We start from the raw sequence: 121,896 nt of genomic DNA, 5'->3' as shown, positions 1-121,896 counted from the left end.
TATGAAAGCTGCAAACCTGTAAAGAGGGCAGGAACATAACATACTTGGCCCTTCGTAATAGCCAGGGTTCTCCTGCCCTGTCACACGTTGAACAAGTCTGGGATGGACACATCCAGTGTCACAGTCTTGGCACCCTTACTGCCTGAAAAAGACAAACTTTTGCCAAGACACTCTGGGTGCCAGAGGCAGGCTACGTTCTGTATCTGCAATTGAATAGAGGAACCAGATCTGGTGCAAAAATGCCCCAGGAGAAGCTACAAGAAAAAGAACAGGCCAATGTCCCTAGACTTAGAAGGTTATGAATGTATGATTGTAACATGATCAGTCATTCAGGAGGTATCGTGGATTATGAGTTCCCTGATTGGCGCTGTTAACCTGGTCAAATCCAGGAGCACTGGCTGACAGAGGTAAACAGGAGTCATGGATTCTGCTCATTCGAAGGAAGCTGTAAATAAAGGGTGACGACGTGACTGGATGCTGACCTCTGTTGAGCTATTTCACTTGGTCCCAAAGTGATGTCTCCCTGTATGTCTAGTCCCTGATTGATAAAGTGATCACTCTGTGTTGTGTCTAATCCCTGAGTATAAGAATGACCATTCTATACGTGTCTATTCCCTGAGTGACAGAGTGACCGCACCCTGTGTCTCTAAGTGACAGGGTGACTTCTCCTTTTGCGTCTCCTCCCGAAGTGACAAAGTGACCACCGTAAACGTGTCTGGTCCCGATGTGACAGGCTAACCTACTCCGTGTAGATAGTGTGACCAGTCCCCTGAGTGTTTTCAGTGAACTCGCAGCGTTTACGATGAGACGTGGTCCATGAACCAATAAGATTCGTGTATGAGGGGCCCATGCGGCCTGGGTGTGTTTGGAGCGGGAGCGCGCCCGGTTTTCGGATGCTGCGGGTTCACGGCTGCAGCCGCGAGAGCGCCGAGGGGAGCGGGGGCGCGGCCTGCACGGCGGTGCGTGGGTGACCGAGCGAGAGGAGAATGATCGAGCGGCCCGAGGCTGGGGGAGGCGTCCCGGTGAGTGACGGAGCGGGAGGCAGGGGACGCCGCGGAAGTCCGGACCGACCCCAGGCATAAACCTAACGCCTTCACCCATCCAGGGCCGCCCCCGAACAGACCGAGTGTCAGGGCCAGAACCAAACAACACACCCAGGGTCAGATTCAGACGCAAATCCAAACACATACACACCACACCCAGGGCCACGGCCGGACCCAAACCCCTCACCCAGGGCCAGGGCCGGACCCACGCCCCTCACCCGGGGCCAGGGCCAGGGCCGGACCCACGCCCCTCACCCGGGGCCAGGGCCAGGGCCGGACCCACGCCCCTCACCCGGGGCCAGGGCCAGGGCCGGACCCACGCCCCTCACCCGGGGCCAGGGCCAGGGCCGGACCCACGCCCCTCACCCGGGGCCAGGGCCAGGGCCAGGGCCGGACCCACGCCCCTCACCCAGGGCCGGACCCACGCCCCTCACCCAGGGCCAGGGCCGGACCCATGTCCCTCACCCGGGACCAGGGCCAGGGCCGGACCCACGCCCCTCACCCGGGGCCAGGGCCGGACCCACGCCCCTCACCCGGGGCCAGGGCCGGACCCACGCCCCTCACCCGGGGCCAGGGCCGGACCCACGCCCCTCACCCGGGGCCAGGGCTAGGGCCAGGGCCGGACCCGGACCCAGACCCAGACCCACACCGCACGCCCAGAGCCAGGTCCAGGGCCAGACCCACACCCCACAACTGACACCCCACACCGCACGCCCAGAGCCAGATCCAGGTCCAGGGCCAGGGCCGGAGCCACACCGCACGCCCAGGGCCAGGGCCGGACCCGCAAGGCACGCCCAGGGCCAGACCCGGACCCAGACCCACACCGCACGCCCAGAGCCAGGGCCAGGGCCGGACCCACACCGCACGCCCAGGGCCAGGGCCGGACCCACATCGCACGCCCAGAGCCAGGTCCAGGGCCAGGGCCAGACCCCACACCGCACGCCCAGAGCCAGGCCCAGGTCCAGGTCCAGGGCCAGGGCCGGACCCACACCGCACGCCCGATGCCAGGGCTGGACCCACACCGCACGCCCGGTGCCAGGACCGCACCCAGACCCACACCGCACGTCCAGGGCCAGGGCCGCACCCAGACCCACACCGCACGCCCAGAGCCAGGTCAAGGGCCAGACCCACACCGCACGCCCAGGTAGAGGGCCAGACCCCACACCGCACGCACAGAGTCAGATCCAGGTCCATGGCCAGGGCCACGCCGCACGCCCAGGGCCAGGGCCACGCCGCACGCCCAGGGCCAGGGCCGCACCCAGACGCGCACCGCACGCCCAGGGCCAGGGCCGCACCCAGACGCGCACCGCACGCCCAGGGCCAGGGCCGCACCCAGACGCGCACCGCACGCCCAGGGCCAGGGCCGCACCCAGACGCGCACCGCACGCCCAGGGCCAGGGCCGCACCCAGACGCGCACCGCACGCCCAGGGCCAGGGCCGCACCCAGACGCGCACCGCACGCCCAGGGCCAGGGCCGCACCCAGACGCGCACCGCACGCCCAGGGCCAGGGCCGCACCCAGACGCGCACCGCACGCCCAGGGCCAGGGCCGCACCCAGACGCGCACCGCACGCCCAGGGCCAGGGCCGCACCCAGACGCGCACCGCACGCCCAGGGCCAGGGCCGCACCCAGACGCGCACCGCACGCCCAGGGCCAGGGCCGCACCCAGACGCGCACCGCACGCCCAGGGCCAGGGCCGCACCCAGACGCGCACCGCACGCCCAGGGCCAGGGCCGCACCCAGACGCGCACCGCACGCCCAGGGCCAGGGCCGCACCCAGACGCGCACCGCACGCCCAGGGCCAGGGCCGCACCCAGACGCGCACCGCACGCCCAGGGCCAGGGCCGCACCCAGACGCGCACCGCACGCCCAGGGCCAGGGCCGCACCCAGACGCGCACCGCACGCCCAGGGCCAGGGCCGCACCCAGACGCGCACCGCACGCCCAGGGCCAGGGCCGCACCCAGACGCGCACCGCACGCCCAGGGCCAGGGCCGCACCCAGACGCGCACCGCACGCCCAGGGCCAGGGCCGCACCCAGACGCGCACCGCACGCCCAGGGCCAGGGCCGCACCCAGACGCGCACCGCACGCCCAGGGCCAGGGCCGCACCCAGACGCGCACCGCACGCCCAGGGCCAGGGCCGCACCCAGACGCGCACCGCACGCCCAGGGCCAGGGCCGCACCCAGACGCGCACCGCACGCCCAGGGCCAGGGCCGCACCCAGACGCGCACCGCACGCCCAGGGCCAGGGCCGCACCCAGACGCGCACCGCACGCCCAGGGCCAGGGCCGCACCCAGACGCGCACCGCACGCCCAGGGCCAGGGCCGCACCCAGACGCGCACCGCACGCCCAGGGCCAGGGCCGCACCCAGACGCGCACCGCACGCCCAGGGCCAGGGCCGCACCCAGACGCGCACCGCACGCCCAGGGCCAGGGCCGCACCCAGACGCGCACCGCACGCCCAGGGCCAGGGCCGCACCCAGACGCGCACCGCACGCCCAGGGCCAGGGCCGCACCCAGACGCGCACCGCACGCCCAGGGCCAGGGCCGCACCCAGACGCGCACCGCACGCCCAGGGCCAGGGCCGCACCCAGACGCGCACCGCACGCCCAGGGCCAGGGCCGCACCCAGACGCGCACCGCACGCCCAGGGCCAGGGCCGCACCCAGACGCGCACCGCACGCCCAGGGCCAGGGCCGCACCCAGACGCGCACCGCACGCCCAGGGCCAGGGCCGCACCCAGACGCGCACCGCACGCCCAGGGCCAGGGCCGCACCCAGACGCGCACCGCACGCCCAGGGCCAGGGCCGCACCCAGACGCGCACCGCACGCCCAGGGCCAGGGCCGCACCCAGACGCGCACCGCACGCCCAGGGCCAGGGCCGCACCCAGACGCGCACCGCACGCCCAGGGCCAGGGCCGCACCCAGACGCGCACCGCACGCCCAGGGCCAGGGCCGCACCCAGACGCGCACCGCACGCCCAGGGCCAGGGCCGCACCCAGACGCGCACCGCACGCCCAGGGCCAGGGCCGCACCCAGACGCGCACCGCACGCCCAGGGCCAGGGCCGCACCCAGACGCGCACCGCACGCCCAGGGCCAGGGCCGCACCCAGACGCGCACCGCACGCCCAGGGCCAGGGCCGCACCCAGACGCGCACCGCACGCCCAGGGCCAGGGCCGCACCCAGACGCGCACCGCACGCCCAGGGCCAGGGCCGCACCCAGACGCGCACCGCACGCCCAGGGCCAGGGCCGCACCCAGACGCGCACCGCACGCCCAGGGCCAGGGCCGCACCCAGACGCGCACCGCACGCCCAGGGCCAGGGCCGCACCCAGACGCGCACCGCACGCCCAGGGCCAGGGCCGCACCCAGACGCGCACCGCACGCCCAGGGCCAGGGCCGCACCCAGACGCGCACCGCACGCCCAGGGCCAGGGCCGCACCCAGACGCGCACCGCACGCCCAGGGCCAGGGCCGCACCCAGACGCGCACCGCACGCCCAGGGCCAGGGCCGCACCCAGACGCGCACCGCACGCCCAGGGCCAGGGCCGCACCCAGACGCGCACCGCACGCCCAGGGCCAGGGCCGCACCCAGACGCGCACCGCACGCCCAGGGCCAGGGCCGCACCCAGACGCGCACCGCACGCCCAGGGCCAGGGCCGCACCCAGACGCGCACCGCACGCCCAGGGCCAGGGCCGCACCCAGACGCGCACCGCACGCCCAGGGCCAGGGCCGCACCCAGACGCGCACCGCACGCCCAGGGCCAGGGCCGCACCCAGACGCGCACCGCACGCCCAGGGCCAGGGCCGCACCCAGACGCGCACCGCACGCCCAGGGCCAGGGCCGCACCCAGACGCGCACCGCACGCCCAGGGCCAGGGCCGCACCCAGACGCGCACCGCACGCCCAGGGCCAGGGCCGCACCCAGACGCGCACCGCACGCCCAGGGCCAGGGCCGCACCCAGACGCGCACCGCACGCCCAGGGCCAGGGCCGCACCCAGACGCGCACCGCACGCCCAGGGCCAGGTCAAGGGCCAGACCCACACCGCACGCCCAGGTCCAGGGCCGGACCCACACCCCACACCCCACACCGCACGCACAGAGCCAGATCCAGGTCCATGGCCAGGGCCACGCCGCACGCCGAGGGCCAGGGCCAGGGCCACGCCGCACGCCCAGGGCCAGGGCCAGGGCCACGCCGCACGCCCAGGGCCAGGTCCACGCCGCACGCCCAGGGCCAGGCCTCACGCCCAGGGCCAGGGCCAGGGCCAGGCCGCATGCCAAGGGCCAGGGCCAGGGCCAGGGCCAGGCCGCACGCCCAGGGCCAGGGCCAGGCCGCACGCCCAGGGCCAGGGCCTCGCCGCACGCCCAGGGCCAGGGCCTCGCCGCACGCCCAGGGCCAGGGCCAGGGCCACGCCGCACGCCCAGGGCCAGGGCCAGGGCCACGCCGCACGCCCAGGGCCAGGGCCAGGGCAACGCCGCACGCCCAGGGCCAGGGCCAGGGCCACGCCGCACGCCCAGGGCCAGGGCCAGGGCCACGCCGCACGCCCAGGGCCAGGGCCAGGGCCACGCCGCACGCCCAGGGCCAGGGCCAGGGCCACGCCGCACGCCCAGGGCCAGGGCCAGGGCCACGCCGCACGCCCAGGGCCAGGGCCAGGGCCACGCCGCACGCCCAGGGCCACGCCGCACGCCCAGGGCCAGGGCCAGGGCCACGCCGCACGCCCAGGGCCACGCCGCACGCCCAGGGCCACGCCGCACGCCCAGGGCCAGGGCCAGGGCCACGCCGCACGCCCAGGGCCAGGGCCAGGGCCACGCCGCACGCCCAGGGCCACGCCGCACGCCCAGGGCCACGCCGCACGCCCTTGGCCAGGGCCAGGGCCACGCCGCACGCCCAGGGCCAGGGCCAGGGCCAGGGCCAGGCCGCACGCCCAGGGCCAGGGCCAGGGCCACGCCGCACGCCCAGGGCCAGGGCCAGGGCCACGCCGCACGCCCAGGGCCAGGGCCCGGGCCAGGGCCACGCCGCACGCCCAGGGCCCGGGCCAGGGCCACGCCGCACGCCCAGGGCCCGGGCCAGGGCCACGCCGCACGCCCAGGGCCAGGGCCAGGGCCACGCCGCACGCCCAGGGCCAGGGCCAGGGCCACGCCGCACGCCCAGGGCCACGCCGCACGCCCAGGGCCAGGGCCAGGGCCTCGCCGCACGCCCAGTGCCAGGGCCAGGGCCACGCCGCACGCCCAGGGCCAGGGCCACGCCGCACGCCCAGGGCCAGGGCCAGGGCCACGCCGCACGCCCAGGGCCACGCCGCACGCCCAGGGCCACGCCGCACGCCCAGGGCCAGGGCCAGGGCCAGGGCCAGGGCCACGCCGCACGCCCAGGGCCAGGGCCACGCCGCACGCCCAGGGCCAGAGCCGGGGCCAGGGCCAGACCCACTCCGCACGCTCAGGGCCACGCCGCACGCCCAGGGCCAGAGCCGGGGCCAGGGCCAGACCCACTCCGCACGCCCGGGGCCGGGTCCAGGGCCAGACCCACGCCGCACGCCCAGAGCCAGGTCCAGGGCCAGACCCACGCCGCACGCCCAGGTCCAGGTCCAGGTCCAGGGCCAGACCCATACTGCACGCCCAGAGCCAGACCTACGCAGATATCACTCCCGAATCCAGACCCAACCCCAATTCCGGACTCTCAACTAGATCCTCGCCCCACTCCACTGTTATACAGTGGCAGACCTGCCCCTATCACCACTATATTTTCAGTGTTGAGCCATAATGCATTGTTTTCATTGTGCTGTTTCGCCAGTGTTTTACCAACTATCTATGCAGCACCAGATCCTCACTGTTATACAGTGGCTGACTGTGTGCGGCAGCCCTGGGCCCTGACTGTTAGAGTGGCCATCCTGTCTCCATCATTATTGTGCCCCAATCATAAACACAGACAGATTATTGCCACCGTTACTGTTCCCTAGTGATATTCAGTGGCAGACAGGTTCCCCTGATTAATTGTACCCCTAATATGATAGTGACAAGGCCCTCCTGCCTTCCCCTCAGCTCGTACTGTGTTCTGTACTGATAGACCTGTCCCCACCAGTACTGCACCCTCAGTATTAAACAATGACATATCTATTCCCAACAGCACTATACCCCAGAATTATACAGCAATAGTCCCCACTCCTTCAGTACTGCACTCACGTGTTATTGACAGACCTGCCCCTATCATAGAATCATAGATTACAGCAGAGGCCTTTCAGCCCATTGACTGCACCAATGGAATCGACATTTAATCTACACTAGTCCTACTTTCCAGCACTTGATCCATAGATTTGAATATTAAGATATTTCCAGTGCTCATTTGTGTACTTTTTTGAAATGTTTGGAGGTTTTTACCACTGTTGTAGGCAGTTCATTCCCAATTCCCACCACCACCTGGAGGGAAATCTTTTCCTCTAATTCCCAGTAAACCTCCTGGCTTTCTCCTTAAAATTATTCCCCCTTATTCTTGACCATTCAACTAAGGGGAGCAGCTGCTTTCTATCCACCCTGTTCATTAGGTGCCCAACACCTTATACAGTTCTAACATAACCTCCTTGCAGTTATAAGTTATGCCACAACTTTGCCTTAACTATCTTATTAACCTGACCTGCCCTGCACCTTTTGCAAATACCCCAAGATCCCTCTGTTCCTCTGAGTTCCCTAGTGTCATGCCATTCATTGAGTACTCCCTGGTCTTGTACTCCTTACAGTGTGCGCCACTTTATACTCATCAGGCTTAAATTCCATCTGACACTGAACTACCCATCTGACCAAGCAGCCTATTTCCCCCTCTAATGCAAGACCTTTTCCATTGTTGTCAACCACCCAGCCAATCATTTGTGTCATTTGCACACTTACTTATCACTACCCCCCATTCTCATCTACATCCTTAATGAATATTAACAAGGGGCCCAGCACTGATCCCCGTGGTACACAGCTGGACACACCGGCCTCCTGTCATTGAACAGTCTTCTACCACTATCCTGTCACCTGTTACCAGACCGATTTTAGATACAACTTAATAAAAACCGAAAAAACTGCCGATGCTGTATATCAGAAACAATAACAGAAATTGCTGGAAAAGCTCAGCAGACCCAGCAATATCTGTGGAGAGAAATCAGAGTTAACATTTCGGGTTGAGTGACCCTTCCTCGAGTTCTGACCCAAAACATTAACTTTAGTTTCTCTCCACAAATGCTGCCAGACTTGCTGAACTTTTCCAGCATTTTCTATTTAGATTCATCTTGCCAAGTTATCATGGATCTGAAGTGCTTTGACCTTCTTTGTCAGGCTTTTATGTTGGACCTTGTCAAAGACTTTGCTGAGAACAAGTTAAACTACAACAACTGACTTAGCCTCATCTACACACCTGGTGACTTCCTCACTAAATTCAGTACTGTACCCCATTGTTATATAGAGACAGATCTGTTTCTTTCTGTACTCTGCCCCATTGTTACGCGGTGACAGACCTGTCCCCACTAATATGCTGGATAACAAAGTGTGAAGCTGGATGAACACAGCAGGCCAAGCAGCATCTTAGGAGCCAAAATCTGACGTTTCGGGCCAAGACCCTTCTTCAGAGAGCTCCAAAGATGCTGCTTGGCCTGCTGTGTTCATCCAGCTTCACACTTTGTTATCCTGGATTCTCCAACATCTGCAGTTCCAATTATCTCTGACCACAATTTTAACCCCACTAGTATGCTGTCTGACCTGACTCTTATCATACCCCACACATTCGGTAAACCAGTATAGCTCGTAGTCAGCCAACGTTGTACAATGAGAGATTTATTATCACCAGTACCATGCCCCATTCTTATGTGCTTTGACCCCATCAGTGCTGTGTTATACAGTGCCAGTCCTGTTCCCACCAGCACTGTATCCCAATATTATAAAATGATGACAACTCCCCACCAGGGCTGTACCCCTGTGTTATATAGTGACAGACCTGTTCCAATAGAGGCTATCAGCCATGTTAATTTTGAGAAGCTGGTTTGTCTTCCATTTTTTATGTTGGCCTGAGGGAAGACTCTCTATTCTTTTTCTGTCAGCATCCCCGTTCTCTGGAGGGATATGTTGGATTCGCAAATCTCCCAAATCAAGTATACCGCAAGTCAGTGAAACGGGGATTTGAGTTCACGCTAATGGTTGTGGGTGAGTATTGGGGCTGGTATTTGGAAATTATTCTCTTTACTACATTTTGTGAAATCCGGTATTGGCATAGAGAATCAGAAGCAGTACATACTCACGAAGTGCCGATGGTCAGGGTCAAGGGTGCTGTGTTGTCTGATGGGTGAAGATGGGGTTATTTGAGGGTCAAAATCCTCAAGTTGAGCGAGGAAGTGTGTGAGTAAGAGTATCAGGTTTCTGTGAGGATGCAGAGGTTGGGGTTGGAGGGTGCTGGTGCACAAGTGAGGGGCATGATGTTAAGTTAAGGGGGCACTGCTCTCAGAATGTGGACTGAATGGACCAGGAGAACAAAGTTGAGTTGTGTGGCAGGGTAAAATGGATTGAACAGCAAGTGTCATGGTGACTGCCCCTTCTGATGTTGGCTATGTCATTGGCGAGGTTGATTGGATACGGGTATTATAGGGCTGAAATGGTGGTGACGACCAGAAAAGGATTTTAGCACTTTGTCCGTTTGATCAGAGCTGAAAAGCTGTAAAGATATCATCCAAAAGGATATGTTGAGGACTTCAGAAAGTGGCCCTGACCGAGGTATATGTGGATGATGGATGGTTGCAGACCTGTAGTTGTAAGAATGACGCAGGACTCACAAGAAAGAGTGATACTGTCCAAGCAGGAGTGGCTGCAAGCAGCATCAGCTGTAATGCCTTCGGCACTTAGCATCTTTATGGCACTGTGTCAAATGCCTACTGGAAATCTAAGTGCAGACTGTCCACTGGTTCCCCTTTCTTCTATTTTTTTGTTTGTTCCTTAAACAATTCTAATAAATCAGTTGAACATGATTTCCATTTCACAAAACCACGTTGACTGTTCCTAATTGCATTAAGATTGTATCAGTGTCCTGCTGTAACTTACATCTTTTGATTGATGTTAGACTACTTCGGGGCGGCATGGTGGCTCACTGGTTAGCACTGCAGCCTCACAGCGCCAGGGACCCAGGTTCAATTCCAGCCTCGGGCGACTGTCTGTGTGGAGTTTGCACATTCTCCCCATGTCTGCAACGGTTTCCTCCAGGTGCTCCGGTTTCCTCCCACTGTCCAAAGATGTGCAGGTTAGGTGGATCGGCCATGCTAAATTGCCCGTAGTGTTCAGGGGCGTGTGGGTTATAGGGGAATGGGGCGGTGTGGACTTGTTGGGCTGAAGAGCCTGTTTCTACACTGTAGGGAATCTAATCTAATGTAATTGGCCCATAGTTGCCCATTTTCTGTCTCCTTCTGATCCTTTTTTTGAGTAGAGGAGTAACATTCACTATTGTTGAATCTAGTTGTTTGGCAGTACAGAACTTGAGGAAAAAGACACCTTTTTGCAGCTTTTTGTCTTGTGGTCATCAAGACAGTTTGCAAGAAATACCAATTCACGGAGAAAACATGCTGAGTGATGGAAGAGTGCTCGTTGGTTTGTCAATTGAAGTCTGATTGGTAGACTCTAGAATTTGATTCACTCTTCCTCAAGCTAATTCAGAAATTCAATCATATTATAATCACTGTTTTCTAGCCTTAACTCTGAAGTCATTAATGAATCCTGTCGCATTGCATATTCTGAGATAACAAACTGTAGAGCTGGATGAACACAGCAGGCCAAGCAGCATCAGAGGAGCAGGAAGGCTGACATTTTGGGCCTAGACACTGCTTAATTGCATATTCTCTCTGGTTCACTGTGGAATACCCTGCTGTAAGAAACTGTCCCAAAAACACTACTTGAATGTATTATCTGAGCTGTCTTTGCTAGTCTGATTCATCCAATCTATATATTGATTGAACTCCCCCATGAAAACAGAGACGTTGGATTGCAGGCCCATAGTTCCTTGAACATGCAGTCAGAGGTAGATAGGATAGTGTGGAAGGTGTTTGGTATGCTTGCCTTTATTGGTCAGTGCATTGAATATTGCAGTTGGGAGGGCATGTTGTGGCTGGGCAGGACATTGGCTAGTCTGCTGTTGAAATACTGCATTCAATTCTGGCCTCCCTGCTATAGGAACGATGTTGTTAAACTTGAAAGGGCTCAGAAGCAGTTTACAAGTATTTTGCCAAGTTTGGGGGTTTGAGCTATCGGGAGAAGCTGAATAGACTGGTGCTAATTTTCCCTGGATCATCAAAGGCTGAAGGCTGACCTTTATAGAGGTTTTATAAAATCATGAGTGGCATGGATAAGGTAAATAGCCAAGGTCTTTTCTCTGGGGGTGAAAGTCCAAACTTAGAGAGCAGAAGTTTGATGTGAGAGGGGAGAGATTTAAAAGGCACTTAAGCAGCAACTTTTCCACAGAGCGTGTTGTGTGTATGGAATGAACTGCTGATGGAAGTGGTGGAGATTGGTACAACTGCAACATTTAAAAGGCAAGGGGTCTATTTCCATGCTGTCCATCTCAATAACTCTGTGATTAATGTCGTACCTTTCTCACAAGTCTCCATCATTTTGTCTTGTGTATTCCATTCTACAGTGTGGTTGCTGTTAAAGAATGACAAGAGACTTCAGAACTTAACTAATTCTTTTATCTGACCAAACTGAATCTAAATCCTGACTTCTAGAACAAAGTTGTTTCTTTATTCTACCAATGCCAACCTTAATTAAAAGAACCACCTTTCCAACTTTTCCCCACTTCCTTTCCCGTCTAGATTTCACATAGCCTTGAATGTTCATTTCCCAGTTTTTGTCCTCTTGCAGCTATATCTCTCAAGGCTATCAAATCATGTATATTTATTTCAATTTGCACTGTCGATTCATCTTTTTTTTAACGAATTCTACACACAATCAAGCCCAGATCCATTAGTCCTGTCTTTTTTATTATTTTTGGAATCTCTACTCCTACTTAGTCTCTCAGTCTTAGATTTGTGTGCTTGTTTCATTTCTGTCACACCGTGATCACCATTTCCCTTATTTTTCTCACCTCTCCATCTCTATTTAACTTACTTACCAATTCTTCACAAATTTGAACCCTTAAACCCTCTAGTTAAAAGCCTTTTTTTCTCTGCACTATTTGTCAAACTGACTAGAACACTGATCTCATTACGGTTCAGCTATAGACTGACCCAGTTTCATCTTTTCCCAGTGTTGGTACCTATGCCCTCCCAATTGAAACTTGTCGGTGAGCAAAATTGAGAGATTGACAGGCTACATGTAGATGAGTCTAGGAGCAGAACATAATCTCAGAGTAAAGGGTCATCCATTTTAGAACAGAGATGAAGAATTTCTTCCATCAGAGGGTGGTGAATTTCTGGAATTCTTTATTTTCATTTCATATATTCAAGGCTAAGATAGAAGGATTTTTAAAGAGTAAGGGAATCCAAGGTTATGGGAGAAAGGGAACATGAAGTTGAGGATTATCAGATCAGCCATGATATAATTTGAAATGGTAGAACAGCACTGATATCTTTCTGCTTCTATGTCTTGTGTCTTGCTACTGTAGTTTTGTGAAAGGGGACTCTGAGTTCTCTTCCAGTTGTAGAAACCAGATTTGACCAATTCCTTAACTAATTCTTTTCAAGTCCTTTCCAGCAGACAGCTTGTTTATCTTTTATCAAAATCATGACTTAAACAGTACATTTCAGTTAAATCCTAAATCCAGCTAGATTTTAAAAGGCGTTGGCCTGGATTTTCCAATTGTCCAATGCCTGAGTAAGTGTTCAACTTGTCTTCCTCCCACCAGTCCCTCATTCCCACTGAGCTCCTTAGCTCATACACCCCAAACTTTACATCCCCCAACACTCAATAACTGACAGACTCTGACCTGACTACCATTGGGATGTGAGCCCCACCCAATCCTCTTCCCTCTCCTTGCTTCCCCCTTGCCAAAACCTGAACCCGACCCTGCACTGGTTCCAGTCCCTCCCTGCCTCCTTTGTTAAATTTGATTTCTTCCACCTACCCTGAACAGCACTTGACTCTGTGTGAGCTATGTTTCCATAATAGCTAGATTATTCCAGTCCGATGTTCCCATCATGCCCTGAACACATCTGCCTGGCCCATTAAACATAACATAAAGATTCCCTGTCTCCCCAAGCTCCTGTTCTCTGTCACGAACCAAACTCCTCCATTGTTCCTGTCACTAATATGTGGATTTAGTTGTCTTATGAAGAAAGATTGAACAGGCTGGGCTATTAAGAGTTCAAGTTTAAAACAGTAAGACGTGACATGCATGAAATATATAAGTTCCTGAGGAATCTTGACAGGGTAGATAAGGAAAAAGTGTTTCTTGTGGGAGAATCTGGAATTAGGGGGTCACTTTTTGAAAATCAGATATTCCCCATTGAAAACGGATGAGTGTTTTATTACTAGAAGTTGAGTCTCTGGAACTCTCTGCAGAAGAATTTAGTATATTTTTAAGGCAGAACTGGATTGATTCTTGTTGACAAAGGGAGTAAAAAGTTAATAGGGCTGGGAAGAAATGTGCATATGAGTTTATGATCAGATCAGCCATGGGCTTTTTTAATGATGGAGCGGGGAGGTCATTGAAGCACATATGACGGTAACATTTAAGAGGCATTTAGACAGCTACATGAGTAGGCAGAGAATGGTGGGATGTAGACTATTTGCAGGTAGATGGGATTAGTTTAAAATGGCATCATAGTCGGCACAGAGACGATGGGTCTGTTCCTGTGCTGTACCAATGTATGTATTGTGTAATAGTATTTTAATGTAAAATGTTATATCGTCAATGACCCTGAAAGTTGGCAGGTCCTTGAGGAAAATCCAACATCTGTATTTGCTTTATTTTATTGATTCTTTGCCAATATTTCAATCAGTGAGTCATGCACAAGCTTCCCATATTCCTTGCATTAGCCCCAGATGTCAAGTTTTCACTCACATTTACTGGTGTTCTTAACTTAAATTTCATCAAGTTGACTAAATGGACTGTAACTTCCTGAGATATTGTTTAACCCTTCTTCAAACAATTCTTGTCTGTCAGCCTTTTGGTACGATTTCCAGTTCCAAACATTTTTTGGAAAATTTATAGTTACTGTCTTTACAATTTTCCCTCAAACCAAATAGAGAAGGATGGACAATCTTGTATTCAGATTAGTATCTACTACCACATCAGCCATGCCTAAGCACTTTTCAGCTAATTAAGTATTCTTGAAGTGCAGTTACTATTGTAATGCACAGCAAGAGCTGACAACTGTGACGTGTGTTAATTGTGACATTCTTGTCATAATGCTACTTATTCAGATCTTAGTGGTTAGTTACAGAATAGATATTCGCCAGAACACCAGCCTGAGATGGATATTTTTGAAGTCAGGCTATTTTCTTACTTTTAGTTTCAATATTTTAATGCTGATCCTCGACTTCTCTGGCAAGTTTCCTAGTGCCTTACTGGCTCCATCCTCCGTAAACCTGAGCCAAACATTTAAGAACTATTCCTTAGATATTGAGTACAAAGTCTGCTAAGCCCTTTTTGGCTTTTCTTTTGGAAAATGCTTCAACATGTCCCTCTATGTTGCCAATGATACTTTTATCTCCCCTTTTTTAGTCTTTCCAATTTCCTTGCTGCTTATATTTTCTGTCAGTTTCTTTTGTCAGTGTTTCTATCATTATTTGCTCTGGAGCCCATACCATTTATGATTGTCTTTACTTCTTACCATCTGCATTTGAACCGTGCATTATCTATCTAGTATTTAAGTGTCTACTGCTTGCACTGTTTTATTTGTCAAATTCATCTGGGTGTAATACATTTTAGTCACAGTTCAGTTGCCTCACATCCTACTTACCTGACCATGGAATTCCTCAATTTGTTTCTTGCATGCTGTTCGCCATATTTAGAGGAAGTGGTGATGCAATGGAGATATCACTGGACTGGTCATCCAGAATCCCAGGCTAATTTTCTGGGAAATGGGTCAAATCCCACCAAGATGAGAGTGAAATTTGAGTTTAGTAAAAATCTGGACAATTGTAACCACTGTCAATTGCCATAAAAAAAACTCCTTCTGCTTTAGTAATGTTCTTTCGGGAAAGAAACCTGCCATCCTTGCCTGATGTGGCCTACGTGTGACTTCATACTCAATGTGGTTGACTCTTAACTGCTCTCTTGGCAATTAAGAATTGACAGTAAATGCTGAACTAGCCAAAGATGCCCACATCCAATAACTTTTTAGACAATTGCCTCTTATCGTGCCTTAATTTCTATCAGCAAGCAGGTCCAGCAACTTCCTTCTTAAAAAGAAAATAGTGAACATACCAGAACCTGAAATTAAACAAAGTGCTGGAGAAACTCAGTTCTGACAGCACCTATAGAGAGGGAAACAGAGTTCATGTTTCAAGATAAACATGACTTCTTCAGAGCAGATTGGAAGTAGAAATGTGGTAGAATTCATACTGTTGAAAGATGGTGGGGGAGAGTGAGGAATAACAAAAGAGAAGGGCTGAAATACAGTAGAAGGTGAGATTGATAAATTAATAAAGATGGCTGTGAGACACAGAAACAGATGTAGCCATTCAATGAGATCATCGCTGATCTATCATCCTCAATTTCACTTCCTTGCCTTTACCCCGTAACCCTTGATTCTCTTACTGCTTAAAAATTTGTCTGTCTCAGCCTTGAATATGCTTAATGGCACAGCCTCAACAGCCCTTTGTCACCCCACAGATTGATGACCCTCTAAGAGAAGAACTGCCATCTATGTCACAGATTATTCTGAGATTTTTTTCCCCTGACCTAGACTCTCCCACAAGTAGAAACAACCTTGACATACTTTTACCCTGTCAAGTTCGACAAGAATCTTGTATGTTTCAATAAATCTCTTGTTTTTCAAATTCCAGTGAGTACAGCTCCAATCTACCGAGCTTCTCCTCATAAGACAGTCTGTCCACACCTGTTTGAACCTTCTTTGGACTACTTCCAATGTCGGTATATCTTTCCTTACATAAGCGGCCCAAAATTGTTCACAGTATTCCAGCTGTGCCTTGTATAATTTTAGCAAAACCTCCCTACTTTTATGCTCCGTTCCCTTTGGAATGAAGGCTAACATTCCATTTGCCTTCCTAATGACTCACTGAACTTGGATTCTGGCTTTTTGTGATTCCTGGACGAGGCCTCCTAAATCCCCCTGGTCTGTTGCTTTCAGCAGGCTTTTATCATGTAAGTAATACTCAACTCCTGTGTCCGTCTTATTAACATGCATAACCTCACATTTTCCCACATTATATTCCATCTGCCAAGTTTTTGCTCACTGACTTAACATGTCTATATCCCTGTGAAGGCTGTGTTGTCCTCACCACTTGCACTCCCACCTATTTTTGTGTCATCTACAAACTTGGCTATAGTGCATGTACTTTCTTTATCCAAGTCATTACTATATTGTAAATAGCTGTGGCCCTAGCATTCGTCCTATGGCACACCAGTAGTTGCACATTGCCATCTGAAAGTGTTTCCTCTTCTCCCAACTATATTTTGCGAGTTAGCCAATCATATATCCATGCTAGTAAACTGCTTCCAATGCCATGAGCTCTTAATCCGTAATCTAGTGTGTGGTTCCTTATCAAAAGCCTTTTGAAAATCCAAATATATTATGTCCACTGTTTCCCCTTCACTCATTCTAGTTTACTTCCTCAAAGAATTCGAGTAAATTTATCAGGAATGATTTCCCCTCTTTGAAGCTGTACTACCACCACCTCTTCATGTTATGTATTTCTAAATGCTGCGCTATAGTCTAAAATAGTTGACATTAAAATAACAGATATTAATTGCTCTATAGTTTCACTTGTTGTCTCCTATCCTTATTTAAAGAAAGTTGTTACATTTAAAGTTTTGGCAAACCTCTGTAGCTCGGATTCTGGGTGAGGTTGTTGATTTACTCACCAAGCTGGCTTGTTTTTGTTAAGACGTTTTGCCACCACGCTAAATGACATTGTCAGTGGAACCTCTAAGGAAGTGGTGTTGTTCTACTCTGCTTGGAATTTATACTATTTGGTCCGTTATGGTGAATGGTATCATTTCCAGTTTTGATCGATATAGGTTTGTATATGGGGTCCAATTCTATATGTTTGTTGATTGAAGTATGGGTGGAGAACCATGCGTCTAGAAATTCCCATGTGTGTCTATGTTTGGCTTGGGCCACTATGGTTACTTCGCCCCAGTCAATTGATGGCCTTCATTGTCTGAATGTGCAAATATTAAGGAGAGTTCATCGTACCGTTTTGCTACTAGTTCATGTATTCTGATGCTTAGTTTCCTTCCTGTCCGATGTAGTGTTTATGGCAGTCGTTGCATGGTATTTTGTAAACCACATTCATTCTGCATGTTGTGAGAATGGGGTCTTTAATCCTTAAGTGTTTGTCATAGCAGTGGCTGAGAGTGTGTGGGCCACCATGATTCCTAGTTGTCTTAGGGATCTTGTTGTCAGTCCTGATATGCTCTTGATGTAGGGCAGCGACGCCAGTGTGTTATGGTGGACTGTGTTCTCCCGTTTGTTGCCTGTTTAGTACGCACCTGCGGGTGAAGTTGTCAGGATATCCGTTTAAAGCAAGGATTTTGTATAGGTGCTCGTCCTCTTTCCTGAGTCGTTCTGGGGTGCCCTGGCCTATTTAAATAGTGTACTAATGCAGCTGTGTTTGTGAATGTTGGGGTGGTTGCAGTGGAAGTGAGGATTTGATCAGTCCAGGTTGCTTTTCTGTATAAAAAGTTGTAGAGCTGGATGAACGCAGCAGGCCAAGCATCGTCAGAGGAGCAGGACGGCTGACGTTTCAGGCCTAAACCCTTTTTCAGAAATTTTCTGCATTTTCTGAAGAAGGGTCTAGGCCCACACTGTCAGCTTTCCTGCTCCTCTGATGCTGCTTGGCCTGCTGTGTTCATCCAGCGCTTCACCTTGTTATCTCAGATTCTCCAGCATCTGCAGTTCCTATTATCTCTGCTTTTATGTATACTGAGGTTTGGAACTCCCCGTATGTGAATCATTCTGCTTTAACATTTAGAAACAAAGATGCAACTAGAACAGACTTCATTGTCGCTCCGGAGAATGCATTAAAAGACGACAAACTCACGGACAAAACACAAGCAGCTATCCGGCAAACTACAATCCCGCACACTACGCAGAAGGAATGAAGGCGACAACCTGAACACAGCAGAGAGAAAAGCACTCAACAAACTCAGAAAGACAAAAATATCATAAATCTGCCAGCAGACAAAGGGTGCTTGACATCATTATGAACAAACCAGACTATGTTAAGAAAGCATAGACATTGCTTGCAGATAAAACCACTTACCAACAGGTGGCAATAGAATCAAAACCACAGGGAGGTAATAGGATCACCCAGACATTGAAACAACTAATGAATGCAGGGCAGATAACCAAGACAGACTTAATGAGAATGAAACCAGAGGCACAAACACCCCCTGCTTCTATGGGCAGTCTAAAGTACCTAAACCAGACATCCTCCTCAGACCCATTGTTTCCCTTTCAAGCACACTGTCACACAAAATGGCCAAGGACCTACCACAGAGATTGAAACACCTAGTAGATGGATTACCCCATTCTATCACTCACCCCAAGAATTCCTCAATACCCTCATGAACATAAAAATTAGCAATGACTGGATTATTGTACCCTTTGACGTCACAGCTTTATTCACATCAATTGACATGCCACTAGCTCGGCGGCTCAGTGGTTAGCACTGCAGCCTCACAGCGCCAGGGACCCGGGTTCAATTCCAGCCTTAGGCAGCTATCTGTGTGAAGTTTGCACATTCTCCCCGTGCCTGCATGGGTTTCCTCCGGGTGCTCCGATTTCCTCCCACAGTCCAAAGATGTGCGGGCTAGATGGATTGGCCATGCTAAATTTGCCATAGTGTTCAGAGGTGTGTGGGTTGTAGGGCAATGGGTCTGGGTGGGATACTCCGAGGGGAGGTGTGGACTTGTTGGGCTAAAGGGCCCTTTCCCACACTGTAGGGAATCTAATCTAATCTAACCAAAGAAACAGTGGCCAAATTACTAGAGGAAACAGCAAGGCAGACCAGCAGCTTCCTCCACAACAACAACATACTTAAATTACTGGACCGCTGCCTCACCACATGCTTCATCTTTAATGGTCAAGAATACAAACAGATCAACGGTACACCAATGGAATCACCCATCTCAGGACTCCTTGCAGATGCAGTCATGCAGAGAGTAGAACACACCACCCTCCCAAACATTCAGCCTAAACTGTGGATCTGGTGCATAGATGACGCTGTTGTCATTATTAAACACAACAAATTAGAGACCAAGCACCTCATCAACAGCGTATTCACAGAGATTAAATTCACAAGGCAAGAAGAAAACAACAATCAACTTCCGTTTCAGGATGTTAAAGTAGAACGATGGACAACAGGGAGTTTCAAACCACAGTATACAGAAAAGCAACCCACTCAGATCAAATCCTCAACTTCCACAGCAATCACCCCAACATCCACAGACAAATCTGCATTAGGACACTATTTGAATGGGCCGGAACACACCGCAACACCCCAGAACTACACTGGGAAGAGGAAGAACGGTTATACAAGATCCTCACTTTAAACGGATATCACTGCAACTTCATCCACAGATGCCTACATAACAGACAATAGCAGGAGGGCACGGTACAACCCAACACACTGACCACACTGCCCTACGTCAGGAACATATCGGAACTGACAACAAGACTCCTAAGACCACCAGGAAGCATGGTAGCCCACAAGCCTACAGCCACGCAACGACAAATACTTACAAGGATGAAGACCCCATTCCCACAACATGCAGAACCTGGTTTACAAAATAACATGCAACGACTGCCACAAACATTACATCAGACAGACAGGACGGAAACTGGCCACCGGAATGCACGAACGTCAGCTGGCATCAAAATGGTATGATGAATTCTCCTTAATATTTGTACATTCAGACGATGAAGGTCGCCAATTTAACTGGGACAAAGTAACCATAGTTGCCCAAGCCAAATATAGACGCACATGGGAATTCCTAGAGGCATGGTTCAACAAACGTTATAGAATTGGACTCCCTACACAAACCCATAAAGATCTAAATTGTAAATGACAGTATTCACTCTAATGGACTGGACAATATAAATTCTAAGTGGAGTAGAATAGCACCACTTCATCGATGCTCCACTGATGATATCACCTAGCATAGTGACAAAATGTCTGAACAAAAACCAGCCAGCTCAGCGAGCAAGTCAACAACCTCAAGGTATTACATTGTCATGAAACAAAAGGCAAAGGCAGTGCAAATGGAAATATGCAAAACATTGGCCCAAAGTGAAAGTAAATGGCAGAATAACAAATCACTCCATCCACAAGAAAAATCATGAAAAACAAAATTAAGACTAGCACATGATAAAGCAGAATCGAAAAGGAAGCAAGAGCTTGCAGTCTCATATTGAGTCTGAGACTGAAAGTGTCCAAGCAGAAGATGAGATGCTGTTCATGGGCCTAATGTTGGACTTCACTGGATTTGTGCAGCTGACCGCAATCAGAAATGTGAGCCTGAGAGCGAACTGGAAAATTATATTCTTAAGCGACAGGAAGGTCAGGGTGACCTCACAGACTGGGTGGAGGTCTCTGATTGCAGTCACCCAGCCTGTGATTAGTCTCCCCAGTCTAGTGGCGACAACGTTGTGATTACTGTAAACTAGATTGAACAATGCGCAAGTAAGTCACGATAACACCTGGAGGGAGTGTTTAGGACTTTTGAGGAGAAAGAAATGCAAGTCTTACACCTTTTAGGATTGCAGAGGAAGGAGACAAGGTATTAGAGGTGATAGGGAAGTGGACCAGGGTGTCTCAATAGAATCCCTTCAGAATGCTGGCAAGGAAAGGGAGGATGTCTTTGATAGAGACATCAAGGTGGCGTTGGCAGAGAATAATCCTTTAAATACACAGGCCGGTGGGATAGCTAGGGGAACCCAATTGCACTTCTGGGAAGGAGGGTAAGGTGTTGAGGTTGGTTGGCTCGTCAAGCTGGTTTGTTGTTTTGCAGACGTTTCATTACCATGCTTGGTAACATCCTCAGTGCAGTATCAGTGTGTTTTCCCGCCTGATTTTTAAACTCTGGGGCCCGTTGAGATGGATTGTCTTGCTTCTGGTTTTCCTTCGTAATGGAATGCATATGGGGTCGAGTTCAATGTATTTATTAATAGCATGCTTTGTGGAGCGCCATGCTTCCAGGAATTCTCGTGCTTGTCTCTCTAGCCTGCCCCACGATCTTGGTATAGACCTAGTCGAAGTCATGGTTCTCCTTGCCCACGTGGATTGAGATGAGTGAGTATTGGTCATGTCTTTTTGTAGCCAGTTAGTGTTCATGCACTCTTGTTGTTCATTTCCTTCCTGTTTGTCCGATGTAGTGTTTCTCGCAGTCTCTGCAGGGGATTATGTAGATGACGTTGGTCCTGTCCATGGCAAGGAGTGGGTCTTTATTTCGGGTGAGCAGTTGTCGTAGGGTTGACGTGGGCTTGTGTGTCACTGTGGTGCCCGGTGGTCGTAGGAGTCTTGCGATGAGTTCCTACGTGTTCCTGATGTAGGGTAGTATGATGAATGTGCCGGGGCATGTAGAATCTTTCTGATCAGAGATGATGGGACTGTAGATGCTGGAGAATCCAAGATAACAAAGTATGAAGCTGGATGATCACAGCAGGCCAAGCAGCATCTTAGGAGCACAAAAGCTGACGTTTTGGGCCTCGACCCTTCATCAGAGAGTTCTCTGATGAAGCTTCTAGGCCCAAAACATCAGCTTTTGTGCTCCTAAGATGCTGCTTGGCCTGCTGTGTTCATCCAGCTTCACACTTTATTATCTTAGAATCTTTCTGATGCTGTCCTTGTAAGCATCTTCTGACCCAGTTCTTTGGATATCCATTGTCCTTGAACACTTGGAAGAGGTATTCTTCTTTGTTTTGGCATAGTTCTGTGTTGCTGCAGTGTGTTGTTGACCTTTTAAATAGTGTTCGCATGCAGCTTCATTTGTGTCTGCTGGGATGGTCACTATTGAAGTTCAGCACCTGCTCTGTGTGTGGCTTTTCAGTGTATCTTCATTTGCAGTTCCTGATTTGTCTTATGCTGTATCATGATGTCCAGGAATAGGAGCTGTTTGTTCTTCTCCTCCTGTCTGGTGAATCTTATTCCAGTGAGGGTGTTGTTTATAAGTTTGTGTGTCTCTTCTAATTTGGTCTGTTTAATGATGACAAAGATGTCATTTACGTAGTTTCGGTTGGATTTGCGGAAGGGCAGTCCTTTCCAGTCTTTGCATCACTGCTTTTGCTGTGAATCTGGAGATGGATGATCCCGTGGGTGCCCTGTTGATTTGCTTGCATGTTTGGCTGTTGAAAATGAAGTGAGTGGTCAGGCTTGGGACCAATAGTTTAAGCATGTTGTCCTTGGTGATGGTTTCACTGGGATCGTGTTCTTGTTCAGTGTTATGGTTTCCCTTGCTAGTGGTATGTCTGTTGATGTGAATAGGGCAGTGATATCATTGTCTCTTCGTCATCTGTCTTTATGTCTTTGGAGTTGAAGAATTCTTGGGCTGAGTGGATAGAGTGGGGTGACTTGTTGACTAGGTGCCTGAGTCGTCTTTGTAGTTCTTTGTCTAATGTGTGTGATGGAGTGCCTGGTAGGGAGACTATGGATATGAGGGGAACTTGCAGCTAGGGACTTCCTGCAAGTGCACTTTAGGGAGGCTGTAAAATTGGGGTGTGTTGGTTTCATTTTTAAGAAGTCTGTTTTGTTGATCTGTCAACAGGGTAAGATGTGAGAGCAGAAGTACAGAATGGCAACTTCCTCCTTCAACGTGCAACTTTTTTTTCTTTATTCATTCATTGGATGACTAGTCCACACAGACTGGTGCCCAAGGGTGGAATCGAACCAGATTCCCAGAACATTAGCTGGGTCTCAGGATTAACAGTCCAGCGATAATACCACTAGGCCATTGCCTCCCCTACACTTGCCCTAACTTATTATTTAAGACAATAGACATGGGCGGCACGGTGGCTCAGCGGTTAATACTGCTGCCTCACAGCGCCAGGGACCCAGGTTCGATACCACCCTCGGGCACCAGTCTGTGTGGAGTTTGCATATTCTCCCAGTGTCTGCGTGGGTTTCTTCCGGGTGCTCTGGTTTCTTCCCACAGTATAAAGATGTGTAAGGTAGCTGGATTGGTCGTGCTAAATTACCCATAGTGCCCAGCGATGTTTAGGTTAGGTGGGTTAGACATGGGGAAATGCAGGGGTAGGGGAATGAGTTGCGGTGGGATGCTCTTTGGAAGGGTGGTGTCAACTTGTTGGGCCTAATGACCTGATTACACACTGTATGGATTCTGTGATTCATTCAATGATTCTGTGATGTCTTCACGTCTTGACTGAAGCCCTTTCTAAGCCCAGTTTGAATTTCCAGTATTACAACTTAGTTCCTGCTAGAGATCTCTGTCACTTACACCGTTACTTTCTTTTCTGCTTATTCCTTATCTGTAATGCGCTGCCAAAAGGACAATACCTTCCTCAGTTTAAGCTCAATGCAGGGAATTCTCTCACCACCAAATAATTAAACTTACTTGGTTTTGTCCTGTGGCTATAGCTAATCAGGCTGCCTGTGCTCTCTTTTCTTGCTCTCAATCTCTCTGATAGGAGTGATATGCCTGGTTGAAGGCAAACTTGCATCAAGATAGCATGGTGATATTTCAGTACTGTTCTGAATACTGTCTTCTAGTTCCATTATTAACTTCTGATCCTTTACTAATTCATGCACGATCCATTCATCCTTTCAAGGGTTTCACTTGGGTTTTGCGTTATGGTTTGGAGAACAATTTTTTTGTTCTCACCATCCTATTTAGTGATACTAGATTTGACATTTGTGTTGACATGTCGAGTTCTGTGACAGAAGCAGAGTTAGAAACATGCATCAATATCTACAGTAATTGACAAACTCAATTGACAAGATTAAATTTAATACTACAAAGCTCTAAAGTTTTGAATTCTTAGACACCACAGTATTTAAATTTGGTAAGCGATGACAGGTGTAGGTTTACAAACTTTATTTTCAATATTACTAACACATAGTTTGACATGAAAAGCCATCACCTTCAATGCACTTACTAAAAAACCACTGAGGTAACAGCTAATGTGTTTCCATTGCACATGCATAAAGGTGGATCATTTTAAGCAGGCATTTACAACCCTGTTTGTGTTTCCAATCTAAATTGAACAATTCAGTGTTCATTGCATTTGGATCCACTGCATCTTTTGTAAATATTGTGGCTCAAATGAGAGATAGCATTTTCATTTACAAGACACTCATTATCCCAGTGATTTTCAGTTATCTTACGTTGCAGTTAATGGGGCTGTTCTTTTCCTCACCCTCGTAGCCTCATTGCCTCTCTCCCCGACCCCCTCAGTGTCCTTGTCATCCCCCCAACTCTGTCCCCTCTCAGCCTTCTTGACATTCCCCCATCTCACCTGATGGCCTTCTCTTTTCTCAAACCATCTTGCAGCCACCTCCTTCCGTCTTCGCTTTCTCTCTGTCTCAAATCGCACCCTCCCTGCCTGTATTCCTATCCTGAATCCTGGAGATAACATTCCTGTATCAATGAAAAGGCAAGAGGTGGCTCTTTGCTACACCCTGGCTTCCAGCAACAGGCACCCCAGTAACTCCCCAGCTGTTTGTTTAGATGTGGTACTACTGAGATAGTGAATGTGGTTTCTCCATTTCAAATGCAGGAGGAGTGCTTCCTCTGCTGCTTTCATTCAATGAATGGGAGATGGTGTTTCTCTGTTTGGTTCTCTGAATTTTCCTGAATCATTTGGAGATTTTCAGGGTCAGAGATGGCCCCTATCCTGGATGTATTTTAAGCATTGCTACCAGTTAGTCATAAGAGATTTACAGCACAGAAAAAGTCCCTTTGACCCATCATGTCTGCACTGTAGAAAAGCAACAATCTAACTGTTCTGAGATAACACTGTGTGAAGCTGGACGTTTTGGGTCAGGACCCTTCTTCTGAAGAAGGGTTCCGACCCGAAACGTCCAGCTTTCCTGCTCCTCTGATGTTGCTTGGCCTCCTGTGTTCATCCAGCTTAACACCATGTTATCTCAGATTCTCCAGCATCGGCAGTTCCTACAATCTCTAACAATCTAAATATTCTAATCCCTTTCTAATTCTTATCCCCGTTCTAAGCCACTTTCCCCAGTTATGTCAATTACTCCTGTTCCATGTCCGCTAAGTGTGACTTCCTCCTGGAATGTTGATCTGCTCTGTGGACTTGGAGACCCTGTTGAGCTGAAACAGTCCCATTTGCCAGGATACCCTGGGTGAAGCTTTGTGTCCCAATTGGAAAGATTCTTGCTACACTGTCCCGTGCTCCCAGGTCGATGTATTCTCCACATACTTCAAACTGACCTGAAACCCTCTGCCCTTGCTCACAGCTTACTATGTTAGCGATTGACCGTCTGATTCGTCTTTCTATTCACCACATTATGTCTCATCTGATTTGTTGACAGGTCTGGTCATTGTTTAACAAATTTTGTTTTGCTATTTGCTGAATCCTGCAATAATTGTTAGTTCTGCATATGCTGAAATTATCACATTATCCAAAATGGCATGGAGGGTAATGTGTGTATGGAATGAACTGTCAGAGGAAGTTGTAAAGGTTGGTTCAATTAGAACATTTAAAAGGCATCTAGATGGGGGTGTCTGAATAGGAAGAGTTCAGAGGGATATGCTGGCAAATAGGATGAGATTAATTTGGGTTATCTGGTTGGCATGAGCATGTCTGTTTCCGCGCAACATATCTTTCTTCCTACATGTAATGCGTTGCCTCCTTTATTGTATTTGAAGAGGGTAACTGGCAAGTTCTTGCTTTAAAAATTCATTGGAAAAGCACAACCTCTGGCAGTGTGGCAGCTTTACAGTACCTTATTGGCTGCCAGTAGAATATGGGTGCAAATGTCTAGAGCCTTGAGCCCACGATCTTTTGATTCCACAACAAAAATGTTTTTTGGGAGAGGTGATGCCTGGTGGTATTTTCACTGAGCTATTCATTCAAATTCCCAGGTGATGTTCTGGGGTCCTGGCTTCAAATCCCATTATTGAATATGATAGAGTTTGAATTCAGTTAAAATATCTGAAATTAAAGGTCTCATCATGACCGTGAAACTGTTCTTGATTGGTTCATGATGCCCTTTAGGGAAGGAAATGTCATTCTTACTTAGTCTGGTCAATGCATGATGCCAGACCCACAGCAGTGTGGTTGACTGTGGATAATTAAGGATGGATAATAGCCTAGTCAGCAATGCCCACATCCTGGCAATGGAAATTCAGCCTGGAGGAGTGTGGACACAAGTCAGCAACAGCAGCCTTGCACCAAGAAGAGAAATTGGACCTACACTCCACAGAGTGAGAGTTGGCCATGATCCTCCACATTAGCTGTCTGCTTTCAACTCCCACTATCCTCACCAGTCAGTCTCCCTACGATTTGGCTGACACAGATCTTACTGAACATTATTCATGTGGACTTGTTGGGCCGAAAAGCCTGTTTCCACACTGTAGGGAATCTAATCTTAAAAAAAATTGTGGTGTAACAGATTACAGAAGCTGTCATCACTTTAATGAGCTGTTATCCACAGATCTAAGTGGTTGGACGGTGTAAGACATATTTTGTGCAGCCCATCTTGAGGGGAGACAGCCTCCAAGTACCTTGCAAACAGTATGTAATAAAGAGTTTAGTGCCTGTCTCTGAGACAAAATGCACGATAAACACAGAGTCTCTCAGTCTACCAAGTAGTCTTCCCCCTGTGTGGCCTCCAGTGCTGTTTGTCTTCAATTCCTCTTATTGTTCAGACATCTTCATTCCTCCTGTTTGGCCGGAAGGCTTTTCTTGGATGAAAGAGCTGGAAAATAAGTTATGTTGTAGTTCCAGGAATACTACAGGCAGCAAGGGGGAGGAATGTAACCCCAGTTATGTATTCTTGGATCTGGCTTCTATTTAGTAAATCTTGTGATACACACAGGAAGAGACTGCACTGCTCCCCATGTCTCATTTGGCTGAGGCTGGAACTGTCTAAAACTGGGAGGGCCAGAATAGTGGCTAGTTCTCGTAGATTACATTTTGATTAGAGATAAGGACAGTCCATAACAAGAACATTTAGTGCCAACTAGCTATTATAAACATACCACGAACCAATTGATCATTGTCGTGCAATGTTATTCAAATCATTTTACCTTTATAAGAAATATTTTCTAATACCTGTTTTCAGTTTGCTTTCCTCTCATGTGACACCTTCCTCATCACAACCTGATTGGGTTTGAGGTAATATTCACAGCTGGTCTAGAATATTTGTCAGTAGCTTCCAGCTCCTCCATGTTACCTCCAGAGTGCCCACTCAATATCACCCTCTGTTATCTTGCTGCCATCCCAAGAGTTTACCACCCAGGCATCCTCACTGACTGAGAGCTGAGTGCGTGAACCTGTATTCTTTCAGTAAACTGCAGACTGTATACTGGCCTGTCTCTCCATTTTCTTAAAAAAAAAGTGTCCTAACGGACTCCAAGCATTAACTCGGTTTCTCTCTCCACAGATGCAATCAGACCTGCTAAGTTTCTCCAGCATTTGATTTTATTATTGCCTACTTCTGCATCCTTGATCTTACAAGGAACCATCTTTGAGTAGTGCCGGGGATATTTTACATTCACCTAAGCAAGTAGACAAGGCTTTGTGTCTCATCTAAATAACAGCACCTCCAACAGTGTGGCATCTCCTTGGTGCTGCACTGGACTGTTCACCTGTATGATATGTTCGTGTGTCCCTAGAAATAATACGTGAAATCATGAATCCCTAAATTGTACCAGGTAATGCATAGTGGGCAATGTATTGTATATTGCATAAGGGACAGGAGGTGGTGTGTTTAGGATAAGGGGCATCTGGTGTCATATATAGGTTGAAGGATGTGTCAGATAACAGGATGACTCGAGGCATTTTACATACCATTGTGTATTTTTAAAATGTAATCACCATCGTCAACCAATTTATACAAAGCTGTGCTTAAAAGCAACATCTAAGAGACAGGTAATTTCCCTTAGCATCAAACTCGGGACTATCGTCACAATCAGCATCCCAGGGATGTACCCCTCAGGAGCACTGGATGGGTGGGCTGACTTCACATTTTTAAATATTCTGAAAGTATTTTATGATTTTAGTGTGCATATTGTGCTGTAAGTGAATTGATTATCTTCAAATAGAATATAATAATTTGATAGTGTGATATATGCTGGCTGTCTGGATTAGATGAGACAAATGGGCGAGAGTTCTAGGAATAGGAGAAAGCCATTCAACTCCTTGAGCCTGTTTAGCCTTTTGTGAAGCTATGGTTGACCTGTCGAAGGGAAGTCCTCAATCCAAGGACACACTGCCCCTTTCAGAGCAAGTTTGGGAATACAGACTTTAACACAAAGCTAAGTAAGGGAAGTAGCTTGTGAACAGGACATGAGGAAGCTACAAAAAATATATAAATAGAGTAAGTAAATAGGCAAGTATCTGGCAAATGGAATATAATGTGGGAAAGTGTTATGTTTTCATTTTGCTTTGCCAGACAGATACAAAAAGTTGAGAAAGTGCTGAGCTCGTGAGTGAATCACAAGCAGTTAGTGTGCCGGTATGGAAGGTATTTTGGAAAGCAAAGAGAACATATTGTCATTAATCGTGAAGGGAATTAAATACAAAAATACTTACACAAATATATACAAAGTCCACGTGTATATATAGCTATTTATGTATGGCTACATTTCCTTCAGTTATACAAGACATTGGTGATGCCACATGTGGAGTTGTGTGTGCAATCTTGGTCATCCCATTTAAGGAAGAATGTAAATACATTGGAGGCAGCTTAGAGAACATTTTCTAGACTAATACCTGGAATGGGCAGGTTGGACATGACTGCATCTAGCCTAGCAACTTTAGAAGAGTGAAAAGGGAAATTGACTCGAAAACATAAGATTCTGAGGGCACTTGACAGTGCCGATGTGGAGAGGATTTATTCACTTGTGTAATATTTTAGAACTAGTGGTCACTGTTTAAACATAAGGGTTTGTACATTTAAAATAGATAAGAATATTTTTCTGGCAGAGGGCTGAAAGTTTTGATGTTAGACTCTGCTTCGATCATCTTTTGAGGAAAGAAAGTATTTTGAATATTTTTAAGATAAGTGGATAAATTGTTGATGAGCAAGGGAGTGAAAGGTTGTCCGGGGTAGGTGAGAATGTGGAGTCATCAGGTCAGCCACATTCCTCTTAAATAGCAGAGCAGGCTCAGAGGATGTGGGGCCATCTCCTGCTTCTAAGTTTTAATGCATAGTTTATATCTTCCAGTCTTGATGAAGAGGACAGTATTAATCAAAATCCCGTCTCCCACTCTTCCCCCAATTTCTCTTCTCTTCATGAATGTTTATAAAGTTGCCAGCTGCAGAATCATGACCCTTTTGATTTTTTTTTCCCCCAGTGAGGAAGATTGCCAAGGCTTCAAGAGTTGTCAATAGAGCAAAGTGTTCAGCACTGATCTTCCTCCATCCCCCTCTCCTCCTCTCTCTGCACCCCTCTGTCTCAGTTTCACTCAGCCGTTGCAGAGTGAGATGTTTTTACTGATAACACAGAGCTCACTGAGTGGCTTTGGACTGTCCAATTTACTACAGTACAGCAATGAGTCAGCCATCTTTTTTGAAACATATAAAATAATCAGAGGGTTAGATAGGGTGGATAGGGACAGCCTTTTTCCTAGGATGGTAACGGCGAGCACGAGTGGGCATAGCTTTAAATTTGAGGGGTGAAAGATATAGGACAGATGTCAGAGGTAGTTTCTTTTCTCAGAGAGTAGTAAGGGAATGGAACACTTTGCCTGCAATGGTAGTAGATTCGCCAACTTTAGGTACATTTAAGTTGTCATTGGATAAGCATATGGACATACGTGGAATAGTGTAGGTTTGATGGGCTTCAGATTGGTATGACAGGTTGGCACAACATCGAGGGCCGAAGGGCCTGTTCTGTGCTGTAATGTTCAATCTACCTTCCGGCTTCTATCTATCTTTTACTCTAATGAATAATAAAATCCCAACAGTGTGGAAACAGGTCATTTGGCCCATTGAGTCCACACCAACCCTTTGTAAAGGATCCCACCCAGGACCCCCTCCCCTCCCACCCACTCCTTTCTGTTTTTCCAGTTGAAGTAATGTTACATTGTAGTATCAGACTTAGCTGCTGCTTTTAATCTGTCCTGCCTTGTTAAACAGGACACACTTGCTCAACATTTCGGGGTGGGAGTTTGGAGGTGCTGGGGAATGGTGGTGGTGCTGTACTAATTTTCCTGCTTGGCAATCGCAGTGTTCGTGTCCAGTTTGCACTAGTGGATTCACGTTGCCCCTTCACGATGTTCATTGATGCACAGTTGATTTAATGGATGACTATCAAGCCTGGAAACCATTCAAAGTGAACAACGCAGTACTTAATGACATTCATGGAGCAATATCTACTTTTATTCAAACATACCTAGCTTCACTCTGACTACAAGCTTTGTATTTGAATAAGTGAATGTTCCAGAGACAAGGCAGAGACTTGGCAGATTCAGCAGTTTGTTTTGTGAGGATAATGAGCAGAGGCGACGCAAATTAATTGAGACCATTTTAGAGAGGACTTGGAACCGGGAAACCCAGGGATTCTCACATCCAGCTCATTGAGGGTGGCATGACAAGTTGAGAAGCTATTAAAAAGCATAAAGAATTCTTGGCTTGGTGAGTAGAGGCAAAGAGGATCCAACAAAATAATTGATGCAGAACCTTTGTAAAAACACTGGTTAGTTGCCAGATGTACTATTGCGTCCAATTAAAATACTCTTCAATAAAGAAGAACGTCACAGACTTGTAAAGCATATGGAAGAGATTTTCCAGGGTTTAGAGTTTTCACTCCTGCTAAAAGACTGGAGACGTGTGTTTTGGGTCTGCTCAGAGCTGAGAAGCGTCAGAGGAGATTTAATGCAAGTGTTGAAAATCATACACTAACATACAAATAAGGACCAGGACTAAACTATTCAGCACCTTGAGCCTGCTCCTCCACTCAGTAAGATCATGCTGATCTGATTGTAACCTCAGATCTGCATTCTCACCTATCCCTGATGACCTTTAACTCCCATGAGCTCTTTTACTCCTCTAGCTCCAAAATATTCATTAGCTGTGCTTCCACCTTTTTAAGAAAGAGAGCTACAAAGACTGGTGCCTCTCTGAGGGGAAAAAAAATGCCTCATTTTTGTTTTCAATAGGTGACCTGTCGTTCTGAATTCTCCAGTGAAGGAAACTGCTTATCCACATCTACCCTGTCCAGCCCTCTGGATCAATCAAATCACCTCTTACTCTTCTAAACTGCATCAGAATCAAGCCTAGCCTTTCCCAACCTTTCTCATCAAACACATCCCTCATTCCACGTTCTGCGTCTATAATAAGCCTTCTCTGAGCTAGATCCAGTGCATATACATCCTTCCCACCAGCTCCCTGTTTGCCTTGGAGAAGGTGGTGCTTTTGATAAAGTAATTAATGATAAACGGTTATCGATGGTAGAAGTTGTTACAAACTGTAGAAAACATTAGAATGAAGGCAATTGGTAAGCGAACCCAGCTACGACCAGTAACGCCCCTGCCTAAAAGGGATTCTTTTTTTCACTTCATGGGATTTGGGTGTCACTAGTTGGGCCAGCATTTATTATCTATTTTAGTTGCCCTTAAGACAGTGGTGGTGAACTGCCTCTTGAACAGCTGCATTGCTGGGCAAATTTTCACATTGTCAGGTAGGTGCCGATTAAATTTTGTGGCTGCACTGGAACAACTTGATTGGGGGATGTGCCTCGTTTTGGATACATCTTTAGCACTGTTGCTGGAATAAAAGCATAGAAAATAGAAGTAGGCTGTTGAGCCCACTCCATCATTCAACATGATCTTGGCCTATTCTCTATCTCAATGCTGAATTCCTGCTCTCTCCTCATAATTCTTCACACCGTTTGTGTCCAGAAACCTAACCATTTCTTTCTTAAATATATTCAGTGATATCCTCCACCACCTTTTGTGTGTATTAGAGAATTCCACAAGGTGATCATGTTCTGAATGAAGAACTTTCACCTCTTCCCAATCTGAAATGGCCTACCTCGTATCCTGAACCCTTGATTCCTTGTTCTGGACCCCAGACCAGGGGAAATATCCTTCTGCTTCTAGTCCGTCTATTCATTTAGAATTCCTGTACGTTCCAATGAGATCTCCTCGTATGTTCTTAAATGCAGACCCGGTTGAGAAATCTTTCTTCATAAAACAAACCTGCCATCCCAGGAAACAGTCTGTTGAATCTTCAGGGCAATCCACCAATAGCAAAACCATTCATAAAGGCAAAGAAACAAAAATTGTGCATGCCACCCCAGGTATGGACTTACTTAGGACCTGTATAGTCTCAGCTTGCTCCTGTAGTGAAATATAACCAACCATGATCATATTGAATGGCAGAGCAGGCTTGAGGTGTGTTAACCTTGTCATACTCCTGTCTTCTGTGTTTTAGACTGTCTTGCAATGAAGGTCAACATATCATTTGTTTTCCTAACTGAATGTCTGCTTTCAATGTTTGGTGTACAAGGAAACCGAGGTTCCAATCTATCACCATTTAAATAATGCCCTGCCATTTGTTTTCCTGCCAAAGTTGGAAATTTCACGGTTTTCTACATTAGACTACATAGAACATAGAACAGTACAGCACAGAACAGGCCCTTCAGCCCACAATGTTGTGCCGACCATTGATTCTCATGTATGCACCCTCAAATTTCTGTGACCATATACATGTCCAGCAGTCTCTTAAATGACCCCAATGACCTTGCTTCCACAACTGCTGATGGCAACGCATTCCATGCTCTCACAACTCTCTGCGTAAAGAACCTGCCTCTGACATCCCCTCTATACTTTCCACCAACCAGCTTAAAACTATGACCCCTCGTGCTAGCCATTTCTGCCCTGAGAAATAGTCTCTGGCTATCAACTCTATCTATGCCTCTCATTATCTTGTATACCTCAATTAGGTCCCCTCTCCTCCTCCTTTTCTCCAATGAAAAGAGACCGAGCTCAGTCAACCTCTCTTCATAAGATAAGCCCTCCAGTCCAGGCAGCATCCTGGTAAACCTCGTCTGAACCCTCTCCAAAGCATCCACATCTTTCCTATAATAGGGCGCCCAGAACTGGACGCAGTATTCAAAGTGCGGTCTAACCAAAGTTTTATCTTGCATTATATTTGCCGACTCACTCAGCTTGTATAAATGTTGAAGCCTCTTTACGTCTTCACAACTCGTACTCCCACCTCAGTTTGTTTGACATGGACTGATTGGCTCAAAGGTTCTACTTCCGTACTGTATGATTCTATGACTCTAATCATATTTGACAGATTATTGTCATTTTTTTGATATGGCAATAAGTTGAATAGGTAAATGGAAATCATTAGATGCGATTTGTACATGTGCCAATAAAATCTAAATCTAAATTTTGATTTTCATAAGGTGTTTGATAAGGCACACCCATAAGGCTCCACTCTGAGCCCATTGAATAGGGGACAGCTATGAGTAGAAGACTGACTAATAGAAGAAAGTTGGAATAAGGGGGACATTTTCAGGATAGCAACCTCTACCCAGTGGAGTGCAACAGACCAGTGTTGGGGCCACAGTTATTTGCATTATGTATTAATAATGAATGATGAAATGAAATTTAACATACCGTTGCCAAGTTTGCAGCTAACACAAAAGTTGATGGGATGGCAAATGGTGAGGATGACTTGGTGAATGTGCCGAGGAATATAGGCAGGTTAAACAAATGTGCAAAAATTTGGCAGTTGGAATATAGTTTGAGAAAAGTGAGAATATGTATTTTGACAGGAGAATAGCAGAGCTGAATATTATTTAAATGGAGAAAGACTGTGGAAAACTACAGTGTAGAGGGATTTGGGCATCCTTGTCCATGAGTCACAAAAAAGCTAGCATCCAAGCTCCCTAGTTGATGGGGAAAACAAATGGAACGTTGGCCTTGATCTCAATTGGGTTATAGAAGTCGGGAGATCTTGCTTAAAAACATGCAAGGCACTCGTCTGACCACTGCTGAAATACAGTGAACAGCTTTGGTTCCCTTATCTAAGGAAAGTTATACTGGCTTTGGAGGCAACCGAGAAAAGGTTCACTGGATTGATTTTCCTATGAGAGGTTGGGTAGGTTTGATTTTTGTTCATTGTTTAGTAGACTGAGGGTTGATTTGACTGAAGCATGAAAGATGATGAGACTTAACAGATCTGATGCTGACAGGTTGTTTTCTCTTGTTGAGAGAGTCGAGAAACAGAGCAGAATTTCAGGATAAAGAGTCACTTATTTAAGACAGTTATAAGGAAGACTGTCATCTGTCAGAGGGTAGTTACCCTGTGAAATTCTTTACCACAGCACTGTTGAAGCTGGATCGTTAATACATTCAATGCAGATTTTTAATCAGTAAGGGAATCAAGCCATGGGGATAATATAGGAATGTGGAGTTGTTGATCAGCTGTGATTGCATTGAATGTTTAAGGTAGCAATTCATTGTTTTCTGAATATTAGTAGCTTAGGTGATGATTGGAATGGGATGAGTAAAAGGCATTGAAGCATTTGATTAGCCACAATCTTATTGAATGGCAGGGCAGGCTCAATGGGCTGAATTGCCAATCGTGTTCCTATGTTCCTAACCCGCCTTTACCATCATTCCATATAGCCAGTTAATCAGTCCCGTTCACTCTGACTTTCAGTCAAACTCAGTAAATTTTAGAGCTCCTGACAGCAATACCTAAGACATCCTACTTAATACCCATCCTCAGACGCCCTATCAGATTTCAGAAGAAGCCAAGAAATAAAAGTAGAAGTAGACTATTTGGTCCTCAAAGTATGCCCTGCCATTCAGTGTGATCAAGACCGATCTTGGCCTTCAGCTGAATACTTATCTGCCTGTTACCATATCCCTGATTCCCTGTGAGGTCAAAAATATGTCTAGCTTATCTTTGGTAACCTCTCACATTCAATGATGAATCACCACCATTCAAAGAATTACAGTTTTGTGGGTAATTAGATTTCTCGTCATCTCAGCTTTAATTGAGTCTCTTATCATGAGACTGTGCCCCCTACACCCGCCGTAGATTCTTCAGTCATTGGAAGCAGTCTTGCAGTGTGCACCTTGTCACACCTGTTCGGTCTTGTGTGTTTCAATGGGATCCTTTCTGTCTCCAAAGCTCAAAAGATTATCGACCCAGGCCCATTCAACCTCTTAAAGTAGGATAACTCCTCATTCCAGTGACCAGTTTAATAAGCCCGTGCCTTTGGTGCACTTATTATCTTCTATAAATTTTGAGACCTCACCTGCTCACAGCCCAGCTGATATGTCTCACCAGTACTGAGGGTGGTTCGTGTGTGGAATGAAGTTCCTGAGGTGGATGCAGGGACAATTACGTTTAAAAGACATTTGGGTAAGAACATTTAATAGGAAAAGTGTGGAAGGAAATGGGCCAGGAGCAGGCAGGTGGGACTTAGTTAAGATTGGGATTATTGTCAGAGTGGACTCGTTAGACCGAAGGGTCTGTTTCTGTGCTTTGTGACTGTATGACAAATTGGTGGGATGAGTGGATAGGTGTCAGTTGAATTTCAATGTAGAGAAATATAAAGTGAATCATTTTCCTCGGAAGACCACAGACAATATGTAATAAAAGGTCCATCTCTCGATGAGAGGGGGAGGCTGCAGGAGAAGAGGGGCGTGGGTGTAAATGCGTAAGTCGTGGAAGGTGGCAGGACAGGTTAAGAGAATGGTTAATAATGCCTCCAGTATTGTGGGCTATGTTAATAGGAGCACAGAGTACAAGAGCAAAGAGGTTATGTTGAATTTTTGTATGATACTAATTTAGTCTCAGCTGGAGTAGTTCTCGGCGCTATCTTTAAGAAGGATGTGAAGTCAGTAGAATGCAGTAAAGATTCATAAGGATAGTTTCACAGGTGAGGAAGATACAAAAATAGATTGGAGAAGTTAGGCTTGTTTTCCTTGGAGAAGAGAAGGTTGAACGGAGATTAATAGAGGTGCTTAAAAAACTTGTGTTCGGACAGAGTGGGTGGGAAGAAACTGTTCCCACTTGTGAAATAATTGAGAATGAGGTTCAAGATAGTTGGTAAAAGAAACAAAAACAACATGAAAAACATTTTCACACAGCGGGTGGTTCGGATCGGGAAGGTACAGTGTTGAGAGTGTGGTGGAAGCAGCATCAGTCGAGGCATTTAGGAACGAGTTAGACTGCTAGTCCAAAAGGAAGAATATGCAGAGTTTGGTCAGAAGGCAGGACCAAGAAGCTAGTGAGCTCTTGATTGGAGAGTTATGATGGCAGTGAGCAAGATCGTCTTTGGACAGTTGTCGCAGACATGATTGGGCTGAATGGCCTCCTCATCTGTAATCCCATCTGTGATTTTTCTGGCTGGATGTGATTCCCACAGTACCTGAGCTCATTATGTTATGGAAAGCTTACAGCAGGGAGAGTTTATACTTCAGAGCAAACACACTGCTTGAAGCTGCTCAGAACCATATCTTGATGAAGAACTCACTCTCACTGGGTGGTTATGACTGATCTTCATCTGTTTTCTTCCCTAATAGGAGAGTCGGGACTTGGCAAATCAACTTTGATCAATTCACTCTTCCTGTCAGACTTGTACTCCAAGGAATACCCTGGGCCCTCCCTCAGGATCAAGAAAACTATCCAGGTGACTTGTGTGTTCGTGGACATGTGCACCTATGTGTTTGTGTGGGTTTGTACACATTGTTTTGTGTACGTGTTCATGCATGTCTTATGCGTGTACCTGTTTGTGTACAACTGTTGGTTTTCTGAACAGGATGAGGCCAATCAGCTCCATGACCCCAGCCATTCACTCAATGGTGTCATGGTTGATCTGAACTTAACTTCATGGAATAATACAAAACAGGTTGACCACCAACTGAATGAAGAGCCTATCCTAAATAACCTGCGTTATATTGTGATACTGTGGGCTCTGGTTCTTGATTCCCTCAACTAGGGCAAATGTCTTCCGTGCATCTAATCTGTCCATTCCTGGTGGAATTGTATAGTTTCACTCAGTTCCCCCCTCATTCTTGGTAAACCCGCAGCCATGTCTCCGTATTGGCAACTATATCATAACATCACAAATAAAAATACAAGGTTAATTCATCTACCTGACTGCGAATGCACCATGCATGAAAACACAGTACTTTCAGACTTATCATTTTAACCTAATTAGCCGTCTTAGCTTTATTTTGTTGTATGACCCCACTATTTTTCTCCCTTTTTTTTGCTGCGTTCCACTATTGCATCTTACCTTTCTGTCTTTTGTTTTGCTCCTTGTTTCCCTCCTTGCCTGTCTTCCTGCTCAGGTTCCCATTCCCCTGCAATCTAGTTTAAACTTCGAACAACATAACATCATAACAAACATTGTGCCACATAACTAAATTACAGTACAATACAGCAAGAAGCCATTTCTCACAATCTGCGGTAGCTATTTTAGTCAGCTTATTTAATTCATCCCACTCAGTTTCCCCATGCCCTGGCAAGTATGGCCTGTTCAGTAGGTGGTTCCCATTGAATCTTTGCAACCATTCATGGAAGCAATGCATTACAGCTCACACATCAGTATTTAAGTAAACGAGAAATGTCCCCATAGTCTTATCAGACTGTCCCTTTAGAGAGAGAGAGAGAGAGAATGACAGGTGGTGATTAAACCTGTGGGTTATCATGCCTCATGCGAAGGGAAAATTGAGGAGCATCCTTCATGGTGACCTTAGCTGGTCTGTGAATTGAATCCAAGCTGTTGGTATCTCCTTGCATCGCAACCCACCTGTCCAGCCAATTCAGCTAAATCAAATCCCTCTACCTAAGTAACACCCAAAGACAGACCAACATACCCACAGAGACCAGCAGCCAATAGACAGGGAGAGATAACGTACACATTTAGTTTAGATAAGTGGGAGTGCTGCATTTTGCGGTTAATCATTGGGGGTTGTTTATCATGCCCCTGACTGCCCTGAGTGGGATGAAAGGGAATAATTGCCTTCTGTGTTGGAGATGGTGATTTTTCTGTCTTTGTGGATGGGGGTGGTTCCTATGTCTTGGAGGAGTAGAGGGTAATTACTGTGGCATGGACGTAACGACTGACTGTGTGGCTTGATGGTATCTATTGTATGTGTGAGGGAGAATAGGTTAGTCTGTATAGAGTGAATCATGTCATTAATGTCTGTCTGAGGTAGAGGGAGTAATTGCTGTTAGTGCTGCATTTTGGAACGCAAATCAGGGCAGGACTTGTACACTTAATGGCAAGGTCCTGGGGAGCATTGCTGAACAAAGCGACCTTGGCATGCAGGTTCATAGTTCCTTGAATGTGGAGTTGCAGGTAGACAGGACAGTGAAGAAGGCATTTGGTATGCTTGCCTTTGTTGGGTGTGGCAGTTGGGAGGTAATGTTGCGGCTGTACAGGACATTGGTCAGGTCCCTTTTAAAATACTGTGTTCAGTTCTCCTTGCTATTGGAAGGATGTTGTGCAACTTGAAACCATTCAAAGAACAAAGAAAATTACAGCACAGGAACTGGCCCTTCGGCATGCGCCAATCCAGATCCTCTGTCAAAATCTGTCACCAAGGATCTGTGTCCCTCTGCTCCATGCCCATTCATGTATCTGCCTAGATACATTTTAAAAGATGCTATCGTGCCCGCCTCTACCACCTCCGATGGCAACACATTCCAGGCAGCCACCACCGTCTGTGTAAAGAACTTTACACGTATATCTTCCTTAAATTTTTCCCCTCTCACCTTGAAATTGTGACCCCTAGCAATTAAGTCGCCCACTCTCTTTTTTTGGGGGGGGTGTGTGCGGTCGGGGGGTGGGGTTCGGGGTGGGTGAAGCTTCTTGCTATCCACCCTGCCTATACCTGTCACAATTTTCTAGACCTCAATCAGGTTCCCCCTTCAAGCTCTGTCTTTCTAATATAAATAATCCTAATCTACTCAACCACTCTTCATAGCTGGTGCCCTCCGTATCGGGCAACATCCTGATGAACCTCCTCCTGGACCCCCTCCAAAGCATCCACATCCTTTTGGTAATGTGGCGACCAGAACTGTATGCAATATTCCAAATGTGGTCGAACCAATATCCTATACAACTGTAAGATGACCTGCCAACTCTTGTACTCAATACCCTATCCGATGAATGAAAGCATGCCACGTGTCGTCTTGACCACTCTATCGACCTGTGTTGCCACCTTCAGGGTACAATGGATCTGAACACCCAGATCTTTCTGTGCGTCAGTTTTCCCCAGGGTTTTTCCATTTATCGTAAAGTTTGCTCTTGAATTGGATCTTCCAAAATGCATCACCACGCGTTTGCCTGGATTGAACTCCATCTGCCTTTTCTCCAATCTGTCAATATTCTGCTGCATTCTGTCCCCTTCACTGGCTACTACTCCACCAATCTTAGCGTCATCTGCAAACTTGTTAATCAGGCCGTCTATACCTTCCGCCAGATTATTTATATATATCACAAACAACAGTGATCTCAACATGGATCCCTGTGGAATGCCATTGGTCACATTTCTCCATTTTTGAGTAACTCCCTTCCACTACAACTCTGTCTCCTGTTGCTCAGCCTACCATGGGGAACCTTATCAAATGCTTTACTGAAGCCCATGTATATGACATCCACAGCCCTTTCCTCATCTGCCAACTTTGCCACTTCCTCAAAGAATTCTATCAGATTGGTAAGGTATGACCTTCCCTGCACAAAACTGTGCTGCCTGTCACTAATAATCTCGTTTTCTTCCAAATGTAAATAGATCCTATCCTTCAGTATCTTCTCCAGCAACTTCCCCACCACTGATGTCAGGCTCACCGGTCTGTAATTACCTGGATTATCCTTGCTACCCTTCTTAAACACGGGGACAACATTGGCAATTCTCCAGTCCCTCCGGACCTCACCCGTGCTGAAGGATGCTGCATAGATATCTGTTAAGACCCTAGCCATTTCCTCTCATTTCCCTCATAACCTGGGATAGATCCCATCCGAACCTGGGGACTTATCCATCCTAATGCCTTTTTGAATACCCAACACTTTTCCCCTCTGCCTTTTAGAAAAGACTTGCCAGGATGTTACCACGGTTGAAGGGTTTAAGCTATAAGGAGAGGCTGAATAGTGCCTTTTTAAAGTAAGAATGTCTGTGCTTTGGAAGCAGTTCAATGAGTGCTTACTCGATTAATAACTAGAATGGGCAGATTGACATATAAGGAATGTTTGGATGGGCAAGTCTTTTAACTACTAGCATTTAGAATGATAAGCATCAACTCTATTTAAGCACAACATCGTGAGGTGTCTTGATATGGTGAGGATGTTGGTTCTTGTGGAAGGTTCTAGAACTGGAGGTCACCATTTAAATTTAGAACAGAGATGAGACACTTTTCTCTCGCAAAAGGATAGAGGGTCATCAGGTAGTGTGTAGATGTGAGTTACAATCAGATTCCCTATGATTATCTTGAACAGTGAAGCACGCTCAAGGGCCTGAATGGTCTACTCCTCCAAATTGGTGTATTTTTATGCCAAGGAGGCAACATTCAGCACCGAACTAAGCTGATGCTTTTTAAATGATGAATTATGTGCAGTTTCTTTGTTTCCAGGTTGAACAGGTAAAGGTTCTGGTTAAAGAAGGTGGTGTGCAACTCACGCTGACCATTGTCGATACCCCAGGGTTTGGAGATGCAGTGGACAACAGTAACTGGTAAGTTTATAACCCTGACAAAAGATGGAGCATCGAATGTTTCATCTTGCTCCACTCTGATTCCTCTTTCAGCTCACTGAGAATCACTATCTTTCCAACAGCTTTTGAAATATCTGTGAAAAGCATCTGTGGTCTATATCCGATAAACCAGACCTTGAGAATGAAGAAATATAATTTACAATCTTTTTTATATCTGTAATTAATTTACCATAAGTCAGTGAAAAAATCCTGTGTAGGCAGCACAGACTTCTGCTGTGCATCGTGGGCGACCATCATTTGCATCTTTTACCATGCTTTCCTTTTTAAAAGGTAGTTGTGACTGTGTTAGATTTGTGACACAACCAGCCTCGACTGCATTGTGATGTGGCAATGCAATGCAAAAAAAATGCAAAAAAAAAACTAGTTCAACAAAGGAACATTTACTCCTTAAGCAACCCTTTGCATTGGTACAGTTTCCTATTCATGGCCAATTTTTAAAGAATATGGCATCCAGATGTGATTGTAAGTCATGACCACAGATAACACAAACAAGATCCAGCAAACTTTGGCTCACTGTGAGCCATGTTCTGCTGCAACTTGTGATGTGAAGCTGCCTGTCAGTGCTGTCTGTCACTCTTGTGGCCTGAACAGCCAAGGCCCTGAGGAATTTCATCAAGTGGATCGTAACTGCGGTTAATCATTGGGGGTTGTTTATCATGCCCCTGACTGCCCTGAGTGGGATGAAAGGGAATAATTGCCTTCTGTGTTGGAGATGGTGATTTTTCTGTCTTTGTGGATGGGGGTGGTTCCTATGTCTTGGAGGAGTAGAGGGTAATTACTGTGGCATGGACGTAACGACTGACTGTGTGGCTTGATGGTATCTATTGTATGTGTGAGGGAGAATAGGTTAGTCTGTATAGAGTGAATCATGTCATTAATGTCTGTCTGAGGTAGAGGGAGTAATTGCTGTTTGTGTGGTTGACTGGCCTGAGGCTTCTGTCAGAGTTATCTATCCAATAGGCGAAGTCCTTGTACGTGTGCAAATATTTTTGAAAATGCATCTACTGGATCATTAGGCTTGAGTGCCAATTCTACTTCTCAACCACGCAGACTGTAATTCTCAGGCTGTAACTTGCCCTGAATGGATTTGTAAGCATGGGAATTCTAAAACTATAATTTAGAAGTGCAATCTTCATTATAGTTTTTGTTTGAGATGGCTCTGAGTGGATATACTTACTTAATTTTTTTAAAAGACACTGTATTCAGAGTCAACAAGCTTACTTGCTAATAAATCACAAGTGATGGTGCTTAATAAAACAGGCATCCACATGGAGCAATGTTATGAGGGTTGCTTTTCTTCTTTTGAAACTCAATATCACGTTATGTGGTTTGTGCTCGATTTACTCTCGCTATTATGGGAGATAGCTAGACATTTCAAAAATGTGCCTAACTGAAATGCAACATTCATATAAAAGGACTTCAATTCTGTTTAAGTAGTTACATTTTGGACTGTAACATTGATAGCAGAGAATGTTTTGAGTCAAAATGTAATATTACGGTATGATTTACCCATCCCTGTTTTCTGAAAATGAGCCCATGACCAGTTGAAGAATGATGATACAATGTGGGTTACTTCTTTACAATAATACCCCTATGGTGTGGAAATGGGCCATTCAGCCGATCATGTCCACATAGCCCCTGTAAAAAGGATCCCACATCCTTACCCTGTCGCTGTAACATTACCAATGGCTAACCTACCTAGCCTACACATTCCTGAACACTATCGGCAATTTAGCATGGCCAGTCCACCTAACCACATCTTGGGAGGACTGTTGGAAGAAACTGAAGCACCCAGAAGAAACCCTCCACACAGACTGGAATCGAACCCGGATCCCTGGCACTGTGAGGCAGCAGTGCTAACCATGAAAGAAGCTGCAAATTTTGGCCTTAGCAATTTTGTTGCCATGCAGAAGCAACATTTCTTTTCAGAATTGGAGCCTGATTTGAGCATGGATAAAGGTTTGGGTAGACTGTTACTTTCCATGGGTAAAATTTATCAAAAAAGATGACCTCTTGATTGCTCATCAAGTGTAGTCAGTTTTTGACCAATTCAGAATGACTGAAGACTGTACCATGGAAGGATACTTAATAGAATTGTCCAAGACTGCAGAAATAGCATTTGGAAATTCTCCAGTTTCTGCTGGCATTTATCTTAATACTTTGGCACAGTCCAATAAGTATGGCAGACTTCTAGTTCTGACAGGAGTTAAATCTGTGGATAAACATACACTACTAGAACAAATGTCAGAATCACTTCAAAAAAAAATCGTAGGAAAGCATACCTTTAATAGCATCATTTGTAGCACAAAGGAGAAATCAGCAAGACAACAGAAAATAGCGAGTACAATATTAACAAATTGGCTCGGCGAACTGGAAATGTGCTGTGGATGACAACGTGAAAGGAGAGCCATAATTTAGAAGGAAATGAGGACAAAATTTTTGGAAGCAGAGAGAATTTAACACTGACGATAGTGAATGAGTCCCTAGAAATGCTCAGGGCATATTCAAAGTTTCAGGTTCAATTCAAGGCACCACTATGCCACTAATTGTCCCAAACACTCTAGTAAAATACTACAGTAGATTCAAAGGAAGAAAATGGAAATACAGATCTCCGAGGACATTGTATTGGACACAAGACATTTTTAACCTAGCGATGAATAGCTTGCTGACAGAGACTTTGAATTATGCAGTGATGCATGGGAGGCAATGGCCAAGTGGTATTATATCTGGACTGTTAATCCAAAGACCCAATAATATTCTGGAGACCCATATTCAAATTCTGCCATGGCAGATGGTGGATTTTGAATTTAATACAAATCTGGAATTAAGAGTTGGCGATTGTTGGGAAAAAGCCATCTGGTTCACTAATGTTCTTTTTAGGGAAGGAAACTGCTATTCTGTCAGGTGTGGCCTACATGTGACTTCAGAACCAATGTGATTGCCCAGAGGTTAGTTCAGAGGCAATTAGAGATAGGAAATAAATGCATGCCCTCATCCCATTAATAACTATATTTTTTAAAAAAGCATTTCCATAACATGTGGAATAGATGGGCTAAAATGTTTCGAGTACAAAGGTTCAGGGCAAAGTTATGCTGTTCGAGAGTTCAGTCAGTTTCATATTTGGAGACCGTAAAATCTTGTAAAATAGGCAGAATTAAAGATTTTCAAAGGAATAAATCAGTTACAGTGTCCTGTGAAATACCCTAGTTATTTGAGTAGGCCATTGATGAAGAAACCAATGGTCAAACTCAATTTGGAAAAAAATCAAGTTATTACATTTGGAAAATAAAGGAATTTGCTATTTACACATGGGACACATTGCATTCCTTTAATTGAACTCCACTAAAGAAATTACAGAAGTGTTATTGCTATCAGAGGGTATAAGCTTAGAAGATACATCTTTAAGACAATTGATTGTATAGATGATTTGCCCATTTGTCTTCAAAAAGATTAAAACTTTTACTAAAGGATGCAGAAATAACAGACAGTACAGTAAATTTGTCAAAAAGCTAAGCAACAGATGTGAGATTTGTAAGAAACGTTGAAGGCACCATCTGTCTATAAGTCTGCCCTTAGCAAGCAATTTCACTGAGATCATGGCCATGAATTTAAAAGTATGGAAAAAAGAAGCACTTTCATCTGACATTTCTGGAGATTTGAAAACCAGATGTTTAGGTCATAATAATACATGCAAGATTAAAACAATTCTGGGATAAAGCAATGGAAAATGACTGCAACAGAGACTGAAGTTGGATCAATGGCACAATTTCTCACTGACAAATCTTGAGAGTGGCAGAGGAGTCTCCTAATGCTGAATTCGAGAGATGACTAGATATAGTACTTGGGATAAACGGGATCAAAGATTATAAGAAGAAAGCGGGATTAGACTATTAGGTTGGAAATTCAGCCATGATGGTGAAGAATGGCGGAGCAGGTTCAAAGGGTCAAATGGCGGCCTCCTGCTCCTATCTTCTATGTTTCTGTGAAATCAAAGATATATGTCTTTCAGTATGAACAAAAGGATGATGGTATTGCCATATTCATCCATAACTTTGCTGACTGTTGACTAAGTGGAGAGGCCCAGAGAAGGCTATTGGTAAAGGTAGAAAAATGATAAATGTACAAGGGGAAATTAGACCATTCAAGTAAACTGTTCAAGATGCTTGGTATGGATTATAACTTTTCAGGTTCTGAAGTAGTTATTGAATATAGTGGGAAGCCCATGTTACCACAACTATATAAGCTTAAACTGCCACAGCTAACAGTTTGTTTATGATGGACAGATTTGTTTTGATATACTGGTTGAGGCTCAAGGGCTTAGGCCTGTGGATTGGGAATATGAAGAACAAAGATGGAAGGCAGAACGCAGAGCACAAGCTCAAATAGTGGGTTCAAGAGGGAAAACATCCTGAGAAAGAACATAAACCTATTACTAGGAGAGAGAGGTGAATCAATGATTACGTTAATAATAGGTCATTATGGGCTAATGTACAATGAATGAAATGTGAGGTTGGAAAAAGATTTAAAAGTAAATAAGGGGCTCTGTCATCATTTAATATGGTCTGAAGTGATGACTGAGGGAGTAGGTTTTTTAAATTCAGTCATGGGATGTGGGCACGCTGGCTAGCCAGCTTTCCAGCATCCACATTTCTTTCAGTTTTTATTTATTGCTAGTTGCCCTCAGAAAGGTGATGGTGAGCTACCTTCTTGAACCGCAGCAGTCCATCTGCTGTTGACTTACAATGCCCTTAGGGTGGGAGTTCCAGGATTTGAACCCACTGACAGCGAAGGAATAGTGAGATATTTCCAAGTCAGAATGGTGAGTGGCTGGGAAGGGAAAATGCTGGTGGTGGTGTCCCATTGTACCTGTTGCAGTTCCTTCCAGATGAAAGTGGCCATGGGTTTGGAAGTGGTATCTAAGGATCTTTGGTGAATTTCTGCAGTGCATCATGTAGATAGTACAAACTGCTGCTACTGAGCAATGGTAGTGGAGGCAGTGACTGTATGTGGATGTGGTGCTATTCAAGCAGGCGCCTTTGTCCGAGGTGAGGTCAAGCTTCTAGATTGAAGTTGTAACCATCCAGATAAGTGAGGAGTATATTATTGGTAAAGAGTTAATTAGGTTTGAAGTGGTTGTATAAATATGGTGAACACATAATCAGTGGGTTGTGAATTTTATGGAGTGTGACTAACTGAAATAAAGTTTTCACTAAAAGTGTGGACTTGAATTCTGTTTAAAATCATTACCTTTTAGGGGTATGACATAAACTAATTATAGATTTATCTGTTGCAGCCATACATCTAACTTCTGACTTCTGTGAGAGATGTGGATAGCTGCTAGATCTTGTCAAGGACTCCTCAGCCTGTTCAAACACCCAGGTCACAAATTGTGAGAGTGAGCAGAGGTCCTGGGGTGTGCTGGTCACACAGTTGTTCTTCCACTGAATGTCCCATTGTCTCTCTCTGTTCTTGTGCAGTTGGCAGCCAGTCATCAACTACATCGACAGCAAGTTTGAAGATTTCCTCAACTCTGAGTCGCGAGTGAACCGCCGCCAGATGGCTGACACCCGCGTTCATTGCTGTTTGTACTTCATCGCTCCGTCTGGACATGGGTGAGCACTACATCTGGGAGGGAGTAGGAGAAGGGAGGAAAATGTTCCTCATCAGCTGCACAATAGGTAGGGAGGGGAATTGTCCTCCAGAACCATTGCTGGATATGATCAGTGACTCTACTGAAAAGGGGCCAGCACTGGTACAAAGGACCAGAGGGCCTCCCTAGAACTGTATATTCCTCTGGCTTGTGAAATATGAATGCTGTAGAAACCGAGGTTGCTTTTCGTCACTATCTCGTCTAATAAGCCCCAATCCCTTAATCACTGAGAAGCCAATGGCCATGAGGATGGAATAGTTTGGGTAGAGGGGATACAGGTGAAAAGTAATTAAATCAATAACTTCTGATGTGGCAAATATGAAAGGTGATTTACTCCTTATCCTATGTTATTCTGCTCCTGTCACAGGAGTGTTTGATGGATGCACTGTAGAAAGAGATTTGCATACATCAACATGAAACTCTAAGTAATAAGCATACTTGAATAATTATATCCCAAATATTACTCTGCTTTATTCATTTTGGCACCCGCTACAGAGGCATGAATAACTTTGAAAATTTGTTTGTTTGGCAAGGGCTTTGCTGGTTAGGCCATCCTTTGTTGCCCATTATTGAATAATTGGGAAGATGGTGGTGAGTTAAAATAGGGTCACGTTTGAAAATACTTTAAGCACTGCCACAGAGGTCCGCTTCATATGTATGTGATCCAGCAAGTTGATGTTCTCTTGTTAGTGTGCCCTGCATCTTGCATTACTGACTGCATTGAATACTGAAATGTGGAACTCCTTTTCATGATTTGATGCAGATATATTGGTCCACTGTCTTGACAGTTAAAGAGAAACTAATAATGCTACTCACGTGAAATATAATAATTCTACCTGTTTCAATTGACCTACAAATACATTGTATTTCACTTAATATTATCAAGAGAGCACTATTATTCCATAATGCCCTGTCACAAACAAAAGTCAGACTTCTTTTGCCTTTGACCATTCTGTTCTGTGAGGCCATATAAATGCTGTGGCTACAAATGCAGGTCAGAGGTGAGGAATACTGCAGCAGGTAATTCACGTTCAGATTCACCAGAGCTTGCCCACCATCGACAAGGCACAAGTCAGGAATGTGATGGACTACACCCATTTGCCTGGATAGGTGCAGCTCCAACAACACTGAAGAAACTTGATATTATCCAGGACAAAGCAGTCCTCTTAAAGCCGCCACCACCACAAACATTTACTCTTTCCACCCCCGATGCTCAGTAGCAACATGTGTAGCATCAGCAAGATACACTCCAGGTATTCATCAGACCTTCTTGGAGAGTATTTCCAAACCCGTGTAGAAGTACAAATGCAGCAGTTAGATGGGAAGACCACCATCTGCAACTACCCCTCCAAGTCCCTCACTAGCATGCACACACACACCTGTTCCTTCAGTGTTACCACAACAAAATCCTGAACTCCCTCCCTGACAGCACTAAGGATGTACCAATGCCACATTGACAGTTGCAGAAGTGTACCTGATGCGAATAGCTAAAGCAGACAGTGTATCCTATTGTAGCTCTCATGCAAATGCGTGTGTTGTCTTCCAGGCTGAAGCCTTTGGACATTGAATTTATGAAACGTTTACATGACAAGGTGAATATTATTCCACTCATAGCTAAAGCAGACACCCTTACCCCTGAAGAGTGCCAGCACTTCAAGAAGCAGGTAACTACTTGAATAACTGATCTTCACAGTGCGTGTCTTTAACGTAATTAACCTTCTCAACATGCTTCATACTAAGACATCGGGCCATTTAGGGAGACTGGTCAGACAACCTAAAGTACAGTTTAATCTTTTTTAATAAGCATCGTAAGGGAAGGTGGCGAGGTGCAGGCATGGTGCTCTAGAGCTTAGACTGAAATGGTAAAGGCCAGCTGCCATTGGTGGGAGAATTGTCATCAGATATGTGCAAGAACCAGAATTACATGAGTGCAGATATCTCGCGGTTTTAAGGAAGGTTTAAACTAAGGTGTGAGGTCATGAAAGAATACTCAGCGGGGGTTATATATGAGAACACAAATCACGACGTGGGGATATGATGACATTGCTGCCACTGAGATGTGGTTGAGAGAGAAGCAGGACCAGTGGCTCATTATTCCAGGATACAGGGTCTTCAGGTGAGAGAGGGAAGGAGCTAAAAGAGGAGGTGTCACAGCCTTGATCAGGGAATCTGTTACAGCAGTAAGGAGGGATGACGTGTTAGAAGGTCCTCAAATGTAACCATATGGGTAGAACCTAAAAACCCAAAAGAAGCACGGACATTTCAAGGAAGTGTTGAAAGTAATAGGGTAGTGATAATAAGGGATTCCAACTGCCCCAACGTTGACTGGGTTAGTCATAGTCGACCCTTCAGTCGAACTCATCCATGCCAACCAAGTTTCCCCAATCAAAGTAGTCTCACTTGTCTGCGTTTGGCCCAAATGCCTCTAAACCTTTCCAATTATGTACCGGCCCAAGTGACCTAGAATATCATAGAATCCCTACAATGTGGAAACAAGTCCACACCAAACCTCAGAGCATCCCACCCGGACACAACCCCCCACAACCCACCCAATCTACACATCCCTGAACACAATAGGCAATTTAGCATGGCTAATCCATCTAGCACTGCACATTTTTGATCTGTGGGAGGAAACCAGAGCACCCCAAGGAAACCCACGCAGACACTGGCAGAATGTGCAAACTCCACACAGACGGTCACCTGAGGCTGGAATCGAACCTGGGTCCCTGGCACTGTGAGGCAGCAGTGCTAGCCACCATGCCGCCCAACCTTTGGAGCCTCCCTGGTGGGGAGTTGAACCCCGGTTTCCCACATGACAGGCAGGGACGCTAACCACTATACTATCGAGGATGTCTTTTAAATGCTTTTTAAGAAAAGATCATTTCTTGTCGTATGTATTCACTGTAAAAATACGTGAACAGTGGGTACTTTGACCATACGTGTGTCATGCCATTCATGTTAACTTAGGAAAAGACAAGGAAAAAAAACTTGAGTCCAACTTTACTTTCCACTGCCACAGTCCCACTCGAAGCTTTCCAGCTCTTGCCACTGACAGCATCCCACAAAGGGCTGCCTGCTCCTGCTCTTGCTGATGCTGTCACTGCAGGACGCAATGTGCATACTCAGCCCCTACTAAGTGGTTCCCGCTTGCGTCCCAGCTCCTTCCTGACTCCTCAGGTGGGTCTTTAAAAGGGGTGGGAGAGGACAGAATTACCCTAGTTTTGAAACCCCCTATCCTAGAGAAAAGACCTTTGCTATTCACCTTATCTTTGCCCCCCAATTTACAAACCTGAATAAGACCACCCCTCACCTCCAACGCTCCTCTCCAGTGAAAAAAGTCCCAGCCTATCCAGCCTCTCCTTCTAACTCGGACCCTTCAGCCCTGGCAGCATCCTGGTAAAACTTTTTTTCTGAAAACGATCTCCAATTTAATAATATCCTTTCTACCACAGGATGACCAAAACTGTAAACTCACTCCAAAAATCAACATCCTGTGCAACCTCAATGTCGTCCCAACTTCCATACCCAGTGGTCTGAGCGATGAAAGCAAACACGCTAACCACCTTATATACCTGTGAGGCAACTTTCAAAGAACTATAAATTTGAGCCTCTAGGTCTCCGTCTTCAACAACACTACCCAGATCCCTGCCTTTAATTATGGTGTGAAAGGGAAGGAGCAGAATTCTTAACGGATGTCCAGGACATTTTTTTTAAGCCAGGTCATAGAAGGCCCCTACAAGAGAGGAGGCAACCCTGGACTTAATTAATTTTAGGTAATGATGCTGGGCAAGTGGTTTAAGTATCAGTGAGGCAGTATTTTGTAAACAGCTATCATAATTCCACTGCATCCAAAATTGCTCTGGAAAAGGACAAGGATGGTTCTGAAATCATAGTTCTTAACTGGGAGAAGGCCAGTTTTAATAAGATTAGATATGATTTACCACAGTGGGCCAGGAGGTAAATTTGTCCGAGAACAGTGGAAAGATGGGACCGTCAAATCCTCTGAACCCTTGATGTTGAGGGATATACAGCATTGGATTAAGAGAAAAAGGAAAACTTATGGAAGGTAACGAGGGCTTAGAACAGCACAAGTCCTGGAGGAGTATCGAATATGCAAGTGGAAACTTGAAAGGAAGATTAGGAGAGCTTTACATGTAAGGATATTGGCAGGCAAAATAAAGGAAAATTCGAAGTTATTTCACAGGTGCATTAAGGGTAAAAGGATAACAAGGGAAAGAGTAAGATCTATTAAGGACCACAGTGGCCATTTGTGCATAGGCTTCTAACTGGGCGTACATGGAATAGTGTAGGTTAGATGGGCTTGAGATCGGTATGACAGGTCGGCACAACATCGAGGGCCGAAGGGCCTGTACTGTGCTGTAATGTTCTATGAACACTTTGTCTCTTTCGCTTGTGAATACTGCGACAGTTATACATACAGAAGCCAGGTAGATAGTCTGTGATACAATTAAAGAAATTAGCATAGACGGAGAAGGATGTTCGAGTGTCCTGGCAGGCATAAAAGTAGTTAAATCTCCAGGGCCGCATGAAATGGATCCAGGTTATTGAGTGAGGAAAGGAAGGAAATGGCAGAGAAGCTAGCAAAAAATTTCAGTTCCAATCCGTCCACGAGAGAAGTGCCAGAAGACTGGAGGACAGCCAGTGAGTTACCATTATTCAAGAAGGGAGCAAAAGATAAACCAGGAAGCTAGGCCAGTCAGTCTAACTCTGAGGTGGGGGAAACTATTGGAAGTAATTCTGAGGGGCAGAATTAATCTCCATTTTGAAAGGTGGGCATTAATTAAGAGCAATCATCATGATTTTGTCAAGGGACATCATTTCTGAACAACCTGATTGAATTTAATGAGGGGTGTGCTTTTGATTTGGTCTACTTAGGTCCCACATGGGAGACTGATAGCGAAAATAAGAGGCCTTGGCGTTGTGCAGAAATTTGGAAAATGGATATACAATTGACTGAGTGCCAGAAAGCAGAGGGTGATGGTTAAGGTGTCTTTTCTGACTGCTTGTCTGTGTTCTTTGCAGTCCCACAGGGAGCAGTGTTGGTGTCCTTGCTGTTTGTGCTTTTATATATAAATGATTTAGACTTAAATGTAGGTTTGATCAGTAATTAAAAACCGAAAGAACTGCAGATGCTATAAATCAGCAACAAAAGCAGAAGTTGCTGGAAAAGCTCAGCAGGTCTGGCAGCATCTGTGAAGAAAAATAATCAGATTAACATTTCGGATCCGGTGACCCTCGGAACTGATGGTAGCTGGGAAAATGTCAGTTTATATGCAGAAAATAGAGAGGGGGCTGGAGTAGGGAGTAAACGATAGGATTATGCCTAACGAGAGAGAAGAACAGATGGACAGACAAAGGAGTTGACAATGATCTGGCTGGGAGGGTGATTTGTGGTTAATGGGGACTGTTGGTGACTAACAACAGATGGTGTATAATGGCAGCCTTTGCGTGATAAGGCCTGGTGTGACAGATAGGGGACTAGGACATGGGAGAGTTTATGCCTTAAAATTATTGAACTGGATATAGAGTTTGGAGGATTGCAGGATCCCCAAGCGGAAAATGAGGTGTTATTCTTCTAGCTTGCATTGAGCTTCTCTGAAATGCTGCAGCAAACCAGAGTCAGAGCTGTTGGCGGGGACAAGGTAGTGTGTTAAAGTGGCTGTTAGCTCAGGGCTCTTTTTTGCAGGCAGAGTGTAGATGTTCTGTGAAGGGCTCTGTTTTGCAGGCAGAGTGTAGATGCTCTGCAAAGCAATTACCCGGTCTACTAGCAACCCAGTTGATCAATAAGTTCGCAGATGATTCAAAAATTTGTGTGGTTTAAAATATTGAGGAGGTAAACCTTAGACTACAAGAGGATATAGACAGGCTGTTCAGATTGGCTGATAAGCAGTAAATGGAATTCAGTCAGGATAAATATGAAGTGATGTTTTTGGGCCGGACAAACAAGGCAAGAGACTACATGAGTGTTAGGACCTTAGGAAGCTCCAAAGATTAGAGAGACCTTGGTGCGCATGTCCACTCATCCCTTAAGGTATCTAGAATTATGTAAGACTTTACCACAAAATAATGTGTCCAGTCCTAGAATCCACGTTTATAGGCAGAATGTGTGAAGGCACTGGAGAGGATGCAGAGGAGATTTACCAGAATATTGCCTGAACTAGAGAGTGTGAAGTGTTTGAGGTTGTTTCCTTCAAGCAGAGGAGATTGAGAGTAGGCATGACTAAGATGTGTAAAATTATTTGGGAGAAACCTATCCCCTTGCTGGAGGTATCTGTGACTAGGAGATATAGATTTAAGGTAAGCAGTCGGAAGTTTAGAGGAGTTGAGAGGAAAATCTTTTGTCACCTGCAGAGTGGTGAGAATCTTGAACACTGCTTCTAAGAGTGGTAACATTTTAAAAAGCCTTTAGATGTGCTTCTGTAATGCCATTATTTGGTTATGGCACATGCTGGAAAATGGGACTATAATAACTTGTTTTGACTGGCACAGATATGATAGGCCAAAAGACCTTTTTCTATGTTGTAGATCTCTGCAGTTCTGACTACACGCCAATGTCTGAGATACTGTTTATTTGAACAGATAATGAAAGAGATCAAGGAGCATAAAATCAAGATTTATGAATTTCCGGTTACTGAAGATGAAGAGGATAATAAATTGATAAAGAAGTTTAAGGTAAACCGGTTTCCTTGTCATTTTTGTGTGCAGAAACCCATATCTAGAAGGGTCTCGGCCCAAAACGTCAGCCTTCCTGCTCCTCTGATGCTGCTTGGCGTGCTGTGTCCATCCAGCTCTACACCTTGTTATCTCAGATTCTCCAGCATCTGCAGTTCCTACTATCTCTCTAACTCATGGAGCTTGTCACTTTCTGCACAGCAATCTAATTCTACCATAAACCCTTTTCTTATGAACAATTTATCCCTCTTCTCCCATCTCTCCTACTGACTATGTTACCTTGTTGAAGGATCCTCCTTCCTCAATCATGTTAGTTACACCAAACATTCAGTGAGGGTAGTTTGATAAAACCTATATTTTTTCATGTCTCTGATCTGCTTAATCTTGTCCAAACAGTCAGTTATTCTGGTCTCACTTTTTTCAAAGTTTGTTTGATTACGACTGCTGCCAGCCTCAAAGTAATGTCATCAATTATAGCCTCACCAGCATCATATGCAGTTACAGCACAACCTTTCTGCTCTTGTATTCTATGCCCCAGCTAGTAAGGATATCCCAAATGCCACCTAACAACCTAGTTTGCATGCCGTGCCACCTTCAAGGGTCTGTGAAAAACACATGAAGGTCCCTCTGGCCTTCAATACTTTGTTCATTGTGTACATTCATCATGTAATCCCTGGCCTTGTTAGCCAATGTTAGGGCATTGAAGTGCTCAGAAAATATGGAAATCATTGTAGTTTCTTCCCAAGATGTAGCTGATTACTCAAAAATCAACAATATAGAATGTATCCCCCGACGATTTATTGTCAACTCTTCATTCTACCCACACAACTATAGCTAAAACTTAGTGAATTATCTTAACTGTTGATGGTCAATGTCTTTCACAAATTCTGTTACAGAAAGGACTTCCTGCTGCTGTCTTCATTATCACAAAGTTCACATTTCTCTGATGTCTTAAGATTACTCATTCATTTAAGGATATAGCCAGTGCCCCAGTGCAGTCCCTATCTAATGTTTCATTATTCTTTGTTATGTTATTCAGATTGCAGTCTTAGTTGTCATGCCTATGAAATACAAGATGTAATTTTTTTTTAACTTGACTCATACTTCCAAGTCCATTGCTACAACTTCATTGAAATCTCATACTAATGAGAGAGTAATTATAGGTCAGGGTGGTGTTCTTTTTTATTTCCCACAATTCATTTAATTCTGATCTTTGCAATAAATTTAGTTTAAGTTCCTTATTCCACATCCTTTAGTGTTTTTAACTTTTTTGAGAAGATGGTTGAGCTAATTGGCGAAGTCTTAAGGTAATTTGACTTTTTCCCCCCCCCCTTTCAACTCGGTTGCCCAGTGGCGAAGATATTTCTTCATTATTTTGATTAGAAAAGTTAGGTCTTGCTAAAGGAGTGCAATAATTATGGATTAGGTAAGCTGAAAATCCACTGACTTCCCAAAAGCAATTGTTTCGATATGTCCCATTGTTCATAGATGGCCTTCTCAACAGGAAGGCCATTTCACTTGATTCCGAACCTGTGCCGATAAAGCAGTTTGCCTGTGCTATTTTATGTGAAATTACCATGTTTTCATTGACTTAAGTGTGTTGTAATTCCCAAACTTGAAGCAAGTAGAACTCAAGCTCTTAGTTTATTCCTTTATGATCTACAGAATTTCAATAATGTTTTAACCAATGCACCCCACACCTTGGAGACACATCCACAGTCAAACAGTGTTTTTATGATTTGAACATTCACCTTTTTGTGACCAGTAAAATTTCTTCTGCTTGATTGGTATCATACCACTTCATTTTGAAAACCTCACTGTTCATTCTGGACAATAATTGCATAATATTGCAAGCTGCAGCCAAACTCCATTGACATTCCTGGGCTTCATTCTTCTCTTGAAGTTTCCTCATTCCCAGCTGTCCATAAGTCATAACTGCCAAAGATCTGACTATCTTTGCCACTTTCAGTTATGATCCTTCTTTGCTATTGACAATTGCACTTCACAAATCAAGTGTAGAAATCCAGCTACGATTAATTTTTTTTGTGTTGCCGTTTATATGAGGAAGGCTGCTGAAAGTTAATGTTTTCCCTGGAATTTTTGTAAAGCTTCTGATATCTTTTCTGAAGCATCATTCTTTTGTGAAAACCCAACAAGTTAATATTTGGCCCACCTATGTTCCTCACCTTAACACAGTCGAATAATTTAAAGACAAAAATTGAATTAGGAAGTTTTGCAATCTGATGACAAACTCTGTTAAGTTTCTTGATATATTTTTCTATAGAAATCTCTCCACCTTTTTAAATTTATCCAAGTCTGACTGTAACTCATTTATTCAGTGTCATTTTTGTTAGAAATTTTGTGTCATTTTTAATAAATTTACAAACTTACTTGGTGAAAAGTTGTGCCCCAACACTTGTTACTTGACTTTAGCTATTCACTGTAACTGGTATTGCCATGTTATGCCTAAATGATATCTTAGTTTCCAATTTCCACCTGTAGGGAACCATCCTCTGCTGCCTCTGTATATAGATTCCAACCTAGCTAATGAGAAATCAAGGGATATTTGTTCTTTGTGGAGCGTGTCTTGCTGCATCTCTCAGCTCTCATCTCACAATCAGTGTCACAGCTAGTCGTTGTCTATATGTACTCATAGACAGTTAACATTCACCAGCTGTTTCTCTTGACCTTAACAATGACACAAGTAAATCTTAACAGTGTGATTCAGTGGGCATGTGTATCTGACTACGACTGGAGACCATGCTGAAATGGGTTCTCCACAGCTGGAGCAGGTTTTGATTTTTGACAGTGCGTCGAACCCCAGACACAGTGTTCTCTGCCCCATTGCCCTGGCTGTGGACTCTGCTGTAAACTAGTAGAGATCGAGTGTAATGATGACCTTCACTCTCTGCAGGACCATGTACCGCTGGCAGTCGTTGGAAGCACTCTTGTCTTTGAGGTCAATGGGAGAAAAGTTAGAGGTCGTCAGTATCCATGGGGAGTGGCAGAAGGTAAACAGTGATTTCACCTTCTGATTTGAAGTTTTTCACATCATTATGTTCAAGTACTAATCAGCAATCAAGCCCAAGGACCATATCCAGACAAGGCCCCTCCTCTAGATGTGACCTCTGTCCCTTTGGGGCCAGGTCTCTGTTTGTGATCCTCCCCCAGCCCCCTTTCTCATGCACAGCCTGACTTCCAGTCATAACCCTCCCCTCTCCACCATCTTCTCCTCCCTCAGGGCCAGACATCCAGTCATGAATAGGTGATGGCCTAGTGGTATTATTGCTACTCTATTAATCTAGAGACCCAGGTAATGTTGTGGGGACCTGTGTTTGAATCCTGCAGATTGTGGCATTTTAATTAAATAATATCCCATATAATTCACAGGAAAATCCCATCTGGTTCACTAATGTCCTTTATGGAAGGAAATCTGCCATCCTAACTTGGTCTGGCCTGTGTGTGACTCCAGACCAACAGCAGTGTGGTTGACTCTTAACTGCCCTCTGGGCAATTAGGGATGGTTAATAAGTTGAGATATTGTTGTGCTTTCTTGACCGCCGTGTTGACATTGTTGGACCAGGGCAGATTGGTGATCATCACTTCCAGGAACATGCTGCTCTCAACCATCCCTGCCTCAGTGTCATTGATGCAGACAGGGGTGTGCTCTCCACTCTGCTTCCTGAAGTCAAAGACCAGGCTCCTTTATTTAGCTGATGTCGATGGAGATTGTTGCTTTATATGAAGCTGCTCAGCACTCGAGCCCTTTCCTGTGTTCTGCCTCATTGTTTTTTGGGATCAGACCGACAGTAGTAATGTCATCGGCAAACTTGTAAATGGAGCAGGAGTGGAATTTGGCCACACAGTCATGAACGTAAAAGGAGTATATTAGGGGGCTGAGTATGCAGCCTTAAAGGGCACCGATTGTTGAGGGTTATGGTTGAGGTGGTCTTGGCAAATTTTACTGATTGCAGTCAATGTGTCAGGAAGTCAAGGATCCAGTTGCAGAAGTCTGAGTTTGGAGATGAGTTTGTTTGGAATTATGATGTTGAAGGCAGAACAGTTGTCAATAATTAAGAGCCTGGCATGAACATCCTTATGATCCACATGTTCCAGGGATGAGGGTAGGGCCAGGGAGATGGTGTCTGCTGTGGACTGATAAATAGATATTTAATCATTACAATTCTGTATGAGCAGTGTTTCATCCTCTTCAGAACCAGGCCATTGAAATCTTGTGAACCATTCTTATAATTCCCAAAAGCTGCAACACAACCGTACAACTGTATACATTAGCTGCTTCCACTGAACTATCTTGTATAAGATTACACCTGTCTATCAGTGTGAGATCTCCACAAGAATGTCTTGTACAGACAGCCCTGAATCTGTTTGACTAAGTTCGATGACACCACAACTGCAAAAAGTGAACATTCCAGATGTGATGCAGCCCAGAATTTCAAAAACGTGTCCATAAATGGCAAAGATTCAGTTGCAAGACTGCTGCCTGAGTGGTGAATCAAATGCAGTTTCCATTTCAGCATAGAAGAACAGTGACTGGCTGAAAACCACATACCTTTTCAAATGATAAATTAAAGTGGAAATCTCACCACATCTAGCACTGTGGGCTTTGTTTTGCTGGCACATGGTTTTATTTTTTCCTGTTTGTTTTTGCATCTCTTGTCAAAAATGATTAATATCAGGCTTCACTGAACTTCTACTGTGCCAGTTTAACAGAATGCAACACAAAGACTGTGTTTGTCTTATCCTAACTGAGCAGTGATCTGAACTCGTCAGTCTCTTGTCAAATTCTGCACAGTGCAGTAGTGTTTCTGACTAAGCTGTCCTGCATTTGTGTGCCAAAAAAACACATCTTCAGATGTCCAATTGGAAGTAGTGTGTTATAGAGACGTCACTGTTGCAGAGGGAGCCGGCAAGGAGTCAGGCAAGAGCAGGAGGAGAGCTGGGGTCAGGTTAGGGCTGAGTTCTGGACAGTTGTGAGTAGAGAGTCGCAGGGGAATGAAGGAGACAGAGGGAGAACTTGGGGCAGGGAGGTGGGGAGGATCCAATAGAGCCTGTAGTGGGAGCACGTGTAGAGAATCTTAAGATGGTTCTGTGAGCAAAATTGGTACACAGGTTTGAGGGGTTCTGAAGAGGTATGATAGAGAGGGAGATTAGTAGGTCAGTTGGGAGGTGGTGATTGAGGTCGGCAAAGGACGATGAGGTGCCAAACAGTATTGGCATCAGACGAAAGGCACACACCTTTGAGAACAGTTGCAGCAAAACAGCGGATGTACTTCAAGCTGAAGTATGTGTGAACAATTATTCATGGTTAATTCTCGCTGCCATCTTTCTGGGTGGCTGTGAGATGCGTGTGTGTATACTGGGGGGCTTGGTGTCATAATTTGAGGTTTTCTCTGGACTGAGGTTGTTAACGTGTTCTGTCTTTTGTTTTCCAATCTTTTCCAGTTGAAAATGGAGAGCACTGTGATTTTTCTCTTCTGCGCAACATGCTGATCAGGTGAACCCTCTTGCTGACCAATAATAAAGCATGCTTTCTCTTCTTGTAGCTCAAGAAGTCAGAGTGGGAATAGCTGAAACAGCTTGTCAATCCTGCTGTTCCACATCTCTGTTCTAAGTGATCATTCTCTTATCCTTAGAATCTGCTTCTGTGCTCTCAATCCGCCAACGAGCGGAAAGCAGCTTCTTTGTGTCTATCCCATTAATTCCCTTCCTGTACATGTCTATGAGTTTGCCTCTCTCTGTTCTAAACACCAAAGATAGTCATCTCTGTTTAATTGGCCTCTTCTGTGGGACAACCATTAATAAATCTACATCCTTAGTAACATATGGCAGTCAGACTTCCAGAACACTTCTACCTTGAGTTGCGTGACAGAGTGGCTTAGTGGTTAGCTTTACAGCACCAGGGATCCGGGTTTGATTCCATTCTTGAATGACTGTCTGTATGGAGTTGCACGTTCACCCCCTGTCTGGCCTTCCTCCAAGTGCTCCTGTTTCCTCCCACAGTACAGGCTAGGTGGATTGGCCATGCTAAATTGCCCCATAGTATCAGAGATGTGCAGGTTTGGTGAGTTAGCTATGGGAAATGCAGGTTTACAGTGATAGGGTAGGGGTGTGGATCTGGGTGGGATGGTCTTCAGAGGATCTGTGCAGACTTGATGGGCTGAATGCCCTGTTTCCATGCCATAGGGATTCTATGATGCGTGCAGCACTCCTTTTGAATACCTTTTGAGAAATCTATGTGTACTGCACCCATTGGATCACCATTATCTCCAATCAGTTTTCCATTTCCCATATACAAATATGGTTTTATCCATCAAATGATTTATGCGGTAAGACCTTAATTTAGCCCAGTCCAGCGCCCCTGGGTTATTGGATGTGTGGGGGAGGTGCACTCTCTGGGTTCTTGTGCTAAGTGGGGAAGATGTATCTTGAATATAGGGAGATCTAGCCATTTGGATACAAAATTGGCTTGAAGGTAGGAGACAAAGGGTGGTAATGAAAGCTTGCTTTTCAGACTGGAGGCCTTTAACCAGTGGAGTTCCACAAGGATTGGTGCTGGGGCAACTGCTTTTTGTCATTTTATATGAATGATTTGGATGTGAACATAAGAGGTATGGTTAATAAGTTGATGACACCAAGTTTGGTATAGTGGACAGTAAAGAAGGTTACCTCCAAGCACAATGGGACCTTGACCAGGTGGGCCTTGGGTCAAGGAGTGGTAGATGGAGTTTTATCCAGACAAATCTGAACTGCTACATTTTGGTAGAGCAAACCAGGGCAGGACTTTTATGCTTAATGGTAACAACCTGAGGAATGTTTTGAACTAAGAGAACTTGAATTGCAGGTTCATAGTTCCTTGAAAGTGGAGTCACAAGTAGACAGACAGTGAAGGAGGTGTTTGGTATGCTTGTCTTTATTGGTCAGTGCATTGAGTACAGTAGTTGGAATGTCCTGTTGTGGCTGTACACAACATTGGTTAGGCCACTATTGGAATGCTGTGTGCAATTCGGCTCTCCCTGCTATAGGAATGTTGTGAAACTTGAAAGAGTCAAAAAAGATTTACAAGGATGTTGCCAAGGTTGAACAGTTTGACCTAGAGGGAGCGACTGAAAGGGCTGGGGCTATTTTCTATGGAGCGTTGGAGGCTGAGGAGTGACATTATAGAAGTTTATAAAATCATGAGGGGCAGGGATAGGGTGAATAGTCAAGTTCTTTTCCCTGGGGTGCAAGAGTCCAAAACTAGAGGGCATTAATTTAACATGAGAGAGGAAAGATTTATAAGGGACATAAGAGGGCAGTAAATTCATGCAGAGGGTGGTGCGTGTATGGAATGAGTGCCAGAGGAAGTGGAGGTTGGTATAATTAGAACATTTAAAAGGCGTCGATGGGTATGTAAATAGGAGGGGTTGGGAGGGATTTGAGCCAAATGCTGGCAAACGGGACTAGATTAATACAGAATATCGGGTTGGCATGATGTGTGTTCCCATGCTATACATCTCTGACTCAGTTGCTTTCCATGATCTGAATAATGTGCTTTTGTTAAAATTGCAGGACACACATGCAAGATCTGAAAGATATCACCAACAATGTCCATTATGAGAATTACCGGAGTCGCAAGTTAGCAGCAGTGACTGGCAATGGGATTGATGCCAGTAAAACAAAGGGACCCCTCACCAGGTGAGTCTTATAATGTACCTTTGTGGGCTTAGGTCCTTCCAGAGGTGAGTTGCTAACACAGTCCATCACTAAATCCTGCTGGGTGCTGAGTGAAGCAGACAGAGGTATCAGTGACTCTCCAACGTGCACAGAGCTATCAGAGAGGCAGGTCGGATATTTGCTTATATCTGCTGTCTTTTTGGCGAAGGAATTCCGCCTGAGCAATGTGAGACTTCTGGCCCTCAGCAATGTGGTTGACGTTTAATTGCCCTCCGAAATGGCTCTAACAAGCTGCTGGAGCAGCTCCAAAAAATTCAGCAAGGCTGTGAAGCAGACGCACTACCTGGCATCTGTCTGGGCACTAGAAATCGCAACGGTACAGCCAGTCTGGGTAACCACCACACTAACACTTGTGCTATGATTGGAAGAGTATCTTGTGGTCCAGATGAATGCCAGCCAGACATAGATAACAAGGTGTAGAGCTGGATGAACACAGCACGTCGAGCAGCATCAGAGGAGCAGGAAGGCTGACGTTTTTAAATAGGGAGAGAGGGGGAGGTGGATAGAAGATGGATAGAGGCGAAGATAGGTGGAGAGGAGACAGACTGGTCAAAGAGGTGGGGATGGAGCCAGGAAAGGTAAGTAGGTGGGGAGCTAGGGAGGAGATAGGTCGGTCCAGGGAGGATGGACAAGTGAAGGGGGCGGGATGAGGTTAATAGGTAGGAGATGGGCATGGGGCTTGAGGTGGGGGAAGGGTTTAGGTGAGAGGAAGGACAAGTTGGGAAGCTGGGAACAAACTGTGCTGGTTTTGGGATGCGGTAGGGGGAGGGGAGATTTTGAAGCTGGTGAAATCCACAGTAATACCATTGGGCTGCAGGGTTCCCAAGCGGAATATAAGTTGCTGTTCCAGCAACCTTCAGGTAGCATCATTGTGGCACTGCAGGAGGCCCAGAATGGAATAGGGAGCTGAAATGGTTTGTGACTGGGAGGTGCAGTTGTTTAATGCGAATAGAGCATGGGTGTTCTGCAAAGCGGTCCCCAAGCCTCTGCTTGGTTTCCCTGATGTAGAGGAGATTACAACGGGAACAGCGGATGCGATATATCACATTAGCAGATGTGCAGATCTGCTTGATGTGCAAAGTCTTCTTGGGGCCTGGGATGTGGGTGAGGGGGAAACGTGTAGGGGCAAGTGTAGCACTTCTTGTGGTTGCAGGGAAAAGTGCCGGGTGAGGTGGGGCTGGAGGGGAGTGTGGAGCGAACAAGGGAGTCATGGAGAGAGTTGTCCCTCCAGAAAGCAGATAAGGGTGGGGAGGAAAAATGTCTTTGGAGGTGGGGTCCGACTTCACATGGTGAAAGTGTCGGAGGATGATGCGTTGTATGCGGAGGTTGGTGGGGTGGTATGTGAGGACTAGGGGGATTCTCTTTTGGCGGTTATTGCGGGACGGGGTGTGAGGGATGAGGTGTGGGAAACGCGGAAGACTCGTTCGAGGGCGTTCTCAACCACTGAGTGGGGGAACGTTGCAGTCCTTGAAAAACGAGGACAGCTCAGATGTACTGGAATGAAATGCCTCATCCTGGGAGAAGATGCAGTGGAGGCGAAGGAATTGGGAATAGGGGATGGCATTTTTGCAGGAAGGTGGTTGTGAAGTGGTGTTTTCTAGGTCGCTGTGGGAGTTGCTGTGCTTGAAATGGATATTGGTTGCTAGGTATTTGCCGGAGATGTAGACAGTGGTCCCACACGGAGAGAGAGGTATTAGAGATGGTCCAAGAGAACTTGAGGTTGGGGTGGAAGGTGTTGGTGAAATGAATGAACTGTTCTAGCTCCTCGTGGGAGCACGAGACGGTGCTGATACAGTCATCAGTGTAACAGAGGAAGAGGTGGGGTTTAGGGCCAGTGTAGATAAGGAAGAGGGATTGTTCCACATAACCTACAAAGAGGTAGGCGTAGCTTGGGCCCATGTGGTACTCGTGGCCACCCCCTTTGTTCATAGGAAGTGGGAGGATTTGAAAGAGGAGGTGTTGAGGGTGAGGATGAGTTCGGCAAAGCGGATGAGGGTGTCAGTGGAGGGGTACTGATCGGGCCTGCGGAGCAGGAAGAAGTGGAGGGCGTTTAGGCCATCTGTATGGGGAATGCAGGTGTATAGGGACTGGGCATCCACGGTAAAGATGAGTTGTTGGGGACCGGAGAATTGGAAGTTTTGGAGGAGGTTGAGGGCTTGGGTAGTGTCATGGACGTAGTTGGGGAGTTCTTGGACAAAGGGTGAGAAAATGGAGTCGAGATAGATGGAGATAAGTTTGGTGGGGCAGGAGCAGGTGGAGACAATGGGTCGACCAGGGCAGTCAGGTTTGTGGATTTTGGGAAGGAGATAGAAGCAGGCAGTGTGGGGTTGGGGAACAATGAAGTTGGAGGCTGTGGGTGGGAGGTCACCTGAAGTGATTGAGGTTGTGGGAGAAGGACTTCAGTAGAGGGAGGGTTAGGCTCACAGTTGAAGAAGTAAGCGCGGAGGCAGAGGGGGCAGAAAAACTGCTCTATGTCCAAACTTAACCAGTATTCATTGTGTGGGTGGTGGGGGACAAAGGTGAGCCCTTTACTAAGCACTGACTTCGTCCTCAGTACCTTTGTCCCCCTCCACCCACACATCAACGAATACCGGTCACATTTGGACATAGAGCAGTTTTTCCGCCCCCTCCACCTCCGCGCTTACTACTTCAACCGTGAACCTAATCCTCCCTCTACTGACCCCTTCTCCCGCCTCCAACACCGACTACCACCTACCTACTCGCCTCATCTCGCCCCCTTGACCTGTCCGTCCTCCCTACCTCCCCACCTACACTCACCTTTACTGGCTCCATCCCTGCCTCTTTGACCTGCCTATCTCCTCTCCACCTGTCTTCTGCTCTATCCATCTTCTATCCATCTACCCCTCTGTCCCAATTTTTTTTTTCAACACCCTTCCCCATTTCTGAAGAAGGGTCTCGGCCCGAACGTCAGCCTTCCTGCTCCTCTGCTGCTTGACCTGCTGTGTTCATCCAGTTCTCCACCTTGTTATCTCAGCTTCTCCAGCATCTGCAGTTCCCCCACAGCCAGACATAGAGTCATATTTTAGAGAACGTTATCACTGTGACCATTGTTGAATGCCCCTGTGTCCTTCTGTTGGTTTACAATGCAAGGTGAGTGTTTGGGAGAGCGGTTTCCTGTGGACTGTGCAAAAGGAGTGTTTGTGCTGGACAGGATTGACAGCATTTCATGTGGGGAGCATTTATGGGTCAGAGTACATGTGGGCTCTACAAGAGTGTTTATGGGATGTTTCCTATGAATTCTGCAAGCGGAGTATTGGAGCTCTTATTTACAGTGTTGAATGGCAGGAGTCCATTGGCTGAAATGGAGGAAGAACGCCGTGAGCACGTGGCCAAAATGAAGAAGATGGAGACAGAAATGGAGCAGGTCTTTGAGATGAAGGTTAAAGAGAAAAAGCAGAAACTTAAGGACTCTGAAAATGAGGTACCACATCGCACCTATTGGTCTTGCATTCCACTTCTGACTCTTTCTCACTTTGTTCTTTTTTTCCCTCTTTCATCAATCTCTCGCAACCCCCGTCCCCACCATATCTCTCTCTCTCTCTCTCTCTCTCCCTCTCTCTCCGCACCCCCCCAATCTGTCTCTTGCCTTGCACTCCTGGTCACACCCCCTCTCTCTCTCTGCGCTAGCCCACACTGTACCCATTGTCTTACTGACTCCCCTCAATCTGTTCTGACCCATTCTCTAAAACTCTTGATCAGTGTGTGTACTCGCACTGGATTCTGGTTCCAGTTCAAGCTCATACTATTCTCTGACTCCCAACCGTAGCTGCAACGTCGTCATGAGCAGATGAAGAAGAATTTGGAGGCACAGTATAAGGAACTCGAGGAGAAGCGCAAACAATTTGAGGAGGAGAAAGCAGCTTGGGAGATGGAGCAGCGTGTGCTGGAGCAGCAGAGGCTCGATTCATCAAAGTGAGTGCAACAGAGTGTGGCTGTGAGAAACGGCGTGCGCACACAGATGCAAGGGATGGTAGTGGGAAGGGCAGGTTGGGGGGTGGGGAGGGAGAGAGGGTGCACAGGGGATGGGGGAGCAAAAGTGTGATCAAGCAAGGAGCTGTTGGCTTTTTTCCACGTGCTGTCTCTTTCTCTCTCCTTAATCATCCTCACCCTTCACTCACCCCCAAGCAAATGTGAAGCAGATATGTGTCAGTTCACTAAAGTGTGTTCAAATGCAAACAGGGTAATTATTTTTAGGGTCTCAACTGTTCTGATGTTAATTGGAATAATGTTGATGTAAAGACTTTAGAGGAGGCAGTTTTCTTGAAATATAGTCTGGAGGGCTTTAGTATGTCAATATGTAGATGGTCCTACAGGGCAGTGCTGAACTGAATTCTGGGTAATGACATAAAACAGGGGTTCGAGGTGACAGTGGTGATTATTTTTGGTGATAAAACATAGTGTTGTGGTCACTCAGTTTGTTATGGAAAAGCAGAAAGATTATCTGTGGAAAACGGTTTTGGATTTAGGTAAGGCAGATTTTATTAAAATAAGACAAGATCTCGTCAAAATAGACTGGAAACAGCCACTCGATGGTAAACCTACAGTAGAACAGTGGGAGGCATTCACAAAGGTACTGGGGACAATACAGGCCCAAAATGTTCCTTTTGGAACGAAACGTAGTAGCAGTGAGCCCAGAGAACACTGGATGTCTGGGCCTGTTAAACTTTGCTAATGTATCTGCTTCTCCCACCTCCCCCAGCAGCACATTCCAGACGTCTGCCACCTCTGCATTTAAAACAAAATTCCCCATCTCATCTTAAACCCACGTCCCGTATTATTTGAAAGGGTTCCTACTATCCATCCTGTTCATGCCTCTCATAATTTTGTATACTTCTATTAGCCCACCCCCTCAGCCTCCGATACTCTTGTTAAAGCAATCTAAGTTTGTCCATCCCTCCTGATAGCAAATATAGTCCTATCCAGGGAACATCCTGGTAAACCTCTTTTACACCATGTCCAAAGCCTCCACATCCTTTCTCCAGTGCAGTGATCGGAACTGCATCCAGTAATCCAAACTGAATTTACCTTAACTAGATTTTATATAGCTGCAGCATGACTTACCAACTTCTTATAAATCTGTGCCCCAACAGCCAAAGTATGTTGTGTGCCTCCTTTAGCAATACCCACTTGTGTTGCCACTTTGAGGGAGCTATGGTCTTAAACCATAAGATCCCCTTGTGCATCAATGCTCCTCAGGGACTGGCCATTTACTGTATACTGTCCTCTTGCATTCTTCGCAACCCACAACTCCACTAATTCATTGGCAAATTTACTAATTGGACCACTGAAAAATTCGTTCAAATCATTTATGTTACAGTGGGCATGGGCAGGGTAAATGGAAAGTAGCAGTTCCCCAAACTAACAGCGACAAGGGGGCATAAGTGAAAGGCAGAAGGTGTGGAGGGGGATTTGAGGAGATCAGTTTTTCTTTCAGAGGGTAGTCGGGGTCTTGAATGTGCTACCTGGAGGTGGGAATCTCACAATCTTTGAAAAGTACTTGGATGAGCATTTGAAATGTTATGACATTGAGGGATAACGGTGTAGTGCAGGAAAGTAGGGTAGGTAATAGTATGTTTTAGCTGGTACAGACTCAGTGAGCAGAAGGGTCTTCTCTGTCCTGTACAATTCCATTACTCTGTGACTCTCCCCTCACCTTTGTGTGCCCTCCCTTCCCCAGTCCTTACATGTGTCCAGTATACAGTGTCTGAGTGAGTTAAACTGACAGCTTTCTTTTTAATCCTCTCAGAACAATGGAGAAAAACAAAAAGAAAGGCAAGATTTTCTGAAGTTTATTGCCCAGATGTTTCTGGCTGACATCATTATCCACCCTGCAGCTTCTGGACGTCAATAAATGCCACTGATCACACATTTCCGGAACTGTCTTTGTCCCGCCGGACTGCTGATGAAATGGTGAATATATACCAGATCAAGGCCACACGCTTCTTCACTGAGCCTCTCAATGTAGTTAAACTCTATTATTTAGTGTCTTGCAGGGTGAGGAGGATAGCTTGTGTCAGCCAACACTGCAATGCTGCTTACACTAGCTTCCCTCTAATTAAAGGGTCAGCTCTTGGCTTCCAAATTCCTGCCTGCTTGCTGTGCTCTGACACATTCCTTACTTTCAGCAGGTGACTCGTAGCAAGGCCTAGGCACCTCCTGTTGCTGTTTTTCCCTGAATCCTCGGATATTGCCAGGAGTTGATTGGGATGGTGCGTGATGAGGGGTTTGTAGTGTTTGGCAATGGAGACTGCTAAACGTCCCCCACTCCCCATACTGATCACAAATGGGACTAAGCAGTCTACAGTTCAATCTCTGAGCTATTACTGAAAAAGCCCATTTGGTTACTGAATGCATTGACCATTCCACACAGCAACTCTGATTCCTGTTTGTGGTCGTGTTTTAGTGAGCACGTTCACTTGAGTGAATGAACACCAGCTCGTGGTGATTTTCTCTGTGTAAGCTCTTTGCCTCCTGTTTCCCCGTGACTCTGAGTGAGTTTTGATGTTGTGCGTGATTTCTGTTGTGTAAATGTTCCCAGATGCTCCTGCTGCCCACTTGTCTGATTTTTCTATAAGGTTAAACAGCATGGGATAATGTGCTTTGTCCCTAGCCTGGTGTTCAGACCCAGTGTGACTGATTGTACTGCAGCTACGGGCCAGCTTGAAAATGCTGCCTCACCTATTACTGAAGGTTTGCGATGTTTTGATGCTTTGTTCATCAGTTTATTCTACATGGAGAACCTGAAGCTAAGGCTTTTCACATCACAGCTTGGGGGACACTTTCTTTCTTTCTTTACCCTCCACCCTCATTCCTTGCCTCATCCCCTCCCCATCTCTCCCTCTTTGCGCCCTCCCAACTTGCCATTCCTGTCTCCCTCTGGACTCCTGCCTTCTCTCCTCCCACGGGCCAGACAGTGTTTCTGAGGGTGCTGTTGCTCGTCTGGGAGACAGACTAGATCTGAATTGCACATACCCCCAGTGGCTGGGGGCTTTGACGAAGTAACTGAAATATTGACTCAGACTCATTCCCCTCGCCACACCCCAACCCACCTTGAGGCATTTATTGTAAGTTTTAAAATATAAGCTTCACTTTGATATTTTGTAACCATCACTGCCATGTATGTAAAGCAATGATTAAAGTCTCCGATATAAACTATCCTATTTCCAGGTGAGTGATATGGCAATGTTATTGCGTTATACGGCATAGGACTGTACAAACACAGTCACAACCACATGCTGCAGAAAGTAGTTTGGGCTAAAATGTTAGATGTTTTCAAGAAGCTAGACGTTGTTCTAATGGCTAAATTGATCAAAGGGGAGAAAGCAGAAACAGGGTAACACAAATATACAGCACCAAAGCGGCTGTTTGGCCTATTGAGCTTGTACTTTTAAAAATGTATAATAACCAACACTCGTCTCACTTTCCTGCACTAGGCTTGTCACCTTAAATGTAAGAACATTCAGGTGCACATCCAAGTACTTTTGAAAGGTTGTGAGGCTTCCCACCTCAATCAACCTCCCAGGCAGTTCATCCTCAACTCCCATCATCCTCAGGAGAAAAACGTTTTCTCAAGATGATGTCCTCTTGACACTGACCCTTTGGCTAAGAGAAACAGATGCTTTCTATTCACCCTGTTCTTGCCTCTCATAATCTGTCAGGCCCCCCCTCCAACCTTCTGTGGTCTGAAAGGAACAGCCTGGGCTTATCCAGCTCCTGTTAGTTGCTGAAATGCCCCATCCCAGGCAACATCCTGATGAATCTCCTCTGCACCCCCTCTAGTGCAATCACATTCTTTCTAGAGTATGGTGACCAGGAGTGCAAACAGTATTCTAGGTGTGTCATAACCAAAGTTCTGAACTACTAACCACCATTTTTTATGCTTACCACAAATATATTTATCCCTCCCGTAATCTTATCTACATCACTTATCAATATCACAAAACTACAACGGATCCAGCACTGATCTCTGTAGTATGCTATTGCTCACAGGCTCGTAGTTTCAAAGAAAAGCCTTTCACAACTGAGTTTGATGATCAGCTGTGATTATACTAATGGTGGAGCAGGCTGAAAAATCTGAATAGCCTTGTCCAACACCTATTTCGTTTGTTTCTATCACAGAGTCTGAGAAAGTGTCTGTCCCTACAATATTAACTACTTCACAATCCTTAGAGTACTTCTCCCACCAATTTCCCTAGCTATTCCACCTATCCTTAGCTTCTTACATCAATCCTTACCAGAGCCATGTGAAAAACTGTAAACCCTCTGCACTGTACATCCTTTGATCTACTCAAAGACACACTGTAGGGGATTGAGAGAGCAGCTTTATATCAGTCAAGCAGATGTGCCTGAGGGTGATGCTGATGTATACACAGCATTTGGAACCCAGTTTTTCAGAAACAAAACCATGAGAGATTTTACTTTAAGGCAGCTGTTTATTTGAGGTTTTGTACAGAACAAGATGTCAATAGTATGTAGCGCACTGAAGGATTGATGTTAAAATCTCATCATTATTTTTAATACCTCATAATTTTTAGAGTAGGTTCAGTCAGATATCTAATATCAAAGAGTAAATAGTGGGACAGAGTTGTAGTCAGCTTGCCCCTTTTGTCGGCACTGTCAATGCTGTGAAGAGAAAGCAATGGAGTGGGGTGTGTGGATGGGTTAAAGGGATGGAGGGAGTCTTTGAATAATCTGGATCCAGGTGAAGGATTAACTTGTCACCTCTGCCGTTCCCTGTCCCAAAGTTGAGTGAATCTAGCCGGGCAGTTCGTCTTTCTCAGCTTTTGCTTCACAACAGCTATATTTCCATAGCAGTTATAACACAGTTGGAGTATCACCAAGGTAAACCAGACTGAGTCACATACGGCAAGATTCAAGCCGGTGCCCAAAACACCAGGTCAAAGTATCAGGTTTCACTGGGAATTGAGCTGAGGCAGGGCTAGATTCAGATTCAGTGATCTCCTAGAGCTGCTGCAAGTTGGTGAGCAGTGTATGATGTCCAAGGTTTGACCTCGGACTGGTATCGTGGAGGCAGATAGTGCCCATAGCTCAAGCAAAGTTTGTAACTGGGGCTGAAGACATCGGCTTCCTGATTTATATTCCGATCAGTTCTGATCTCTGGGAAACATGTGCACCAAACTAATGCTGAGGTAAGCTTACCTATGTGTCCTGATATTTCAGATGATATTGCAGAAGGACACTGTTGATGGGAAACAGGAGCAGGGGTGAGGATCAATTCTTGGGAGACATCAGTGCTTATGGTGCAAGAAGACAGTTGAGTGGAACCAGGTGAGAACTGTCCCAGGCACCCAGCTGAAACGTGAAGGTGAAAATTGACCTTGAATTTCAGTTACTGAGGGAGAAACCACATCTTAAAATGAGTTTGCAGCACCATTTGATTGGGTACTGATACAGTGCTACTTTTGAGTGATTGGGAGCTGTCTGAGGTACTTCAGGCTTTAATTAGTCAGTAAATGACAAGTATCTGCAAGAGAGTAGATGAGGAGGATAAGGGGCCTGGAGATCCACAAAAACACAACTCTTCTGATGAGGACAGATGGGTAGCCTGTCATCTCCAGTAGAAAGTGTCTGGGAATTCAGTGATCATTGTCAGGTGGCGTTATTAAAAAGCATGACAGATCTCCCTCTGGACGTTGGCTTCTTTCACTGCCTCTCTTTGAGCTCCATCACTCGATCCTGCACCCATTGATCTTCAGGATTAGCACACACCAGGCGGTTGACTACTGTTTGGAATCTGAAGTGAAAGGGGCAGATGTCAGTCGTGACTTGCTCTAGATCTCAAGGTAGATTACAATATACATGTGGGTTTCTTCAATGCCAATACAGTGTGGCAAATCTCAGACAGAAAGAGTTTTTCAGAGAGCAGCGATTAATACTCACACAACAGCAGCTTGGAAACAGTAGCGAGAGCTAGAAACTCTCATGAAATTCTCAATACGGGCTAGTGGCAATTCTGTTTTGATATAACGCTCACAGCACAGAGTACCCACTGGAATACTGGGAGCTAAACAGAAGTGGAAAAGGCAATGAGAATTCAGCTATTGCAGAATGTCACTATCTTGAACAGAGAAAGTTCACATTGAAGATAAAAGATTTCAAACAACTTTCATAGATTCAGTTTAGAACCTATTGTACTAACATGGATCAGCAATCAGAGAGGACAAAAGTAGATTGAACTAATCAAACACTGATTCAAATGATCATCTGGGCTGGGTTCTGGTAAGACTGACATTGCAAAATGTGGCCCTTTTAGGCCAGAGTGAGCTTGGACCCTCAGTTGTGATCTGACTGAAACTTGAGAAGGTCAGGAGGAGAGGTTTAGGCCTGATGTCTGTAGAAGTGCTGGCAGTGTCATTCCTGAAAGTTCTAGCTTGCAGGCACCACACCCTGCCCCAGTCCTAGAATTCCAATCAAACAGTTTTGCTCATTTTGAACCTGAGTTGCCCTCTATCCTAAAACAGCTTAAACCTAACATTGTAATTTCTAGAAAATGCAATCCTAGCTTGTGTTAAACTCACCTCGTAGTTCCACACTTGCAGTGAAGGTATCCATTAATGTTGCGTTCACGCCAAGGCCTTTTGAACCTTTTGAAGTGTGGTGCACAGCATACCTCCCAACTCGATGAGGTATGCTCTAACCTGGGCTCTGTACATGAAGTCTAGTTTCAGCACTCCACCCTGAGGTGGTTACGGACACAAGGGAGAAACACAGTGGAGTATTTTGGGAAAGAACTCCGAACCTGCTTGCAGACCCTGAGAACTTGGGAAAGGCTGAACATTAGACTTTTCCACTTGAAACAGATGAAGGAAGTGATAATATCTGGGATGATTTTTGACAGTTACACAAGTATAGATTCAAAATCTAGAATATTATTTTAAGCAACCCTGCTAAAGGGAAGCAACATAGGCTTAGATCAATGAATAAAAAGCAGTTGGACTACAATTGGGAAGTCTTCCTTCCTATAAGAGAGTGCTCTCCTACTTCGAGCATATCCCCAGATTGAGCAGTGTAGGGGAAAGACTGGGAATGTTTTCAGGAAGGTCAAAGTTCCCTGGAGAGCTTTGAGTAGATGTTTGATCGGTAAGTACTGATTTGCACGTGCACTCCTGATCTCAAATCTCAATGACGCTAACTGGATCACAGACTAGGAACCAAGTCAGAGAAAGGCATGAGAAAGAATGCACAAACAAATGAAGGAACGAAGAACTGACCTGCTGAGAGTTGTCTGGCACAGATGCTGATGGTGAGGCCGAGAGCGATGATGACCAGGATAAGCTTCATTGTGGCTGAGCTAGAGTGTGTCTGTGTGTGCAGTGTCTGAATTTGACTCACTCACACCTCCTCTGAGGCTCATTTATACAAGAAACTGGTCACATCACAGCTATTTCTGGAGTTTGACTAGATGGCAATTTCCCCACCACCCCGCCCCCTGGCGCGCGTGCACACAACCATCAGGGGATTTTTGTGGAGTCACAGGCTTTGTGACTATGTTAAAGATGGTGCCAATGGAAATCCAAACCATCAGCAACAATCAATCAGATTGATCTTCAAAGAAGATAAGCATTATCAGGCGATTGAGAGGGAGGAAGAGGGGGCAAACGGAAGGTGAAGAGTGGATTTAAAGTCTGGCGCATAATGAGTGAGAAATAGGTAGAGATTTACAGGGAAGTTGTCATAACTTTTGAAGATGTTTCAGTAACCAGAAGTGAAGTTAACCAAGATTATTCACTTCTGTAATTAATGCTAGATTGGCGTGAAAATACAAATTTCACATATGGCCTCCAATAATCTTTTAGTCATTGATGTTTTGCAACTTCAAACTCAGGCAACTGAGGATAAAGCAATACCCTTCCTGTAGCATGCACAAATTATTTATCCCATGTCTGCGCTTGTGTTTTCCCCTGCACTGACACCAGGTAACTGCACAGACGTAGAGTCAGCGGGAATATCGTGGTCATTGCTGCAGGAAGCACATAGGGACTGTTAGGCTTTGCACTGTGGTTTGTGAGTGGTGGGAGTTTGGTATAAAATTGGAAATATCAAACACTTTGTGTGGTTTGCAATCTCAAATCTTATCACTTATGTCACTTCGAATGACGTGTTTGTGATTGCACAAAGTCTAATTATTGTTCTCCAGTGGAAGAGCTGAGCTCATTGACTAAGTGAATTTTGAGATTAAATCTGCAGCTGCCTTGTTCCAATAGTATCGGTGTGAGCCATTTGGTCCTTTCCCCATGGGTTGAGACAGCGGAAGGAGTGTAAAATGTGAGAATTACCCCCACAACTCTCAGTCCACAGCCACACAGTGAAATCCCCCACAAATTCCAGACAAAACCTGAAGAACCAAGCTTAAGAAATGTGGCTGCCTCCTGCAACAAAGTAACCAGGTAACTTTGCCTTTCCCAGATGCATGACAGACTCAAAGCTCAGACTCCAGCTCATCAACTTTGAGATGGAAATCCTTAGACTACAGTCACTACTCACTGATATCTCACTGGCATCCAACTCCTAACTGCTACAGCTGCAACTGGCACTTTCTTACCATCTTTGTTAAAATGCATTTAACAACTCAGGTTTCAAATTTGGAAATATCACATAGGAATTGTAATTATATTAACTAAGACATCTGGATGTCATTTCTCATGTCTTCCTATTTCGATCTCGCACACCCATTTACTACTTCTTTCACTGGATCATCACCTTTTCCAGTGGATCAAATTCCTTAACTACCTAAATTCCAAAAGTTTATCCCACTCTTGCAGTATTCAATCACACTGGATCTGTTACTAATTACTTTGTGCATTGACTGGACTTCCTATAGTTATGCCTAATACTGCAAAATTAGCTGGGCACTCAACTCCTTACAATATATATGATTAGAATGAAAAGACCAAGTTTGCTGAAGATACAAAAATACGTAGAGAAGCAATTGATGATGAGGATACAAAGAGTCTGTAAGAACTTAATTACCTGTTAACTGAGTGGCCAAAAATTTGGTGGATGGAGTATAATGTAGGAAAATGTGAATTTGTCCCCATTGGCAGGAAGAATAGAAAAATAGAAGATTGTTTAAATGGAGAGAGACTGCAGCATGCTACAGAACAGAGGAATCTGGTTGACCTTGTACCTGAATCATCAATGTTTAAACAAGAGCCCCAGTAACTAACTATGAAAGTAAATATTACCTTTCTGGAAGGGAGGTGAAGTATAAATATGGGAAACTCCCATTACCACTGTAAAGGTGATTGAAACTGCACCTGAAGAACTGTATACAGAATACAAGCAAGCAACAGACTTCTATACATCACAATTGAGAGAAGGTGCACACTGCTGACTCCCAGGATGGAAGGGTTTGTCTTAAAAGGAAAGATTGAGCAAGTTGTATCTAGACCCACTGGAAGTGAGAAGAATGAGAATTGATCTTATTGAAATAAGATTCTGAAGTACCCCAGCAGAATGGAGGTTCCTTGTACAGGGATCAAGAATTAAATGGCACATTTTGAAAATAAGCAGTCACCCATTGAAGATAGAGATGAAAGGGATTTCTTCATCAAACTCGCCCCCAGAGATCAATGAGTTCTGCATCATTGAATCAAATCTCAGATGGATAGATTCTTTGTCTACAAGTAGGAAAGTAGAGTTGGAGCTGCTTTCAGATTAACCGAACTCTCATTGAATATTGAAAGAGGTCCAAGGATCTGAATGGCCTGCTCCTGCTCCTCGTTCTTGTGATTCTGATTCTGAAATTCCAGAAATCCAAGTAAGACTCTGCACCCTGCAACCAGTTCAAACTCTCTACCTAAAAATCTCACCAGAGCTGCCTCTGAGCAAAATGTTTTGTCACTGAAATTACAATAAACTGGTACAATTAGAAACTGTGATCAATTCTTAAAGTTCCCCTCACTTACAGAATTAAGCACTTTTCCTCTTCGCACTTGTATGGATCAGGACTTTGTGTCCATAAGTTCAGGCTTTTCCCACAAGATTTTTAAAAAAGTCCCCATTATCCATATATTGAATAGGAAAAATGTTGGAGTGAAGGCTAAGAAGAGGGAGAAATTTATCAATGAACCCAGAAGAACTCCCTTGTTTGGAATGTTGTGTCTCCAATTCAAAAACAAGCTTCATTAGGTCTTGGGGGACTAAGAATAAGTGTTTATGGAGAGCACTTCGGTAAGAGTGACCATTGATTTTGATGATGTGAGGAACAATATATTGTAGAATGTCTGGAACTGGAAGAGGCACATTTCAATGAGATGAGAAGAAATGTAGCTGGAAGAAATGGAACCAAAATCTGATGGAGAAAACTGTAACAGAACAATGGGTGTTCATGAATACAAAAACTGCTTCAGGTACAGGCTTAGGTACATTCCACAAAGGGCAAAGCCTAAACCAAGACTTTTTGAATGATGAAGCAGTTCAATTTCATACTATTTTATGCAACATTACCATCAATACATATGCTACAGCGTTCAGAGCTCAGTTGAATAAAATTAACAAGTAGGACTACTGGAGAAGCAATGCCTTTCTGTTTTAATTCCTGGAAGATTACAAAGAAAAAATGGTCGTGTGATGCAACCTGTTTGGAATTCTTCAAGTGAGAAGCATGTTAATTTGAATCAGTTCAGAGAGGACATGAAGATGGAAAAAAGAGAGGCAAAGAGTGAATGAAACTGGAATAGGAGTCAACGTAACAGTAAGTGAATATTAGGAGGTTCCATGGCAAGGCCAAAATACTTTTGAGAGCATTGATAGATGTTTACTGAGACTGGGATGTCTGGTAAGAGCTTGCTATAAATGGAGATATCAAAGTAATGAACGTTTTGGGTTTTGAGAAGCAGAAGGCATTGGTTTTGCTTCTTAGTTTGGATAATCTTCCTGGTTGCAATATGTGGGTCCATGGCAACTGGAGGAAGCAGCACTGGAGATAACAGAAGAACCTATTGAAACCTTCCAAACTTATCTAGGTACAGGAGAGGAGCCAGAGGATTGGATACCCAGAATGTCACACCCAGAATCACTGATTATTACAGAGACCCTTCAACCCATCAAGCCTGCACTAGCTCCTCAAATGAGCATCATTACTTAATGCCTTCCCAGAGCTTTACCCTTATTCCGGATGGTTTAGACCGTCCTCGTAACTACAGGTCATTTAGTTTAGCATTAATATTGCACAAGCAATGATCACGGGAAATCAAGAGGCACTGGGAGAGGTTTGGGCTCATTAATGAGAAACAATATGGATTTATAAAAATAGGTTGCACTTGAGTAATCACATTGAATTTACCAGTAAAGTAATGGGGAAGGTTGTTTAGAGATAATAGGAACTGCAGATTCTGGAGAATCCAAGATAACAAGGTGTAGAGCTGGATGAACACAGCAGGCCAAGCAGCATCTTAGGAGCGTGAAAGCTGATGTTTCAGGCCTAGACCCTTCATCCCAAAACGTCAGCTTTTGTGCTCCTAAGATGCTGCTTGGCCCGTTCTGTTCATCCAGCTCCACACTTTGTTATCAGCAAAGATCGTTTATATGAATTTTAAGAATATTTCAATTTCAATAACATAATTTACAGAAGGCTGGGAAATCCAATTGAAGCTCATCGAATGAGATATATGGTGTCAGCCTGCCAAAATGTTGGTTGAAGGACAGAAAATAGTAAGTCATAATAAAGGGTTATCTTTGAGACTGGGAAATGGTAAACACCGGTGTTCTCGCCACTTTTCTTAATACATGCATAATGTGTATATTGAAATACAGAGTAAAAATTGGCAAAAGTCATCAAGATTGAAAGAGTATGAATCTGAGAGGAAGATCAGAATTAGCTGCTAGCCGGGCAGAATGTGGCAGATGAAATTTAATACTGAGAAGTGTGAGTTGATGCTTGTTGGCAGAAAGGACATGGGGAGGAATTATATAGACTTCATAATCAAGTTCTAAAGAGTGCACAGACAGAGAAGCCTTGGGCTTCATGTGCATCAATCTTTGAAGATGGTAGGACATATTAAGAGAGTGATTGACAAAGTAACAGGATTTTTGGGCTTCGTAAATAGAGGCATTGAGAACAAAAGCAGGGAGATTATATTGAAAATTTATGAAGGTCTCGTGAGGCAGCAATGAGAGTAGTGCATGCATTTCTGGACCCCGCGCTTCAGGAAGGATGTGGGAGTCCTTGAGAGGGAGCACAGGAGATTCACCAGAATGGGTCCTGGGATGAGTGAAGTGCAGGTAGTGCTGCTTCACCTGGAAGGTTGGAAAGTGAAAGGTTAGGTGTTATAGCTCCTGCAGTTGTAGGATCTCTTTTTGTGGACACAGTCTAGGTGTTCTGCGAAGTAGAAGTAGGAAGTCCCTTTCCACATACATCCATGACTGCTCTGACACTTGACATCAGTTACAGAATTTCTAGTTTGTGGGCTCCAGCCACCGACTCTTTACATGTCTGTGCGCTATCATGATGGTCTCAGAGCTCTCCGCTTCTTCCTGGACAAAAAGCCTGAACCATCCCCAGCAACCATCAGCTTTCTCCACATGGCCGAGCTCATCTCCACTATGAACTCCTATTTTAACTCCTCCTACTTTGTTCAGGTCAGGGGGTGGCTATGGGAACCTGTATAGGCCCCAGGTATGCCTGGCTCTGTATTCTGACCTCCACCCACAACGCTTTCTCTGATATATCAATGACCTCATCGGTGTTGCTTCCCTCTCTCATCTGGAAATGGCCAAGTTCATCAATTTTGTTTCAATGTTGCAGAAAGGGAGGTTATCGAGGAGGGTTTGCCTATTGAGCCAGTATGGGTGGAAGTCGGAAACAGGAAAGGAACAGTCACTTTATTGGGAGTTTTCCATTGACACCCCCCCCCCCCCCACTTCAGTAGCAGCAGACAGAGGAACAGATTGGGAGGCAGATTTTGGAAAGGTGCAGAAATAATAGGATTGTTGTCATGGGTGATTTTAACTTCCCTAATAGTGACTGGAACCTCCTAAGTGCAAATAGTTTGGATACAACAGATTTTGTTAGGTGTGACCAGGAAGAACTTCTGACTCAATATGTAGATAGGCTGACTAGAGGGGAGGCCATATTGGATTTGGTTCTTGACAACAAAACAGGCCAGATGTCACATCTCTCAGTGGGAGAGCATTTTGGTGATAGTGATCACAACTCCCTAATCTTTACCATCGTCATAGAGAGGGATAGCAGACAGTGTGGGAAATACTTAATTGGGAGAGGGGGGAATTACAATGCTATTAGGAAGGAACTGTGGAGCATACTGTTCCTGGGGAACTGCTCAGTAGAAATGTGGAGGTTTTTTAGGAAGTGCTGTATAGGTTTGTCCCACTGAGGCAAGGAAGGGATGATAAGGTGAAGGAGCCTTGGATGACAAGACATCTTGAACATCTGGTCAAGAGGAAGGAAGAAACTTACTTAAGGTTGCGGAAGCAAGGATTGAATAGGGCTCTAGAGAGGTATGAGGTAGCCAGGAAGGAACTGAAGAATGAACTTAGGAGAAGGGGATATGAGAAAACCAGGGCAGGTAGGATTACGGAAAACGCCAAGGTGTTCCATACTTGTGAGGAACAAGAGGATGGCCAGATTGAGGGTGTGTGGAGGGAACTTGTACCTGGTGTCGGAGGAGGTAGGAAAGGTCCTTCATGAATACTTTGCTTCAGTATTCACCAGTGAGAAGGACCTTGATGTTTGTGAGGACAGCGTGAAACAGGCTGATATGCTTGAACATATTGATGTTAGGAAAGAAGATGTGCGAGAAAGTTTGAAAAACATGAGGATCAATAAATTCCCTAGGCCAGACGGGATATACCCAAGGTTTCTATGGAAAACGAGGGGAGAAATTGCTGTGCCTTTGGTGATGATCTTTGCATCCTCACTGTCCACTGGAGTAGTACCAGATGTTTGGAGGGTGACAAATGTTATTCCCTTTTCCAAGAAAGGGAATAGGGATAATCCTAGGAATTATAGACTAATCAGTCTTATTTCTGTGGTGGGCAAATTATTGGCAATGATTCTGAAAATTATTTGGAAAAGCACAGTTTGATTAGAAAAAGTCATCATGTCTTTGTGAGGGGCAAGTCATGGCTCATAAGCCTTATTGAATTCTTTGAGGATGTAACAAAACACATGAAGGCAGAGCAGTGGATTTGGTGTGTATATGGATTTTAGGAAGGCATATGATAAGGTTCCCCATGACATTCAGAAAGTAAGGAGGCATGGGATTCACGGAAATTTGGCTGTGTGGATGCAGAATTGGCTGTCCAATAGAACACACACGGTGTTAGTAGATGGAAAGTATTCAGCCTAGAGCTTGGTAACCAGTGGTGTTCCGCAGGGATCTGTTCTGGGACCTCTGCTCTTTGTGATCTTTATAAATGACTTGGATGAGGAAGTAGAAGGGGGTTGGTAAGTTTGCTGATGAACAAAGGTTGGTGGAGTTGTGGTCAGTGTAGAGGGCTGTTGTAGGTTGCAACGGGACATTGACAGGATGCAGATCTGGGCAAAGAAGTGACAGATGGAATTCAACCTGGAAAAGTGTGAAGTGATTCATTTGGAAGGTAGAATTTGAATGCAGAATACAGGGTTAATGGCAGGATTCTTGGCAGTATGGAGGAACAGAGGGGCTTTGGGGTCTACGTCCGTAGATCCTTCAAAGTTGCTACCCAAGCTGATAGCATTGTTAAGGTGAATGGTGTGTTGGCTCTCATTGGCAGGGGAATTGAGTTTAAGAGCCGTGAGGTTATGCTGCAGCTCTATAAAACCCTGGTTAGACCACACTTGGAATAATGTGCTCAGTTCTGGCTGCCTCATTATAGGAAGGATGTGGAAGCTTTAGAGACGGCGCAGAAGAGATTCACCAGGATGCTGCCCTGACTAGAGGGCAGGTCTAATGAGGAAAGGTTGAGGGAGCTAGGGTTTTTTCATAGGAGAGAAGAAGCATGAGAGGTCACTTGATAGTTTGAGATGATGAGAGGCATAGATAGAGTGGTTAGCCAGAGATTTCTTCCCAGGGCGGAAATAACTATTACAACGAGGCATAATTTTAAGATGATCGGAGGAAGTGTGGAGGAGATGTCAGAGGTTCTTTATATAGAGAGTGATGGGTGTGTGGAATGCACTGCCAGTGGTGGCAGTGGAGTCTGATATATGAGGGACATTTAAGAGACTCTTGGATAGGCACATGGATGATAGTAAAATGTAGGGTAGTTTGATCTTAGTGTAGGATAAGAGGTCAGCACAACATTGTGGGCTGAAGAGCCTGTACTGTGCTGGATTGTTCTATGTTCTAATTTCCACCCTGCTCTCACCTTCACCTGATCCATCTCTGACTCCTCCCTCCCTTCTTCAACATCTCTACTTCCATTTCCAGGAATAGGCTGGCTACCAATATCCCTATAAACCAAAGATACTACCACAGTTACCTTGCCTATATATCCTCACACCCTGCATCTTGTAAAGATTGTATTCCATTATCTCAGTTCCTCCCTCTCTGTGACATCATTGGAAGAGATGCAGTCTTTGACAAGGGAGCCACCAAAATGCCTACCTTCTTCCTCAACCAAGGATTCTCCAGCATAGTTGACAGGGCCCTCAGCAGGTCCAACCCATCTCCCACACTGTGTCCCTCAAGTCTCTCTTCCCTCCCACAACAGCAACAGGGTCCCCCTTGTCATTACCTATCCTCCCACCAGCATCAGCTTCCAGAAGATCATTAGCCACTATATCTGCCTCTTCCAGCAGGAAGCCACTATCAGACATGGATTCCCCTCCACTTCCTTGTCAGCCATCTACAAGGACTGTTTTCTCTGGGATACCTTGGTCCACTCCTCCTTCAGTCCCAACACCACCCCCACAGCCCTCCTTCTCCTTCCACAGAAGGTGTAACACCTGCTCTTTCTCCGTCCTCCACATCCAAGGGCCCAAACACACCTTCCAGGTGAAGTAGTGCTTAACCTGCACCTCACGCAACCTAGTCTAGTGTATTCACCACTCACAATGTAGTCTCCTCTGGACCAGGGTGATTGCTTCACAGAATATTTATGTTCTGTCTACAAAAATGTCTCTGAGCACTAAGTTGCCTGTGACTTCAACACACCACCTCCCTGCTAACATCTCTGGTTCAAGCTTGCTGCAGTGCTGCAGCAAAGCTCAGCACAAGCTGGAAGAACAGCACCTCATTTTCCACTGTGGAACCCAGATTACTGGACTCAGTATAGAGTTCAGGAATTTTTGAGGCACCTTTTCACATGTCCTTACCTCAACCCACAAACATCAGACCCTGTTATCACACTGTCTGCTATTACACACAACCCATTGATAGCCTCTAACAGTCCCCATTAACCAATCATTCTCCAAGGCTGATCTTTATCCGCTCCTTTGTCTGTCCAACTGTTCTTCTATCTCTTTGGGCTCTCCCTCCACCTACTGTTTACTGGTTTTCAGGTTATGTCAAGAATTTCCAGAGAAGCTGGGCCTATTCCCCATGGAGCAAAGGAGATTGAGGGGAGGTGTAATTAAGCTGGATGTGATTGTGACAGGTTTGGATATGATCAACAAGTAAACACTTCTCCTATCCGCTGGTCATACAAGAACTGTGCAGTACAGGTGCATAGTTTTGGTTTGGAGATGGAGGGGAAGATGAAGAGGAACTTTATTTCATAGTGAGTCGTAATGACCTGGAGCGCACTATCCGTGAAAGGGGTGAAAGAGGAGATGAAGAATCATTTCAAAAGGACTTGGACAGAGGGAAATGCCTCACAAGAGTACAGGGATCAAGGAGGGTGATGCAAATGGTTTAAACCATTTGAGATTTGGCTAAATAAATGTCATAAGTGACTCTGGTAATCCTATACGTTGGGTGTACCTATTACCGACAGGAGAATCCACCTCACCTTGGTGTAACATTCACCCAACTTCTCTACCATGCCCCCTTCATCTTTAAGCTGGCTTGCAGATGACACCAGGATAGGTAGGAAAAAATGTTGTGGAAAAGGGCTAGAAAGCTGCGAAGAATGTAGACAGGTGAATAACTGGGCAAAAAAGGCAGATGGATATACTGTGCGGAAATGTGAAGTTGTTTATTAGCAGGAAGAATAAAGAAGCTGTTTTCCATTTAAGTAATACTCTGCTATAGAATTCCAAAGTGCAAAGGGATTTCAATGTTTTGGTGCATGAGTCACTAAAGGTTAGTATGCAAGAACAGCGCATGATCAGGAAGGTTATGGGGATGTTCTGTTAATATAAGGGGAATTGAACATAAAAGGAAGGAATTTATGCTTTAAGTTGTAGGGGTGGCACAGTGGTTAGCACTGCTGCTTCACATCACCAGGGACCTGGGTTTGATTCCAGCCTTGGGTGATTGTCTGTGTGGAGTTTGCACTCCTTTTGTGCCTGTGTGGGTTTCCTCCGTTTGCTCTGGTTTCCTTCCACAGTCCAGTGATGTGCAGGTTTGGTGGATTGGCCATGCTTAATTGCCCATAGTGTCTAGATTGGGAAGAGCAGGGATAGGGTCAGAGGTGGGTCTGGATGGGATGCTCTGAGGAGGGCCACTGTAGGCTCGATGGGCCAAATGGCCTGCTTCCACATTGTAGGGATTCTGTGATTCTTGTGCAGTGCATTGGTGAGATCATATGTGTGTGTGTAGTTTTTGTCTCCTTATCTAACAAAGGATGGAAATGCTTCAAGGTTCAAAGAGGTTTACTAGATTGATACTTGGAACAGAGACAGTAGGAATGGCAGATCTGCGATAACAAGGTGTCGAGCTGGATGAACACAGCAGGCCAAGCAGCATCAGAGGAGCAGGAAAGCTGATGTTTCGGGCCTAGACCCTTCAGAAATGGAGGAGGGGAAGGGAGTTCTGTCAGTCTCCTCTCCACCTATCTTCTCCTCTGTCCACCTCCCCCCCCCCTCCCTATTTATGTGAGAACTCCTTCCCCTCCCCCATTTCCGAAGAAGGGTGTAGGCTCGAAACGTCAGCCTTCCTGCTCCTCTGATGCTGCTTTGCCTGCTGTGTTCGAGCAGCACTTAACCTTGTTATCTCTGATACGTGGCATGAGTGGGTTATCTTTCGAGAATAGTTTGGAAAGGCTAGACTTGTTTTCACTGATGTATGGAAGAGTGAGGTTAACTTAATTTAAGTGTATAATGCTCCTGACAAGGTAGAGGTGGAAAGAATGTTACCTTTTATGAGGCACTCCAGAACTAAGCAGGCAATGTTTTTAAAATGACTCATCACCCTTTCAGAGGTAAGATTTGCTTTCCTGTCAGAATGTTGTGCATCTTTGGAACACTTGCCTCAGAGTGCAATAGAATTATGGTTTTTGAATATTTTTAAGCCAAGGTACTTTCTTGGGCAGGGGAATGAAGGGCTCTTAGGGATAGATAGGAATGTGGAATTCAAAACTCAAACAGCTCAGCCATGATCTAACTGAATGACAAAGTGAGTTTGAAGGGTCCAAACAGTCTAATTCTGTTTCTATTTTGTATGTTCATATGTTTCAGACAGAGTTCACCTCTTTGTTAGTTCCACGCTATTTCACAGATTCTAGAAATTCTCTGCATTTTCCTCTCAAACCTGTTGGAGCACCCCCACCAGAACTCAAAGAAGTCACTACAAAACAGATTACCTTCCCCCTAACTTGACTAGACCCTACAAAACAGACATTTTATCTTCGCCATCAAAGCCCTTCTCTCCTGTTTCATCACCTTCACACTCTCTTAGAGATGTGCATTATTTATTAATTCTACATTGGCCCTACATGCTCCATTACCTTAATACTGCCATCAAAACCCTTACCTCTCCATTTAATATTCATTGCTTTAACAAACAAACACTCTACACATACTTGCTCCTCTAATAACCACCCTGTCCATTAGTACCGACCCTTCTAATTAGAAATATTGAATCCCTACAATGCAAGAAAAGGCCATTTCAGCCCATTGAATCTGAGTGACCCCCCAAAGAGCATCCCACCTGGACCCACCCATAACTCCACGTGGCATTTTACTATGGCTAAACCACATAACCTACACGTTTTGGGACTGTAGGAGGAAACTGGAGAACCTGGCAAAAACAGGGAGAATGTGCAAATTTCACAGACGGTCACCCGAGGCTGGAATCGAACCTGGCTCTCAAGCGTTGAGGTATCAGTACCAACATGCTCCCCACGCTACTTAATGATTTCTCCATTAACGCTACACTCTAACAACTCTCCATTACTGCTTATTCCACTAATTAATGAGATTCCATTGGTACCCACTCCTCTGACTAACAACCTTTTAATTCAACTCACCCCAGGAACATCTGAATCTCACACTTCTGATAAAGTCATGTTCAATTGAAGCCTATCCCTCCAACCCTAATGGTCCATCCAAATCCAAGGTTCCCATTTGAGTCCCATGCCTCGAGTATACAAACAGGCAAGGCAGGGGGCATTGTTGAGCTATTAATCTAATACTTTGCATCTGTCTTTACAAAACAGGAAGATTCTGCCCAAGCCATGGTGACAGGGGAGAAAACTAGGTTCAATAATAATAAGAAAAATGTCTTGGATAGATTGTTGGTATTTTAGGTCGCCAAGGCTCTAAGACTGGATAAGATGCATCCAAGAATTTTGAACAAAGTAAGGCTAGAAATGTCAAGGGCACTAATCATAATCTTTGTCTTTCCTGGACTCAGGGGAGTTGCCAGATGACTGAATAATTCCAAACATTACAGCCTTGCTCAAGAAAGACTGTAAAGATAATACAGGCAATTACAGTTTAATTTCAGTGGGAAATAGCCAAGAGCTGCAGACGCTGGAGTTGGAGTCAATATAGTCTGGAGCTGGAGGAACACATCAGGCCAGGCAGCATCAGAGGAGCAGGAGAGCCAATGTTTCAGGCCTGGATTCTCCTGCTCCTCTGGTACTTGATCTGCTGTGTTCCTCTATGCTCCATACTGTATTGAGTTTAACTTCAGTGGTAGGGAAGCTTTTACAAACAATTATTTGAGATAGAATCAGAAGTCACATGGAAAAAGATTGGTCGGTTAGGAAGAGTCAGTATGGATTTATAAAGGGGAAATTGCGTTTAACGTACTGAAAATATTTGATGAGGTAGTGGAAAAGGTTGAAAACTAGCTTTGCACGTGGATTTTCTGCAAGTACTTAGTACAGTGCCACAGAACAGACTTGTGAGGAAAGTTTTGCCATAGTGTAAAAGGTACAATGGTAATGTTGGTACAAAATTGGCTGGATGAAAGGAACCAGGGAGTAAGGATCAATGGATATTTTTCAGCCTGCAGGATGGTTCATAGTGGAGTTCCCCAGGACTGAGACCTTTTGCTTTTCCTGATATAAATTAATGGTAATGCTGTATTAATTCTAAAGGTGATGTAGGAGCAGAGGGACTGAGTGTATAGGATGGGCTGAAGGGCTAAACTTATTGATGATATTCAACAGCTGCATGACCTTGAATGAGTCCTGACAACATTGCTGAATGTGCATAAGATGGCACAATCAATGTATTTTTCTGTAGTTGTTTTCCTGTGCCTTGCTGTTGTTTACTCTGAATAATAGAGAGTGTTCTGTTCCAAGTCATTGGACTTCAGCTCAGACCGGGATTGTGAATGGTGCCAGGGACGACCTCAGTCTCTAGACTAGCCGTCAATCAAGGAATCCCCGATGGGCAGAAAGGCATGAATCTTATTGCTTTCTTCCTATCTTTTTCATTCTTTTTATTTACTCAATGAATGTTCCTTTCCTTTTTTTGTCTTTTTAGTAGTCAATAAATGTTCATATATAAGCAAATTGCTGTTGCTGAGTCTTCTCTTAACTACATTTAACTAAGTCTGAAAAGAACCATTTGGATGCACTCAGTGATCCAAGGCATTTTTGGTGATGGGTATTGGATTTAGGAAAATGTTTAAAAGATGTAAATATATTCTGGGGTGGAATGTGGCATACTCTGGATTCAGGTCTGTAACTAATATGTTAGCCCCCGAAAGGATGGGGGACAGTTTTACTTGGGGCGGGGGGGGGGGGGGGGGGGGGGAGAGAACTGGAGGCCAGGTTCCTGTGCTGTGCAAATACACCTAACCTTGTAGAAATGTTAACTCTTTGTGGTCTGGTTTGAATGCACCTTTGTTTGTCAGTTGCTAAATGTCATCATATCCAATTTGTGCATTTTTGTTCCCTGCAGCTCAAGACCTGGGGTTACTTTGAAGTTTTAGTTTGCAGTTTGGGAATGTGTGGTGATTTGAAAGTCTTTCTTTTTTATTCATTTGTGGGATGTGTGCATTGCTGGCTGGCCAGCATTTATTACCCATCCCTAGTTGCCCTTGAGAAGTTGGTGGTGAACAGCCTTTTTGATCGAATGCTGTGTTGTGGGTTGTGGGTTGACCCACAATTCCAGTATTTTGACCCAGCGACAGTGAAGGAACGGCAATATATTTCCAAGTCAGAATGGTGAGTGGCATAGAAGGGAACTTGAAGGTGGAGTTCCCATGTATCTGCTGCCTTGTTGTGTGCTTGTATCAGCGTGGGACATATATGGTTGATGTAATGTCCTTTTAAGAAACCATCAGTGATTGTGTAAAGCAAAAATGTTGATTCAAAAGTTTGGTTTGTAAAGCTTGTAAAAATTTACTTTGGAATTGGTTCCATGGGTAAATCTTAATTCCAGAAATTATCATGTTTGGAATTTTGTTTTCTGGTCAGAGTGAGCTTCCAAATACTGTTTTAACATGAGTGAATCTTTAATTCCAGCTGATAAGATTGACTCATTGTTAATATCCAAGTGAGAGCAAGTTTACTATTCAGGATAACCAGGGGCATAATGAAGGGAGGGAATAGACTTCTGGATAAAGTGCATTTATTTCAATGCTCAAGGATTGACTGGCAAAGTAGATGAGCTCAGAGCATGGATTGGCTCTGGGGACTGGGATATTATAGTCATAACAGAAATATGGCTGAGAGAAGGGCAGGATTGACAGCTCAATGCTCCAGGATGCAGAAGCTACAGGCATGACAGAAGTACAAGTAAGCGAGGAAGGAGGAGTTGCCCTTTCGATAAGGGATGATACAACAACAGTGCTTAGAACATAAGAACTAGGAGCAGGAGTAGACCATCTGGCCCCTCGAGCCTGCCCTACCATTTAATAAGATCTTTGAGACTCAGCTCCACTTACCTGCCCACTCACCGTAAACCTTAATTCCTTTACTTTTCAAAAATGTTCCTAGCCTTGCCTTAAAAACATTCAGTGAGGTAGCTTCAGCCACTTCACTGGGCAGGGATTTCCACAGATTCAGAAGCCTTTGGGTGAAAAAGTTCCTCTTGACCTCAGTCCTACATCTGCTTCCCTTTATTTTGAGGCAATGCCCTCTAGTTCTAGTTTCACCTCCTCGCCACATTACCAAAAGGATGTGGATGCTTTGGTGAGGGCGCAGAGGTGGTTCACCAGGATGTTGCGTGGTATGGAGGGCACTAGCTATGAAGAAAGGTTGAGTAGATTTAGGATTATTTTCATTAGAAAGACGGAGATTGAGGGGGCACCTGATTGAGGTCTACAAAATCATGAGGGGTACAGACAAGGTGGATAGCAAGAAGCTTTTTCCCAGAGTGGGGTCTTAATTACTAGGGGTTATGAGTCCAAAGTGAGAGCGGGAAAGTTTATGGAAGATGTACGTGGAAAGTTCTTTACACAGAGGGTGGTGGGTGCCTGGAACGCATTGCCAGCAGAGGTGGTAGATGCAGACACAATAGTGTCTTTTAAGATATATCTGGACAGGTACATGGATGGGCGGGGAGCAAAGGGATACAGACCCTTAGAAAATAGATGACAGGTTTAGACAGAGGATCTCGATCGGCGCAGGCTTGGAGGGCCGAAGGGCCTGTTGCTGTTCTGTAATTTTCTTTGTTCTTCTGAATTCCAATGAGTACAATCCCAATCTACTCAGTCTCTCCTCATAATCCAACCCTCTCAACTCTGGAATCAACCAAGTGAATCTCCTTTGCAACCCCTCCAGTGCTCGTATATTTCTTCCCAAGTAAGGAGACCAAAACTGCACACAGTACTCCAGCTGTGGCCTCACCGGGACCCTATACAGCTGCGGCATAGTTTCTCTGATTTTAAACTCCATCCTCGAGCAATGGCAGACAAAATTCCATTTGCCTTTTTAATCACCTACTGCACCTGCAATCCCACCTTCAGCGATTCATGCACAAGGACACCCAAGGCCCTCTGCACAGCAGTGTGCAGCAATTTTATTACCATTTAAAACAGTCATTTTGCTGTTATTCCTACCAAAATGGATGACCTCACACTTATCGACATTGTACTCCATCTGCTAAATGTTTGCCCACTCACTTAAACTATCTGAATCCCTCTGCAGACTTTGTGTCTTCTGCACACTTAACTCTACCACTCACCTTAGTGTCATCTGCAAATTTTGACACAACAGACTTAGTCCCCAACTCCAAATCATCTGTGAAAATTGTAAAGAATTGAGGTCCCAACACTGATCCCTGAGGCACAGTACTAGCCTCTGACCGCCAACCAGACAAACCCCAATTACCCCTACTCTTTGCTTTCTACTGATCAACCAATCCTCTATCCATGCCAATACATTACCTGTAATACCATGCAACTTTATCTTATGTAACGGCCTCTGGTGTAGCACCTTGTCAAATGCCTTCTGGAAATCCAGATATACCACATCCGTAGGTTTCCCATTGTCCACCGTGCAAGTAATGTCCCCAAAGAATTCCACCAAATTAGTTAAACATGACCTACCCTTCATGAACCCATGCTGGGTGTTCCCAATGGGACAATTTACATCCAAATGTCTTGCTATTTCTTCCTTAATGATAGATTCAAGCATTTTCCCCACTACCAAAGTTAAGCTAACTGGCCTACTGTTTTTTTGACTACTTCCTTTTTTAAACAGTGGCGTCACATTGGCTGTTTTCCAATCTGCGGGAACCACCCCAGAGCCCAGTGAATTTTGGTAAATAATTACTAGTGCATTTGCTATTTCCTCCATCACCTCTTTTAGTACCCTGGGATGCATTTCATCAGGGACAGGAGAGTTGTCTACGTTTAGACCCACTAGCTTGCCCAGCACTGCCTCCTTAGTGATAGCAGGTGAGGATTAGAAACTATAACCTTCTTGCTTTTGGTTTTCGGCGTGTTATTCCACTGAGAAGACCGACACGAAATAACTGTTTAATGTCTCGACTGTTTCTTCATTCCGAGTTATTAAATTGGCTTTCTCATCCTCTAAAGGACCAATGTTTACCCTTTCCCCTCTTTTATGATTTACATATTTATAGAAACGTTTTGCTGCTGTTTTTATATTCTGAGCTAGTTTACTTTCATAATCTATCTTACTTTTCTTTATAACTTTTTTGTGGCTTTCTGTGGCCCTTTAAAGATTTCCCAGTCTACTAGTTTCCCACTATTCTTTGCTTTTTTTCGTATGTGTCTTTTTTCAATCTGGTACTTTCCTTTATTTCCTTAGACGTCCATGGCTGACTATCTCTTTTCCTGCAGTTCTTCCATATCACTGGAATATATTTTTGCTGAGCGTTGTGAAAAATTGTTTTGGATTAGATTCCCTACAGTGTGGAAACAGGCCTTTAAGCCCAACAAGTCCACACCGCCCCTTGAAGCATCCCACCCAGACCCATCCCCCTATAAACCACACACCCCTGAACACTACAGGCAATTTAGCATGGCCGATCCACCTAGACTGCACATCTTTGGACTGAGAGAGGAAACCGGAGCACCCAAAGGAAACCCACGCAGACACAGGGAGAATGTGCAAACTCCACACAGACAGTTGCCCAATGCTGGAATCGAACCTGGGTCCCTGGCACTGTGAGGCTGCAGAGCTCACCACTCAGCCACTGTGCTGCCAAGCTACTTTTGAAAGTCCTCCACAGTTCCTCAATTGACCCACTGTAAAGTTTTTGCTCTATTTCTACCTTAGCTAACTCCTTCCTCATTCCTTCGTAGTCTGCTTTGTTTAAGCACAGGACATTGGTACTGGATTTAACCTTCTCACCCTCCATCTGTATTTTAAATTTGACTATACTGTGATCACTCCTTCCGAGAGGATCCCAAACTGTGAGATATTTTGTTATTCTTGTCTCATTGCACAGGACTAGATCTAGGATAGCTTGTTCCCTCATAGGTGCCTTTACATATTGTTCAAGGAAGTTATCATTGCATTCTATGAACCCCTCCTCAAGGCTGCCATGACCGACCTGGTTTTTCCAAATCGATATGTAGGTTAAAATCCCCCAAGATAATTGCCGTGCCATTTTTACATACATTAGCTATTTCTACATTTATTGTCCACCCCACCACGATGTTGTTACTTATTGGCCCATAGACCACACCTATCCGTGACTTCTACTTGCTATTCTTAATTTCCACCCAAATGGATTCAAAGTTTTGTTCAGTAGAACCGATGTCATCTCTCACCACTGCCCTGATATCATCCTTAAAAATCAGATCAACGCCACCTCTCTTACCTTCCTTGTCTGTCCTTCTGAACAGTTTGGTATCCCTGGATATTTAATTCCCTGTCACGAGCATCCTGTAACCATGTCTCTGTAATCGCCACTAAATCATACCCATTGGCCATGATTTGCACCGCCAACTTTTCCACCTTGTTCCGAATGCTCCAAGCATTCAAATAAATTGCCGTTATGCCAGTTTTTGCACCTTCTTTTTGGGTCCTATTACCTCCATGACTAGCAGTTCTTGAGTTCTCCTTCCCTTTAACTTTTTTCCTAACTTTCAATGGAGTTTGAAGCTTCCTCGTCACCTGCTAACCAGCTGCATTGCCTCACATTTATTGTTATTCTCCCTCTCCGTTCACTTCTCCCTTCCCCCCCCCCCCACCCCCAATTACTAGTTTAAAGTCCTATTAACCACCTTAGTGATCAGAGATAATGGGAACTGCAGCTGCTGAAAAATCCAAGATAACAAAGTGTGAAGCTGGATGAACACAGCAGGCCAAGCAGCATCTCAGGAGCACAAAAGCTGAGAGCTCTCTGATGAAGGGTCTAGGCCCGAAACGTCTGCTTTTGTGCTCCTGAGATGCTGTTTGGCCTGCTGTGTTCATCCAGCTTCACACTTTGTTATCTTAACCACCTTAGTTACCCTTTTTGCCAGAACACTGGACCTGGCCCTGTTCAGGTAGAGTCCATCCTCGCAGTATAGGTCCCTCCTGTACCAGCACTAATTCAGTGCCCCATGAATAGGAACCCCTCTTTCCCACCCCACTCTTTTAGCCACGTGTTTACTCCCCTGATCCTTACCTCCCTATGTCAATTTGCATGTGATTCGGGCAGCAATCCAGAGATTATGACCCTTGAAGACCTGTTTTTATTTTTTTTTTAAATTTTGTTCCTAGCGTTTCATAATCCCAAAACCAGGCCTTTTTCCCTAGTCCTGCCTATGTTGTTGGTACCTACGTGGACCACAACAACTGGATCCTCCCCCTCCCTCTCTAGTATCCCCTCAAGCAGGTCAGAGATGTCTAGCACTCTGGCACTGGGCAGGCAACACACCATGCGGGATTCTGTATCCTGCTTGCAAAGGACATGGTCTATCCCCCGATGGAATCCCCTACAACTACAATCTGCCTTTTTGCTCTCCCCTCTTGAATGGCCTCCTGAACCATGGTCAGTTGACTCATCCTTCCTGCAGCTCTGTTCCTCATCCACACAAGGAGCAAGTGCTTCATACCTGTGGGACAGTGTCAAGAGCTGTGGCCCCTGTGTTCCTGTCTACAGGGTCCTTCTACCTGCTTCACTCGCAGTCATACACTGCTGTTCCTGCTTGCTGATCAAATTAACGTTAGTTAATCTACCAGCTGTGACTGCCTCCTGGAACACAGTATCCAGGTATTTATACCCCTCCTGATTCCAACTCATCAGTTTTGAGCCGGATCTCCTCAAGCAGCCAACACTTGCTGCAGATGTGGCCACTGCCATTCCCAATTGCATCAGCTAGCTCCCACATCATACAGCTACAACACATCACCTGGCCTGCCATCTCTACTTAACTAATTAATTTTAAATAATTAACTTTTTTTCAGTTTCGCAGTGTTGTCTGCACCAATAAGTTTACTCCATTATGCCCTCAAACAGACTCCAGCTTTGCCTTCTGACCTGCTCCCAGAGGATTTAGCATCTAGGTGACCATCATGAAAGATAACAAAGATGAGGGTGAAAAAAATGCAAATAGCTTACATACCCACACACTTACCTATTATTAGGTTATAGGAGGTGGAAGGTGAGAGACACTACGCGTGTAGTGTCTCACATATTAGTTAACTCCCAAGTTTATTGGGTGGAAGCTTACCTTCCCAGGCTGCCCTCGCACTTCCTCCCAGACTCCCACCACTGAAACAACTGCTTAGAGAGGATATTCTTAAAGGGTCATCAAATTATGCCGTATGGTTAGAACTTTGAATCAAGAGGGGGATGGCCATTCTGTTGGGACAGGTTTATAGACCCCCAAATAGCCAGTGGGTACTAGAGCAGATTTGTAGAGAGATTGCAGACAGTTGTAGGAATAATAGAGTAGTATTGGTTGGAGATTTTATTTGCCCCTGTATCAATTGGGCCATCTAGAGTGTAAAAGGCTCGGGCTGGGTGGAATTTGTCAAATGTGTCCAAGAAAGTTTCCTAAATTAATATTTAGAGGGCTCTACTTGGGAGGCTGCAACATCGGACCTCCTCTTAAGAAATGAGATCGGGCAAGTGATTGAAGTGTCAGTCGGAGAGTGCTTTGGGTCCACTGACCATAACCCTCTTAGTTTTAACATTGTGAAAGAAAAAGATAGGAAGGTCCACAGGTTAAGATGCTAAACTAGAGCAGGACCAATTTTATGGCCATTAGGCAGGATCTAGCAGGGGTCGATTGGGTGAGCCTGTTTGAAGGAAAACAAATGACTGACAAATGGGAGGCTTTTAAAACTGTAATATCAAGAGCGTAGGGACAATATGTCCCTGTGAGGGTGAAGGGAAAAGCTGGCAGGTATAGGGATCCCTGGATGATGAGGGCTCTGATCAGGAAAAAGAAGACGACAAACACTGGGTTTAAGCTATCAGGCTCAAGTGAAATCCCTAGATGTCTTGTTTTTCCTTTATTCATTCACAGGATGAGGGTGTTGCTGACCAGGCCAGCATTTATTGCCTATCCCTAATTGTCCAGAGGGTAGTAAAGAGTCAACTGTATTGCTGTTGTGGGTTTGGAGTCACACATTAGTGAACCAGCAGGACTTTTCCAATAGTCAGCAATGGATTCATGGTCATCATTAGATTCTTAATTCCAGATACTTATTGAATTCAAATTCCACCATCTGCCATAACAGGATTTGAACCTGGATCTCCGGATTAACAGTCCAGCAATAATACCAGTAGGCTTTCGCCTCCCCAGGCAATGCAAAGTGTAGGAGCACACTTAAGGGGGAAATCAGAAGAGCAAAAAGCGGGTATGGAATTAATCCGTTGGATAAGGTTAGAGATAACCCCAAGTGATTGTATAGCTATATTAAGAGTAAAAGGGTGGCTAGGGCGAGAATAGGTCCTCTTAAAGATCAGCATGGCCTCTGTATGGAGCCACGGGAGATGGGGAATTTTTAATGAATATTTCTCCTGTGTTTACCAAAGGAAATAAGGGAACCAACTGGGGATGTTTTGGACCCCACACACATTACTGGAGAGGAGGTGTTTATATCCTTAAAGCACATTGAGGTGGATAAATCCCCTGGGCCTGATCATGTCTACGTTTGGGCATTACAGGAGGTTAGGGAAGAAATTGCAGAGGCCCTTGCAGAGATTTTTGCTTCATCTTTAGCCACTGGTGAAGATTCAGAAAACTGAAAGATAGCTAATGTTGTTCCATTGCTTAAGAAAGGTAGCAAAGTCAAGCCAGGGAACTACAGGCCATTGAGCCTCTCATCAGTGATAGGTAAGTTATTGAGAGGATTCTGAGGGATAGGATCAATAAACATTTGGATAGTTAAGGTCAGATTAGGGATAGCATGGATTTGTGCACCTGAAGCCATGTCTGACATGTCTTCCAGAGTTTTTTTGAAGAGGTAACCAAGAGGATGGATGATGGTAGCAGTGGATGTTGTCTATATAGACTTTAGTAAGGTTTTTGACAAGGTCGTGTACAGCAGGCTAGTCATGAAGATTAGGTCACATGGGATCCAGGGAGAGCTAGTCAATTGGATTCAAAATTTGCTAATTGTAGGAAGCTAAAGGTAATCATTGAAGGTTGTTTCTTGGACTGGAGGCCTGTGATGAGTGGTAAGCCACAGGGATCTGTGCTGGGGCCTTTGTTATATGTTATTTACATAAATGTTCTGGATGCAAATGTACAAGGCATGATTAATAAGTTTGAGTATGATACAAAATTAGGAGGTATTGTCAATAGTGAAAAAGGTTATCAAAAGTTGGAGGGATTTTGATGAGATGGGGAAGTGGGCTGAGAATTGGCAAATCCAATTCAATACAAATGAGTGTGAAGTGTTGCATTTAGGAAAGTCAAACCAAGGCAGGACTTGTGCAGTAAATGATAAGGTCCTGAGGAGTGTTGTGGAACAGAGTGACCTCGGAGTGCAAGTATATAGTTCGTTGAAAGTGATGTCGTAGGGTGGTGAAGAAGGGATTTAGCATGCTGGCCTTCATTTACCGAGGCATTGAGTTTCAGAGTTGGGACAGTATGTTACAGTTGTGTGAGTCATTTGTGAAGCTGCACTTGGAGTATTGTGTACAGTTTTGGTCACTCTCTTATAGGAAAGACATAGTTAAACTGGAAATATGCAAAGAAGTATTACAATGATGTTGCCAGGACTAGTACGCCTGAACAAAGAATATTACAGCATAGGAACAGGCCCTTCAGCCTTCTAAACCTGCACCAATATGCTGCCTGTCACAACTAAAACATTCTCCCCTTCAGGGGACCATATCCCTTTATTCCCATCTTATTCATGTATTTGGTATGGATGGTCTGAATGGTAGTGAAAAGGAGGTTTAGATGAGAACACAAAACTGATAGCTTTGTCTTGGCGATGTTTGTGTCCTTACCTTCTTAAAAAAACTGATTTGGTGATCCAACCACTACAGTAGATGTTGGGACCAGACATGGAGAGATAGGTAAAACCTCATAGATGATTTGATAAGATCATATAGGAGTCAAGAATGCATGGCAGGTTTTGGGATACTGAAGTATATGTGAAAAAGTGAATATTACCTTGGAGGGAACAAACATGAGACAATACAAAACAGCATGCACTGAAGAATGGGTCTCAGACATGCACACCTACTTGAGAAAAGGATTAGTGGCTTGGAAGAGCACAAAAACAGTTTAAGAGAGAAGACACTGACACAAGTTCCAAAGAGAAGCTGACTTTAAAACAATAAAAATAGTGTTGGTGAAAGGGATGTAAAAAAAATTACAATCAAAATAAAATATATGATTGGTTATTGTGTCAGAATGTTACAGAAATGAAGGAATATGGATTCTGGGAGGAGTAATGGTGGACTTAGTGAAAAAGCCCATCAAATGATATGCAGATACCCCATCTGGAGCATTTATATGACTAAATCAGTTGGTGAAATTGAAAGGCTTTAGGACAGTTAGTGTATGTGAAAACAGGCTGAGTTAAGACTTTAGTAGTATAGGAGTCTATGGTATGGGGAACCCCGGGGAAAACAATAGGCAGGAAGCCTATGTTGGAGGTAAAGCCTGATGAACATTACACCTGTATTGTTTGATCTCATGTATATTGTAACTCAAAAGGGAGTTCTTGCATATGGAGGTAGTTACCACTCAATGATACAATCATTCACACAATTGGCAAGGAGGGAAGCATATTGAAGAAGTATCCTCAAGACGGATGTTGACGGAGAAATTTTGAGCCCGTGTATGATATTTTATTGTTATTGGGTGAAACGATCTGTGGGTAGCAAACTAGAGAATTTAAAATAAACACAAATTAAGCAACTTGACTCTGGAATGTAAGGAATTTTAGAGCAAATTATGTAAATAGATAATCTAAAAACAAATGTAGATGATATTCTGTTTGCCTCAATCAGATGGCATGACTTGCTGGTTCCATCACAGCTTTAGCTGTCCAACAGGGATGGAATATATATTTAAGCGTTGGTCCCTAAAGGCCACTGTGATTTGATGATACATCCCATTGCTGTATTGTTTGTACTGATGCCCTTAGTCATTTTCTTTGTATTTTTAATCTTCTAGTAAAGGTTACATACTCTTATTGTATGTTCTTGCGCAGCTGTCGCTGATTTGCATCTGCATCTGCATTTTTAACGTGTACTGTCAAATATCATCGGGGTGGATTGTATAGGATGGGCTGAAGGGCTAAACTTGATGATATTCGACAGTTGCATGACCTTGAATGAATCCAGTGAACATTCCTGTGTGTGCCCTTTCTGTAGTTGTTTTTCTGTAACTTGCTACCCTGTATAAAAGAGACAGTTTCACTCCAAGTCATTGGACTTCACCTCTGACCAGAATCGTGAATGGTGCCAAGAACAAACTCAGCCTCCAGATCAGCCATGAGTTGAGGAGCCCTGATAGGCAGAAGGGCCTGAGTGCTTTCTTCCTCTCTCTTTCATTCTTTTTATTTACTTGTTTTGCCCTTCAGCCCATCCTATACAATCCACCCCGATGATATTTGTCAGCTCATCTTTACTTCGTAAATGTTAATTTATTTTTTCAACTTTTATTATTACTCAATAAATGTTCATATTTAAGCAAATTGCTGTTGTTTAAGAGCCTCCTCTTAAATACATTTAACTAAATCTGAAAAGAACTGCTTGGATGTTTTCTGTGATCCAAGACACGGTGTGTATATATGTGTAGATCATTGAAGGTGCCAGGACAGTGGAAAGATCAGTTAATAAAACAGATAACAAAGTGTGAAGCTGGATGAACACAGCAGGCCAAGTAGCATCTCAGGAGCACAAAAGCTGACGTTTCGGGAGCAGATGCTGCTTGGCCTGCTGTGTTCATCCAGCTTCACTCTTTGTTATCTTGGATTCTCCAACATCTGCAGTTCCCATTATCACAGTTAATAAAGCAGACAGTGTTCTTGACTTTATTGATAGGGGCATGGAGTACAAGAACTGGGAGGTAATGCTTGTTAGACCTCATCTGAAGTATTGTGTACCATTGTGGGCACCACATGTAAGAAAAATATGAATGCAGTGGAGAGAGTGCATAAGATGTTATTGAGTCTCTCTGAGAAATTCCAGTTATGAGGATAGGCTAGAGAGAAGAAGGCTGAGAAGAGATCTGTTAGTGGTTTGCACAACTCTGTGGGGGCAGGAGGGAGTAGATTTGGAGAAGCTGTTGATGCTTGATAATGGATTGAGAATGAGAGAACACAGACTTAAAATGATCTGCAAACAAAACAACGATGAGGTGAGGATTTTTTATTTTAGAATTTGCAATGTACTGCTTAGAAATATGGAGGAGGCAGCTTTAGCTGAGACACTCGAGCATTAGATGATTATTTGGATAGAAATAGTGTATAAAGTTACAGGGAACAGACATGAGGTTATAACTCTTTTAATTCTCATTTGGAGAGCCAGTGCAGACACAATGGTTGAATGGCTGAAACAACCTCTCGGCATTTACCCTTTTAAGCCCTTTAAGAATCCCATATGCTTCAATGAGATCACCTTCATTCTTCTAAATTCCAGTGAGTAGAGTCCCAACCTGTTTAGCTTTTACTCAGGAAACAATCTTTCTATATTGGGGATCATTCTCATGAATCTTCTCTGAACTGCCTCTGATTAAATTACACCTTTCCTTAAATAAGACCAAAACTGTTCACATTACTCCAGGTGTGGTCTCACCAGCACCTTGTACAGTTGCAGTATTACAACAAAAGGCCCTGATTGCTATGTGACCATTGGACTCAAGCTTCCAGTTGGAAAAACATCCTTCAACCATCACCCTTTGCTTACTGCCACTCAGCCAATTGGGGATTGAATTTATCAGATTTCTTTGGACCCCAAGGGCTCTTTACCTTCGCTGTCAGTGGCCAATATGGGACCTTATCAAAAGCCTTGCTGAAATCCAAGTAGATGACAGCAAAAGCACTGCCCTCATCTGCCCAACTCGTCATATCTTTGAAAAATTCAATCAAGTTAGTCAGACCTCCCCTTAACAAAACCGTACTGACTGTTTTTGATTAGCCCCTGCCACACCAAATGCAGATTAATTCTGTCCCTCAACATTGCCTCCAATCATTTCCCCACCACTGAGGTTAGTTGTGATGCAAGTGGCAACAGGCTCAAGGCCATGAACTGTAGGAACGGCCCACATGCCATTAGTTTCCTGTCTCCCCATTGACAGGAGTGGCCAGAGAAGTTAAAAGTCACATCATCATTGACAAGGCTGGGTTCAAAGGAGAATTAATTTTATTGGAAGACAATTTGGAAAATCAATATACATAGAGAAAACCTACAGAAACGTGAATGCAGAACAAGAGTACCACACAAATCAAGAGACCTTAACTCATCAATTATCCAAGAAGAAATATTTTATGCTTACAATATAATCTCTATATAATCTTTATACTGTCTTTATATTCAATTTATAAAGCTGCAGAACACCAGCTGCAGAAATAAGAAAGCTGCAGGTGATACAAAAGCTTGTAAATGTTTGGGATCTGATGTTGTCCAGCATCACCAAACCCCACTGGTTATTGAAGAGGATCAGGATCAATCTCTTTTCATCGGTCCTGTGAGCTCCGTCACTAGTCTCTGCACCCACTGATCTTCTGGGTTAGCACACACCAGGCGGTTAGCTATAGTCTGGAATCTGTGAAGGGAAAAGGACAAATGTCAGCAGTGTCTTACACCAGATCCCAGAGCAGATTACAATGTAGAAAAAGTAGATTTCTCCAACAGCAATCACAGTGAAGTGACTCTCACATAGAAAGAGCCTTTCAAAGAGCAATGATCAATACTCACACGATAGCGGCTTGGGAACAGTAGACAGAGCTGGGAACTGTTATGTGGCTCACAATACGTGCTTTTGGCAATTCTCTTTTGATATAATGCTCACAGCACAGAGTACCCACTGGAATACTGGGAGCTGGAACAGAAATGTGTAGAAAGTAGTGAGAATTCAGCTGTTAGAGACTTTGCAACCTTTAAACACAAATTGCACTCATTCCCAAAACACACCAAGCCCTATAAAGAATGAACTACAGAGTGAATAAGAGTGATGAAAGAATGAAAGACTGACCTGCTGAGAGTTGCTGGGCACAGATGCTGATGGTGAGGCCAAGAGCAACGATGACAAGGAGCAGCTTCATTTTGGCTGAGCTGGAGAGTGTCTGTGGGTGCACTGTCTGAATCTCACTCACACCTTCTCTGAGGCTGCATTTATACAGGAAACTGGTCGCATCATCACAGCTATTTCTGGGGTTTGACTCAATGGTAATTTCCACCCCAGCCTTCCCCCCCCACCCCACCCCACAACCCCCACCCATAGCCATCAGGGGATTTTTGTGGAGTTACAGACTTTGTGACGATGTTAAAGATGGTGCCAATGGAAATCCAAATCGTCAGCAACAATTAATCAGATTGAGATTCAAAGAAGGTAAGGATTAGCACTGGGGTGCTCAAAGCTTGGTGGTTACTTAGTGGTACATTGATAGATGCGTACAAAGTGGAAAAGGCCCTTCAGCCCAACGAGTCTGCACCAGCATAGCTACCACTAAAGGCACGCCAATCCCAATTTCCCGCACTTGTCCCATATCCTTGAATGTTGTGATGTTTGAAGTGCTTATCCAAATTTTTTTTAAAATTTTGTAAGGTTTCCAACCTCCACTATCTTCGCAGGCAGTGCATTCGAGATTCCCACCACCACTGACTCAAAATGTTTTTTTCCCAAATTCCCTCCGAATCTCCTGCCCCTTACACTAGAACTACCTCATCCAAGGGAAGCAGCTGCTCTTTATTCACACTGTCTATACCCCTCATAATCTTGTATACCTCAATCATGTCTCCCCTTTGTCTTTTCTGCTCTAAAGAAAGCAAATAAGCCTAATTGAATCTTTATAGTTCAATTTCTCCATCCCTGGCAACATCCTGGTGACGTTCCTCTGTAACCCTTCCAAGTGCTATCACATCCTTCTTGTAGTGAGGTGACTCGAACTGCTCACAGTACTCCAGTTATAGACTGACCAACACTCTATACATTTTCAACACTGCCTCCCTGCTTTTATATCTATGTTATGACTGATGAACACATCTGTCCTATATGCCTTCTTAACTATCGTATTCATGTGTTCTGTTGATTTCAGGGATCTGTGAATAATTATCCCAAGATCCTTCCGTTCCCATAAGCTACCCACTGTCCTGGCATTCATTAAATATTCCCTCATCTTGTTTCTTCTTCCAAAGTGCATCACCTTACACTTATCAGGATCTGCCACTGGTCTGCACATCTGACCAACCCAATTAAGTCTTCCTGTAACCTACAACCAGCGTCTTTGATATTAACCACTCTACCTATCTTGCTGGTGCCTGAAGATTTGCTTAATAATCCTCCTCCATTTTCATCCATATCATTTATGTATTTAACAAACAATAAGGGCCGTAGTACTGATCCTTGTGGCACACTGCTGGACACCGGCCTCCAGTGACTCAAACAGCCTTCTACACTACCCTTTGTGTCCTATTACTAAGCCAGTTTCAGATTCATTTTGCCAAGTTTCCCTCAAATCCATGTAGTTTAATCTTCTCATTCAGTATCCCATGTGGGCCTTTGTCAAATCCGTATAAGCTACAGTAACTGAACTGCCCTCATCCATACATGTGATCATATTTTCAAAAAATTCTAACTAATTTATTATGCATCACCTCCCTCTGACAAAGCCATGCTGATTATCCCTGACCTATTATTGCCTTTCCAAGTGGGTATTAATTCACTCCTTCAGATATTTCTACAATAGTTTCCCTACCACTGATGTGAGATCAAGATTCCTCACAATCGACTGTAAGGCACGATTAGATCACAAGGAATCCAGGGAGACCTAGCAATTTGGATACAAAATTTGCTTGAGGTAGGAAATAGATGGTAGTAGTGGAGGGACAAAAACAGAAGTTGCTGGAAAAACTCAGCAGGTCTGGCAGCATTTCTGCAAAAAAAAAATCAGAGCCAATGTTTCAGTCCAGTGACCCTTCCTCAATGGTGGTGGAGGGTTGCTTTTCGGATTGGAGGCTTGTCGCCAGTGGTGTGCCGCAAGGATCGATGCTGGATCCACTGCTTTTTGTCATTTATATGAATGATTTAGATTTACGTATAGAAGGTACAGTTAGTGAGATTGCAATGTGACATCAGAATTGACAGTGTAGTTGACATTGAAGGAGTTATCTGGAAATGCAATGAGACTATGATCCACTGGGCCAGTGGGCTGAGGGATGGCAGATGGAGTTTAATTTATATAAATGTGAGGTGCTGCATCTTGGTAAGGCAAATCAATGCAGGACTTATACATTTAATAATAGGATGCTGGGGAGCATTGCTGAACAAATTGACCTTTGGTGCAGACTCATAGTTCCTTGAAGTCACAGCTGGACAGGTTAGTGAAGATGGTGTTTGGTACACTTGCCTTTATTGGTGAGTGCGTTTAGTAAAGGAGTTGGAAGATCATGTTATGGTTGTACAGACAATAGTTAGACCACTTTTAGAATACTGCATTTAATTCTGGGCTCCGTGCTATAGGAAAGATGTTGTTAAACATGAAAGGGTGCAGAAAATATTTACAAGGATGTTGCAGTGTTTGGAGTGTTTGAGCGATAGGGAGAGGTTGTATAGGCTGGTGTTTTTTTTTTCCCTGAAGTGTTGGAAACTGAGGTGTGACTGAGATATTTTTCCCAGGGTAGCAGAGTCCAGAACTAGCGGGCATAGGTTTAAGATGAGAGGGGAAAGACTTAAAAGGGACCTGTGGGGCAACTTCTTCATGCAGAGAGTAGTGCGTGTATGGAATGAGCTGCCAGAGGAGGTGGTACAATTACAACATTTAGAAGATGTCCGGATGGGTACGTGAACAGGAAGGGTTTAGTGGGATATGGGCCAAATACTGGCAAACATATCAAGATCAGTTTAAGACATCTGGTTGGCATGGATATGTTGGACTAAATAATCTGCTTCCATGCTGTATAACTCTATGCCTCTATAAACATAAATATAAACAGGTTTTTTTTAAAAAGTATTCTCAATAAGTGATTTCTCATAATGATACTGACATGGACAGATTCAGTTACACCTGGCAGATTGGTGAGGATGTGGTCAAGAATGATTTTCCCTTTTGTTGTTGCCCCCACCATCTTCCGCAGACCCAGCCTCACAGCTTCTCCATTAATACCCGACCAGCTCGATCAAGTAGTGCTGTTGCTGAGCCACTCTTGGTGGCGGACATTGAAATCCCCCACCCAGAGTACATTTTGTGCCCTTGCCATCCTCAGTGCTTCCTCCACATATTGTTCAATATGGAGGAGTACCTAGTCATCAGCCAAAGGAGAATGGTGTATTGTAATCAGCAGGAGGTTTCCTTTCCCACATGAAAGTGTCAAAAGTATCAAAAGTACGTTTGATGCTGGGAGATCTAAAGAAAATCACATGTAGGAGTAGAAGTAGGCCATTCAACCTTTCAAGTTCGTTCCACAATTCAAACAGATCATTGTTGATCTGATAACCCTCATCTCCACTTTGTGCTTTTTCCCATAGTCATAAGTTTCCTTACAGATCAAAAATTTGTCTATCTCAGCCTTAAATAACAACCCAGTCTCTGTAGTAAAGGATTCTACAGCTTCATTACCCGCTGAGAGAAGAAATTCTCCTCATCCTTTTTAAGTGGGCATTTTGCTAACCTATCTCACTATTTCATTATTCTGAGATGATACTCTCTGGACCTAGGCTTTTCCACACAAAGTTAAACAACCTTTCCACACGTACTCTGTTGAGTGTCCTGAGAATCTTACATGTTTAAGTAAGGTTCTTCTAAACCCTAACGAGTGCAGGCCCAACTTACTCAAACTCTTATCATTGGAATATTCCTCCAAGCTCACAATCTAATGGACTTTCTCTGTACTGCCTCCAATGCCAACATACATTAAATAAGCAGACCAAAGCAATTCACAGTATTCCATTTGTTGTGTGTCTCATGTCTTGTCCAATCTTAGCAAGATCTTCTGATGTTTAAGCTCAATTTCCTTCGAAATTAAGACCAACATTCCCTTTGCTTTCCCTATCACCAACTGAACTTGGATGCTAGCTTTTTGTGATCCTTGGACAAAGACTCCCAAATCCATCTACAGTGTAGCTTTCTGCAGTCTTTCTTTATTTAAATAATATTTGGCTTTTCTATTCCCCTGCCAAAATGCATAGCCTCACATTTTCCCCATGTTATATTCTATCTGCCACATATTTGCCAAATCACTTCATATATTTATTTGTTTGTTTCCCTCTGCATTCTCTCTGTTTCAAGTTCAACGATTGTTTATTCTGAGTTTAATGTTGTAATGTTCACTAAAAGTTTGTAGGAGTCTGTGTGTGAAATTTGTATTTTCAATCTAACACATTAATTACAAAAATGAATAATCTTGGTTAATCTCACCTGTGGTTACTGAAATTTCTTCAAGAGTTACAATACCTTCCCGACCTCTTGCTATTTTCTGAACCAGGAAATTACAGACCAGATGAGTCAGAGTCATGCACTTATACATCACGGAAACAGACCCTTTGGTCCAGTTCGTCCATGTTGACCAGATATTCTATATAAATCAAATCCTATTTGCCAGCATTGAGCCCATATCCTTCTAAACTCTTCCTATTCATTTACACAGATGTTGTAATTGTATCAGCCTCCACCACTTCCTCTGGCAGTTCATTCCATACAAGCACCACCCTCTACATAAAAAAGTTGCCCCTTAGGTTCCCTTTATGTCTTTCCCCTCTCACCTCTTAATCCTATGCCCTCTAGTTTTAGGCAGCTTGGGTCAAATGAAATCCTTGAGGAAGGATAGAGCGTGTCAGAGTACACTTGACAGAAATCAAGAGGGCTAAAACGGGACATGAGATGGCTGTGGTAGATAAGGTAAAAGAGAATCCAAAGAGATCCTACAAGTATATGAAGGGCAAAAGAGTAACTAGGCAGAAAACAGGGCTGCATAAAGATCAGCAAGGTCATCTTCATGCGGAGCTACATGATCCTAAACTTCTTTTATTCATTCATGGGATATGGGCGTCACTGGCCAGGCAGCATTTATTGTCCATCCCTAATTGCCCAGAGGGCAGTTCAGAGTCAACCACATTGCTGCGGGCCTGGGGTCACATGTAGGCCAGACCAGATAAGGAAGGGAGTTTCCTTCCCTAAAGGACATTAGTGAACCAGATGGATTTTCCTTACAATCAACAATGGATTCACGGTCATCATTAGATTCTTAATTCCAGATATTTGTTGTATTCAAATTTCACCATCTGCCATGGCAGGATTCAAACCCAGGTCCCCGGGGCATTATCTGGGTCTCTTAACAGTACGGCAATAATACCACTTGGCCATCGCCTCCCCAGAACTTGGGGAAATAAGTATTGATGTCTTGAAGAGAGTCTGCATCACAGAAAAGGAGGTGCTGGAAGTCTTAAAATGCATTAAGGTAGATAAATCCCCAGGATCTAACGAGGTGTTCCCCAGAACTTTATGGGAGGCTAAAGAGGAAATTGTGGGACCCTTAGTGGAGATGTTTCAAAGAACAAAGAAAATTACAGCACAGGAACAGGCCCTTCAGCCTTCCAAGCCTGTGTTGATCGAGATCCTCTGTCTAAGCCTATCATCTATTTTCTAAGGGTCTGTATCCCTTTGCTCCCTGTCCATCCATGTACCTTATCTTTAAAGACACTATCATGTCTGCATCTACCACCTCCGCTGGCAACACGTTCCAGGCACCCACCACCCTCTGTGTAAAGAACTTTCCATGCATATCTTCCATAAACTTTCCTCCTCTCACTTTGAACTCATGACCCCGAGTAATTGAGTCCCCCACTCTGGGGAAAAAAGCTTCTTGCTATCCACCTTGTCTGTACCCCTCATGGTTTTGTAGATCTCAAACAGGTCCCCCCTCAATCTCCGTCTTTCTAATGAAAATAATCCTAATCTACTCAACCTCTCTTCATAGCTAGCGCCCTCCATACCAGGCAACATTCTGGGGAACCTCCTCTGCACCCTCTCCAAAGCATCCACATCCTATTAGTAATGTGGAGACCAGAACTACATGCAGTACTCTAAATGTAGCCAAACCAAAGTCTTATACAACTGCAACATGACCTGCCAGCTCTTGTACTCAATACCCTGTCTGATGAATGAAAGCATGCCACATGCCTTCTTGACCACTCTATTGACCTGCTTTGCCACCTTCAGGGAACAATGGACCTGAACACCCAGATCGCTCTGTACATCAATTTTCCCCAGGACTTTTCCATTTTCTGTATAGTTCGCTCTTGAATTAGATCTTGCAAAGTGAATCACCTCGCTTTTGCCCGAATTGAACTCCATCTGCCATTTATCTGCCCAACTCTCCAATCTGTCTATATTCTGCTGTAATATCTGACAGTCCCCTTCACTATCTGCTACTCCACCAATCTTCATGTCATCTGCAAACTTGCCAATCAGATCACCTATACCTTCCTCCAAATCATTTATGTATATTGCAAACAACAGCGGAGCCAACACAGATCCCGGTGGAACACCACTGGTCACAGGACTCCAATTTGAGAAACCCCATTCCACTACTACTCTCTGTCTCCTGTTGCTTGGCCAGGTTTTTTTCAATCCATCTAGCTAGCACATCCTGGACCCCATGCAACTTCACTTTCTCCATCAGCCTGCCATGGGGAACCTTATCAAACGTTTTACTGAAGTCTGTTTCTATCATCAACAACCATGGGTGAGGTACCCGAAGATTAGAGGGTGGCTAATTTCGTGCCATTAGTTAAGAAAGGTTGCAAGGAAATACCTGGCAACTGTAGACTGGTGAGTCTGGCATCTGTGGTGGGTAACTTGTTAGAGGGGATTCGAAGAGACAGAATCCACAGGCATTTGGAGAGGCAAGGGCTCATTTTGTACAGCCAGCATAGCTTTGTGCATGGTATATCATGTCTCATGAATTTGATTGAGCTTTTTGAAGGGATGACCAAGAAAATAGCTGAGGGCAGTGTGGTAGACATTATGTACATGGGCTTTAGCAAGGCCTTAAAAAAAGTACAGCATAGTAAGTTGTTGAGCAAAGTTAAATCTCATGGGATCCAGGGACAGCTAACCAATTGGATACAAAAATGGTTTGATGGTAGAAGACAGATGGTAGTAGTAGAGGGTTGTTCTTCAGAGTGGAGACCTGTGACCAACAATGTGCCACAGGGATTGGTGCTGGGTCCACTATTATTTGTCATTTATATAAATGATTTAGATGACAATTTAGGAGGTATGGTTAGTAAGTTTGCTCTTGACACCATGATTGGAGGTATGGTGGATAACAAAGTATGTTATCTGGGAAGGCAGGAAGATCTTGATTATTTGGGTCAGTGGGCTGAGGAATGGCAGATGGAATTGAATTTAGATAAATGCAAGGTGTTGCATTTTGATAAAGCAAACCCAAGTAGGACTTACACAATCAATGGCTCATAGCTCCTTGATAGTTGAGCCACAAGTAGACAGGGTAGTGAAAAGGGCTTTCGACATGCTTGTTTTCATTCATTAGAAAAATGAGTACAGGAGTTTGGGATATCTTGTTATAGCTGCTAAAGACATTGGTGCGGCCATGTTTGGAGAACTGCTTGCAGTTCTGATCATCCTACTATAGAAAGGATATTATTAAACTGGAAAGAATGCAGAAAAGATTTACTAGGAAACTACCTGGATTGGAAGGTTTGAGTTACAAGGAGAAGTTGGATAATCTGGGACTTTTTTTCCCCTGGAGCATAAGAGATTGACGGGTGACCTTATAGACGTCGATAAGATCATGAGCGGCATAGATAAGGTAGACGGCCAACAGCTTTTCCCCATGGTAGGAGAGTCCAAAACTAGTGGGCATAGATTTAAGATGAGAGGGGAAAGATACAAAAGGGTTCAGAGGGACAATTTTTTCTCACAGAGGGTGGTGACTGTCTGGAACAGGCTGCCAGAAATAGTGATGGAAGCGAATACAATTTTATCGTTTAAGAAACATTTAGATAGGCATATGGGTGCAATGGATGTGGACCAAACATAAGCAAATGGGACTAGTTTAATTGTGAAAACTGGGCAGCATGGGCAAGTTGGCCAGAGAGCCTGATTCCATTGAGTCGACGTCTATGACTCTAAGACTCTAAGTTCCTGGATCTTACTGGGACTTATGTTTACTCTGTTGTGTTTTGAAGCAATGGGGAAAGAGATTTAAGATGCAAGAGATGATGTGGGCTTCGAGGTGGATTGGACTGTGTGTTCAAATCAAGCTTCATCCAGCAACAGGTTGCTGATGGTTTGTGAAAGTGGAAATAGATGTGGATTCCTGAAGTCACCAGCATGACGGGAAATCTCTGACTGGTTCTTGGGCACATGAACAGCTTATGTGTTTATAAGAAATTACCTAAGGATGGAGTTGATTTAATCCTCGGCAGGACTCAAGGTTACAGCTTTGCCTATGCACAGAATATCCAGTTGAGGATAAAGAGATGGAACAGTTACAGGTGTAGGTACTGGGTATTTTTTCATTGTGTACAATGATCAGGGCAATGCCTAAACAATGTCAATCTCCAGATATCACAGTAATACCAGAGGCAGATGTTAGAATGTCTGTTTAGAAAGAAGGCTATTTCAAAAGAGGTGTTTGGTATGACTTCATTATTTGAGGCTCAGAAAGCACATACAGAGTGAAGTAAGTAAGCATAGACAGCCCATACTTCAGCTGAAGCTGAAGGAGCTCCAGAATGTTAGAACACCATTTTTAATGTAATGATGAAAAAGTGGTGACACATGTTTTCAGGAATTGAGCAGCAACTACAGGCACTGTTGTGTGTTCACAAGGCTGGGGATATGTGGATAGCACATACAGGGAGTTTAGAAACATACAGAGGGAATGAGTGACCAACAGACAGTCTCAGAAAACCAGGCAGGAGTCACTTGAATCTATCATGCTTGCTGATCAGAATTTCATTTTGGAAGCTGGTGAATTCCTCGTGGGAGTCCAGCCAGAGACAAGTTTATGGCACTGTGCAGTGGCTCAGCTGCACAGGGCAATAGTTACAGAGGCCTCAATAGTCAGGGAATCAGACAGACATTTCTGTGACAGTAAATGTGACTCCAGGTTGGTGTTGTTGCCTCCCTGGAGCCAGGGTCAAGGATGCCACTGAGTGGCTGCAGGGCATTCCTATGGGGGAAAAGAGATCATCCAGATGGTGCCAATTATATCAATAAGAAGAGGGATGAAGTCCTGAAGTTAAACTTCAGAGAGCTATGAAAGAAATTTGAAAAATCAGGACATCAACATCACAAATCTCATGATTACTCCCAGTGCCACGCACTAGTGAGCCCAAGAACAGTAGGATTTATTGGTTGAACTCATGGCTGGAGCGAGCATTAGATTTCTGAGGAATTGGACTGATCCTAACTCAAATGGGATCTATACAAACTGAATGTGTTACATAGTGAAAGACTGGGATTGGTATTATCACAGGAAATGGGATAATCACAGAATAAAGAGTTTAGGGGACAGATTTCTTGAAGTGTATGCAGTAGAGCTTTTACATGTTAATATGTAGATAGTGCTACAAGAGACAGTGCAGTGTTGAGCCAAATTCTGGGGGATGAAGCTGGGCAGATGTTTGAGGTGATAGTGGGAGTATTTTAGTGATAGTGACCACGCACTGTACGTTTTAGGTTTGTTGTTGAAAAGGGGAAAGATGACCTACAAAAAAAGAGGATATGGATTTAGGAAGGACAGATTTTATTAAAATAAGATAGGATCTGACCAAAATAAACTGTGAACAGTTACTTGAGGGTAAATCTATAGCAGACAATGGGATGCATTTAAACTGAGGGAGTACAGACCCAACATATTCCCTTGAGGGTGAAATGTAGTAACAACGAGCCCAAGAGCCTGGGGGTGTAGGACTGGATAAAAAGGAATAGAGAGATGTATAACAGGTACAAAGGGAGGACTGGAAGACTACTTATGTGGTTCCATATTACATGAAGGGTGATGAGGATAGACAAGGAACCAGCGATTCTTGCATCAGTGATAAGGAAACTTGCGGAGAAAATTCCAAAGGAGTGTATTAATCTTCATTGGAGAAGCAAGGCTTGATCAGAGTCATCAACATGACTTTGTCAGAGCGAGGTCGTGAATAACAAATCTGATGGAATTTTTCGAGGTGATCAAATTTTTGAACAAGGCTAGGGAAGTTGATGCAGTTCAGATGGATTTAGGAAGGCCTTTGACAAAGTCCCATTGGGGAACCTGATAAAGAAGGTAAAGATCTTGGGATCCTGGGTAGCTTGGCTTCATGACAGGAGACGGAGAGTGGTGCTGGACAGCTGTCTGTGTTACCAGAGCCTGGTGTGCAGTGGGTGTACCATAGGGTTCCTTATTTTTTGTAATATTCATAAATGATGCAGATGAGAATGTGGGGCAGTTGATATGTAAGTTTGCAGATGACACAAAGATTGACAGAGTGGTTGACAGTGAGAAAGAAGGTGTTAGGTTACAGGAGGTTATCAACAGATTGATGAGAATGGGCAGGTCAGTGGGGAATGGAACTTAACCCTGATAAATGTGAGGTGATGTACTTTGGAAGAAGGAACAAGACAAGGGAGTACTCAATGAATGACAGAACTCTAGGTAGCTCAGTGGAACAGAGGGATCTTGAGGCACTGGAGCACAAAATCACTGAAGGTGGCGGGACAGGCTAATGGCATGATTGAGAAGGCAAAAAGGACAATCGTCTTTATCAGCCATGGAATAAATTATAAGAGTGCGTAGGTTATGTTGGAGCTGTACAGAACATTGGTGAGGATACAGCTGGAGTGCAATGTGCAGCTCTGGTCAGCGCACTACAGGAAGGATGTGACTGCACTGGAGAGAGTGCAAAGGAATTTCACCAGGATGTTGCCTGAGATGGAGCATTACAGCTATTAAGAGAGGCTGGATAAGTCAGTGTTGTTTACTTTGGAGCAGAGAAGATTGAGGGGAGAACCGATAGATGTGCATTATGAGAGGCATGGACATGGTGGATAGAAAGCAAATGTACCCCTTAGTCAAAGGGTCAAGAACAGGGGGACATCATTTTAAAATGAAAGGCAGGAAATTTAGAGCAGATTTGAGGAAAGTGCTTTCAGTCAGAATGGGTTGGGGGTCTGGAATGCAGTGCCTGGTAGGGTATTTGAGGCAGGAAACCTCACAACCTTTAAAATTACTTGGATGAGCACTTGAAATGTCATAATATTCACTTTCAAGGTTATGGACCTAATGAGATACAGTGGGACTCATGTAGATTTAGTGTAGTTTCGGTGGCAGAGATTTGATGGGATGAAGGGGCTCTTCTTTACTCTAATTTTACAGAGAGATTTACTTGTACTGTTGGGGTGGGTTTAAACTGGAAACCTCATTGATAACTCAAATTGTGAGGAAGTAGACTTGGTGACAGGAAATAAAAACAATGTGACTGAAGACTAGACAACAGGAGAAACGAAGCTGAGCATTGAATACCAAGTCAGACAGCAAAAGCTTACTTAAATATATAAAAAGGAAAACAGAAGTAACAGTAAACACCTGCCCCTTAGAAACCGAGGCTGCAGAAAAATGGATGAGGAATCAAAGCATTTGAACAAATGCTTTGCATCAGGCTTCACAGTACAAGGTACCAATAGCATTCGAAAAATACTAATGAATTCAAAACCAGAAGAAGGAGAACATCAATACAATAACTACTGCAAGAGAAAAAGTGTTAGGGAAATGAAGGGAGCTAAATAGGAAAGATGTAGATGCTTTGGAGAGGGTTCAGAGGAGGTTTACCAGGATGCTGCCTGGACTGGAGGGCTTATCTTATGAAGAGAGGCTGACTGAGCTCGGACTCTTTTCATTGGAGAAAAGGAGGAGGAGAGGGGACCTAATTGAGGTATACAAGATAATGAGAGGCATAGATAGAGTTGATAGCCAGAGACTATTTCCCAGGGCAGAAATGGCTAACACGAGGGGTCATAGTTTTAAGCTGGTTGGAGGAAAGTATAGAGGGGATGTCAGAGGCGGGTTCTTTACACAGAGAGTTGTGAGAACATGGAATGCGTTGCCAGCAGCAGTTGTGGAAGCAAGGTCATTGGGGTCATTTAAGAGACTGCTGGACATGTATATGGTCACAGAAATTTGAGGGTGCATACATGAGGATCAATGGTCGGCACAACATTGTGGGCTGAAGGGCCTGTTCTGTGCTGTACTGTTCTATGTTCTATGTTCTAAAGACCAACAAGTCATTGGACCTGGTAGATGCACGTAAGGATATTAAATAAAGTAGCTACAAAGATAGTGAATGCATTGACAGTAATCTCCCAGGAATCATTAGATTCTAGAAAAAGCCCAAGAGGATTAGAAGACTACCAATGTAACATCTTTGTGTAGAATGGGAAGGCAAACAAAACAGGTAACTTTCGGCCAATTGACTTAACATATGTTATTGGAAAAATATTATAATCTATTTTAAAGGATGTAGAGCACAGCATTTAGAAATACATATTATGATGAAGAAGAGTTTGCATGGCTTCAAGAAGGTGAAACCATGCCTAAAAAATACTTTAAGGAAGTAAAAGTAAATGAGAAGCAGTCAGTGTAATATATTTGGATTTTCAGAAGATATTGAATAAGATACCACATATTAGGCTACTGAGTAAGATAAGACCCCACAGTGTTAGAGGCAGTATATTAGTATGAATAGAGGATTGACTAATACAAGACTGTTGGGATAGGGTGTATTTTCAGGATGGCAATCTGTAACCAATGCAGTGCCACAGGGATCAGTGTACCATAATAGTAACTTGGATAAGGAAAGTAAATGTACTGTGACCAAAATTGTAAATGACACAAAAATAAGTGGAAAGGCAAGTGGTGAGGATTACACGAAGAGTCTTCGGAGAGGAATAGGCAGGTTAGTGAGTGAGCTAAAACTTGGCAGCTGGAAAATAATGTGAGGAAATGTAGGTGATGCACTTTGATAGAAAGAACAGAAGAATTCAATATTATTTAAATGGAAAAAGATTGCAGAAATCTATAGAACAGAGAGATTTGGGAGCCCTTGTCGCTGAATCACTAAAATAAAAAGTTGCATCCAAGTTCAGTGGGTAATAGGGTAATGGAACTTTGGCCTTTATTTTAAAGGGAATGGAGTATAAAAGTGAGGAGGTTTTGCCAGAATTATTCAAGGCATTAGTCAGACCACAACTAGAATACTATGACCAGTTTGATCCTTTTATATAAGGACCAGTGTACTGGCATGACAAACAGTCAAGAGAAAGTCCATTAGGCTAATACCAGACATTGACAGACTTTGTTATGAGGAGACAATGAGTAGATTAGGCCTGTATTCACTGGAATTTCGAAGAATACGAGGCAGCTTTATTGAATCAATATTTTTAAAATGAGGACTTAGTAGGATAGGTGTGGATAGGTTGTTTCCCCTTCTGGAAGAGGCCAGACCTAAAGGACATAATCTCAATATAAGCGGCCACCTACTTACAACAGAGATGAAAAAGAATTTCTCCTGTTGGAGCTTAGTAAATCTGTGAAATTCTTTACCGCAGAGGGCTGTTAAGTCATTGTCATTGGCAAAGAACAAATAAAATTACAGCACAGCAACAGGCCCTTCGGTTCTCCAAGGTTGCGCCGATCCAGATCCTCTATCTAAACCTGTTGTCTATTTTCCAAGGATCTTTATCCCTCTGATCCCTGCCCATTCATGTATCTGTCTGGATACATCTTAAATTATGCTATCGTGCCCACCTCTACCACCATCGCTAGCAATGCGTTCCAGGCACCCACCACCCTCTGCGTAAAGAACTTTCCACGCATATCTCCCTTCAACTTTTCCCCTCTCACCTTGAAATTGTGACCCCCAGTAATTGAGTCTCCCAATCTGGGAAAAGGCTCCTTGCTATCCACCCTGTCTAGACCCCTCACGATTTTGCAGACAATTAGTATATTTGAAGCTCCCACCCACAGCCTCCAACCTCATCATTCCCCAACCCCACTCCACAACTTTTATCTCCTTCCCAAAATCCACAAACCTGACTGCCCTGGCCACCCTATTGTCTCTGCCTGCGCCTGCCCCACCGAACCTATCTACACCTATCTGGACTCCATTTTGTCCCCCTTGGTCCAGGAACTCCCTACCTACGTCCGTGACACCACCCATGCCCCTTACCTCCTCCAAAACTTCATTTTCACCATGGACATCCAGTCCCTATACACCTGCATTCCCCATGCAGATGGCCTAAAGGCCCTCCGCTTCTTCCTGTCCCGCAGGTCCAACCAGTCCCCCTACACCAACACCCTCATCTGCTTAGCTGAACTCATCCTCACCCTCAACAACTTCTCTTTCAATTCCTCCCACTTCCTACTGACAAAGGGAGTGGCCATGAATACCCACGTTGGCCCAAGCTATGCCTGCCTCTTTTAGGTTTCATGGAACAATCCCTCTTCTGTACCTACACTAGCCCTAAGCCCCACCTCTTCCTCTGTTACATTGATGGCTGTATCGGCGCCTCCGCGCCATCTGCTCCCAGGATGAGGCATTCACTTCCGGTGTCTCAGATGTCCTAGTCTCTCAAGGACCGCAACTTCCCCCCGACTCAGTGGTCGAGAATGCCCTCGACTGTGTTTCCCACATTTCCCACAGCTCATCCCTCACACCCCATCCCCACAATAACAACCAAAACAGAACCCCCTCGTCCTTACATACCACCCCACCAACCTTCGGATCCAATGCATCATCCTCTGACACTTCTGCCATCTGCAATCCGACCCCACCACCAAAGACATATTTCCCTCCCCACCCTTATCAGCTTCCCGGAAGAACCATTCTCTCTGTGACTCCCTTGTCTGCTCCACACTCCCCTCCAGCCTCACTACACCCGGCACTTTTCCCTGCAACTGCAGGAAGTGCTACACCTGCCGCTGCACGTCCCTCCTCATCCCCATGCCAGGCTCCAAGAAGACTTTCCACATCAAGCAGATGTTCACCTGCACATCTGCTAATGTGGTGTACTGTATCGCTGCTCCCGGTGTGGCCTCCTCTATGTTGGGAAAACCAAGGGGAGGCTTGGAGAAAGCTTTACGGAACACTTGGTTCGCACTAAACAATTGCACCTCCCAGCCGCGAACCATTTTAACTCCCCATCCCATTCCTCCGATGACATGTCCATCCTGGGCCTCCTGCAGTGCCACAATGATGACACCCAAAGGTTGCAGGAACAGCAGCATGTTCCACTTGGGAACCCTGCAGCCCCATGGTATCAGTATGAATTTCACAAGCTTCAAAATCTCCCCCCACCAACTGCATCTCAAAATCAGCCCAGCTCATTTCCACCTCCCTAATCTGTTCTTCCTCTCGCCTATCCCCTCCTCCCACCTCAAGCCCAATACCCATCTCCTACCTCCTAGCCTCATTCCGCCTCCTTGACCTATCTGTCCTCCCTGGACTGACCTATCCCCTCCCTAACTCCCCACCTACACTCACCTTTACTGGTTCCATCCACACCTCTTTGACCGGTCTGTCTCCTCTCCACCTATTTTCTCCTTTATCCATCTTCCATCCGCCTCCTCCACTCTCCCTATTTATTTTAGAACCCCCATCCCCTCCCCCATTTCTGAAGAAGGATCTGGGCCTGCAATGTCAGCTTTCCGGCTCTTCTAATGCTGCTTGGTCTACTGTGATCAACCAGCTCTACACCTTGTTGTCTCAGATTCTCCAGCATCTGCAGTTTCTATATATCTGAAACACTTTTGCTACTGCCGCTTTTATTCCATGTACTAAAACATTACACAAGACCACTTTGTGACACTGTATGGAGCACATTTCACAAGTCCGTATTGCACCACATCAAACAGTATTACCATGATGAACCCTCTGTCACCACTTCAATAATTCAGCAAGTTAGTTAATCTTAATAAGCCCATCCTGGCTTTCCTTCACTCAACCGATAATTGTCCATGTTATTAAATTTGCCATTACTTCATGTTGCTAGAATTTCCCCAAATGCCAAATTGAAAACAATTTTGACACCCATTTTTGAATGAGGGTGTAACATTTCAAATTCTTCAGTCCTCTGGCTCTACCCCATGTATAAGGAAGATGGATAAATGATAACCAGTGCCTGCAGAATTTCCTCGTTTTTGAAAGATGTAGGAGCAACAGGGTGGTAGTGATGGGAGATTTTAATTTTCCCAACATTGACTGGGATTCATTTAGTATTACGGGTTTAGATGGAGCAGAATTTGTAAGGAGCACCCAGGAAGTTTTTCTGGAGCAGTATGTAAATAGTTCAACTCGGGAAGTGGCCATTCTGGACCTGGTGTTGGAGAATGAACCCAGCCAGGTGGTTTGAATTTTCAGTAGGGGATTACTTTGGGAATAGTGATCACCATTCCATAAGTTTTGGAATACTCATAGAAAAAGATGAGAGTGGTTCTGAAGGAAGAGTGCTGAACTGGGGGAAGGCCAACATGGCAAAAAAACAGCATAAGCTGGGGGATGTGGATTGGGAGCAGCCTTTTGAGGGTAAATCCGCATTTAATATGTGGGAGGTTTTTAACGAGAAGTTGATTAGAGTGCAGGACAGACATATCCTTGAGAAAATGAGGGATAGAAAGGGCAAGATTAGGGAGCCATGGATGACAGGTGTAATTATGAGACTAGCAAAGAGGAAAAAGGAAGCATATATAAGGTCTAGGCAATTGAAAACAGATGAAGCTTTGGAAGAATATCGGGAAAGTAGGACCAATCTGAAATGAGGAATTAAGAGGGCTAAAAGGGGTCACAAAATATCTTTAGCAAACAGGGTTAAGGAAAATCCCAACGCCTTTTACATAGAACATAGAACATTACCGCACAGTACAGGCCCTTCAGCCCTCGATGTTGTGCCGACCTGTCATACCGATCTCAAGCCCATCTAACCTACACTATTCATATATAAGGAGCAAGAGGGTAACTAGCGAAAGGGTTGGCCCACTCAAGGACAAAGGAGGTAATTTATGCGAGGAGTCAGAAAATGAGTGAGATTCTTAATGAGCACTTTGTGTCGCTATTCACCGAGCAGAGGGACATGATGGGTGTAGAGGTTAGGGATTGATGTTTCATTACTCTAGGTCAAGTCGCCATAAGGAGGGGGCATGTGTTGGGTATTCTAAAAGGCATTCAGGTGGCCAAGTCCCCAGGTGCAGATGGGAACTATCCCAGATTGCTGAGGGAAGCAAGAGAGGAAATAGTTAGGGCCTCAAAAGATATCTTTGCAGCATCGTTGAGCAGGAGTGAGGTCCCAGAGTACTGGAGAATTGCTAATGTTGCTGCCTTGTTTAAGAGGGGTAGCAAGGATAATCCAGGTAATTCTAAACCGGTGAGCCTGACGTCAGTGGAGGGGAAGCTGCTGGACAAGATTCTGAGGGATAGGATCTATTTACATTTGGAAGAAAGTGGGCTTATAAGTTATAGGCAGCATGGTTTTGTATAGTGAAGGTCATGTCTTACCAACTTGATAGAATTCTTTGAGGAAGTGACAAAGCTGATAGATGAGGGAAGGACTGTAGATGTCACATACGTGGACTTTAGTAAGGCATTTGATAAGGTTCCCCATGTGAGACTGAGGGAGAAAGTGAAGTCTCATGGGGTCCAGGGTGTACTAGCGAGATGGATACAGAATTGACTGGGCAACAGGAGACAGAGAGTTGTAGTGGAAGGGAGTTACTCAAAATGGAGAACTGTAATCAGTGGTGTTCCACAGGGATCAGTGTTGGGACCACAGTTGTTTGTGATATACATGAATGATCTAGAGGAAGGTATAGATGGCCTGATTAGCAAGTTTGCAGATGACACTAAGATTGGTGACGTAGCAGATAGTGAAGGGGACTGTTGGAGAATGCTACAGAATATAGATAGATTGGAGAGGTGGGTGGAGAAATGGCAGATGGAGTTCAATCCACGCAAATGCAAAGTGATACATTTTGGAAGGTCCAATTCAAGAGCGAACTGTAATGTAAATGGAAAATCCCTGGGAAAAATTGGTGCACAGAGAGATCTGGGTGTTCAGGCCCATTGTACCCTGAAGTTGGCAACGCAGGTCGATAGAGTGGTCAAGAAGGCATACGGCGTACTTTCTTTCATCGGACGGGGTATTAAGTACAAAAGTTGGCAGGTCATTTTATAGTTGTATAGGACTTTGGTTCGACCACATTTGGAATACTGCATACAGTTCTGGTCACCAAATTACCAAAAGGATGTGGATGCTTTGGAGAGGGTGCAGAGGGGGTTCACCAGGATGTTGCCTGGTATGGAGGGTGCTAGCTATGAAGAGAGTTGAATAGATTAGGATTATTTACATTAGAGCGACGGAGGTTGTGGGGAGAACCTGATTAAGGTCGACAAAATCATGAGAGGTATAGACAGGGTAGATAGCAAGAAGCTTTTTCCCAGAGTGGGGGACTCAATTACTAGGGGTCACAATTTCCGGGTGAGAGGGGAAAAGTTTAAGGGAGATATGCATGGAAAGTTCTTTACGCAGAGGGTGATGGCTGCCTGGAACGCATTGCCAGCGATGGTGGTAGAGGCGAGCACGATAGCATCATTTAAGATGTATCTAGACAGATACATGAATGGGCAGGGAACAAAGGGATACAGATCCTTGGAAAATAGGTGACAGGGTTAGATATAGAATCTGGATCGGCACAGGCTTGGAGGGCTGAAGGGCCGGTTCCTGTGCTGTAATTTTCTTTGTTCTTTGTTCCCTAACAATCCTTTGATGCATCTCATCTGGGCATGGTACCTTGACAACTTTAAGTACAGGCAGCGTCACCAATACTTCTTTATCTCCTACAAGAGAATGATATTCAGAGATTGTGCAGCCAAAAGCTCCTCACATTATTGACAGAGAATACATTTTCCTTATCAACCTGATCAGGAAAGTTTTACACACCTTTGGAGCAGAAGTGCCTTCAATTTAGGGACACTACCACTGCACCACAAGAACCTTCACATTATTGACTATGTGCAAATCTCATTGACTATGTTTGCTTGTTTGCGTAGTGAAACAAAACAGAGAACTGTGGATGCTGGAAATCAGAAACCAAAACAGAAATTGCTGGAGAAACTCATCAAGTCTGGCAGCATCTGTGGAAAGAAAGCAGAGTATAAATTTTGTGTCTGGGACCCTTCTTCAGAACAGTTCTGATGCATTGAGAACTTCTGAAGAAGAGTCATTGGACTTGAAACATTAACTGCGCCTTCTCTCTACATATGTTCCAGACCTGGGTTTTTTTCAGCAGTTTGTGCTTTTGTTTTGTAGTGAGCCTGATTTAGGCTTTGTTACCGATCCTTTACTCCTAAACTCTCACTATTTGTTCCTCGGCTTTTGACTCTCCCAGCATTTTGTGCTCCATGGTGTTCATCTGCTATGATATCTCCCGGTTTTCACACCCTGTGGAGTACGTTCAATCCCTCCCCAATAGCACAAAGGATTATAACGCGTCTGACTTGTACAGATCCTGTCTCAGTAATCGACAACCTTGCCTCTTGCACTATCTTCCCAGTTACACATTCATCTGCCTTAGCCTGCTTTGTCTATGTATATTTTCACATGGCACTGGGAGGAATCAAGAGATTGCTACTTCTGCTGCTAAGTTCCTGCCTTGCTCCCTACAGTCTGACTACTGACCACATCCTTCTTTTTACCTCACCAATTGGTACCCAACCTGAATCACCGGTCCAGTCCAAAGACAGCAATTACTGCAGTCTGAAAGTGCCAAGGCTCAGTGTTAAGGGTGCCACATGCTGACAGTACAGACAGGGATATGATATGCCTTCTCAGGAGTTAATCTGAACAGAGATCGACTCACAAGGCAAATGGTTAAAAGGCTTGCAAAATTTTGGGGGAAATTATAAACAGTTGGCAGTCTAATAGTGTTATCTGATCTTCACACGCAGCATTTGTGGTTACACAAAGTCTAATTGTCTCCAGTGGAAGAGCTGACCTCATTGACTGAGTGAATTTTGAGCCTTGACCTTCAGCTCTCTTACTCTCATAGCATCAGTGTGAACCATTCAGTTCTTTCCCCATGGGCTGCTGTTCCGGGTTGAGTGGAAAGAGTGAAGAATATGTGAGCTACTCCCACTACTCTCAGCCCACAGTGGAATCCCCTGCAGCCCCTCACAAGATTCAAGCAGCAAATACCAGCCTCTGTTCTCCCACTGCGTCTACATCAAAGGATTTTATTCAATGACCTGGGCTCTGAGTGGGAGACAATACAAGTGGGAAATATGGGATTGACAATTTGTGATGGGCACAGGAAGGCTAATTTCTGTATTTACATGTGTGTTGCTATGTGTCTGTGATCATCCGTTGTGCATGTGCATGTACATGTGTCTGAGTGTGTGGAGTGTGAGGAAGTGTGAGGGTGAGTATGTGAGGATTGGTGAGTGAGGGAGTGTGTGTGAAGGTGAAGGTGAGTACATCACAGTGGGATTTGAGTGTGTGTGTGTGATGGTGAATTCGAAAGGGTGGGTGTGTGAGGCTGAGAGTATGTGAAAGAGGGTCTATGTCTGTGAGGGTGAGGGTGTCTGTGAAAGTGAGGGTGTCTGTAAGTGAAGGGGAGACTTAGCAACTGAGTGAGCATGTAAGTTACTGTGCGTGTGAGTGAGAATGTGAGAGTGAAGGTGAGTGAGCATGTGTGAGGGTTTGTCAGTAATTGAGAGTGAGCATGGGAAAAAGACTGCTAATGTGTGTGTGAGGGTGAGTGTAAGGGTGAGAGTGTAGTGAGTGAGGGTGAGTGTAAGAATGAATGTAAGTGAGCTGAGTGATGGTGACTTTTTACTTGATGCTTGATGTGCACTGTCTATCTTGTGGGAGGTTGTTTGATTCTATTTGAAGGTTAATTATTTTAAACATCCTCAGTCCCTCAGCTGGCAACTCCAGGCAGTGCTACCTTATCAAGGTCCTGATCTAGCTTGTAGTGAGGGCCTTAGAGGGCATTCTGACCATAGTCCCCATCCTGCACCGTGTCCCCATCCCACAGCATGTATCCCTCAATGCGCTATGTACCCCATCCTGCCAACTATACCTTACTGTCACTCTGGATGCTTCTGTTCTCATTAATAGCCTCAGCTTATACAGGAAATGGGGATGACATTACAAAAGATCAGGAGTGAATTACTACGTGAAGTACGAGCTCTAGGTGTTGAGGTGATGTATTGGCATGATGAGAGGACTTGCTAACTAAGAGGAACCACATAGCTAATCATTTTCACGTTGTCAAGTCACAAAAACTAGCACTGAGCCCTAGACTGTTTACAACCGATTATAGTAACTCAGACGAAGGGGTTGAATGTTTTGCAGCTAAATATTCTGATAGTGCAAAATAGGACAAAAGAACAAAAGAGAAGTATGGCACAGGAACAGGCCCTTTGACCCTCCAAGCCTGTGTTGATCATCATGCCCTGATTAAACTAAAAAACAAACCTTCTGCCCTTACTCGGCCTGTATCCCTCTATTCCCTCCCTATTCATGTAACCATCTAGATGACTCTTAAATGTCACCAATGTGCCTGCTTCCAACACCTCCTCTGGCAGTGTATTCCAGGCTCCTACCACCGTCTGCATGAAAAACTTCCCTCACACATCTCCCTTAAAATTTTGCCCTCTCTTTGAACCTGTACCCACTTTTAATTGAAACTTCAAACCTCGGAAAAAGCCTCTGACTATCTATCCTATCTATGTTTCTCTTAATTTTGTAGGCCTCTATCAGGTCTGCTGTCAGCCACCATTTTTCCAGTGAAAACAATCCTAGCTATTTTTAATCTTTCCTCATCGCCAAAGCCCTCGAGACCAGGCAACATCCTGGTGAACCTTCTCTGCACTCTCTCCAAAGCTTCCACATCCTTCTGGTAATGTGGCAAATAAAACTGCACATAATAATCCAAATGAGGCCTAACAAGGGTTTTATATAGCTAAAACATATTTTGCCAACTTTTGTACTCCATGGCCTGGCCCATGAAGGCAAGCATGCCATATGCCTTATTAATCACTTTGGCCACCTGTGTTACCACTTTCAGGGAACTGTGGACCTATAGGCTCAGATCCATCTGTATGTTAGAGTTCCTAAGGGTTCTGCCATTAACAGTATGATTCACACCAAAATTTGATGCTCCAAAATGCATCACCTCTCAGTTGTCTGGATTAAATTCCACCTGCCATTTCTGTGCCCAAGTAGCCTATCCATGAACAAAAACATAGTTGCTGGAAAAGATCTGCAGGTCTAGCAGCATCTGTGGAGGAGAAAAAAGAGTTAACGTTTTGGGTCTGGTGACCCTTCCTCAGAACTAACGGTGGCTGGGAAGACGTCAGTTTATATGCAGAAAATAG

General features: G+C 44.8%; 2 protein-coding genes across 2 annotated transcripts; one reads left to right on the top strand and one right to left on the bottom strand.

Moving 5' to 3' along the window:
* The first annotated feature begins 699 nt into the window (after nt 1-699).
* Nucleotides 700-68,326, top strand: LOC125459875 (septin-7-like). Its single transcript, XM_048546848.2, has 13 exons — nt 700-1,022; nt 9,109-9,211; nt 36,880-36,986; nt 40,934-41,034; nt 46,551-46,685; nt 48,270-48,387; nt 53,324-53,416; nt 56,331-56,427; nt 58,880-58,931; nt 60,986-61,111; nt 64,457-64,592; nt 64,938-65,083; nt 66,918-68,326. Exons 1-13 carry the CDS (start codon nt 987-989, stop codon nt 66,955-66,957), a joined length of 1,290 nt encoding a protein of 429 aa, XP_048402805.1. The 5' UTR covers nt 700-986; the 3' UTR covers nt 66,958-68,326.
* Nucleotides 68,327-98,809: 30,483 nt separating this feature from the next.
* On the bottom strand, nt 98,810-99,593 carry LOC125459646 (C-C motif chemokine 4-like). The gene is made up of 3 exons (XM_048546269.2): nt 99,493-99,593; nt 99,216-99,339; nt 98,810-99,063 (listed from the first exon to the last, which is right to left on the bottom strand). Exons 1-3 carry the CDS (start codon nt 99,560-99,562, stop codon nt 98,964-98,966), a joined length of 294 nt encoding a protein of 97 aa, XP_048402226.1. The 5' UTR covers nt 99,563-99,593; the 3' UTR covers nt 98,810-98,963.
* Nucleotides 99,594-121,896: the final 22,303 nt, after the last annotated feature.

Source organism: Stegostoma tigrinum, chromosome 16 (assembly GCF_030684315.1).
Source record: "Stegostoma tigrinum isolate sSteTig4 chromosome 16, sSteTig4.hap1, whole genome shotgun sequence".
In the NCBI taxonomy this organism is placed as follows: Eukaryota; Metazoa; Chordata; class Chondrichthyes; order Orectolobiformes; family Stegostomatidae; genus Stegostoma; species Stegostoma tigrinum.
The sequence above is the reverse complement of the archived record's forward strand: the minus strand, read 5'-3'. Positions and strand labels throughout refer to the sequence as shown.

Excerpts from the sequence above, each read along its gene's own strand:
- LOC125459875 (XM_048546848.2), top strand. The coding sequence starts at position 987 with ATGATCGAGCGGCCCGAGGCTGGGGGAGGCGTCCCG. Across the intron at positions 36,987-40,933 it reads GGATCAAGAAAACTATCCAG|GTTGAACAGGTAAAGGTTCT; the intron begins GTGACTTGTGTG and ends CTTTGTTTCCAG. Across the intron at positions 61,112-64,456 it reads ACAAAGGGACCCCTCACCAG|GAGTCCATTGGCTGAAATGG; the intron begins GTGAGTCTTATA and ends GTTGAATGGCAG.
- LOC125459646 (XM_048546269.2), bottom strand. The coding sequence starts at position 99,562 with ATGAAGCTGCTCCTTGTCATCGTTGCTCTTGGCCTCACCATCAGCATC. Across the intron at positions 99,340-99,492 it reads TGCCCAGCAACTCTCAGCAG|CTCCCAGTATTCCAGTGGGT; the intron begins GTCAGTCTTTCA and ends TTTCTGTTCCAG. Across the intron at positions 99,064-99,215 it reads TGTTCCCAAGCCGCTATCGT|ATTCCAGACTATAGCTAACC; the intron begins GTGAGTATTGAT and ends TTCCCTTCACAG.